This window comes from Aedes albopictus, chromosome 2 (assembly GCF_035046485.1).
Source record: "Aedes albopictus strain Foshan chromosome 2, AalbF5, whole genome shotgun sequence".
In the NCBI taxonomy this organism is placed as follows: domain Eukaryota; kingdom Metazoa; phylum Arthropoda; class Insecta; order Diptera; family Culicidae; genus Aedes; species Aedes albopictus.
Window position 1 is genome coordinate 29801779 of NC_085137.1, and position 120435 is coordinate 29922213.

Below are 120435 nucleotides of genomic sequence, written 5' to 3' on the forward strand. Positions count from 1 at the left end.
GTTTGCTCGAGTTGGCTCTGACGGCAGCAAAAATGCACTCACTGTAATGGGAAATCCCATCCTCGTCGCCAAAATGTAGGATCGAGGTCATTCTAGGTATTATAATTAAAACACTTTCTTTAAGTTTTACGCTTTATATTTTCATACCATCAGACACACACTCTCGACGTCTCACACTTTGCTTCGTTCTCCCCGATCTGATTCGTACACACTGTCGATCCATTCATGACAGGGTTGTCCAATCTGATCTGCTAAAGGGCCAATACACTTCTAGACTCTACACTAGTGAATCCGGATCTCGTCCCATTTCACTAATTTCAATCAAATCAATTCATTTAAAAGGGTCTGAAGGATTTTTCTTGCAGTTTAATCTAATCAATCGACTGCTTTTATTTATCCTTCTACACTGCACAAATTCCACACATTTTATTGGCAAAATGCATGAATTTGTTTCCACGCTGGATCACAAATAAAATCTATGGACCTTATATAAACTATGTGTGTCTACACATGAAAAAAGGGTTATCTTTGTGTAGATACACATATTATCATATTTTGACAAATTTCAAAAATCTATGTGTGCGACACATGCATAAAAATTTGCAGTTTTTTTTTCCAGTGTAGTGAATCCGGATCTCGTCCCATTTCACTATCACCACTATTCTTCTTATAAGTGTAGCCAACCGCTTGGGCAAATCTTGATTAAAATTTCAATCGTCCCTTCACTAGGTGCCTCACGATCAAGGCCACGCCATAATAAAATATAAAAAAATGACTTACCCGTCTTGGCGCCGACCTCATAATGCTAATGTAAATACTCACTGCGGATTCATTGGAACACTCTTTTTTTTTTGTTTAACTCTAAACCAATGTTTCCAACAAAAATGATGGCGACTATCATCTCTCGAAATTGGCTTCTTCCTTCAGCAGCATTTAACTCATCCAAAAATTCGAACTATTGCATTTGAAAATTTCACAATCAATACAGAACCCAATTATTAACAGCCTCCAAAAAAAATTGAAATCTCAACCATCAGCAACATTCCACTAATACGCTCTAACAAATGACTCTTTGTACACGATGTCGGCTGGTGTCACTAACACAATTGGTTTTCGCAGGTTATCATCATGTATTACACTCCATTTGTTCTGCCTCTTATAATCATCATTCCCACACTCATACACTTAAACTTCGTGCCATCTAGTTTACACGGGCCGCCCTCAAACGGTTCACTTTTGCGCTCACACTTTTCATGCAATTCCATCTTTCCAAGATTCTTTCGTTTTTCCATTCCGATCCATTCAACACAAAAACACTCGTGAAATTCAATCGCCGATTCTCCTTTGAACGTTTTTCGCCAGAAGGCCACCATCTTTTCTTCGCACCGGTCAAACTCGCATCTGCAATCTTTTCTTCTCTCTTCTCGGCCAATTCAGAAAAAGATTCCGCCATTTTGGCCTGGCATGAAAATTCCACAGAAAATGCACTTTTGAGCCAATCTTCTATCTTCCATTGCATTTCGCACTTATTTCCCACTTACCAACCTTTCCAAATAACAGAACCCGTAATTTACACCTTTCAATAGCCAAAGCAAGCACTTCAATTATGATTGCGACCGTAATTTTTCCTCGTACGCCAATGTACCGTCGTAACTAACTCGGCCGATTCGGACTGTTGACAAGTAATAACACGCGTCTACTCTGTCGATCGTCTGCAATACAACTGACTCTTTTCTTTATTTCCGCTTTCCCCAAATACAACATACAAGGTAGGTAGACAGGAACACAAAGGTATGACGCACATGATAGGTGAGCACAACTATAAAGGTAGGGAGTGAATTCACAAGGTTTATATAATCGCGTAGGATACTACACCGCCCAGAATTCTTGAAGAAATTTCTGAAGAAGTTCGTAAAATTCTTAAAGATTTCATAGAAGGAATGTCTAGAGAAATCCTAGTAGGATTTGATGGAAGAATCGCGACAGGAATTATTGGAGAAACCCCATCAGGAATACAGGGGGCGTTCTAAGAGAAGTTTCCTGGAGGAATACCTACAGCTCTTCTTGGAAAGATCGCTAGAGGTATTCTGGAGGGCTCCATAGATAGAGTCCCTGATGAAATCTCAGGAGATATTCCTGGATGAAACTCAGTAAGATTTCCAGAGAGTATTGCTGCAGCTATACCAGGAGAAATCTCTAGAGAAATCCCACGAAGTATTCCTTCTCTCTCTCTCTTCTTGGCGTAACGTCCTTATTGGGACAAAGCCTGCTTCTCAGCTTAGTGTTCTATGAGCACTTCCACAGTTATTAACTGAGAGCTTCCTCTGCCAATGACCATTTTGCATGCGTATATCGTGTGGCAGGCACGAAGATACTCTATGCCCAAAGAAGTCAAGGAAATTTCCTTTACGAAAAGATCCTGGACCGACCGGGAATCGAACCCGTCACCCTCAGCATGGTCATGCTGAATACCCGTGCGTTTACCGCCTCGGCTATATGGGCCGAAGTATTGAAATATTGAAATATCCCATTTAGAATTTCTTGAGGGATCCTAATAGGAATTGCCTGACGAATCCCAGCTGTAACACATGGAGGAAGGCCAACATGAGTTCCTAGAGAAATCCCACGAGGAAATTCTGGAAGAACCACAAAATTTAAAAACCAAATCGCCAGCAACAGTTGGCCGTCTATGGTCGTGTAGCCTGCTGCTTCCTGTTTGTGTTGGAGCTCGCCTCGTTTGGGATTCCTTGGCACGAATTCTTTCGTCATATGTAGCTTCTATGTTGTTTTTCCTTATCGATGGTGCATCAAAGTTGCAGTCGACAGCATTTACATGGAGTAGCTACCGTTTTGACTTATAGAAAAGCTACCCATTCAGGCTTTGAGCACTTCTATACTCAATTACTTACAGTCAAATTCGTAATTTTGGCATATAAATTGAAATCTTAACTCCAAATTGTGGCGTGCTGCAGCAAATCTGAACCCGGATTTGCATGTAGGGGTTCAAAATCTGCCACGAGACATATACAGGGGATACTCAAAATACCTGGGAGAGGTAAAAATTTCACTTTTCAAAAAATGTACCATTAGCTGTAACTTTTCGAAAAGGGCATCAAATATTCTCAAATTTTCACTGTGAGTTCATCAACTAGCTGTGTATCAGTGGTTCAAATTTGGAAAAGATCGGGACATTTTACACGAAGTTATGAAGATTCTAGAAAAAAAGGTATAATTATCCGATAGCCAACTTTGAGCTGTTATATCTCCGGATTCAATGAACCGAATGCAATGAAATTTTGATCATTTATGACTAATATAATGAACCTTGCAAAACAGTTTACTTAGTTTGAAATTATAAATACGAAAAAAAGTTATGGCGATTTCATTTATTCTGTTTTTTTAGTAAATTTATCTATTTTCCATATGCATCCCATTACTGTTTCAATCTAATGTCGGCTATTTGGTTGCTCTCCTTTGAAACATAAATATATTCAATTAGAGGGAATTTAAATGAACTATAATTATTATCTCGAATTTTGAAACGATGATGAAGTTTTGGGTAAATCGGTGTTATATTGTACGTGCAGTTGAAGCCCGGAATTTTCGACTAGCGAAGTTGGATTTTTCTCCAAATCCGTGCGTCGGACCTAACTTCGGAAGTGGTGCGCTGTATAGCAGACCAGGTTTGCTATGCAGCGCACCACTTCCGAAGTTAGGTCTGATGCACGGATTTGGAGAAAAACCCAACTTCGCTAGTCGAAAACTCCGATTTTCAACTAAATTGAGAATATAAGAAGAATATTCCAATCGTAATAATTTTCTTTCTTGTGAAGAATTTTAAGTTTAGTCAAAAGTTTTTAATAGCTCATTATATAAGTCACAAATGATCAAAATTTCATTGCATTCGGTTTATTGAATCCGGAGATATAACAGCTCAAAGTTGGCTATCGGATAATCATACCTTTTTCCAGAACCTTTATAACTTCGTGTAGAATTGCTCGATCTTGTCCAAATTTTGACCACTGATACACAACTAGTTGATGAACTTACAATAAAAAATTGAGAATATTTGATGTCCTTTCCGAAAAGTTACAGCGAGTTGAACATATTTTTAAAAGTGAAAATTTTACCTGTCCCAGTTATTTTGAGTATCCCTTGTAAGTTTGCTTTTAAAACATACCAGTTATCTTTTGTTTCGCTGTGCTAGTCAGGATTGGGTAAATACGGAACTTAAATTAGTTGATTAGAAGACATTTATGAATAATATATATTACATTTCACTTTTTGTTTGGATTTTTTCGAAACCATGTTCGACGCCCAAAAATGTTCATAAAATTAGATACTTCACTTAAGCGTGCACAGTGGCGTGTACCAACCCAGCACGGAGGAAGTTAGGCGTTCGACACTGTTAGGCATTTGTTAGGTATGTTGCTCATCGAAAACTTCGGAAAGCATAAATCATAACCCCGAAACTATGCTGAGTGTTCGATTTTTTCGCGCATCGTTGACAGTTGACGAAAAGGCAGCCAAAAAAAGCAACAAAGCATCAGTTGGAAATAAAAATCTGGTCTGTCGGTCGAGAAAGTAAAAAGACTTGCGCGTCCGGTTTGTTCTCGTCTTACTGTCGCCGGAACTAAAATCATCGCCGGAATTGATTACGGTAACGTTGTCGTTTGGTCGCGTCGTGTCGGTTGAGTCATTATGGGTACAACATTTACCCGCCGAAACCGCATTTCCCGTGTTATTGAATGTTTGGAAGATGGAACCGATGAAGAAGAACCGTTTCCCGAACCCTCTGTGCCCGGAGGTTTACACGCGTTTCGATGCTGCAGTGATTGCATTTGTATAAGTGTTTGTGCTTCTCCCGAGGATGGAAACAGTGATTAGTTGTGTAGTTTGGTCTTCAATTAGCCTAATGGTTACGGCTATGGTCCAGTCGGGAAAATTTCCTCGACTCCCTGGGGAAGGTGTATCATTGTGCTGGCTTCACAATATTGAAATTCATGCAATGGGAGGCAAAGAAAGCCCTTCAATTAAAAACTGTGAAAGTGCACAAAGAAATGAAAAAAGTGAAGAAGGAAAAATTGGAAAAAAATAAATATTAGTAGTGGAATGGTGTGATATTGATGTTACCTATTAAATGAAAATGACTATAGAGAGTGTCTTTGTGAGAAAGCAAAACGGCATTTGGTGGAATCGCATGAATAACGGAATACACCAAATATATATATTTGGAGAGTTCATCGTATAGCCCAACAAGAAGTAAGTAAATTTTCATCTCTTCTTACGGAACTCTGGTGCAATTCTGAATGCGTTAATAGGATTATTTTTAAATTTTACTTGATTTAAGAAACGGTTTCCATCGTTAATTCTTATGGATCTCCTTGGAGCGATTATGATTGCTATATTTGTTTAAAATTTTGACATGTGTTGAATTTGAATTGTGATAAGAATAAGAGCCATTTATATTAAACTTCCTGGAGAAATCTTGACTTAGTATTGATTGCTTAATTATATTTTTTTTCAAATTCGACTAGCGTTAAGAATTTATATCGCAAGATCACAGTTCTTATGGATCTCTTTGGGGAAATTCTGTTCATTTTGTTTAACAATATTTGTCAAATTTGAATGGTATTGAAAATTGTAATCTTTTGATCATAATTTTTATGCAACTCCTTGAAGCAGTTTTGATTAATTTATTGAAATAATTTTTGAAATTTGAAATGATCAATTTATTTAAATTATTTTGAGATTTTATTTATGTTAAGAATTGTTATCGAAAGATCACAATTCTAAGGAATCTCCTAGGTGTGATTCTGATAAATTTATTTGAATAATTGTGAGATTTTATTTATGGTAAGAATTGTTGTCGTGAGATCAAAGTTCTTAGGAAACTCCTTGGTGTGATTCTGATAAATTTATTTAAATTATTTAGAGATTTTATTTATGGTAAGAATTGTTGTCGTAAGATCACAGTTCTAAGGGAACTCCTTGGTATGATTCTGATTTATTTATTTTTTTAAATGTTATTTATGTTATGAATTGTTGTCGAGAGATCACAGTTCTTAGAAAACTCCTTGGTGTGATTCTGATAAATATATTTAATTAATTTTGAGATTTTATTAATGGTAATAATTGTTGTCGTGAGATCAAAGTTCTAAGGAAACTCCTTGGTGTGATCCTGCTAAATTTATTTGAATAATTGTGAGATTTTATTTATGGTAAGAATTGTTGTCGAGAGATCACAGTTCTTAGAAAACTCCTTGGTGTGATTCTGATAAATTTATTTAAATTATTTTGAGATTTTATTTATGGTAAGAATTGTTGTCGAGAGATCACAGTTCTTAGAAAACTCCTTGGTGTGATTCTGATAAATTTATTTAAATTATTTTGAGATGTTAGTTATGTTAAAAATTGTTGTCGTAAGATCACAGTTCTTAGGAAACTCCTTGGTGTATTAAGCATCGGTATCCTAAGAACACCATTCTCATAAAATTCCTTGAAGTAATTCTGATGAATTTATTGAGCCTATTTGGGTTTGACTTGTGTTAAGAACTGGCATCGTGAAATGACAATTCTTATGCAATCTCTTATTTATTTATTTATTATTACATCAACCGACTTATTGTCCCAATGATGGTTTTCACTTGAAAATAACAACAAAGCTCGGTCAAATAACAGTAAAAATAATACGTAAAACTTGGAGAAATTATGATTAAATTATGTATTGAAAATTTTTTTTTTGAATTTGAATTGATGTTGTACATGAAAAGAAATCCAATGATTTTATCAAAATATGTGTCCAAACATATACTTTCTTCTAAGAGTTCATTCTGTTTTCCATTAAGATTTCTTATATTTATAATATACAAGATAATATACGCCACATATAATTTCAAAAAAAATGTAAGTGAAATTGATTTATGAAATCATTCATTCAAAATCTAGAACCTTCCACACACACACTTCAAATATAAAAAAGAATTTCAGCCACCAATGAACTTTGTTTTGATTCCAACAGCAAGATAGCTAAACACGTGAGCTTCTTCAAGACGGATTGGTAAGTAAATCTACTTCCGAATAACGTTTCTAGCTTCTAATTAAAATATTATTTTATTATTATATATTCTTAGGTTGCGTCAGACCCCTACAAACATGAATTCTCGTTGTCTACGAAGCAATTTCTCCAGGAAACCCTGGAGCTACTATGGGCCACGGAGGATCCATCCAATCCTCGATCCAAACATCTTAATGGAAAACTATACCGAAAAAGTAATTGATGGCTTTATGTGACCTTGCTGTATTGGAATACTTATGTTGCATGTTTATAATAACATTTTTTTCAGGTGCTCCCGAAGAAAATCCAAGAATTGCCCAATAACTCGACGATAATTTTGAGGAGAAAAATTCTGCTAGTGTGCCGACTAGCTCGAAACCGATGGATTGGCGCAAATGTGTTTGCGAGTTTATTTCTTGTAGTTAAATTCAATTATGGTCTCAATAATGACAGTGTGCCAATAAATATATGTGTGATAAGTGATTTTAAATCTTGTTTGCATTCGAAAGTATTGATGTGGGCTGAAAAATCTAAAATATTCATTATTCATTATTCATATGGAGCAATGCTCTCAGAAAAATCTGCATAATTCTCAGAAAAATTTCAGCAGAATTGAACAAAAAAGTGTTGAACCATTCAAAAATTCTTGATGGAAACTGTAAAAACAATGCAGAAAATTAAATAAGGAGGCATTCCCAAAGAAAATCTCTAAAGGATTTCCTTAGATGGAAGAATTACTGAAGCCACGAACGAAGACATCTGTGGGTAATATCTGGAAGGAATCTGTGGATAAATTTCCGAATAAATTTCTGAAGTATTTTCCCAGAACTCTAGATACATTCCCGAAGGAATTTGTTGTGAACAAATTGTTTATATAATTGAAGAACTTGTGGAGTAATTCTCAAATTGACCTCTGGAACAAATCCCTAAAACAGCTTTGAGGGAAATCCCGAGAAACCCCATGAATTCCTGAAAATTTCTCTGGAATCTCTGGAGCATTTCTTTCAGAAATCTGTGGGTACATATCCGAAGGAATTTCTAGAGAAATAAAAAAAGTATTTTGTGAAGTTCTTGAAGCAATTCTAGAACTAATATCTGGTGGAATATAAAAAAAACTCCAGAGGCATGAACGAAGAAATTTCTGGAGAAATGTCAAGATAAATTTCTGGGGGAATTCCTGCAAAATCTCTAAAGGAAATCCTGAAATAATTTCTTTAAAAAAATTGCGATGGAATATAGGATTAAATTCCCAAAATAATCTCTGTGGGAATAAACTAAGGAATTTGTGGGTAAATTCCCGCAGAAACTTGTGGATCAATTTTTGTAAAGATCTCTGCAGAAATATCCGATAGAATATCTGGAGGAAAGAACGAAGTAGTTCTATCTCTGGAGTAATTTCCTAAGGAACTCTACAGAAAATTCATAAATAAAATCTAAAATTAAAATTAAAATTAAAATTAGAATTAAAATAAAAATTAAAATTAAAATTAAAATTAAAATTAAAATTAAAATTAAAATTAAAATTAAAATTAAAATCAAAATTAAAATTAAAATTAAAATTAAAATTAAAATTAAAATTAAAATTAAAATTAAAATTAAAATTAAAATTAAAATTAAAATTAAAATTAAAATTAAAATTAAAATTAAAATTAAAATTAAAATTAAAATTAAAATTAAAATTAAAATTAAAATTAAAATTAAAATTAAAATTAAAATTAAAATTAAAATTAAAATTAAAATTAAAATTAAAATTAAAATTAAAATTAAAATTAAAATTAAAATTAAAATTAAAATTAAAATTAAAATTAAAATTAAAATTAAAATTAAAATTAAAATTAAAATTAAAATTAAAATTAAAATTAAAATTAAAATTAAAATTAAAATTAAAATTAAAATTAAAATTAAAATTAAAATTAAAATTAAAATTAAAATTAAAATTAAAATTAAAATTAAAATTAAAATTAAAATTAAAATTAAAATTAAAATTAAAATTAAAATTAAAATTAAAATTAAAATTAAAATTAAAATTAAAATTAAAATTAAAATTAAAATTAAAATTAAAATTAAAATTAAAATTAAAATTAAAATTAAAATTAAAATTAAAATTAAAATTAAAATTAAAATTAAAATTAAAATTAAAATTAAAATTAAAATTAAAATTAAAATTAAAATTAAAATTAAAATTAAAATTAAAATTAAAATTAAAATTAAAATTAAAATTAAAATTAAAATTAAAATTAAAATTAAAATTAAAATTAAAATTAAAATTAAAATTAAAATTAAAATTAAAATTAAAATTAAAATTAAAATTAAAATTAAAATTAAAATTAAAATTAAAATTAAAATTAAAATTAAAATTAAAATTAAAATTAAAATTAAAATTAAAATTAAAATTAAAATTAAAATTAAAATTAAAATTAAAATTAAAATTAAAATTAAAATTAAAATTAAAATTAAAATTAAAATTAAAATTAAAATTAAAATTAAAATTAAAATTAAAATTAAAATTAAAATTAAAATTAAAATTAAAATTAAAATTAAAATTAAAATTAAAATTAAAATTAAAATTAAAATTAAAATTAAAATTGAAAATTAAAATTAAAATTAAAATTAAAATTAAAATTAAAATTAAAATTAAAATTAAAATTAAAATTAAAATTAAAATTAAAATTAAAATTAAAATTAAAATTAAAATTAAAATTAAAATTAAAATTAAAATTAAAATTAAAATTAAAATTAAAATTAAAATTAAAATTAAAATTAAAATTAAAATTAAAATTAAAATTAAAATTAAAATTAAAATTAAAATTAAAATTAAAATTAAAATTAAAATTAAAATTAAAATTAAAATTAAAATTAAAATTAAAATTAAAATTAAAATTAAAATTAAAATTAAAATTAAAATTAAAATTAAAATTAAAATTAAAATTAAAATTAAAATTAAAATTAAAATTAAAATTAAAATTAAAATTAAAATTAAAATTAAAATTAAAATTAAAATTAAAATTAAAATTAAAATTAAAATTAAAATTAAAATTAAAATTAAAATTAAAATTAAAATTAAAATTAAAATTAAAATTAAAATTAAAATTAAAATTAAAATTAAAATTAAAATTAAAATTAAAATTAAAATTAAAATTAAAATTAAAATTAAAATTAAAATTAAAATTAAAATTAAAATTAAAATTAAAATTAAAATTAAAATTAAAATTAAAATTAAAATTAAAATTAAAATTAAAATTAAAATTAAAATTAAAATTAAAATTAAAATTAAAATTAAAATTAAAATTAAAATTAAAATTAAAATTAAAATTAAAATTAAAATTAAAATTAAAATTAAAATTAAAATTAAAATTAAAATTAAAATTAAAATTAAAATTAAAATTAAAATTAAAATTAAAATTAAAATTAAAATTAAAATTAAAATTAAAATTAAAATTAAAATTAAAATTAAAATTAAAATTAAAATTAAAATTAAAATTAAAATTAAAATTAAAATTAAAATTAAAATTAAAATTAAAATTAAAATTAAAATTAAAATTAAAATTAAAATTAAAATTAAAATTAAAATTAAAATTAAAATTAAAATTAAAATTAAAATTAAAATTAAAATTAAAATTAAAATTAAAATTAAAATTAAAATTAAAATTAAAATTAAAATTAAAATTAAAATTAAAATTAAAATTAAAATTAAAATTAAAATTAAAATTAAAATTAAAATTAAAATTAAAATTAAAATTAAAATTAAAATTAAAATTAAAATTAAAATTAAAATTAAAATTAAAATTAAAATTAAAATTAAAATTAAAATTAAAATTAAAATTAAAATTAAAATTAAAATTAAAATTAAAATTAAAATTAAAATTAAAATTAAAATTAAAATTAAAATTAAAATTAAAATTAAAATTAAAATTAAAATTAAAATTAAAATTAAAATTAAAATTAAAATTCAAATTCAAATTCAAATTCAAATTCAAATTCAAATTCAAATTAAAATTAAAATTAAAATTAAAATTAAAATTAAAATTAAAATTAAAATTAAAATTAAAATTAAAATTAAAATTAAAATTAAAATTAAAATTAAAATTAAAATTAAAATTAAAATTAAAATTAAAATTAAAATTAAAATTAAAATTAAAATTAAAATTAAAATTAAAATTAAAATTAAAATTAAAATTAAAATTAAAATTAAAATTAAAATTAAAATTAAAATTAAAATTAAAATTAAAATTAAAATTAAAATTAAAATTAAAATTAAAATTAAAATTAAAATTAAAATTAAAATTAAAATTAAAATTAAAATTAAAATTAAAATTAAAATTAAAATTAAAATTAAAATTAAAATTAAAATTAAAATTAAAATTAAAATTAAAATTAAAATTAAAATTAAAATTAAAATTAAAATTAAAATTAAAATTAAAATTAAAATTAAAATTAAAATTAAAATTAAAATTAAAATTAAAATTAAAATTAAAATTAAAATTAAAATTAAAATTAAAATTAAAATTAAAATTAAAATTAAAATTAAAATTAAAATTAAAATTAAAATTAAAATTAAAATTAAAATTAAAATTAAAATTAAAATTAAAATTAAAATTAAAATTAAAATTAAAATTAAAATTAAAATTAAAATTAAAATTAAAATTAAAATTAAAATTAAAATTAAAATTAAAATTAAAATTAAAATTAAAATTAAAATTAAAATTAAAATTAAAATTAAAATTAAAATTAAAATTAAAATTAAAATTAAAATTAAAATTAAAATTAAAATTCAAATTCAAATTCAAATTCAAATTCAAATTCAAATTCAAATTCAAATTCAAATTCAAATTCAAATTCAAATTCAAATTCAAATTCAAATTCAAATTCAAATTAAAATTCAAATTAAAATTAAAATTAAAATTAAAATTAAAATTAAAATTAAAATTAAAATTAAAATTAAAATTAAAATTAAAATTAAAATTAAAATTAAAATTAAAATTAAAATTAAAATTAAAATTAAAATTAAAATTAAAATTAAAATTAAAATTAAAATTAAAATTAAAATTAAAATTAAAATTAAAATTAAAATTAAAATTAAAATTAAAATTAAAATTAAAATTAAAATTAAAATTAAAATTAAAATTAAAATTAAAATTAAAATTAAAATTAAAATTAAAATTAAAATTAAAATTAAAATTAAAATTAAAATTAAAATTAAAATTAAAATTAAAATTAAAATTAAAATTAAAATTAAAATTAAAATTAAAATTAAAATTAAAATTAAAATTAAAATTAAAATTAAAATTAAAATTAAAATTAAAATTAAAATTAAAATTAAAATTAAAATTAAAATTAAAATTAAAATTAAAATTAAAATTAAAATTAAAATTAAAATTAAAATTAAAATTAAAATTAAAATTAAAATTAAAATTAAAATTAAAATTAAAATTAAAATTAAAATTAAAATTAAAATTAAAATTAAAATTAAAATTAAAATTAAAATTAAAATTAAAATTAAAATTAGAATTAAAATAAAAATAAAAATTAAAATTAAAATTAAAATTAAAATTAAAATTAAAATTAAAATTAAAATCAAAATTAAAATTAAAATTAAAATTAAAATTAAAATTAAAATTAAAATTAAAATTAAAATTAAAATTAAAATTAAAATTAAAATTAAAATTAAAATTAAAATTAAAATTAAAATTAAAATTAAAATTAAAATTAAAATTAAAATTAAAATTAAAATTAAAATTAAAATTAAAATTAAAATTAAAATTAAAATTAAAATTAAAATTAAAATTAAAATTAAAATTAAAATTAAAATTAAAATTAAAATTAAAATTAAAATTAAAATTAAAATTAAAATTAAAATTAAAATTAAAATTAAAATTAAAATTAAAATTAAAATTAAAATTAAAATTAAAATTAAAATTAAAATTAAAATTAAAATTAAAATTAAAATTAAAATTAAAATTAAAATTAAAATTAAAATTAAAATTAAAATTAAAATTAAAATTAAAATTAAAATTAAAATTAAAATTAAAATTAAAATTAAAATTAAAATTAAAATTAAAATTAAAATTAAAATTAAAATTAAAATTAAAATTAAAATTAAAATTAAAATTAAAATTAAAATTAAAATTAAAATTAAAATTAAAATTAAAATTAAAATTAAAATTAAAATTAAAATTAAAATTAAAATTAAAATTAAAATTAAAATTAAAATTAAAATTAAAATTAAAATTAAAATTAAAATTAAAATTAAAATTAAAATTAAAATTAAAATTAAAATTAAAATTAAAATTAAAATTAAAATTAAAATTAAAATTAAAATTAAAATTAAAATTAAAATTAAAATTAAAATTAAAATTAAAATTAAAATTAAAATTAAAATTAAAATTAAAATTAAAATTAAAATTAAAATTAAAATTAAAATTAAAATTAAAATTAAAATTAAAATTAAAATTAAAATTAAAATTAAAATTAAAATTAAAATTAAAATTAAAATTAAAATTAAAATTAAAATTAAAATTAAAATTAAAATTAAAATTAAAATTAAAATTAAAATTAAAATTAAAATTAAAATTAAAATTAAAATTAAAATTAAAATTAAAATTAAAATTAAAATTAAAATTAAAATTAAAATTAAAATTAAAATTAAAATTAAAATTAAAATTAAAATTAAAATTAAAATTAAAATTAAAATTAAAATTAAAATTAAAATTAAAATTAAAATTAAAATTAAAATTAAAATTAAAATTAAAATTAAAATTAAAATTAAAATTAAAATTAAAATTAAAATTAAAATTAAAATTAAAATTAAAATTAAAATTAAAATTAAAATTAAAATTAAAATTAAAATTAAAATTAAAATTAAAATTAAAATTAAAATTAAAATTAAAATTAAAATTAAAATTAAAATTAAAATTAAAATTAAAATTAAAATTAAAATTAAAATTAAAATTAAAATTAAAATTAAAATTAAAATTAAAATTAAAATTAAAATTAAAATTAAAATTAAAATTAAAATTAAAATTAAAATTAAAATTAAAATTAAAATTAAAATTAAAATTAAAATTAAAATTAAAATTAAAATTAAAATTAAAATTAAAATTAAAATTAAAATTAAAATTAAAATTAAAATTAAAATTAAAATTAAAATTAAAATTAAAATTAAAATTAAAATTAAAATTAAAATTAAAATTAAAATTAAAATTAAAATTAAAATTAAAATTAAAATTAAAATTAAAATTAAAATTAAAATTAAAATTAAAATTAAAATTAAAATTAAAATTAAAATTAAAATTAAAATTAAAATTAAAATTAAAATTAAAATTAAAATTAAAATTAAAATTAAAATTAAAATTAAAATTAAAATTAAAATTAAAATTAAAATTAAAATTAAAATTAAAATTAAAATTAAAATTAAAATTAAAATTAAAATTAAAATTAAAATTAAAATTAAAATTAAAATTAAAATTAAAATTAAAATTAAAATTAAAATTAAAATTAAAATTAAAATTAAAATTAAAATTAAAATTAAAATTAAAATTAAAATTAAAATTAAAATTAAAATTAAAATTAAAATTAAAATTAAAATTAAAATTAAAATTAAAATTAAAATTAAAATTAAAATTAAAATTAAAATTAAAATTAAAATTAAAATTAAAATTAAAATTAAAATTAAAATTAAAATTAAAATTAAAATTAAAATTAAAATTAAAATTAAAATTAAAATTAAAATTAAAATTAAAATTAAAATTAAAATTAAAATTAAAATTAAAATTAAAATTAAAATTAAAATTAAAATTAAAATTAAAATTAAAATTAAAATTAAAAATAAAATTAAAATTAAAATTAAAATTAAAATTAAAATTAAAATTAAAATTAAAATTAAAATTAAAATTAAAATTAAAATTAAAATTAAAATTAAAATTAAAATTAAAATTAAAATTAAAATTAAAATTAAAATTAAAATTAAAATTAAAATTAAAATTAAAATTAAAATTAAAATTAAAATTAAAATTAAAATTAAAATTAAAATTAAAATTAAAATTAAAATTAAAATTAAAATTAAAATTAAAATTAAAATTAAAATTAAAATTAAAATTAAAATTAAAATTGAATAATTTTTATTTTAATTTTAAAATTAAATAAATTTAAATTTAAAATAAAAAATAAAATTAAAACAGGTTCCGATTTTTTTTATTAAATATGTTTCGTCCAGCTTTCATTCGAGGCAGAAGTGCGGTTGTAGTAGTGAACGCCGATAAAAGTTCACTACTACAATCACACTTCTTGCTCGGATGACAGCTGGAATGAAAACAAGCAGCATAAAATCTATGCCTAACATTCGTCTAACAGCCCATACTAAAACATGTCTAACGTTAGTCTAATGTTAGACTAACAAACATGTTTCGAATTTGCAACATGTCTAACAAAAGTGTGTCATATCTGTCTAATTTTAGACTAACATTAGGCAAAAGTGAGACAAAAAGTTAGCCTAACATGTTGGCCAGTTAGTCTAACATTAGGCTAATGTTAGGCTAACCCTCCGTACTGGGAAACAATCATTGAACGTCAATCTTTTTTTTTTTGTTGGGCGAGTGGCTGGCTGAGTGTGTTTTGTGCGGATCCGTGCGAGAGGTAATCAAGGAAAATCGCCCGAATTTCCCCGCGAAGAGTAGCGAAACTACATTCAAACCGTGACGTAATTCGAGTTGGTGCGAATAATCACTTCGTCCGGCCGGGAATCAATGTCCGACTGCGAGGAATCGCTCGAGAGTCGACTGGCAAAATTTCGTCTTGATAGGGTAAGTTGGTGCGGTGGCGTGGCGGAGGCGGCGCAGTGCTAGTGGATAAAGGGGTGCGGGTTTTCTGGCTTGTCAGATTCGAGTTTGTTTTGGTTCGGTTCGATAGCCACGCTCACTCACACGAAGAAGGGGATGTTTATAAACATGAACCATGTGCGGGTGAATGGTTGCTGTGTATTGAATTAAGGGATTTTGGAGTGGAATCCAACCCCGAGGAATAAAATTTGTTAATTTAAAATAATCGACAAAGCTTCCAGATTGAAGGTTTCCACCTCTTAAATAGCAATAAAAGTGGAATGCAAATTTTGAAAAATTAACCACAGTTTCAATAATAACTTAAGTGAGTTTTATAAATTCGTTTTGTTTTAAATTTGTTAAATTCTGTATCCTGTAAAATAGAATGATTCATCCGTTGGATGTAAAGATTTCTTTACGCATCAGAAACTATTTTCACGAAGCTTACAAACAATAGGGTAAATGATGATGGTTGGACCAACTTGAGACATTTCGATACGTAGTCAAGATGTACGTCAAGAATTTCGTATGATAGAATCGAAATACCATTTCAAATTTGTAGTTGGCAGAAAGCTGTACTCCTCTAGTTTACGAAAAGCACGGAGAATTCCTAAATTACTCAAAAAATAATTGAATAATTCGATTTTTTTTAGCAAAGAATTTTGATCTTGGTTGGACCAACGCAGATTTTGGTTGGACCAATGAAATGATCATGGTTGGACCATGATGTCTGAATATCCAAATATCGGACGAAAGAGTTGCGAAAACAATATTCATCAGGAAACCAGATAGATGCCGGTGACTTCGTGACTTTACGCAGTTCAAGAAAACCTCGGAACTCTGAAAGTTTGAGAAAACTGGAGATACACCCCCCAGACCGACGAAAATGAAGGGGGCATGCAGGATTAAGATTTCAGATAGGTTTTAATTGGTCTTATAAATGAATTACAATAAACATTAGAATTATAATGATATAGGTTTAATCTCGGATTTAATAATCACCATCAGCGTGTACTACATACTTAGGTAGAAAAATAGGGATTAATGTCCCACTTGCCATAGGGTATTCTTGCCACACAGACGCAGCCTAGGACGCAGCTCTTGGTGGGTGAGCGAGCATTCACTACCATATCTCGATGTAGGGCAGAGATTCATTGTGGATTCAGGGTGATGACAATATTAGGTAGCTGCGAAAATCCTAAATGTATACGATGGGCTTCAGTGGGAGACTGGTGAAGTGCTGTTTGCCAACCAACCGGAGGCACTGTTCTGGTCATCTTAATGTGGATCTTGGTGGACGCGCTAAGGGGAAAGCGACGAGCCATCTTGATAAGCTCAGCTGTTCGGACCTACGGGACAAGGTGAAGACTTCTTCGGCAAACCGATTCTGGTTTAAGTATCCGGCGGCGTACGAGCAGCAGCTCTTCGGTACACTTTTTTTGGGAACGCGAAAATCTTGTTCAATGTCACCGCGCGCGAAGAAAACAGTAAATAAACTGCATCAGTCCTAGCAACCAACATGGTAACCGCTAGGCCCAACCACAATCATTCGGTGGTCCAACCATCATCATATTCATTTAGTCTAATTTTACTAATTTAATGAATTTTAAATGAAAAATAATTAATTTCAAATATGTCATCTTGACGTCCATATATTTTCGCAGAAGTATAACGCAAAAAATATATGAATTCAAAACTAAATATCTCTACTACAGGTGTTACAAATTGAGTAATTTTGTTGTCCAAGTTGCGCTTCTAGTCAGCCATATCAAAATCCTTAATTAATGAAATGATTTAGAGATATACTACATAAAGCCCATTTGATTTCAATACAGATAAGGCTACTTTTTGATAATAGTAAGACTTCGACTCAAGTTTTATAGAAAAAGTTGATCAAATCTGTAATTTCCCAAAGTGGTCCAACCATGATCAGTTTTTCAGTTGGTCCAACCATCATCATTTACCCTAACAATAATCTGTTGATCTTGGAACAGAAAATTCAACTACAAAATATGGAAACTGAGTCCGGAGCGTTGTTTCATTGAGAAGTAATATAAGTTTTGTATAAATGAGTGTCCAGTCTCCAGTGAAAGAATTAGTATTAATTTTGTATGTAGACGGTATACCTATTGCTTGAAAACAAGTATCACAATTTTACTGGATATATTCTTACACAACTTGTGAAGCTTATCCAAATAAAAGATTCAAAATCAGCTTAGCGTGGTTTAACAAGTTTTGAGCAAACAGGAAATGTTGAAATATCACGGGAATAGTCTTGTGGAACATATTAAATTGCAAAGTTGAATTACACATTATCGTTAGCCACATTGGCCATTTGTTATGACCTGACAAATGAAGTACAGAATCATTATCTACAAACCAAACCAATACAGTTCGGCGAACCTCTTTTAGGCTCATAACCTTCAGTCCACAATCAAAAACAATAATAAATGTAAATAAGCGTTTTTTTAGTATAAGAGTTAGTTAAACATAATAATTGTAAACAATATATATAAAACTGAAGAGATATATACAAAAAGTTAACGATTTTAGGATCATAGTGTTTGAATTCTTGACCAATATTCGCTAAATTAGCTTGACTGAATGCATAAGGTTGATTGTTTACAAACAACACGTAATTGGGTTTTTAAATTAAGAAAAATATCTTGGTTTTTCGATTTTATACGAAAGAGCACCTTTTTCTGAGCCGCTATGATTTTTTTCAGATTTTTAGAACCTTATTTTGGTACCTAAAATCAATTTCAAAGAAATTTTTTGAAATCACCTTTTGACAGCTGGGCAACTGTTTGACAGCTCCGCCCAGTACAAACTGCGACAAGGGGTGATTCGACAAATCGTTCCCATACAAACTTCAAATTGATTTTTAAATAGGTTCCCGGGCTCCGAAATTCATGAAAATTTGGATTTCGGCTCAGTTTGACATGCAGATTCAGAATATCGAATTATCTCAACACCGTTAAAGAAGCCAATTGGGTTGTTTAGTGAATAAAATATTGCTATTTTCTATATCTCAATCGAAACAGCTCATTTTTTCTGAGTATAACGTGATTTTATTGCAATCCAATTTCTTTGTTTTGATGGTTAAATAAATAAAACAAAATTTCATTCTGTGGAAAGAATGACAGTTCATTCGATAAAATGCCCCGAACAAAAATTTTTGCCATCCAAACTTTAAATGCATTTTAAAACCAGTTTCCAGCTACCAAAAATTATGAAATTTTGGATTTCGACTAACTTTTGGATGGAGAATCCGATTATGAAATAATCTGAATACTCTTAAAGAACCCAATTGAAATTCCCAAAAAGTAATTATGTATAGTTATTACTACCGAAGTAATGTATGAAACTTCTCGTACTTCCGCTGCAGGAGTTGACAAAACAGGATTCAGCAACCGGTGGTGCGGTACAGTCAGACATGGATCGCGATCCCAACAATGGGGATCGAGGAAACGGTGGGGGTAGATTTCACGGACGTGGCCACAGGGGTGGAAAACATGGTCGAGGAGGAAGAGGAGGATACAAGGGTGATCGCGATGAACCGTGGAGGGGTGGAAAGAAACTGAGGCGGCACAAAGTCGCAGAAAGGATGGCCTATGAAAATGGGGATGGCGGAAGTGGTGCCAATAGATTCAAAAGGTTCGGTGATCCGAGAGACGACGAAGTAGTTACCGGTGGAGATGAAAGGCCACCGCCGGGGTTGCGTGGAAGAGCACTGGGTTTGTTTTATCGGGACAGACAAACCAGGAAGAAAAAAGAGAGTGAGAAGCGAAAGGCAGTGGACATAACAATACCTCAATGGCAGATTCAGGAGATTCGTACGCAGCTGAAGCTGCCAGATGGACAAGGGAACGTGGATTTTTTTAAGCACTTCATTCATAACGAAGACATCAATTCTCCGTTCAAGAATGAATACCTGAGGGTGATCAACAAAAACCTGGAGCAAATTTTGAAGGAAGAATCCGTGAAAAATGAAGTTCCTTCCGATGACTCGCAGGTCGAGTGGAAGCAATCAGTGAACAATAAGTTCTACGAGGAATGTCTGAAAAAAGATTATTTGGGAGAAATGAAGTATTTTCGTGAAAAACTGCCTGCCTTTGGTTCAAGACAAAATATTTTGGAGATGATCGACGCACATCAAGTGATTCTGGTCAAAGGAGAAACAGGAAGCGGAAAGACCACTCAAATTCCACAATTTATTCTGGACCAAGCTATGCTGCAGGGAAAGGGGTCAGATTGTAGGATCATTTGTACGCAACCACGACGAATTTCGGCTATTACGCTATCAGAGCGAGTGGCCGCAGAGCGCGGAGAGAGACTGGGGAAGTCCGTTGGATACCAAATTCGTCTGGATTCCAAGAAACCTCGGAGCGAAGGAGCTAGCATAACGTTCTGTACCACGGGTATCGTTCTCTCCATAATGCAGAGCGATCCATGCTTAAAGGATTATTCTCATCTGATTCTGGATGAGATTCACGAGCGGGATGTCATCACCGATTTACTTCTTGGAATTACGAAAATGATCCTTCCGTACCGTAGAGATCTGAAGATCATTCTCATGAGTGCCACCCTCACTGCGGACACATTTTCTAGCTATTTCAATAACTGCCCGATGGTAGAGATTCCGGGTTTGACGTTTCCCGTACAAGAATTCTACCTGGAAGATGTTGTAGCTGAGCTAAACTTTCATGATTTCGAGGGCCAACAGACTCAAAAAAACTATCGCAGTCGCGATAGTTACATCATGCAATTCTACGACATGATCGATCCTTACCTGCCAGAACTACGTGCCCACTACTCCGCTCAAGTTTTGCGAACGATCAGTAACCCACAAAGCGAAACACGTCAAAATGATCTCATCGTCGAACTCATTTGCTATATTACGGCTACAAAACCAGACGGAGCGATCCTTGTGTTCCTTCCGAGCTTAGCTCAAATTACAGAAGTTAATAAGCTTCTCACTAGACATCGTCGCCTATCGCAGATGTCGACGCTAATCTACCCACTGCATTCGAAAGTTCCTCAACTCGACCAGAAGGCAGTATTCTCCCGACCAAGGCCAGGCACCCGTAAGGTGATCCTTGCGACAAATATCGCGGAAACTTCGATTACCATCGATGACGTGGTCTATGTTGTAAACGCGGGCCGACATAAGATCAATATGTACGAGGACGGTATCTCTTCTCTCCGTGATGAATGGATCTCCATTTCCAACGAAATTCAGCGGAAAGGTCGTGCAGGTCGTGTTCAACCGGGAGTGTGCTATCATCTCTACACCAGAGCACGTCGAAACGTACTACTGCAAAACACACCACCGGAAATCCTCCGAGTAGCGCTGGATGAAGTCATTCTACACATAAAGATTCTTGCTCTCGGAGATGCTCGTCGTTTTCTGGAGAAGCTGCTCGATCGACCCTCTGATGCGGTCATCGAAGAATCTCTGGAACTACTCAACCGTCTCAACGCCATTGATGACAACGAAATGCTTACTCCTCTAGGGTACCACCTCGCACGTCTCCCAATGGACCCACGGACCGGAAAGATGGTTCTTCTGTCCAGTATCTTTAGCTGCACCGATCCGATCACCTCAATCGCGGCAAGCCTCTCGTTCAAAGACGCATTCTACAAGCCTTTCGGTAAAGAGAAAGAAGTTGATCGCGTTCGTCGACGATTCGCCGAAGGTTTCCACAGCGATCACCTAATGCTAGCAAACGTGATCCACCAGTGGAGTCAGCTGTCCTATCGAGACCTCCCAGATTTCGCCCGCCGAAACTTCCTCAACCAGAACACCATGAACCAACTGTGCAGCATGAAGGCTCAGTTTTGCGAGTACTTCCACTCGGCCAAGTTTCTGGATCATGCCCAACCGGAAGCGCACAGCAACAATCGCAACTCCGCAAACGATAAACTGCTGACGGCGATCGTCGGCGCAGGATTGTATCCGAATGTGGCCTTCGTCCGGAAGATCATCCGGAATCGTCACAACGCGGATGGGCGAGCCATTTTGATGATCGAAGGCCAGGGACGGGCCACGATTCATCCGTCGTCGGTGAATAGCACGCTGGGGAATTACGACTCAAAGTAGGTTACTTGCCCTCAAAAAGCCAATTCTAGAGGAAAAAAACCCTTGGATTATCTTGTTTTTATTCAACTTTCCAGCTTTGTGGTGTACTACGAAAAACAAAAGATTTCGGAGCTGACGATCTTCGACACGACGGTGGTGAATCCATTTCCACTGTTTTTCTTCGGCGACAACCACGTCGAGACGCACGAGGGATTCGAGATGATCTCTATTTCGGGACACTATTGGTGAGACCGTTCGCTTTTTTATCGCTTTTTTTTGTAGTTGAAGAAATCCGATTTTTCTTTCAGTTTAAAATGCAATAAGGAAACCTACCGGCTGATTCAGGACTTGCGTGGTGGCTTCAATCTATTTCTTCAGAAGAAAATATGTGAACCATCGCCGGTTGATTGGTCATCGGAAGAAGGAGCTCTGTTGCGGTATGTCATTTTCACCTTGTAGTTAATGTCTTTAACTTTCTATTTTATCCCTTTTTTTCGATCCAGGGCAATAATCGAGCTGATCACCATCGATGGAAAGTTTGAGGATGACTTTGACGACAACGATGATTCAAGCACATCGTCATTCTCGCGATCATGCCTGGGTGGGGAGTCAAGCCGGTACTATGAATAAATTCGGATGAATGGCTCATAGCTGATACTCATCCGTTTCTTGTGATTTGATCACTGAACCAAGTCATAAAATAGTCATGATTCAAGTCAAACAGTCATTGCAGTGTGGAATAAATGAGTGATGAAATGTTGTACAATCAACCACCTTAAAAATCCTTGAAATCTACTTTTTGATCTGAACATTCATATTTGAAATAGTTGACTTGTTGAGTACAACTTCTTTATTAAATGGCCGACAGATTTTTAGCCCTAGGCTACACAGGAAGAAATTCTGAAAACTACACTTGACATAAATATTGAAACGTTTAATTTCCCAATTTATTTCATTCGATTTTACATAGAAGAATTGCTTGTACGCAAAATTGTAAGCAAGCTCCATACTACAGACAACCTGTAATTTTACAATCGAATGGAGAATTGTGTTAAAAGCTCTGGAGGTCAATTTCTTACAGCGAACTCGATGTAACAATTTTGAACTGCGTAGTTCATCTCGCTTTACTTCCTTTCCGAAGGAAAAACTCCCATTTGTGAGTTTGTCGGGAGTGGGGTTTGATCCCAGGTCCTCGGCATGATAGACACGTGCTTCAACTATCACACCAGATCCGCTAAACAATTCAAGTATTGGATAAAGTAGGTATCTAACAATTCCTTCAAAAATTTCTAAAATGAATCCTCCAAGAACTCCTCGTTTAAGATTTTTTCAAGGATTTTCTGAAAACTCCTCCAAGGATTCCTTTAAGAATTCCACTAAGAATACCTTCAGTTATTTCTCCAAGTATGCAAAAAATCCTCCAAGGGTTCATTCTAGATTTCCTGCATGAATTCCATCTGAAATAAATTTTAAAAATTACTAGGAAATTTCCTTTAAGTAATATTGAAAGATTCATTAGACGATTTCTCTAAGGATTCTTGCAGGAGTTCCTCTATGACTTCTACCAAGAATACTTCCTGGAATTTCTACAGGAATTCCTCCAAGGGTTTCTTCAGGAACAACTCCATCGTGAAATATTTCAAAAACGTATTCCTGAGTTCCTTTTTCAGAAGCTCTTACAAGATTTTTTTCGTGTATTTCTTCATGAAATAAATAGTTAGGGAATTTCTTTAAAGGTAATTTCATGAACGCCTTCCAACTATTCTTCCTGGAATTCCTCCAAGAATTAATTCCGTAACTCGTTTAGTAAGTCTTTTGCGAATTATTAAAAGAATTTATTCAAGAAAAAGGTCTCAAAGACGTTTGGAGTAGTTTCAGGGACTACTAGGAGGTCTCAGGTGCATGTCAAGGGCATCCCAAGGGGGTTTCAGAAGACCTCAGGGGAGTTTTAATGGCGCTTTAGGAGTGTTTCAAGGGGTCTCCGGAGTTTTTAAGATGTGTTTAAGCACGCCACTGGGAGAAATCATGGGGATTTTCAAATGCGTTTATGAAGGTCACATAAGGGGGATTTCAGGAGCGTACCCCTTGAGATTCCCCTGAACTCCCCCGAAGTCTCAAAACACTCCCTAAAACTGGGTCCTCCTTGAAACGCCCCTGAGACCTCATGGTACCCCCGAAACCCCATTGAAATGCTCATGAGACATCTTGACATTCCTCTAAACCCCTTGGGTCTCCCGTGAAACGCCCTTGAGATCTACTGGTTCAACCTGACATTTCCTCAAACGCCCCTGAGACTTCCCCTGAAAAGCCTCTGATACGACACTAAGACCCACTTTAATGCCCATGATACCATGCTTCATGGTAACCCCTGTGACCTCCTGGGAGCCCCTTCAAACACCTCTGAGATCTCTTAATATTCCCCTGAAACCAGGCTTGATAATTCTCCTCAAAATCAAAAGAGTTTTGCGACATGCTCTAGAGCGGTGTTTGCTTATATCTCGTCGCGAGGGAGCGAACGATGATGATTTCGGATAAAAGAGTGCGATTTTTGCCTCGAGAGTCTTTCTTTGTATGGGAGTGGAACAAGCGAGAGCTTTTTGAGTGTGAGTGGATGTGAGAAACACAACAAGCAATTACACAGCGTAACAAAATTTAACTTTTGGTCTGTCTCAAGAGCAAACTTATGTGTCTCTGACAGATTTTGGGCCGCTAAATCCGAATCCGGGCTCAGATTTGCTCCAGCACGTTAGAATTTTGAGCTATACCTAAATTTATAGGGCAAAAAATGCAATTTTGGGCTTTTTTGACGGCAAGCCATTAAGCATGGAATTATTTTTTTAAGCAATCAAAAGGTAAATTTGTCAATTAACATTTAAATTAACGACTCATGCCAAATATTTCGTTTTTCCAAATCGAATTTCATAGTTTTAAGCGATTTATGTTAGGTACGATATTTCCCATACAAGTAACCCTCCAAAAGTTGCATGCAAGTTTACATACTAACATAAAATGCTTAAATCTCTCACATTTGAATTGGTAAAACGAAATATTTAGCATGAGTAGTTAATTTAGACATTAATGGACCAATTTAGCTTTTGATTGCTTTAAAAAAATAATTCCATGCTTAATGGCTTGCAATTAAAAAAGCCAGAAATCGTATATTTTGCCCTATAAATTGATGTATAGCTCAAAATTGTGACGTGCTAGAGCAAATATGAGCCCGGATTCGGATTCAGCGACCCAAAATCTGTCAGAGACACATAAGTTTGCTCTTGAGACAAAAAAAAAATGTTGCGCTGCGTTATGAGTGTTGGACGAACTCCTCGGTGCGCGACAAGCTCACGCTCGGTGCTGTTGAGGATTTTCGTTGTGATTTCTGAGTTTTATTTTTTTCTCCTCAGAAAATCGCCAAAATCGCTTCCTCTTTTTCTCGCGCCTACCTGAAACGCCCCTGAGACCCTCTAGAACTTCCCTGGAATCCCTTGAAAAGCCCATGTGATCCTCTGGAATACCCCTGTGATCCCATGGCACCTCTTGAAACCCCAGACGTTCCTGAGGCTCCCTGGAGCCCCCTGAGACCCCCTGTAACGTTCCTGAGACCCTTTGAGGTGCCCCTGAGGACTCCTGAGATCCCATGAGAAGACCCTGAGACTCCCTTAGAACGCTCTTGCAATCTACTTGTACTCCCTGAAATTTCCTCAAACGCCCGCCCTGACACCCGCTGAGACGCCTCTGGGGCGCTTCCTGAAACACCTCTGATACGACACTGAGACTCAATTTAATGCCCATGATGTCATGACTTATCTCTTAGTATTCCTCTAAAACACCACTGAGACCCTCTAGAACGTCCCTGGAACCTTCTGAAACGCCCCTGATATCTCATGGCACCTCTTGAAACCCCAGATCCTTTGAAGCGATCCTGAGGCTCTCTGCAGCCCCCTGAGATCCCCTGAAACGTCCCTGAGACCCCATGAGAAGACCCTGAGACTCTTCTAAACGCTTTCTTACACCCTGGAACCTGGGATTCCTATGAAACGTCCCTGAGATCTCATGACATGCCCCTCAGGTCCGCCATGGAACGCCCCTGAGATTTTATGGTATTCCTTGAAACGCCTTTGAGAGCCCATGAAACGACCCTGTGACCCCCATGAACAACCTTGAGACCTCATGGTACCCCCTGAAACTCATTGGGACCTCATTGAATTGCCCATACATTTTCTTATGCACAATATTGGAGCTTGCTTGAGCTTGAGCTTGATTGACGGCCCGTGATTGCTACTCCAGTGTCACCAGACCAGCTACACTCACACAAGGAAGAAACGAGATATCTGACGGGGACTAAGCAGGCATCTTCAGTTTGTGAGTGTCTATTTTTAGGCGACAATGGCGCCTGCCACGTCAGGATGCAGGTCAATGTGGGGAAGGGGAAGGAAGTGATGATTGCTATGATTTGTATCCACATCAGACCGAATATACCTCTGCGTCTGCACAAATTCATGCGGATGTCGGAGTGTTAGTAAGGTATGGTTGGCAATGGGTTCACACATAGGTGCTGACATTCACGGCTTAGATAGGCTGATAGATTAGTATATTCATTACTCTGAAGATATTGCGGCACAGGTCGCTTGATTGCATAACCCATAGGCGTTAATATGATAGATTGACACTGTGCTAGGAAAGTTGGCTTTTTCAACCCGTTTCTGTTCTAGCGATGGCTATGAACTTATGAATGTACATGAATTGTATATGTCGAGAAGAGAAAAAGATAAAGAGATAGAACGATACAAAGTAGGATGACAGGGACGGGCCAGGGATTCAACCCATGACCTTCTACATATGAATCAGAAGCGGTAGCTACTAGACCACCAAGCCCGTCAAGTTTCTTATGCACAAGTTCTATTGTATCAGGAATAAATTAAATGGCAGGGATTCCTCAAGAAGTTCTTCCACAAGGAGTTCTGGGATATCTTAAAAAGTTTCTTCTAGGATTTCTCCTGATGTTCTTTCTGGAGTCTTGGGAGGAACTTCTGACCGAGATGGTACATGATCTCTGAAAAAACAGAAGGAACTCCATTTGCAATACTAGAAGAAAGACCAGAAATAATCACAGACAGAATTCTTTGAGAAATGGCTAAAGGATCCTCTGGGGGAGTTGCAGAAGAACCTTTTGTTCTGCTTGGGATATGATATTGAAACAATGATGAGTTTGTACTAGACATAAATAAGAGCAAGTTTATTGTACATTAGCTTGAATTTAATATTTAAGAAACATGCAACAATTACCTGAATTTCATCATCATGATCTGATCCTCATCTTACCCAATCAGCTGCAACCTGGCAAAGAGTCCCATCACCGCAGCACCCACCCCCGTCATGTGGGTGGAACATTCCGTTGTCAGTGCATTGGGCCCCACTCGACCCTCATCCTGATAGTACTTGAAACAGCCGGCGTCGTTTTGCCAACTCACAATCTCTCCAAGCCACGATTGGTTCCTAAACTCGGCGTAGCCCACGTACGCACACAGGAACACCTGCTCCATGAACAAATCGCGGAAGATCTCCGGATAGGACAGGTCCGCAATCAGTTGCGACTCGCGTAGAATCTGCTCGCAGAGCTTGTCCTTGGCGGTTGTGACGAACTCCTGCTGGATGTTGCTGAAGTGTTGTTTTCCGAGAATCAGGTAGAACAGCAGTCTACAATAATGGAAGAAATGTACTGTTTGTCGGATCAAGTCACATCACCCCAAAATTCCCTACTTATGAGTGAGATGATAACCGTAGGATTTCTTGCGAAGGGACATTGCATTGCTGCATTCGCGACTCAAAAGGAGCGGCGCCCTGGGATGTGTTGATGCGCCGCCACCAGCTGGCACAGTCGTGTCGAACTCATTTTCCGACTCATTTACCAGTAGCTCTGATAAGCACTCGTCTGAACCATAAAGAATAATAGGTCGATTAATCTCAATGAATTGAAAGTGTTTGTAAGCAATGATGGCAAGCCCATTACCTGATTGCAGTTCGCTGGGTGCACCGAGCTGCAAGGCGCGAAGATAGCTATGAAAAGTGTGACGACCACCATGGGATTGCCTCTGAGCAGGGGCAGGGATAGCATCTTCAATGCTATCAGACGAAGGTAACGTGTCTGGGAAAATGTTATACTCGGAATCACCTTCGGCGTCCGTTTTCCAAAAATCCGAATTTATCAGTAGTTTACTAACTGTGGAAGCAATTTGTACTTAAAATATTTTGTCAATTAAATCGTAATTGGAAGAATTTTGTTTACCAACTGCATTCGCAGAACTCGGAAAGGAGAAAATGCTGTTGATGCGACTTTCCACATAATCGCCTTTTTTCTTCAGCGTTTCAATAAACGATCGGTTCTCATAATGCGTATCGGCTAGTATAGATTTCACTTGACCTGCAACAGAAAAAAAAATCCAGTGGACCATTAGTTTTCCTATCGTCAACGGGTTACTCGAAAAAATCCACCATTACAGGTCGAACTCGATTATCCGCAGTTACGATTCTAAGCCTCCCTAACATATCTCTGGTGAACAAAATGGTGTAAGTACAAAGCTGAAATTGATTGATTAGTGATCAATTTTTGTTTGACAAAATGTCAACATTTCAGCTTTATACAGCACTTTGTTCGAGAAAAACTCTATGCTTGGGAAGCTTCAAAAATCGACTCCGGATAATCGAATATTGCCCAACAGCCTTATGTGTCAGTTCACAAGAAAGAGCACAGACTGAACGTGCTAATTACAGAGGGGTTAACCTACTTAATTCGGCGTACAAGAAACTGACGCGAGTCCTGTTACATACTGAGACCACTTGAGGAGTCCTTCGTCTGGCGAATAGAAGTCTAGTTTTAATGGGAGCCAAACAGCGACCCTGCGTATAACAATAGGAATGGGAACACTCACTTGCTATTTCCTCAGCTTAGAAGCATGCTATCAGAAAACCGTGTACCTATACAGTAGTTTTACCATGAAGTTTTATCTAAAAGTTTGCCGAGTCAAGGGTCGCCCACTCATACCAAAGTCGTGACAGAGCTATGAAATTTACATTCACCTCATCATGACCCTAGACAAGTTCCGGAAGTACAACCTGGAGACTCAACAATAATTTCACTAAATGTGAAAGTTTCCAAAGACATTGTTCACTTGCTTGTAACTGATAAATCTCGCATTTGTCTATTGGATAATATAGTCGATGCCCTAATCTAACAAATGGCTTGCACACTAAGATCAGCTCGGTATTTTCCGCATCTTTTTACTGAGTTCTCAACAGCAGATTCAACTCGGTACGCTCGGTTGTTTATTTTGCGGATATTCTGTAAATGAATTACCGAGCTCAGCTAATAAACTGTCAAAAGTTACTGATGCACGGTAAATATCGTAACTGGTGAACGGTAAATACGATTACCGAGTGTACCGAGATAAATCTGCTGTTGAAAACTCAGTAAAAAGATGGAAAAAATACTGAACTCAGTGAAAAAATTACTGAGCTGGATCATCTGAATCTTAGTGTGTGGGAACATTTTGTTTTACTTTTTTGTTTATTTGGAAGGCTCGGGTGCCACATGGGCATAACTGAGCCGAAATCATTTGTTTTTACAGTGATTGAACATTTTTTACAATTTATTACTGCCTTAAGGACAAACGTCTTGAAATACCGCTACAACAGTGCATCAGAACTTCAAACGCACAAATCTCAAGAAGCAAGCTTTAAACAACAGTGCATTTCATTATTCTGTTCTTGCTCACTTGTAATAAGCTTCAAAATTTATTTAATAAGAAGATCAGGTGCGCTGGTATTACTTACGAAAAGATTTGTTTGCTCAAAATCGTGAGTAGGTGCCAAAGTCGGCCATTGTGGTGACTATTTTAGGATTCTAACAAGACTGTCCTTAATATTATGTTAGTTTGGGAAGCCGAAGTACTCGCGGCTGTTTAGAGGTTAAGGATTAAAGAAAAAAAATGGGTTTGAAACTAAATTATATGCTAACATATACTAAAAACATTCATGGGACAAATTGTACAGACCTGTAACGGAACAAAAAAGAAAGGACTTTATCGATAGACAACGACAAGTAGAGGAAAAACGGAAGGGGGTCGACGACAGACAGGGATGAACAACACAACCAAATGGCGGACAACGAAATAAACAAGGGACGTACTACATCAAACTCTGACATCAACACGTTTCAAAAATTGATAAATGAGATTCATGTACAGTGACCGGCACAAAAAAAGATCCACCATATAGTGATTTCAGTTTCTAATACATACATGAAAACTACATGCAAAAATGATAAAAAATGCCTTTCAATGAATGCACTTTATCCATTTTACATTGTTTTAGTAATCTGTGTTGAAAAATGTTTGGTTTTTGAAGAATACTATGGTTTCTGATAAGATTGAGAAAGTTGCTTAAAAATTGGATATGACAGTAAAAAAGATCCACTTAGCAATTAATTCTGAAAGATCAAAATTTCGCCAAATTATCTCACTTTTTGCTTCTTAGTGTATGCTGTTATGATGTTCTTTACATCTTCTTCTTCTTCTTCGTTATGACTCGACGTCCTCACTGGAACTTGGCCTGCCTCGCTTCAACTTAGTTTTCTTTGAGCACTTCCACAGTTATTAATTGAAGGGCTTTCTTTGCCCGCCATTGCATGAATTTGTGTATTGTGAGGCAAAGACAATGATACACTATGCCCAGGGAGTCGAGACAATTTTCCCGACCCGAATGGGAATCGAACCCGCTGTTTCCGGATTGGCGATCCGTAACCTCGACCACTAGGCTAACTGGAGACCTTCTTTACATATAAAATTTAATTTGGCATGAGTTTTATCAATTTTAGGGTGATATGGGGTGAACTTATTTTACATGGTGAGTATCAAGGGTGAATTATCCCTAAACTACAGAAACTATATGTAAGCATGAATGAATGCTGTTATTCTACAATATAACAATAATTCAGCTTGCAGACCTGCAGGGATGTATACATTTTTGACAATTCTATGAGTTTTGGTCGCCCAATGCAAAGAAATTCATGTGTCGTGACCTTTATTAGGGACTTTTGATAACTCAAAACGCTCTCACGTTTGTGTTTCACAATGATCACCTCCATCTGCTTGTGATACAGCTTGCTTGAATATACCTCTTTCATATAAACTGGCACAAATTTCCCAAATGGAGGAGAACGTGCCTCTGGAGCCGACCTACTGATAGGGTAGCGAACCACTTGGACAACGGCCGGTATTTTGGGCATTCTTCGCTATAACTCAGTCAATTCCAAACCAATTGACTTGAAATTTTGTACACGGCTAGATACGCATCTCATCGCGTTCCAAATATTGAGTCAATTCGTTCAGAATTGGCTGAGTTATAGCAGAAAAGTGCTCAAAATAGGACCCCTGCCGAGATAGTACCACTTCCCTCCTGATCATACATAATTTCAAATTTCCAACCTATCACAAGTGACACGAATGGTGTATATTCATAATGTTAACTTTTTGTGTCAAATTAAACTGTTGCTTCAATATACACTAGGGTGGCCCATACTTATATGAAAAACAAAAATTTCGAAAAATGTCAAGTCTTACCTCTAAATCAGTTGTTTTGGACTCCCAGAAGCTACGTTCAAAATTTGAGCAAAATCGGTTGAGCCTGAGGGGGCGCTCAAAACGCTTGAAGTTTGGCCAAATGTAAACTTGGCCAAATGTATGCAGAAATTTTAAGTTTTCGAATTTTGCCAATAGGTGGCGCTGTAAGCGTTCAATAAATAAACCTTTTCGTATTATTATAGGTGACTACATGTGTAAGAACTTTGTCGAAGACCGCAAAGTAATCCGACGGCTGTAAAAAAACAGTTATACCCTAGGCAAAGTGAGGCAAAGTATTGATATGGGGCTGTCCATAAACCACGTGGTCATAGGGTGGGGGTTCGGCCAATGATCATTTTGTATGAACAACTTAAAAATTTTGTATGGACAAATGACCACGCGGGGGGGGGGGTTGAAAAGTCCCAAAAAAATGACCACGTGGTTTATGGACAGCCCCTATTATTCCTTTACAGTTTACATGTGTTGGAAAAACAACAATAAAGTTTATTCTCACTTTACCTAGGGTATAAGTTTTTCACAGACGTTGGATCACTTCGCGGTCTTCGACAAGGTTGTTTGGCATATAGTTACCTACAACAATACCAAAGGGTTTGATTATTGAACGCTTACAGCGCAAACTTAAAATTTCTGCATACATTTGGTCAAGTTTGCCCATACAAACTTCAAGCATTTTGAGCGCCCCCTTGGGCTTAATAGATTTTGCTCAAATTTTGAGCGTAGCTTCTTGGAGTCCAAAATAACCCATTTAGGAGGTAAGACTTGGCATTTTTCGTAATTTTTGTTTTTCATTTAAGTGTGGGCCACCTTAATATACACATTCTCAAAATTGAAAATATTCAAAAAATAAAGCATCAGATCATCTAGCTGTCTTTGGCAATTGTTCTACATTGGAATGTAAGGAACATATGTGTCGAAGACACCAACATGATTTAACGCTAGTATTCCTTCCTATCACTCATTTTATGTGTGCGCATAATTGAATACCATTGTGATTACCCTACTAACAAATACTAATTCCCGAGACATCTGTGGGGATGCTGTGGATTCCACGGTTTCTAGTAACAACGGTTGTCGAACTAACATTCCTTCCCCTTTTTCGATGACCGTAAGGACGTGGCCGGCGCCTTTATTGACTTAAAAATGTTGAGCTCTTGACCTGTGCACATTGAGAATGGTTAGCTAGACCTAAGCTTTCACATTCATTGGTTCTCGGTGCAACTTCGATTGTTCTGGTCAATCACGGAGTAGCAACTACGATGTGTACGGTTATCTTTGCTTTGCTGAAGCATCTGATATTGTTTCCAAACAACTTTTTGAACGTGGATGTTTTTAGGAGTGCATGCTTCTGCATGATTTCTGTTTGTGTTTAAAAATTTTCATCCTAATTCGTTATGCTCCGAAAATTCTAGGAAGGATGATTTATTTCAGTATATTATGGACAAATATTATGTATCTCATAAACGTAACCAATGATTCAGTAAAGTGTGCCATATTGGGAAAGGGGGTTGAAAAAGGGCTTATTTTTGCGTGGCGTAATTTATGGACGCTCCCATACATTACACGCTATGTCCAAAGGGAAGTATTATGAAAAGTGAATGTACCTCAAATTTTATTCGCTAGAACCGTATTTCTGGATCTCTAGATTCAGAATATGTGTGATTTAAAATAATCCATCTTGGGTTTTTTTTTCATACATGTTTATATGGGATGAAATTAACCTTAAAATGACTTTTGTCATTTGTATGGAAAAATAGGAAAAAAATCAAAAAAATCGAAAAACCCAAGATGAAATATTTTGAACCGCACAGATTCTGAAACTAGAGGTCCAAACCTACGATCCAACGGAATAACATTTGAGGTACATTCGATTTTCATAATACTTCTCTTTGGACATACCGTGCATTATGTGTGTACTTGGTATGGGGCAGATGACCAGAGATCAGAAATGGAGATCATGAAATCCAAGATGGCGGAATAAATTCAAGATGGTGGCCATTGTATGAAGTTTTTGGCTTTGAAATCATGCAATATGGGTATACTTGATGTGAGCAAAAGGTCTGAAGTTCAAAAATAGTGATGAGAAAATCCAAGATGGCGGACCATAATTCAAGATATCGGCTGTTGTAAAGAGTTCTAGGCTCTAAATCCATGCAATATGGGGCAGATATTCAAAGATCAATATGTAGATAGACAAACCAATTGTGGACAAAAATGAAGATGGTGGTTGATATTTGGCATGAGTACGATGTTCGAAATCCAGATCATGTAACTATAGATAGATCTGCAACTTTGCCGACGGAAGGATGTAAATAGTTATACTTGCAAATAAAGAAGTTTAGATTCTAATTTCTTTAATAATATGGACCACCCTAACTTTCGCCTACATTTAAAAAACGATCTTATTCTTAGAAAAAGCTTTGTAGAAGATCCTATTTGTCTAAAAAATCATTTGAAGGCGCTGAATGCATCTTACCTCGTAAATCTGGGTCTTGGCACATTGTGAAATTTTAATGTACACAATGACAGCTGAATATTGGACTGGAGTATCATTTGTTCAACCGCTCTAATCAGCAGAATATAGATGGCTGAATATCAAATTGAACAGAGTATTCTTCGTCTGTGTAACTAGCATTTAAACATTCACAAAATTGTCGCATAAATCATCTGTTTATCAGTCCAATGCAGACTTAGTGCAATTTAAGACACAACACCTTATGCTCTGTGTATATATTTCATGGTAACTACTCTGAGTCACACTGAATTACATGACATATAATGGAAGTTTACATGATATATTACAAGACTTACATGACATGTGAAATTCTACGTTCTACATAATTGGAACGTAGAATTTCACATGTCATGTAAGTCTTGTAATATATCATGTAAACTTCCATTATATGTCACAGAAATTTAAACATTTTGTTTCGATCTGCGAATGTATTGTTAACCCTCTACTTCCTTCTAGAAGATCACCATCGGTATTCGACGAACTCGAGACAAACGGAATTAGATGAACATGTTATAATTGGCCTTGGATTATGCTTTGTGAAATCCCATTTCGTATTTTAATGATTGAGTCGTTTCAGATAATCTTTTTTGTGAGAACCGGATATAAAAAATCGTTTTATCGGTAAATTTACCTAAAAATTGATGATTAAACTGATAGGGAACTAATATTTCCTTTTCAAACTTCAAAATTTTCACGACATGATTTCTACTTTTGATCGCCGATAGTTTTCAGAATGTGATGGTAATCTCATTAGGCAAACCCAACTACCAACTACTGGTTTCAATATTGATGAACTATCGAAAAACTATTGATTTACACGTATTTTTTTCGTTTTTTAAGAAAAAAAAATTGACAATTTACAGTGACCCCACACCGATGAATCACCTTAATTTTGTACACTATTTATGAATCACCATGTTGATCAAATGAGTGATCCGAGTGATCCATAAACTGTAGTCATTTTTGCCGATTCATAAATTGTGGGGTTACTGTACAATAACTTTTGTTCAAGCATTTTTTTTCGGAAACGCTTTTTTAGCATAGAAATAGTTGTTAAAAGCCGTGAGAAGGAAAGAATTAAACAATTTTTGAAGCCACAACTTAACTACAACATTTCTAAGAGAGAAAAAGTTACTTTGAAAGCATACTTAAAGACTTGAAATTGGTTGAGCAGTTAAGTGACAGTCCCCTAAAGGTACAATGTTCAGTGAATAAAGTAAAAGTGAGCAAAAAAAGAAAATCAGGTTAAACTACACAGAAAAAAATATTCATATAAAATTCAGCGAAAAACCATGCACATAAAGGGAATGCTAGAGTAAGTGCATATTTACATCAGATGTCATGTTAAATTACGTCACGTTCGTGTAAATTTCCGCTAATAGCCACGTAACCGGTTGGAGTCCATGATGGTTTACGCGATGGTTGGCGGAAATTTACACGATAAAAATGTAATTTTACATTATATCTCATGTAAAAGTGCACTAACTCTAGCATTCCCTTTATGTGCATGATTTCTCGTTGAATTTTAATTACAATATTTTTTCTGTGTAAAATGTTAAAATTGGCATTCTGAAGGTTTATTTCGAGATTAATTGTCAAGGGAATCTTGGTGGAAGATTGAAATCGGTTGAAAAGTTATGACAATTAAAGTGGTAAATAATATGCTAATAATAATGGCCTATATTATTAAATCCAATTTTCCATTAAAATAGAAAGTAATTTAATTTACCATTAGCAATCGCAACACCAAGCAGTAAATCCGTCGTAAGATCTTCGTAGTTTTCAATGCATACATCCAGCAGCTTATCCAATCGTGCCAATAGTACCTCCGGCCCTATTAAATTTCGCATTGATGAATCCATCTGCCCATACTGGGCCATCGCTTCACCATGGTCACAGAACACAACCGAAATCAGTAACAGCTTCAAAACCAGCGATCCCATACCAACTAAGTAAGTAACACACTACTCTGCGCTAGTCCAACCACTTCGAAACACGTCCCAATTTGAAATGAGCTCCGATGTCGCATCCACTTACATCTTAAGCCCGGCACAGCAGCGGAAGGAAATCAACTTCAAGATTTTATCCTTGCGAGCTCCTCGCAGCATGCAAGCAGCCACAGCTTCTTGACGCTTGAGATGATACCAGCATGATAGTAACGGTTGATGCTTATTCCTTTTTGGCTGCCACAACTTACTGCTTCGGAGCGGAGCGGAGACGTTGGGACGTTGTTGGTTGACTTGACGAACGCATGCGTTCGCTTTTGGCAATCGTCCTCCGCCGCATCCTCCTCGTCAGCATGGGAGGGTGGGAGGAAATAAAAATTTATTTTCTCTGGATTAAACTAATCCACAGGCTAATAGAAAAACAATTTAGGATTTCACTTACTTCTGGTTCCCTCGCTGGGAGACGTGCGGTGTTTCCATTTGAAATTGCGGTGTGCGAAGAAGCTCAAAAGTAGTGCTCTGACCCGTGGTGGTGTTGGGAATGCTGCTCGCTGCTAGCATCAGTCGAGTCGGTCGGTTGGATTCTTTTTCTTAAGGCACATTAGAAATAAGGGGGTGGGGATTTAAGACACCGCAAGTTTTCATTATTGACCGGCGGCTACAACTGATCTGGTCAGGAATTGTCTTGTCGTTTTGATTGCCCTCACAATGTAGGTGGGACTGCCCGTGATGCTGGATGGATGGAAATTGATGGCGCGTGGTAGGTAGGTAGGTATGAAGACGTTGCTTCGTAAAGACGATCAAATTCATGTTGTGGCAGATTTATTTAGATTAAGTTCAACAAGAGTTATTGAAACATACGAAATTCAGTTTTTATCAATTACCCCTTCTTTTATCACCTTCAATATGTTCTTTAAATGACTGGATCCTGAGGCACGCTTTCCTCTTTCGCCCGATTCTGATTACGTCCCTACTAGGATAAAGCCTGCTTCTCATCTTCTATGAATTGTGAAGTGTTGAATGTTCTATGAGCACTTCCGCAGTTACATATTTACTGAGAGCTTCCTCTGTGTTACAGGGCCGTATTTAAGAAGTCCCCATGGCCCCAAACCCCCACAAAATTTCACAAGCATATAAATAATTCTTTTATTATTACATAAATATATGGTATGAAAGTAATTTTCGGAAGATAGTATTTTCCCAGTTATTGATTTGTTATGCCATCTATTGGAGAGGTGGAGGCCCAACTAACAATTGCAAGTCACAAACAAGCAAGCATACTGAATTGTTGCTTAATAATGGTAATGATAGCTGAACTAAAATTATGCTCAACACATAACTGTTGAAATGATTTTTCAATTGAGAAAATAGTCAATGTTCGACTTTCCTCATCGGTATCAACAATGATAAATTAAAACACTTTTCAAAAGTTTAACAAGAAATTTATTCGACTTGCATTGATTCTTTAACAAAAGAGTTTAACAAAACATTTCTCTGCATCTTATTAAGCTGATGTATTGATAAGCATATGCTCCTGAACAATGTGCTTTTCACTTGTCAAATAAACGCCTTCAGCCCGTCATTGTTTGACTCTTGGTTTGACTCGGAACTTTGTTCGGATTATGGGATAAATCATGGCTAAAACTGTTTAGACAATCAAGTTATTAAAGACCCAAAACTTTAAACGAATCACATAAAATAAAACAGAATAGAATTATGTAGCTTAACATTGAGTGCCAAGTGATGTAATCAACGTAAAAATGAGGCATTTATTTATTATTATTAGTCCGTAACAAGATATCTTGTACCTTGATTATTATATTTTTATCTTCCGCAGCAGTTTGATTGTACGAGACGCTTGATTCGATGCATTTGACATTTCAGTGCTGTCGTGTTTACTGAATATTGTTCCCACAGTCACCTAGATAATCAAACAGCATTCAGAAATTGACACATTTCAAGTATACATAAACAACCTTATGCACTATTTATTGAACATAATATCAAGATTCCATGACAAAAGCATAAATAAAAAAATTGCTTGACGGATCTTCGACTGAGCATGAGTAGATTACCTGAACAGATGCTGTAAATGCACCATGTCCAAGACCATACCGCACCACATATTGTCATATATTTTTAAAGATCGATATTGAATAATAAAAATAAGAACATATTCATATTGCAATTAGTTCGTCTGAAAACAATATCTTCAATAAGAACCTACACTTTTTGGCCGCATTCAGTACAAGTTTTCTCACCGTGCGATGAAAATACTGACAGCGAAATCAGAATGGAAAACACGTGTTTTGGGCTGAACAGCTGTTGAAGTATAAGGCGATGTTCAGTTGATTACCACGTGCTATGCTAATTCACCACTGCTGAACACAAGTTCAGGAGTGATCATTATTGAGTCATGGGAAGATTATGTTTTGCTTTGGGTGCTGCATCTCACCATCTCTAGGATGGCGCAGATAGGAAGGCATGCGGCTGGCAATCGACAGGTCTCGAGTTAATCCGGATTAAGGTAATTTTATAAGTAATTCTTATTTCATAATAGGTGTTCTCAACATGAGAGCAAATAATTACTCTCGTGGGAGTTCAACATTTTTGCATTTTATTTATTTTCAGTCATTTTTACCAATGCTTAATAACAACTTTCTTGTACATTTGTAAAACGCTTTGTACAACAAAAAATTAAGTTGGTGCACAACATGATGCTTTATAACTTCTCCAAATTTGTGTGAACAAAATCCGAACATAGGTTGTACGTGAAAATAATTCAAATGTTATTCAACATTATGCTGAATTAATCCGTCATAATGGTGCCTGTTAAATGAGTGATTGTTAGTTGGGGTGACAGGTCCTCCTTGACATTAGGTAGCACGCAATCGAAGCCAGCTGTCTCCTCTCTCTCAGCCAGAGATGTATGTGCTACCGTCTACCCCCGTTCGTTTGAACGACACCTCATCCAAACCAACGGGGTTCATTTTTAATTTGAACGTTCAGCAACTCTGTTAGCATCGAAAAACACACTACTGGCCACCTGATTTGGTGTTTTGTTTTGGTTCTGCGTTCCGTTTCACACCGTTCCATTAGCAGAATGACGTTTGAACCATTTTTAATTTGAACTATGTGCAGATTAGAGGGGGTCAAACTAAAAAGTGTTCAGATTACATGCGGTCAAACCAACGAGGGTAGACGGTATCACAATTGAAGTTTCTGTTGGAAATCTCAACAGAAAATACGTCTATTGTTCGGTTTATTTTCTGCATGATGAACTATCCCCTACGGATGCTTTCAAGCAATTCATCGCATACTGCACTTCAAAAGACATTTGGTAGTTATGCTAATGCTCACCATATAGTCTGGGGCAGCTCCGACATCAATTTGAGAGGTTCCAGTTTGATGGACTACTCAAGACTTCACATAGGCAACCGCCCAACCTTCATGGTATCTGCTAGAGAGGAAGTGTTAAACATAACGCTTTGTTCTAGCAGAATTAGTCACGAGCTGACCAATCGCTACATCTTTATTGAACATGTGAATGTTACTTCGCAAACTTTGCCTTTCAGGAACCCCCGGTCAACCAACTGGGATCTCTTGACCGATTTGGTTGCAGCCAAATTTCATGGATACTCATCATCCATTGACACTCCAAATGATTCAGATGATGCCGTTGATACTGGAACGGCCTTCATCATGGAAGCTTTAAAAGAAGCTTGCCCTCTGCGGCCTGTGAAGAACACAAAAGGAACTACTTGGTAGAACTCCGATCTGGCGAAGCTCAGGAAACAATGTAGAAAGAGTTGGACCAGACGACGTTCGGCTGGATTGGAGGCTTTCAGAGCAGCTCGCTATCTGATGAACGATCTGGCTGGAAAAACCTTTGTACAATGTTTCCAGTTTGAGTGAAGTCAGTCGGTTGAACAAAATCCTTGCGAAATCTAAGGATTTCCTAGTGAACGAACTCCGTTTGCCAAATGGTGATTTCACGGCCGAATGGCATCGGCTCGGAGTATCATAATTTTAGAATTGATTGAAACCTATCAGTTTTTATCTCGTTTCTTCTGAAAATCTGTGATGTTCATCTGGCCAACGTGCCTCTTCATGTAAACCAACATGCCTACCAATCTGGTAAGTCCACTGTGACTCTTTTACACAAAGTTGTTTACGATATCGAGAAGGCGTTCGCTGAAAAGCAATCCTGCTTGGGTGTTTGCTTAGATATTTAGGGTGCCTTTGACAACGTGCCTTTCGATGCCATATTGGAATCCGCAGCGAATGGGAAATTGAGTGTGTGTGGATGCCACCGAGGGGGAGTCCTGTCACTGCTCTTGTGGAATATTTACATTTACATTTACATTTATTTTGAAACAATCATCGAACTTCGAGGTCTACATGATTACTTAACCTAACCTAACTCTAATACAGGAGAACGAAGTAGCCCATTCTTGAACACATTCACAGAGAAATTAAAATTAAACAGATGATACACTTCATTAAAGACACTACACATGGATCAAATTGGCTCATTTGGTCCGTAAAGAGTACGGCGGAAAGGTAGGTGTAAAAAATCTCGACTCCGTAACGGTCTTGCAACAGCATGCATTCCAGTCATTATTAAAATCTTTGGAGCATCAACTTCACATAACGCGACCTGTGCGACAAAGATAGCCTTTCGGTCCTGTCGCCTTTTGAACAACGGTTCCATCCCTTAAAGCTGACAGCGATCAACATAAGGAGGAAGTTCGTAACTATTAGTCCAAGGAAGAAACCTCAAAGCATATCTGACAAATTTGGACTGGACTGGAGCGAACAAGTGCATAATAAAGTGTTCTCAAATAATACGGCTAAAACTTATCGCTGAACATTTAGAAAAACTAACAATTAGAAGATTACAAACACACCATGAAACAAACGAGTCAAGTAAACATTGTAGCTGCTTACAGTCCTCAACAGAACGTATTTGAAGGTACAGTTTCAAATCATCAGCGTATACTAGAACGGTTTTTCGGGCAATATTAGCCTATTGATGTCTTTTTTGAGAACGATCCAATCAAAATTAGGCCTTCTCCAAAGCTATGTCTTGCACGGCAGCGCTTGAAGTTCTCTATGACGTGGCCCTAACTCATCTTGAACAAGAAGCACTTTCTTGCACTAACCACCTATCGGTACTCGGCTTACTAGAGGAAACTCCTGTAAACTGCATATCAACACACTCCTCATTGTTTTTACTATTGATGTTGTCCTTGCCCCAAATGATCATTGTTTGTAATTTTCCATATAGGAAATTTTCTACGAAATTCCCTTCCCGGGAAGAGTGTACTTCTAGTTATCTGTAGAGAAGTATTTCTGTTGGCGTTGTGTGTTACACTGCACTGGTGGCTCACTTCTCAACTAACATTTTTTGTGAATGTATACGTCAACAAAGCGCCCTCAATACGGCTTGATGCTGAGTTACTGTGTTGTACATATGGACGAAAGCTTCTATGCAAGCCAGGCCCGGATCAAGGATTGTGGGGGCCCGAGGCCGGAGCGGATGTGGAGGCCCCTAAAAGGTACAAATGCGATGTTTTTGAACTGTACTAAGCTAAAAGGTTAAATAAAGTTAATGTTTAACAAGCAAAACGGTTTTTGTGGGGGCCCCAAAAATGTGGGGGTCCGAGGCCCTGACACCCCCCCCCCCCGGTCCCCCCTTAGATCCGGCCCTGATGCAAGCCCTTTACCAATGATGCTTGTGCGAGCTGCTTCTACGCCACCAAGTCCTAGTTCTTTTCTCGGCTTCTATGTAACCACTAATAATAATAGCATAATCGAATAACATCTTGAGAAGACGCTTTTTCAGTCATTTCACAGTTATTTAATAATAGTTATACGGTATCCCCAAATTATTCGATTAAATTAATATAATTAGGTTATGCATACCACGACGTAATACATGTGGAACGGGAACTAACGATTTTAAAATTGAATAATTTAAGTACTTGCCGCTGCTTGGAATCGAACACCCGATCTCCGTATCCACTGATCCCGATGATGTCCTCGCTGCCACACTGCTATTTATAAATAGCATAGAAAATAGCCCGTTTTGTTTGACTCCAGACAAGGCTTCATAATTGTGCCCGAAGAAACCTTAACCAACTTCATCTTGCTGCAAAAACTTGTGAAACGTCAAACGCAATAATGTTTATATTGAACCTCATTCAACAAGCTTTGTGGTTGCGCCAACAGGTTATTCGTCATAGCTTCTAGCTGAAAAAAAATGTTCTTTAAACAGCTACGAAGCACTGCTGTTGTGTGTATTTGACTACACTACAAAACGCAAAGTATAAAAGTAGCTACTTTATTGGTTGGCAGTCTTATTCGATTTTCACATCTTCCGGCAAATCTTCCGGAGTTGGATTACAGAGCAATAGAAGCAACCCAAATAATTTCACAGCAAAGTAATGGATGTATGTATTTGTGTAGCTATATAGCCCGCTCAAAGTGTGTTAATGTTTACATCTCACAAGCCGTGTTGGTATAACAAAAGTTTCTTTATTAAAGAGAAACTTCAAAGAACACAAACATGGCTGCCACAATGGCCGACTTGGACCCCTACTCGCGTTTTCAAGAGCACTAATCTTGAAAATTCGTAAACAAATGCGCTCGATTTGAAAAAGCTGCCTCTTTTTGCAAGTGAGCAAAGCCAGGATTAACAAGTGCGGCTTAGTTTGATGCTTCTTTCGTCAGATTTGTGCCTCTAAAGTTTGTATGGAAAATTGCAAAGGGATTTCTTGATGTTTCACCCTAAATACAGCTAGGTACTAGCTGTAATGATATCGCATAACGGCCTTCAAAGCGCTGCTGGTTTGTGGAACGGGTGGTGCAGAACGTGCTGAACTGTGTTGCCAACAATGCTACTGTCGCAACTGCGTTTGCGAGTACTCGGTAAACACTTAATAAGTGAAGCTGACTTGGATCTTCAGGACGTTCAGTTGTTCTTTACCTGCTGTGGTAAGGAGCTATAGGCTTTCGTTACGCTTTATGCGTTATTACAGTACTTTTTAGGACGCTGTTTGAACCCATTGTGATGCCCTCTTCTACGGTGACGATCCTATTCTTCTACCTGTACTTTTCCAGTTTTTTTCTACCTCAGGTAGATGATGAATAGGCTAGTGCTCATGGCGGTGGCACAAATTTCCCAAATGAAAGACGAATGTGCCACTGGAGCTGACCTACTACTGATACATGCATCTCTATCAAACTGAATTATTTCAGGTAATTTGACCAACTAAATACCTCATGACGAAGAAAACAAAACTGCCGACATTTAATAAATTTTAATAATAAAATAAATGCAAAAGTAAAATTTCTCATTGTCTAAAGATCAACATATAGATACATCCCAGGTAACAATTTGATGCTGTACAAACGTTTCTCCAACTATTTTAAATCAGCCTTCGTTTAAACAAAAGCTGAGTAGAAGAGGTCCAATCCTTTATTCAGCTCCTAAACATCTTATTTTTGTGATTTGTTTCAACCTTTAGCTCAAATGAGGTTCATTGGAAGGCTGATTTAAGGCTTAATAAAGACCGGTCCAGAAAGTATGGACGCACTAAGAAAATACTGGCTTTTCAAAACTATTCATGAATAGTTCATTTTGAAAGCTACATCCTGTTGGTCAACCTATTTTCTCAGCATTTGTAAAGCGGTTTTTGCGATTCTAGCAGTTTGTTTCAAAATACATGAACTTTCAGCGGAACATCATCAAAAAAATGTGCACAAACGATGAACAGAGCGTGAAAGATCACTAAGGAAATGAGCAAAATATGGTGGGAGTAAGTGAGAAAACCGTGCAAGCAGCAATCAGGAAACACGGTGGGGATAACACGTTTAAGCATAGGCCAAAATTGGGTAAAAAATAGAGATCCTGCTAACCCTTGTTTGGGAAAACAAATAATAAAGGTACTTGAGCACAAGAAAAAACCTTCTAACTTACACAGAGCGGGGTATGACCAAAAATAGTTACCATTTCGAATTCCAATGTTCATCGTGACAAAGAACATTTGAATTTTAGATCCTATAGTAAGCAGAAACGGCCAAAACGAAGCTCGAAACAAGATCCGTCGATCAGGCCCAGTCAACTGAAGACTAGGTGCGTCCATACTTTCTGGGGCAGTCTTTATGCGCTTAATTAGTAATCAATTATATTTATTAATTGTGTAAAAATAAAAGAAAAACACTTTCGTTAGCCTATTTTTACCATTAGCTGCGTCAATTTCCAGGAGAAATGTTTAAGAATGTATACGTTATCTGTGGGAAAACTGTGAATTGAACTCGAACCTTCAGATTTATAATCACACACCTTAGCATCTGCACCACACACAATTGTATACATATCCTAAAAACAAGAGCATTACTTGTTGTGTCTGAATGGTCAAGAACATAAGTTAAACTAAGTCTGTATTGAGGCTGCAGAAGCGATGTGGACTTCACGAAAACCATGATTGGGTCGCTGTCAAAAATATTTGATTAAAAGTTGAACAACAGATGATTAATTCTGCATGTTGGTGTATGGTTTAGAGCTGGTTACCCAGATGAATAATATTCTATTCAACTTGGTATTCAGTCATCTATGTATTGCTGATTAAAGAGGTTGAACAAGCCATACTTCAGACCAATATTCTGCTGTCATTGTGTTCAGCCATTGACACCATTAACCAGCTATTGTTCAGTTAATACTCTCACGATTCAGCATTCATTGTTACATGGGATGATTTCTACTCTGAAAATACTGATTAGATTCCCGATCCCTATAGGCACAGCTGTGAAGGCGTTGGCATTCAGCATGGCCATGCTGAGGGTGACAGATTCGATTCCCGATCGGTCCAGGAACTTTTTGTGAAGGAAAATTCCTTGGGCACAGAGTATCTTTGTGCCTGCCACACGATATACGCATGCAAAACGGTTATTGGCAGAGGAAGCTTTCAGTAAATAACTGTGGAAGTGCTCTTAGAACACTAAGCTGAGAAGCAGGTTCTGTCCCAGTGGGGACGTTACGCCAAGAACAAGAAGATTCCCAATTCGAACGAGAAATCGATCCTGGGTGGAGAATTTCTGGAGTTATCGTTGATTTTGATATGCGTACTAAATTAATGTTCAATAAATTATGTCAGGCAAATCAATGAACAGTGGGAACTTAATGGCATAAAAAGGCAAAGCAATATAAGGTTCACGTTTGCTCATGGTATTCTTCATTTATCATCCCCCAAAAAGTTTCAATGAATTCATACACACAATGCGCCGGGAAGCACCTTCCTTTGGTGAGTCTTAACCACATTTTTGCGGCTTCACGTGTTTTCCCACACACCACAGAGCCGAGCCGTGCACGCTTCACTAGGCAATAGAAGTATTGAAGTGATGTGTGGTTGGGCCGTTGGGGGCACTTGGTAGGTATTGTGTGAGTTTGTTAGCAGCAGTAAAAGCGAAACAATGTGAATTAACCGGTCCTATTCTACGCGTACCCTCGACCGCATGGTCTGCGGCAGTCCCTGTCTGTCGTCACTACGCTTCGGAGCAGTCAGTGGTGACGACGACGACGACCATCCACAACAACCACCGTCAGCCAGTACAAGCTAATACTGTTATCTGTGTTTTAATTCACTCTATTTCTATTACTTTCATTCAATGTCATCAGCGCCATCAGGACGACTGCAAGTTGAGCTGCGAGAGAAATCAGCAAAAACAAAAACGGAATCGGTCTTATCAGTCGTTGTCGTCGTCGGCATCCTATCTGCCTGGTGCATTCTAGCTGTCGACGCGGTGTAGATTTCAAGACCAATAATAGGAAAGGACACATCATCCAAATTTTAGACAAACACGCTTCTGTCGATGATCAGCGTTCACTTAATAACGATATCACAATAATGTACGTAGGTGGACTCTGAAAGGTCATAAATCCAAATCTACAGAAACGTGTATGTTAAAAAAAACAATGCTGATGTGCTCTTTCGTATTGTTGGACTAGCTTTAGGATCGTCCCGGCCTACCCGTCGCCGGCTTAGCTTAGTTGTGAGTCAGAAAACGTGTGAACTATACCTCGTAGATTCGACGGACGCAGATTTGAATATCTTGAGAGCACATGCTCCTCATCACCGGTCGGTGCGTTTCTTCAGGGGTTTCGTGCGTTGTGTGTAGGGCAGTAAATTTCGTAATTGTCTCCCCCTATTCCGGTGGGTGAGATAAGGAAGCCAAATAATGGGGCTTCCGAACCGTGGACGCGGGAAGCAGGAAGACTTGTGTGATCAGTGTTGAAACTTTTTCTGTGGACATTGAAGCAATCAACGGTGATAGGCTAGCTGCGCCTGAGATGAGGCACTTGGATTGGAATGAAGAAGTGATACGCGTACCTAGCCCCAGAGTCAAATCAAGTCAAGCTAAATCCCTAGATGATAAGCTTTTCCAATTTGAGCAAAGACGGGAGTGAAGATTTAAGTGTCGCCATCAAGAAGAACTCGTCGATTGCAGTTGAATGGATGGATTAGACGACGATCAGTCTAAGCGAAGTGCAGCAGTTGTCGGCTGATCGAGCTATCGTCGATTGGTGTGGTGTGCGGCTTCCGCCGAAATAATGTGATGATCGTGTGAATTGACCCCCGAAGTTGTGTGAATGAGCCAGTTCAAGGCCATCGAGTGCTGGTGGGGAAAGTATATAGATAAGGACTATACGTGGATACCTACATAAGGATACAGTGCATGAGAGGCTTCAACGACAATAATGGCAGATCCCACAATACAGACATTCTGCTGCCACAATCGGATACGATCGCCGCCGGCAGTAAAACTTATGTCCGAGTTCAACACCGACGGGTATATTGTGGTTTGTATTGTTTCGTCGGTGCTGGGGATAGCCGGTGCCATATATCAGGTGCGTCTTTTAATATGTAATGAAGTTCAGTATTAGTTTACCTTTATTTTTTTTTTATAAAAAAAAAATAATCTTGTGCTACACTGTCAGGCACAAAAGATCTTCAAAATAACAGCTTTCTACTAGCAGTACGTGCTGCTTCGAGGAATATGACCCCGTCCATAAATAACTTAAACCTAGGAGGGAGGGGTTGGTTTGTCTGATCGAAGTCTACAGTCAATACAAATTTCTTAAATAGTGATCGAAGTCGAGGGGGAGGAGGTGGTTTGAGAAGGCTAGCGTTAGGTCTACATAATTTATGGACAGCGCCTGACTTGTTACCTATTGGGGGCTACTTTTCTCTCTGTTGAATGTACATAGAAAGTACCCAAGTAACCAGAAGTTCCGCTTCCCATTCCAAAATGTACTTTCAAGTTCAGCGAAGTTCAGAAAAAGTTCCGAATGGAACTTTCTGGCTGCTTTAGAGGTTAATGATGAGCCTTGTTGGAACTTCGGATGCAAGTTCCGGCAAGGCTCATTGTTAGCCTCTTAAGGACAAACGTCTTGAAATCCCGCCTCAACAGTGCATCAGAACTTCAGAAGCACAAATCTCAAGAAGCAAGCTTCAAACAACAGTGCATTTTATTATTTTGTTCTTGTTTTTTTTAGAGGCGAATGAACCCGTTGGTTTAAAACCTCTTTAATAAACAAAAAAAAAATATTCTGTTCTTGCTCACTTGTAATAAGCTTAAAATAAGAAGCTCAGGTGCGCTGGTTTTGTTTACGAAGAGATTTGTGCTTTCGAAATCGTGAGTAGGTGCCAGCCATTGTGGTGGCCATTTGGGATTCTAACAAGTCTGTCCTTAAGCAGCCAGAATGTTCCATTCGGAACTTTATCTGAACTTCGCGGAACTTTAAAGCTGCTTAAGGTGTTACTCGGAACTTTGTCGGAGCTTTCAAGTTCATAGAAGTTCAGTTCAGTAGCATTGTGTTCCAATGAAGATTAAGTTTATCTCTTTTGCAGAAAACAACTGCTTGAACATACACGAATAAAAAAACAAATATAAATTTATCAAATCAATAAATACTAGGCTTGAGCAAAAAAAAAAACTGCCGCCCATCGGATTCGAAGCGATAGTCGCTGCGTGAGAACCCTACGCTTTACCACAGTACTGCAGTTGCGATTGAGTGGACAGCAGGTAAAGTCTGACTTGAATCGATTTTCTGTCGGCAGCTAGTTTTGCACATTTGTACAGTAGTGAATTTAGCTTGACCTCGTCAAGTGTCTTCAGCAGCGCAGCAGTAAGTCGGCAGGCTATCACGCAGGAGGATCCAGTTCAAATCTACATAGCAGCGACATTAGCGACATGTGTGAATATATCATTAACAGACATAAATCACCAATAGACTGGCCCAAGTACAAAAATGTCGAAAACTTCCACGGGGCACCTTCTAGAATCGTGCCTTTAGATGAGAAGAACAATCTGTGAAGGATTCAGCCCAGTCGGTTAAAAAATGAGTTGGCGCAAATGAGTCATTTTTTAACCGATTGAGCTGAATCTTTCTCAGATTGTTCTTCTCATGCAAAGGCATAATTCTAGAGGGTGCCCCGTGAGTTTTGAGAACTTTTTTTTCGCCTCATATAAATGTGGGCCGGTCTAACCACCAACCACCAACAGGGTTGTGATTCTGAAAAACACATTTTTGTTTCTGCATGAATTTTGTCAAAGTTCTGTCAGAAGCTGCTTAGAAGGCTATTCAGCGTGCTTATGTGAACTTTCAAGTTCCAAAATTACTTAAAAATGAAGCTGCTTAGAAGGCTAATGAGCAACCTCGAACAAGCTGCTTAGCTTATAAAGTGCCCTTTTATTAGAACTTTTAGTTATATATAACCCGAGTACACAAGAATAGGGTAGCGCTATATCTCAGTCAATTCCAAACCAATTAACTTGAAATTCTGGACACGGCTAGATGCTATACGTTCCAAAAACTGTGTTAATTGGTTCAACATTGGTTGAGTTATAGCAGAAAAGGCCCAAAACAGGAGCCCTACCGAGATGGTTCCACTCCCCTATCTAAATCGCATCTCAAATCGAACACCTTTTGATGTAACATCTCGATTTGACTTCGATACGTTATTCAACGATTTAATGAATATTGTACAAACAACTGAAAGCGATATGATAGAAATTTTTGTTCTTGTCGAAATATCTGAAAATTTCTACCCAAGGATAAATTTAGTTCTTCTGAACAAAATGGTACACGCAGAAAAAAATATTTTAAACTCAAAAATAAAGTGCTTTGAATCAAAGAAAATAAACCATTGAATCACGGCTTAATACCATTTTGCTTTGAATCAAATACATTTGGTATTTGTTTCAAAGCATTATTTTCATTGCTTTAACAATCAAGCCTCCGCGGCACTGATTTTAGTTTCAAATACTTGTTGACTTTGAATCTATCACATCATTGCTTTGAAAGTAAGTAATTTTGCAATTTCAAAGACTATATTTTTTTGAAACAAATATTCATGGACTTAGATTCAAAAACAAAATATTTTTGTTCGAAAGTGGAAGCAAAATAAAAAAGGCGAGCGAGAATCGAACACGAATACTGCTATAATATGCTATACTGATAGCGAGCTATCATTTACGACCAGATCTGCTCTTGAAAATCTGAAGGTAAAACTGAATCAGCTTGCTCATATTGGCATTATGAATTCTCCAATATTGAAAACAAAGAAATATTTTGTTTGATTCAAAGTCTCTTTAAATTTGATTCTAATATGTGTTATTTTTCTGCGTGTACACATACACCCATAACAGTGATCTACAGTTGAGTGGTAAGCATCGCCGCCTGCGAATCCTAAGGCCGAAGGTTCAATCCTGGCTGTTGGCAGATTTTTTTTACCGTCAAGGAAAAGGGTCGACAGGTCTTGTCTGATATTGTTTAAATCTTGTAAGTAGTATCTTACCTAGTTATTTTTGAGTGTTTCTCAATACTAGATCTCAATCAAACCAATATCAGTTTTAGTTTTTCAGTAATGTAATGTGCTATTCGTTAGATTTTATTACCTACTCGGGAATGTCCGCAGTCGGCTGTTCGGGTTCGAAGTAGAGCTCAGCCTCTCGCGTTAGTCGAGCAGCTACTTACACCACTTAATCGCCCAGGCGTTGAAGTCTCTACCGATGACCTCGGAGCTCAATCCCATTACACGGTCAGAAAATTCACTCATTTTGGAGCTAAAGTGGGACAACTCAAAATTGAGTAAATTTTTTTTCCAGCGATAGCGCTGGCCCAAGTGCGAAAATCTCATTAGTTTAAGCCGTATAATATTCTTGATGATGCGAAGAATATTATACGGCTCAAACCAGTTGGATTTTTGCACTTGGGCCAGCGCTATAGCTGGAAATGCAATTTACTCATTTTTTGAGCTGTTCCAGTTTAGCTCAGTTTTGTGTGAATCTTACTCATTTTAGAGTAACTTTTTCTTAGCGTGTAGTGCGTTTGATAGCGAATCCAGCATAGACGAAAGCTGGTCTATCGGCCACCTGGGAGGGGCATAACAACTGCAGTAGTACACCCCTTTGCGAAGCCCTCGTGCGACGTGGAAATAATTTCATAAACCGGAAAACGACCGGTTGTACAGATCGCCGCTGGCTTGGCCTTATCCGCTACTCAGTTCCCGTTATCGTAAGGGATGCGGTATGGGTCCGATGGTAGGGTCATGTCTGTACCAAGGTCTGTACTTGAGTCCAAGACTGACCTGACGGTTCGTATATGCTAAGCGGGCACACTCACCAGCCTACCCTAATCTTGCCGACTGCAATCGCTTTGTTCACCTCCCATACGGGGAGCTTGATCGTGGCAATCTACGTGTCTGCCGGGCCCTTTCACAGGCTGATTGATGCACTTGGTGCATCTACCTCATTCTGCTGTTTAAGTGCATCTGTGACCTCTTCTGCGTCGGAGATCTCGTCCAGGTTTTTACACTGGAGAGCCTCCGCCGTTAGGGCTTTTACCTGCACTTTTTCGCCTACCTCTTGAGCTAGTGCCTTGTAGGATGTGCCTGCAGTCTTCAGCACCATTATCATCTCTCCAGTCCTGGTGCGCCGGGTGCTGTTTACATCCGCGCCCAGCGGTGAGAGACGATTATCACCTCACATGGCCCGCAGCACCTCGACGTACGTGTCTGCCTCAGTTTTGAAGACCAGTGCGTCACACCGTTCGCATTTGCGGGCTACCTTCCCTTTTCTCACTATCTTCTTCTTTCCAACCGTAATCCAAAGGTTCTCCCTCCCTTGTTCCGATTGGCAGCCTGGGTACTCGTGTTAGCTGTCCGTTTTCTCTTCTGGGCTTTCGCCCGCATTGCCGGACGCTTCTTGGGCCGCGTCTCCTCGGTAGATTTCGACAATGCAGATCGAGCCGTAGGGCGGTTTGACCTCTCAGCTACGGCTCCGGAAAGCTGCATGGTTTCGTACTCTATCGTCGCTTTGCCAGCAAAGAAAAAGTCGTTTGTTTGGGTGGACCACTCCTCTTTGCTCGCATCAGCCGCACACCGCTCTTCGACCAGGAGATCATACTCCTTGGCCCGAGCCAGCGATTTGCGGAGCTTCAGCAGGCCCTATTTCAGGTCCTTGCTGATGGTAGTCCGCCCGTTGAATACTTGATAGCCTGCTCCTGTTGCGGTTCGGCGCCTGCGTGAGGTCCGCGTCGATCATCCTCGCTTCCTCGGCCGGTGCTGCAGCGCCTCGTGCTCCTCTTGTTAAACCTCCTGCTATCTGTTCGCTGGTGGGTACACCAGCTTCTCGTATAGGCGATCTCGCCAGTCCTGTTCGCGCGGACGGGTTCGACGCCGTTCCCTCTGCATCTCCACTCTCGATCACATTGTTGATGTTGTTGTTCATTTTAGTGGTCATTTCTGTTGGGTCCCTCCTAGAGCCGCTATCCCTTACTGCAAATGAAGTAGTCGCCAATGATCCTTGTGGTACCAGCTAACATGACCAGTATGCCATAATCGGGAACTTATTAGCGTCGTTCCTGATGTGCCCGAAACACTCTTAGCTGGGCAGTGACACTTTGGAAGCGGTTCCATGTCGCTTGTACAGAGGTGCTTCCGGATGTGTGGACTTGATGAAGAGGCCCAGCAGAGCCCACTGGTGGGCCCTCGCCACGTCTAGGCTTACTCCGCTTGAGCAATCCGTATGCCCCGGTGTTCGATCACCTCCCGTTATCATTTAATTATGTACTGTGAAAAAAGAACAGGCCAAGTTCCAGTGGGAACGTAGAGTCATATAGAGAAAGAAGAAGAAGCTTAAACTGGAAATAATTACCTGACGTGATTTTAGTTCAATTCATATCAACTAGCTCATAACAAAATCCCGGACTAAAGCCTTTTAAACACCCATTGCAGATTTGGATTCGCGACGAAGACCTGCCCAATTCCCAGTACGGTCGACGGCGTCGACCAGGTTCCTCCTCCCTAACCGGCTACAGCACCGGGCGAAGTATTATCGTGTGGCTGGCGGTGGCCGATCTGTGCGCTTCGTTCGGTGTCTTTCTGCGGTCGGCCTTGTGGAAGTACATACAAAATGTGATCCCTCCGGATAGCGATGATGACGACACCACCAACGTTATCTTCTGTGCCGTCTCGTCGGCTTGGATCCAGTATTTCTACATGTGCACCTGGCTGTGGACGTTGTGCTATGCGATCAACGTGCGACGGCAGCTGGCCGGCTTGGGGGTAGCTCTCCGGACCTACCACCGGTACGTGTGGAGCATATCGGCGGTGCTAACAGCGTCCGGGCTGACGGTGCTATACGTTCCGGATGCCGAGTAAGTGTGGCCGAAGGGAGTGTTTTTTTTATTTCTTGACTGAAAATAAATGTTCCCATTACAGCTGCCATAACGTGCACGACATCGGCAGTGCCTATCTGAGGATACTGCCCAACTACCTCACCACGTACGGGCCGATGGTCGCTGTGATGGTGGCCAACCCGGTGCTGTACTTCACGGCCTCCCGACAGGTCGACCGGCAGCTGGTGGCGCGCTTCAGCCAGATGACGTCGACCGAGCGCGATCTCATGACCAAGTTCAAGATGAAGTTCTCTCTAATCAACTTTGTGTTTTACGTGTGCTGGCTGCCGAATCTGCTCAACGGTATCATCCTGTGGACCATGTGGTTCTCGTTACCATTCCAGACGATCGTCACTGTGTGGTACGTTATGGTAAGGATCGTTAGAATTACCACATCTGAGGTACTGATACGGTGTAATTTGTGATTTCTGACTCTTTTTGCAGGCTATAACAAATCCACTTCAAGCGTTCCTGAACACACTGGTGTACCAGAGGTGGAACTGCGGTTGGCGGTTACGAAGACATGAAGACAATGGGGAAGCCGAAGGCAGGGTATGTAGCTTTCAGATGGACCTTCTCTTGATATTTCAAGAGAAGGCTTTTGCTCTGCAGGAAGTGTCTCGACTCAGTGAAGAAATACGAAGATTTGATCTTGTAATTCCTCTCAAGAATTCTAGATTCGTCTGAGCAATTCACTTGGAATTCCTTCTGATATCCCACTCAAGATTTATCTTGGAATTTCTTAGAGTATTCTTCTAACGATTCCACCAGGCATTCCTGCCGGGATTTTTCCAAGGGTTTCTCCTGGTATTTCCAAAGGGATTTCTTCACCATTTCTCTGGGATTTCTCCAGCATTCTTTTAGGGATTTGTCCTGCGATTCGCCCACAAATTTTACCCGGGATAATTTTTATTTCTCCTGCGTTTTCTCGGGAATATTCAGCGACTTTTCCTGAATTTCTTTATTAATCCTTCCTGAAGTTCCTTGATGCATTTCTCCTAAGATTTATTCAGGAATTCCTCCAAAATTCTGTAAGGATTCTCCTTTTCTTTTTTTTTTTCTAAAATTCTGTTAAGAATTCCTATTTTCAGTGATATTTCCATCATTTCATAAGAGATAGTTTCTGAGATTCCTTAATTGACTCCTCTCGGGATTATTTTAGGGATTTCTCCAAGCATTCCGTCTGGGTTTCCTCACGGATTTTTCCCGAGATTCAATCAAGGATACTTGAATGATAATTAATGGGGGCTCTTCCCGGGATTTGTTCCGCAATACCTCCCAGAATTCCTTCATTGATTCCTCTCGGGGTTTCTTAATTGGTCTTCCAGGTTTTTTCCTCTGTCTAGCGATTCTTTCAGGGATACTTCCCGGAGTTCATTCAGTGCTTTTTCATGGGATTTCTTCCGACATTCTTTCAGGTATTCCTCAGGAGATTCATTTAGGAATTCTTTAGAAGTGTAAATTCAGAGATTTTTTACCACGATTCTTTATTGATTCTTCCCGAATTCCGAAAAATTTCCTTCAGGGATTTCTCCCGAGTTTCTTTTAAAGAATATGTCTGAATATGATATTTTTTCAATGATTTCTCCAGGAATCCTTTGGGAATTCCTTCATAGATTCCTGCCTAGTTGCCTTTCTCGTACACCAAGGTGTACCGAAAGGCTATATGTTCGCTCCAAAAACGACTTTTTGATAGAGCCCCCGGAGGGGTCAAGTGTTATATACCAATCGACTCAGCTCGACGAGTTGAGATGATGTCTGTGTGTATGTATGTGTGTGTGTGTATGTGTACAAAAAGGTCACCTCATTTTTAGATAGTAAATATGAACCGATTTCAACGACCGATGGTTCATTCGACGTGGTATATTGTCCCATTGTTTCCTATTAAAAATGGCTCAGATCGGTCCAGCCGTTCCGAAGTTATGGCCATTTAGGTGTTCCGGACCGGTACCCCAGGAAGGGGCCAGATATGCAAATGCAATCAACCCATGCATGCGACCCATCAAACCACGGCATTTTCGATTATCTGATGAATGGGAAGTAGGAAAATAGTCTCAGACTATATCTGAACCGGTAGTGTTCCGGAACCGGTTCCGGGTGTCCCGCCGGAAGTGGCCAAATAAGAAAGTGAACATAACCCATGCATGCGACACGTCAAATAGCAGCTTTTTCGATAACCAGTTAAATGATAAGCAGGATAATAGTTTCAGGTCATATTTGAACCGGTAGTGTTCCGGAACCGGTTCCAGGTGCCCTGCCGGAAGTGGCCAATTAAAAAAAGTGAACCAAACCCATGCATGCGACACATCAAAGAGCAGCTTTTTCGATAACCAGATAAACGGTGAGCAGAAAAATAGTTTCAGACCATATCTGAACCGGTTGTATTCCGGAACCGGTTCCAGGTTTCGCACCGGAAGAGGCCAATCAAAAAGGTGAATCAAACCAGGCATGCGATACATCAAATCAACAAGAATGTTCGATAACCAGATAAACGGGCAGCAAGAAAATTGTCTCTGACCACACCTGAGATTACCGGCAGTAAAGCCTGTATCTGCTATAATCGGGACACAGAAGTACGGCTGCAGCTCTGTAATAAATCGGTGAAATTGGCCAAACTATTGACTGAGAACTCTTTGGTGTATGTTCATTTGTTGTGCCAAATTTCATAAAAATCGATGCATTGCTTTTAACTGTGGATGAAAAACAATCAGACGTGGTTTTAAGCATTTTGTACAATCATGACAAATTTTCATTCGCATAGTAGATGGTACTTTTACGCTACAGTTCAAAGTTCTGTGATGATAATTATGAATTTTTGTTATCAGGTTCGATACTTATAGACACAATCTTGCAAAGTTTCATCAATTTTTATCAATTGGTTTGAAAGCTACTGCGATGTTTGCCGATTCATATCTTTTGAGTTTCTCTACCAATTTTCATGAAATTTTTACGGAAGGTCGTTGATTATGTGTACACTGTGGTGCATATTTGATCGGACAAACGCCGATTTCATACAAAACGGCCAAGTTTGAGATGATGTAACTATGGTTTGCGTTGATGGATTGAGCTCAATTATTGACACGGAAAATGAGATTTATTTAGTTCTAGAGTATTCTCAGGATTGAGGAAGCTTATGGCAACAACAAAATCTTGAGAACGTATTCGACGAGAAAGGCACTATCACCACTAGGTGGATTAATCTGGGTTTTTTTTCATAGGACTCTCTTCGGGATTTCTCCAGAATTTCCTTAGGAACTCCTGTTTAGATTCTTTTAGGGATTTTTCCTGGAATCCCTTCATTGATTAGATTTTTTTTTAAAGATTTCTCCTGGATTTGTAAGTTTAATCCCTACAATTTCCGAATCATCAAGACGATTCTCAATATGACCCGTTCAAAGAAAGAATATATACGCCCGGTTTCCGAGAGAGGATAACAAATCAGTAACAAATTTTGAAAACGACGTATAATCAATGCTACACCATTGATTATACGTTGTTTTCAAAATTTGTTACTGAAATAATGGTTTTATTGTTCCTCTTTCACGTTCGCTTTCAAAGCAGTCTACACACTAATCAACAATTATCGTATTTTCGCAGTATAGGGGTAATTAGTACTTTCGTGTTGAATATTCTATCATGGGTTGATGGATGTATGGTGGTATTATTCAGTTTAAAATTTTGTTTACAGATTCTTTCAAAGATTAATTCAAAAATTTTCCCCACGATTTCTTCGATTCTTTCCGAATATCTTTGAGGGATTTCTCTAGAGATTTTTCTGAGAGTTCTTTCAAGATTCTGAGATTCTTCTAATGATTTTTCCAGGAATCTTCTTTGAAATTATTTCATGGATTGATCTCGGTATTCATACCTAGATTTTTCCTGGTATTCCTTCAGCGAGTTCTCTTTAGATTCTTTCAGGGATATCTGCTGGTATTTCTCCTGGTTTTTTTTTCAGGGATTCCTTCCGGGAATCGTTCCGGAAATCCTTCGTGGATCTCTCTTGGGATTTCTCCCAAATCCATTCTTGGGCTGGTGGTCTTTATTTTTAGGCATAAAAGACCACGCCTGAAAAAATGGGAGTAAAAAAGATGATAGACCAATTACCCGCCACTTTCAGCTTGTATTTACCCAAAACTGATACTCATTCCCCACAATTTCAGCGCCGCAATCGCCACTCCCATGGAGCAACAGAAGCAACGCCTCTGCTTCAATCACAGATCTTCAAGCCCGACTCATCATCGGGATCAAACGTCCTACTCCAAGAATCTCCCATCGGCCTGGACCCAAGACCAACACGAAGCATCAATTCCTGTACATTGGTTTAGTAGCCAGGACAGACGATTGACTGTGGGCTAGCAAAACTTTGTTATTAACACACAAATTAGTTTTTAAGGTGCATTAATTTTCTATACCGTTAAGACTCTACTTATTTATATGACAATCATTGTAAGGTTTCTTTTTTGTTCCACCCAAATAAATGACAGTTTCATCGAAAGTTTCGTTCATATCTTAGGACAGATTCATTCTATTTTCTTCAGTGGATGACATTTACACATTTCCAAACGAAAGTCATGAGAAAGTGTGGTTTAAAATCACAAGTCTTCAATAATCGTGTGAGTGAATGTGTTCACTCTGCGTTTAAAATGTACTTCTATTTAGATGCGCATGGTTGCATTACCTGAACATTAGGCTTACTAGATATTGTTACTTCAAACTACTGGTTTTAGAAAGAAAGAAAATATGTAACAGGTTCGGCGATATTCGCTAACCTTCAACCGAGATCATTCACACCAAATTCGCAAGCTTTGAACTCATAACTCTTTCACGCCCGTCACAACTGGATTCCAAAAATTGTCCTAACTAAAATTCCACAAAAGAAGCTATAATTTTGAAAATAGTTTTGAATTATTGCATTCAAAAAATGGTCTAACATCTATGCATTAATCATACGGTCACTTTTTTCTATTTCATAAATCATTTGCTTTGTACTGGAAAGTCGAAAACGGAAAATCTTACGGAAAATCAGTTGTGTTAAATGTAGGTAATGGTTATTTCTTCAAAACAAAAAGTCATACCAGTTCTCAGAGCAGGATGTTGTTCTTTTCTAGTAGCCGGATCTGGTGCGCGATGATTTCGTTATGTACTGCTTTTCGCTGCGATCGATACGATCGTGGGAGCGTTCACGATGATCACGTCCACTGTAGGAGGGTGATTTTTCCTGAAACAACAACGGAATAACAATATGGTTAATGAAACTACACTAACCCTCATACTCTAACACTAACCCTCAGATGATGATGCTTTTCGCGATGCGAAGAGCCGAGGTCGTCTTCACCGTTTTGTAGATGCAACTTGGCTTTCTCTTCCTCGCGGCGACGTTTCTCCGCAAGCATAATCTCCTCGGCGCGATCCTGGGGCGACAAAATCAAACAAACCGTAATTAAATGTATCGAATACTTAAACTGAACTCCAGTAAACCTACCCGCTTTCGACCGAGCTTGCGCTCCTTGCGCAGTTCCTTCTCTTCGTCGGTTTTGTCGCGCTTGTCCTTGGACTTACTGCTGCGCTCCTTCTTGGACTCGGTGGAAGATGATGACGGGGGTGGAGCGCCGTCGTCGCCGTGTTTGCTCTAAAACGGGAATCGAAAGAGGGAAGGGTGTTCCAATAGGCTGTCGACAATACCTGCTTTCGGGGGGCTTAATTTTGATTGATCCTTGGCATAGCTAATAATTGGGTACTGCGAGGTCTTTATATTTTCGGAAATCTGCAATACTTTCGTTGCCACAATCGAAGCAATTCTGGATATTATATTATTCTGGAATAGGTAACGGCTAAAATCAGGGGTCAGGACTCATAATTTTATAACGTGATAAGGCATTTGAATAAGCTCTTTACCCAAGCGAGTCAAGAAAATTTTCATTTCGAGCTGAAAATTTCGTAAAATGTGCAATTACAGAAAACACACATAATGCTTTCATTAAAGTACGGGAGCAGTACGGGACAGATTATGACCAAGTGTTTGTTCCAGTGGTTCGTCAAACTACTTTCCAAACTTGCAGAAAAGTCAGTCATGTGTTTGATTGTCCACTGCGGAGTCGGAATTCGTTGCTATGGCTGAGGTTATAGATCAGATGCTGTGGGTGAAGCGACTTCTCGATAATTTCGGAGAGGAGCAGCAAGATCCGGTATGGTATTAAGACAACTTTAGCGCTGTAGAGCGTCGGTAAGTGTAGGAACAGAACGAAACACATCGCTACCAAATACCATTTAGTGCTGGACATCAAGACATCTGGCTAGATTTGGAGGAACAAGATTGACACAGATGGACCAAGTATGGATTGCAAGATTAACATTGGAAATAGGTGTTTATGAAATGATACTTCTTAGCAACACGAATCATCAATCATTCTTAGGCTTGTCAATAGGCAATGGGCATTTTCATTTGATATCTTAAATTAGCTAATATTTCGAGTATTTGGCAGTTCTTGTGTGGATATGATAGATCCGTGTTTGCAGCTGTTGTTCAACCTTTGTAAATAAACGCATACACGGACCTGTCACATGAAAAGGTCTATGTATAGTAGTCATACCATATGAGTTGCATATACTCTTCATTTGCAGCCCTTGATTACATTCAAATGCTATTCCAATAGCACAATAATATATGATTGATATATAGATCTGATCAGGAAATTCGGTTCAGTGTGAGATAAAAGATCATTAAAATATCAGCCGCTTAAGAAAGCCGCAATTTTGTTTCACAAAGGATTACATACCCTATTTTGGGTGAATAAATTCACAAACGTCTGCAAAAATTTCACATTTCTTCGATTTGAATTGCTGTGTGCATTAAAAACCCAAATATCAAAGGCGGAAGCACCGAATGCGGTAAGATTTCTTAACAAGAAACCCAATGCCAACGGAAGCTTTTGGATTCTAGGCTGGTGGTAACATTGACAATGATTGCTAATTTGTCTTTGGTCATCGTGTCACTTGGGCTGCAAAACGGTGAGTCGATAAGGAGAGCGTCCAACATAGCTCTGTTCCTCACAAGTTCCTACCTCATGCTTCCACGGGTCAAACGATGACAAAGACCGCCAGCTAAGAGTTGTATGCTTAGCTGGTAGTGCAGCCTGGGCACTGTTGTCCTTCTGACTTCAGCTAGATTCAGGAGGTACGTCCCGAGCGTCTGTTCACCAAGGACGGCTCAAACAGCGTCTGTTCTGGCACCCAGCGGCTGAGTATGAAATGCTGTATCGCGTCAGCTATACCTAAGAAGCTTTACTTGTTGATGTTTCTCGGTGAACGAATAAAACGATATTGTTTTTTTTGCGTGACGTTTCGGCCTAATCACTTTTATATAATACAAAAAAGATACATACCTAAGAAGGCAGCCTCTTCAACGCAATGCAGGCAGCGCGGCCCCGGTAAGGTAGCCTGCTGAAAACCTTCAAACACCCAGGAAAGCAATAGTAGAGTAAACGGATTGACACAACGGCAACTGACGCGGCAACGAATAAAGGACAACGATTGGAAAGTCGGATCTTGGAACGTGAGAACTTTGAATGAACCCGCACGTGTTGGGCTCCTGGCTCGTGACCTGCAGAATGTCGGCGTTAACGTGGCTGCTATCCAGGAGATACGCTGGCCCAAAACTTGAGAACGCGAATTCCGAGCGGTGGATCCCATCGCCAACACTTCATTCAAGTACCACATCTACTACAGCGGCGGCGATAAGGCAGAACGCGGAGTCGGCTTTATAGTGATCGGGAAGCAGATGAAGCAAGTTATTCGGTGGAAACCGATAAGCGACCGAATCTGTGTGTTGAGGATGAAGGGCAAATTCTTCAACTACAGCCTGATTGCATATATGCGCCAACGAACGACAAACCCGATGACATAAGGGATGAGTTCTATGAGAGCGTTGATAAGGCCTACGGAGAGTGCCCAAAACAAGATGTCAAAAAAGTCATCGGAGATGCAAATGCGCAGATCGACAGATAAAGTTTTTTTCGGCCTGTCATTGGAACGGAAAACAGGACGATGCGTTTCAATATCCAGCACTTGTCGGCCAAAGGGATTGCTGCACAGAACCATCAGAAACTATACGAGAGGATAGGAGAGACCAACGGATCTGGAGATGTCAACAGCTTATGGGGAGTTATCCACGAAGCAGTGACAACAACAGCGCAAGAGGTGATAGGTACCGCTCAGCGACGCCAACGTAATGGTTGGTTTGGCGAGGACTGCCAACGAGTGACGAACGAAAAGAATGCCGCCAGAAGTCGAATGCTAGTGGCCGGTACCCGGCAGAACAGGGAGCGCTACAGGGTGGCAAGAACAGAAGAGAAACTAATCCACCGCAGAAAAAACGGCAACACGAAGAAAGTGTTATTGCTGAACCGCAGGAAACTATGGACAAAAACGATATGTGGAGGTTTTATGCAACTGTCAATGGCGCGCAGCACAAGACTGCGCCAGTGCCCTCCATGTGCACCGAGAAGGAAATTTGCTGACAGACACAACAATGGTGGCAGCCAGTTGTTGAATGATAGCAGCGAAGGAGCACCCAGGAACAGGATTAACATAATAGATGACGATCAAGCAGTGGAACCACCAACACTGGATGAGGTTTAAGAGGCCCTGAAGGAGCTGAAAAACAGCAAGGCTGCTGGAAAGGACGAGATCCCGGTAGAACTTCTTAAGCACAGAAGCGAGCAGCTACATCAATCAATCCACCAGATTATTATGAAGATTTGGGAGGATGAAGAATTGCCCACCAGTTGGTTAGATGGCCTCATATGCCCAATCTACAACAGGGTGTCTACTCGTTTACTAAAATAAAATTCTCTGATTTTTCCAGGTCTGAGAAAAAAATTCCAGGTTCAGAAATAGAAATAATAACTAGCAGAAGTAAATTTACCATATACCCGGCAGAAAATCCTTAGCAAATCTGAGTCCAAAAATTATTCCAAAAGTCTATACAGAAATGTCTTTCAAAAATTCGCTTGTTCTAAGTTCCATAAATTCATATTGAATATTGAAAAAAAAAAAAACATAATCTATTGATTAGAACTAAATACTCCAAGAAAATCCAACATTTTGCGGAGCTTTTCGGGGTTCTAGAAATTTTATCAACCATTCCTTTCACGGGATTTGTTAAAAATTAATTTCTAAAAAAATCTCATGGTTTGTAACGAAAAAATCTATTAGAAATTACTTCAGCAATCATTTCAGGATTTTTTAAGGAATGTTAATTCAACTAAAATCCCCATGTTTTTCTTGAAAGTTTATAGAAAGCTTGTTTATACATTCTGATAAAGATATGTTAAGAATTCCATCAGACATTTTTCCGGGACTTCTGGATTTTCAGTTGATCCTTTAGAAATGTTGGAGTGATGTTCATAATTTTTATCAGGTTTTTTTTTCTTAGCTTCTGATTTCAATTAGTATACGGATAATTTTTCTAGCTTCTTCAGAGAACGTCTCAATGCTCTTACCCATGATATCCTTTAGAAAAAAGTAAGGTATGTCCGTGTGGCTTAGAATAGCACTACGGACCACCTGTTCTGGGGGTAAAAGTCCACCAAACAGGTAACCCCAATCCAAGGTGTCAGGCGACCCGTGCTGAGGAATGAATGGTTGAGAGGGTTTAAAACATGCTCGATCTTTAACGGAGCCCGTAGCGTGGGTAAATCACCTTTTTGGGTTGCGTTGCGGCGAAAGATCTACCAAACCGAACCCTAGACCTAACTGCATCCAACTATGGAACAGCCTATTTTAGTAATTAAAGGAAAAAACTTTGGTCCTTATTACATTTCATACCTTGGTAATAGTGATAGGTCTCGGTTTGGTTCTGGCCGAGATGGATCTTGCACCAAGGAAAAAATGGATTAGTAATCCTAATCTTTTATTCGGTATTCATTGGTTTGAGGCAGTAGGGGCTAGGGTTCCGATGCATGGTCAATATCGGTATCATTTCTTGACTTTTTCGTTAAGGGATCCGATTTTGACTGAAAAAGGAGCGTGTCAAAAGCGGAACTTATCATTCAGAATCCTTCCTTACGAACTAGTTGAAAATGACTACTGTAACAAACCGAATACTTTATAACTTCTCAATGGTGATAAAGTAATACGACATGCACTATACAAAGGACACGGGGTATACCACAATAGATCAAATACTGGTCGCAGTGGTTATGTCCCGAACAGAGAAAAAAAAGGTATTCCCTGAAGGATTTCCTAAACAAATGCTTTAAAAAATTCTTAGTTTTTTTTTTAAATCTGGAATTTTCTTCTAGAAATATTCTAAGATCTACTAGTAATAAAAAAAACTCGAAGCATTTCAGCTTTATTTGAACATAAAACTATTAAGGAATTGTTAGAAATTTCTTTCCAGCTTCGGTCACGAACTCCCTTCGAAAATCTATAAAAATCAGCTCCACGAGTTCTGAAAAATCTTATTCAAGAAATGCAAGCAGTGGTTAAATTATTTCACCAGAATTTCTTCATGATATTTATATACCAAGGTCTAGTTTAAAAGATTCAATAAAAAATCCTTTCCCACAAAAATTCCCTGATTGACTTCGGAATTCCCTGATAATTCCAGGTTTTTTCCAGGGTAAATGAAATTCCCTGATAATTCCAGGTTTTCCAGGTTTTTCCAGGTAGTAGACACCCTGTACAAGAAAGGGCACAGACTGGATAGAGACAATTACAGAGGGATTACTCTTTTAAATTCGGCGTATAAGATACTGTCGCGTGTCCTGTTTAACAGACTGCGAGCTCTTGAAGAGTCCTTCGTCGGCGAATACCAGGCTGGTTTTTGTGAGGGCCGATCCACGACGGATCAAATGTTTATCCTGCGGTTGATCCTAGATAAATTTCGGGAATATAACTTGCAGACTCACCATCTGGTCATTGATTTTAAAGCAGCGTACGATTCAGTTTTCCGGCGAAACTAATTAGACTGATTCGCGCAACGCTGGATGGATCAAAATCAATTATTCGGATCGCGGACGAAGTGTCTACGTCGTTTGTGACCTTGGATGGATTGAAGCAGGGGGATGCTCTTTCAAATTTATTGTTCAACATTGCACTCGAAGGAGCGATTAGGAGGTCAGGCGTGCAGAGGAATGGCTCTATCATCACACGGTCGCACATGCTCCTCGATTTTGCGGGCGATATTGATCTCATCGGCAGTGGCGTAGGGCAGTGGAGGAAGCTTATGCTCCTCTAAAGAAAGAGACAGTGAGGATAGGCTTGACGATTAACTCTACCAAGACGAAGTACATGATAGCGGGTAGAGACAGAAGCAGGCCTAGTGGTGTTAGTGCTGAGGTAGTGATTGATGGGGATGTGTTTGAAGTTGTTGAAGAATTTGTTTATCTTGGAACACTTGTGAAATGTGACAATGACGTTTTCCGTGAAGTGGAAAGGCGTATTGCAGCTGCGAATAGAGCCTTTTACGGATTGCGTAGCCAGTTAAGGTCCCGTAACTTGCGAACGCAAACAAAACTCGCTCTGTATAAGACGTAGATTCTTCCGGTTGCCCTCTACGGTCACGAAGCGTGGACGCTAAAGAAGGCAGACCGAAAAGCTTTTGGAGTTGAAGGAGGAAACAAGAAAATGGAGTGCGGCGCAGACGCACGAATCACGAATTGTACCAAGTGTACGCAGATGCCAATATTGTGAAACGTATAAAATACGACAGGCTTCAGAGGGCTGGACACGTAGTGCGAATGTCGGAAGAAATAATAACGAAAACAATATTCAGCAGAGAACCCGGTAGATGTAAGGCGCTGTCCATAAACTACGTAAACTCATTTTCGGCCATCTCAGACCCCCCCCCCCCCCCCCCCGTAGACTTTCGCTCATACAAAATTTTTGAAATTTGTAAGAAGCGTAGACTTTCGCCAGACCTCCCCCCGTCCCCCCGTAAGAGTCTACGTAGTTTATGGACAAACCCTAAGCGACTTCGTGGGCGGCCGCGAACTCGCTGGCTGCACGCGGTTGAAGAAGATCTACGATCCCTACTACGTTCGGGGAAACTAAAGGAACATCGCCCAAGACCGATGAAGATGGTGCTCTACTATACGCTCGTCGTTGGAGTAAAGTTACTTTGTAGCCAACAAGGTATCAAGGTATCGTGTCACTTTGTAATCGCACATTTACGCAACGTGTGTATCTTGAACTTAATACGCTTAGAGTGCGTAAATAACTGTTTTAAAAGAGCGCCACCTACGGTTTTTGGAGCTGCGTTTGATTACCTTTAACGACTACGTTTGTACGCAGTTTTGTACTATTATTATCAATTTTTCGGAATCTGTAAATCTGAGTACATAACATGTTGCTGTAGCTTCGTATTGTTTGCGAGAGTGATACATACCTTGGCACCGATATAGTAGGAAGACCCACGGACGAGAGGATGGACTACCAAAAGTTCTAGCGATTACGAGCGCTTCACTGGATCGAACCGGGGGTCGGTGGATTACCGAACCTGGAACTACACTGCACAAACCCAACGAACACGCACACGGCGGGAACCTATCGTCGACTGCTATCGAAACCACGGATTTTTGCTGGACTTTGGTTCACTGTATTTTGTGTCGAATGCTTGGTTTACAGATTAGGTTGTTGGTGGATTTAATGGTTTTAAGATTTACGCGGATTGAGTAATATTAGCTGTATATTAAAAGTATGCAACAATTATTTGCTTGAAATTTACGGTCAGCCAACGCGTCTGAAGAAATGCTCTCTTGAAGAAACTCGTCAAAATTTTACTGATTCAGCGAATCACCAGAAAACAATGCTAATAACTCGTTTCACATTTGTGTATTAATAAAACTACACGCTCCCGGAGTTGTGTTTCTGCTTCCAACAAGTTAGTGTTGTTTGCTGCATACCGCCCCTTCGATGAGTTGGTATCGTTCCGTGGTTCATGGGTTTGAAATCCAGATGTCATTGTGTACTCCAACCGTTAAATCTCAGTTTTGCTCGATTAGCATGCCATGATTGATGGGCTTCATACGGCTCTGCTCTGGAGGTTGTCTCAGGATAGTTGTGATTTAGGTTGCTTCGATTCCATAGCATAACTTGACGGTTTTCATGGCTACGCGACGTTTTGAATATTTTATTTTTGTTGGACAACTAGTGGGTGATCCTGATCGCGTAGTCTTATGTGCCGACTTCTTGATGATGCGTTTGCCGTTTGTGCCGATTTTTTGATCATGCGTTTTGGGAATCCTCGTCTTTTTTGCAATTCTCAGGACTTGTCCTTGTGGCGTTTGCCACATCTTTGGTCTCGGTTTTTATACAAAGTTGTATGATCTGAATCCTTGCGTATCCTCGACGGCCGACTCCGAAAATCAGCTCCAGTTCCTGGTACATCTCTGGTTCAAATGTTGCCGTGAATCTACCCCTCAACATTGCATGTTTGTTTGTGCTTAGGTAGCTTACAACAATCTCACCGTAATACTACTTTTCATGTATTCAACTTTATTCGAAATTACTCTAATTGGGGTCATTAGCATTTGAAATGGACGCTAAATGGCACAATATGCACAACAGATTCACGGTAATTGGATTTCCTACTTCATCTAATCCAAGGTCTATTTTTTCTGCTCACATGATGCCTTTCCCTTGTGTCAATCGTCTTGGTTCCGGTGCGATATGACACGTCTGTCGGCTGGTCCAGCAGCTTCCGTCACGTACATCGGGACAACCCTATCCGGATACCATCCACAGCGTGCATCCCCTCTTTCGATCCAATGGTTTTCTTCACTAACGGGCCACACTTCACTTCATTTTGACGATTCTCAAGTTTTCGCTCGAATCACCTTCACCCTCCTCAGTCCTCGTCTCGGTATTTTTTTCTCTCTCTCCGTACCGGTGTCCGTTCGGTGCGGGTCGGCGGTTTCTCTATCTTTTCTTTCGAATTTGCACTCACTGTGATACATAGTGTTTTTACACCACAATACTAACCTTTGAGGTAGAACTTTCCAGCTTGCGACGTTTCACCTCTGGAAAGGAAATGGAAGAGAAAGAGGGGGGAACCGATTATTGAAGTGGATCAACGGATTTTTCTTACGACACTTCCAGTAATAAAGTAGTAGTAGTAGTAGCGGAAATCAATGAGAAGTTTGACGTGATAAGTGAAGACTGAGCTGTGATTAGTGAGGGGTGACCATTGATCAATAAAGACTGTGAAGTGAGGAGTGTGAAGCATTCAGAAATGTGTGACATTGAGGACTGAGGAATGAGCAGATAATAGAAGGGGTGAGTAGTGCTGAGCAATGGAGAATGAGATATGAGAAGTTTGGGATGATGAGTGAACAATGAAGAGTGCGATGTGAACAGTTCGAGATGAGTGAGCAATCAAGAGTGAGTAAAGGATTGAGCAGTGAAAAGTGCGGAGTAATAAGTATGCAGTGAAGAACAAACGAGTGTAGAATTAGCAACTAGTTAAAATACACAAAAATAAAAACGAAAAAAAAAGTGAAGAACAAACAGTAAAGCGTGAAACAATGAAAAGTGAGCAGTGAAGAGCGATAAGTAAAAAATGAACAGTGAAGAGTACTAAGTGAACTGTAAGGAATAGACATAAGCAGAGATCAATGAGAAGTTAAGAATGAAGAGTGAGTAATGATGAAAGAACAGTGAAGAGTCAGGAGTGAGAAAAGAGGAGTGGGAAGTAAGTAGTGTGTAGTGAGGAGTGAACACTGAAGAGTAAACATTTATGCAGTGAAGATTGAGCAATGAGAAGTGTGGAACAGTGAGATGTACACCGCAAATTTTTTTTTTGCTAGTTTTCAGCAAACTTTGCAGATTTTTTGCGTGCTGATTGCATTCAGCAATTATTTTTCAACTTGCTGAACTATCCAGCAGTTTTGACAGTTGATCAGCAACGTTGTGCTGAAATTCATCAAAAATGTTACTGAAATTCAGCTATTTCTTTTGCTGATTTTTTGCGTGCTGGAAGCATTTCAATAATTTTGGTGTGTAAGTAATGAGAACTGATCAAGTGAGAAATGCCCTGTAAGGAATAGACTGTGAAAAGTGAACTGTGAGGAGTGTGATGAAAAGCAATGAAATGTGGCAGTGGAAAGTGAGATTTAAGGTGTGAGCATTGAAAAGTGAATGCATATAAATCAGGCTTATTCTGCGCGGCGTGTGAGGTGAGACGGACGGTTTCGTCTCACGTGGCGTGAGACGACTAATGCAAATCAAATGGGATCGAGTCGACTTTTGTCACCTCATTCGACTCGTCTCACCTCACACGCCGCGCAGAATAAGCCTGAATATGTCTGAAGCGAAAAGTGTAAATCAATGCATGATAAACACACTGGAAGTATCTCAATAAAATCAAACCACTAAAGCCCATATACTAACCTCTGTCATGCTCCGGTGGATCCTGGCTGCGCCGGTGCTCGTTGCTGGAGTTGGACACCGAGCTGAGGTCCCGTTCGGTGCGATCCCGTTCCCGATCTCTCTCGCTGGCACGCGATTCCCTCTCACTGCTGTGCTGGTGCTGCTGCTGCTGTTGTTGTTGTTGTTGCTGCTGCTGTTGCTGTTGCAATTGGAGTTCGTACTCGACTTGGGCCGCTGCTGCCAGGGCGGCTGTTTTCGAGAGGCAAAACAATGTTAAATTCTCACGTAGTTTAAGACTAGTCAAAATTATACAAACCTCTGGTAGTTTTATCGCGTCGCTTCTCCTTCTCTCTTTCGCGCTTCCGTTCGGCGGCGGCCTCTTCCCGTTCGCGTTCCTTTTCACGCGCTCGCTCCTCTCGTTTGATCTCCTTGGATGATTTTTCCTTCGAACTGCTGCTGACCGACGTTTCGCGTGTCGATTCCCTTACGGGCGTTTCTTTTTTGACTTCGCGTTCGACGATTTTGACGTCCGAGTTGTTGCTGCTGTTGTTGGATGTGGCGTTGTTGGACGATGAGTTGGAACTTTGCTGCTGCTTTGACGAACTGGACGACGAATTGCTGGAGACGATGATTTTCTTCTCCAGTTTGATCTCCTTGCGATCTGTGAAAACAAACAAATATAACAAATATAGCAGATTGTGATTGTTTGGTGTAACAAGTCTGACGTACCGCTTTTGCTATCTCCGTTCACAGCCTTCGCTTCCTGCTGTTCCACCTTGACGGGTTTCTCCGACACCTGATGGAAGTCACTTTCCCGCATCATCTGGCCGGACTTGGCCTTCAGCTGCCCAATGTAACTCGAAGCCAGGACGAACAGATCCTGACGTTGGTTTTTCTCCTCTTCGCGGACCTTTTCGACCTTCTTCTCGATGATTTGCGCAAGCTTGGCCAGTACCGGGAAGTGCGGGAGGATGCGCATCAGAATGATCAACGAGTTGCGGATTTGCATGTAGTCCTTGGAGTCCAAGCAGAACACCATGGCTTTAGTGATCTTGTAGTGCCACTTGTGACACACGTGCCGGTAGTTTTCGTAGTTGACGTGATCGTTCGCTTCCGAGAACTGATTGCTGACGCGGAACTTCGTTACGAATCCGGGATAGTTGGAGCACTCGCGATTGAAGGTGCTCTGGTCGGCGTGCCAGCGCATGACCGTTTCCAGCATGGCGCACAGGAACCGACCGTATCGGGTTGCTTCGTTTTCGGTGCAGGACGTGACCGAGTAGGTAATGTCGCAGAATATCCGATCGTAACAGAGCAGGGTGGAGAAGTTGGCCGTTTTCAGACTGTGGATCGTGTGGACAAATCTGGCACAGTAGAGGGCATCCAGCGCCGTAAAGGTGCATCGTGGGAAAAGGCAAAGCTGCAGGAACTGAGTAATAGTTTCATTTTTGGCGGATTTAGCAGAGCGCGACAGGAACCAGGAATCCTTTTCGTTTGTCAAGCGGTGCATAATCTTGTCCACATGTTCCTGTTGCTTCTTGCGTTCATCCTGCAGCTTCTCCATGAGAGCTACGTGCCGCTCCTGTTCCTTCTTGTTCTTTGAAGCGTTCTGATCCTTGGAATCCATCGCCGATATGGAAAGCTGTTTCAGCTTATTGATTTCACGCTGGTAGCTTTCGGCCGGAACTTGTAGATCGTACATGCTCAAGGACCAGAATGTGACCAGAAACTGGGGGCTGATATCCTCCCATACTTTCGGGGGGTGCAGCGGACGAACCGATTCGATTACCGGATTCATGACGAAAGCGGTCGCTTCCAGATACTTGACCATCTTCTGCGAGGTGGACAGCTTCTTCGAGTTTTGATCCGCCTTGCGCAGTTGGTCGTACTTTTGCTAAAATTTGCGAAGAGGAGAAAGTCAATTTTTAAGTTCACGGTTTATTTATATCAAGCTACTTACACTGATGGCGTGGGAAAACATTGGCCGCGCTAGGAAGAACGCCACATCCGAGTGGATGTGGTACTCCTGCAGCATACTGTGTATCGTTGGTAACCGATCGACGTACTCTTCGACCGAGTACGTCGAACCGAGGAATGTCCCAAACTGAACCAGCGTATCTTGACACTGATCGTACAGTTTTCCCACCAGTTTTAGATGGCTGGAAGCCGTTTCCCGATAGATTACACAATGCTTCTGCTGGGCAATCAACAGACAGAGCGCCACAGCTAAATCGTTACTGGCCAGGGCATCTTTCAAGCGCTGGGAGGATTTCTTAGTGTTGCGCACCTGACTGAAATAGCCGGCCTAGAATGGAATGAAATGTTGCGTTGAGTACAATTAGACACACTTAGATTCTGATGTTCTAGATCAGTATTTTTTACACTGAGTTCAGTATTATTTCACATCTTTAACTAAGTTTTCAACATCAGATTTAACTCGGTATACTCGGTAGGTTTCAGTATTTACCGTTCTTTGTAATCTCTGACAATGGATTTCCTGAACTTCTTAACTCATTTACAGTGTTTCAGCAAAAGAAACACCGGGTGTATCGAGTTAAACCTGCTGTGAAGAACTCAGTAAACAGATTGGAAAAAAATACCGAGCTAATTTTAGTGCTGTGTGGAGAGATCGTGAACCTGTCAACCGACTCGTTCAAGCCCACAACGAATGAACAACCCAAACCGTTCTTACCTCGCCACGCAGCAGTTCTCCTCCACACATGGCTCCAATCTGCTCGGCTGTCATCTCTTCCGCCGCCTCGATCCCCGTCATTTTCTGCACCACTTCCTTCAAAATCAGCAAATCCAAACTGAAACAAACAACGTCATCAATCTATGAAATCTTTCACCAGCCAAAATCCTCACGCCCATACCTCTTATGCGCCTTCAGCTGATTGGCCACGTACTGCAGCAACCCACTCAGTTCGATGTTGTACTTCTTGTAGATGGCCCCGCAAAAGTTGGCCAAACTCTGCAGCCACAGCGAAATCGAAGTGCCATCGTTCTGCATCGGGTTGCGATCGACCTGCTCCAGGGATTCGATCAGACAGTATCCGAGCACGTCGTACGACAGCGACGTCAGATACTTGAGCGAATCCACAACCGGCGTGATCAGATTGTCGTAGATTTGAATTTGCAGTAGGATCTGAAATAGGCGGGGAAGGTGACTTAGTACCTAGATAGCTTGATTGATCAAACGACTTACATAATCGAACAGGAACCCCGGCGAACAGTGACTCAGCTTGCCGATCAGTCGCCCCACTGGTTTGCTATTCTCCTTGCTGACCCGCTTCATCAACGCTTTGATCTGCTTCTGGGCATTCCCCCGCCGTCGAATCAACTTCGGCTGCAGCTGGTAGGTGTCGTTCTTCCAGCGGGCGTACAAACTATACCGGAATTGGTACGGATAGAGCTTCACAATGGACCAGATTTCCTCGGCCACACAGCAGTTGCAGTCCATGTAGGACAGGGAAGGAAGGATCGACGCATCCAGCAGCGTAAGGATGTCGTAGTAGAGCTGCTCGTTCTCCGAACCGGGGGCAGGGGTGTTGGCCGGATCGACGTTCATTTCCGTGAGAATGACCCGAACCAGGCGGAGAAGTTTGTACAGGAGAACCGGATCGAAGTGCAGAGAAGGTCCCAAGGCGATGAACATCGGGAATGCATGGTTCCGTAGCTTAGAGATTGTGGTCACCGGCGCTGGGGCCAATTTGCTTAGGCCATTGCTGATGGGACGCCCCTTGATGTTGCACGGAAGGGCACACTTCAGACGATAAACCGGTTCGATTATCATGTGCAACAGACGGGAAAGCGCTCCGGCAATCCGCTGATGGACCATGATCGACTGTTCCGGAAGCTTCTTCAGCAAGAGCTGAGCAGTGTTCCAATCTCCGACGTGTAGAAGAGCCTCACACAGACCCCACTTCTGATTGGTAGCGTACTTTTCCGGAGTCATCTCCTTTTCCGGTTCCGGTTCTTGCTCTTTATCCTTATTCGTCGAAACTACATTCAACTTCCGGACGAACTCTTTCGCATCGTTCACATCCGTCTCCCATTCGCTTACGATCAGTTTATCGGTCGGACTGAGCCAGGCGTAAATATCGTCCAGCTTGATCACTCCATGCTGCAGAAGCAGAGCCGTCACCTTGAACAGCGATTCCGGAGTCCGACTATCGGCAAAGTGTCGATATTTGTACCCCAACACCTCGCAAATGATGTTTCCATCGTTGATGTACGACTGCAGCAGCGGAATGAAGATTTTATCCTGTTCCGGTCGGGTTTCGAACGATTCCAGCATAATGTCGAGCACCCGATTCGGGTCCAAGTTGAAGCAGCCGATGAGGGATTTGATGATTTCCAGAATGCTTTGTACTGTGTTGGTTTCGGTGAATTCCTGATTCAGTTCGGTAATTAGTTTGGCGTAGCCTTCGCTTTCCTCGCGGAACAGATTGAAACGGCGCTGTTTGTAGCTATAAGGGAAACGAAAAAAAAAAAAACGAATTTAGCTACAAGCTTTTTTTTTTATCTAGATCTTGAGGCTCAATACTAGAGGAATTCCTGCAGAAACTCCTAGATGAATTCGTGAACGAACTAATAGAGGAAGTCCTGAAAGAACTCCTGGAGGAATCCCTGACAAAACTCCTAGAGGAATTCCTGAAGTAGCACCTAGAGGAATTCCTGCAGAAATTCCTGAAGGAACTCCTAGAGGAATTCTTGAAGGAACTTCTAGAATTCTTGAAGGAAATCCTAGAGATATTCCTGAAGGAACTCCTAGAGAAATTCCTGAAGGAAATCCTAGAGAAATTCCTGAAGGAACTCCTAGAGAAATTCCTGAAGAAACTCCTAGAGAAATTCCTGAAGGAACTTCTAGAGGAATTCCTAAAGAAACTCCTAGAGGAATTCATGAAGGAACTCCTAAAAGAAATCCTGAAGGAACTCCTAGAATTCCTGAAGGAAATTCTAGAGAAATTCCTGAAGGAACTCCTACACTGAGGATACTGCAACTCCGAAAATCATACGAATCAACTATGCTTTTTTGCCACAAGAATTTCTTGTGAAAATCATAGTTACTAACTATGATTTTGGATTCAAAGCACCAACTATTATTGTCATACTGTTACTGTATAAATTTCATAACACTCACGTATGAAAACCATACCGATAACGTATAAAATCCGAAATTATGTCGTATGACTATCATACATACTTTTATGAAATATTTTGCACAAATTAAAAAAAAATCGCAATCTGGAATCGAACCAGGAACGTCAAGGTTGGCGAGTGCGTGCTTTACTCATACGCCCATCGACGCTTCGGAAGTAGAAGTGGTTAGAAGCCAATAAAAGGTTCTGTTGTTTTTTAGCAATGGTGTTTCATAACACATCTTATGATTTTCATACGATGCTTTTATGAGATTTTTCATACGACAAGTCTTATGGATTTCGCTTTTCAATGTATGAAAAGCATACGAGAACTATGAAATGATGAAAAAAATAAAAATTACTGATTCATAAGAAGCAAACTATGAAAAGCACATTCGAGTGTTCGGGATACAATCGTACGGCAACACGAGATACAGCATCCGATTTTATTATTCGATTTTGCGGTGAATTGCTACTCTAATATCGAGCAAACTATATCTCCGGTAAAGTTTACGATCGCTGTTACACTTTTTTCGTGAAGTGCACATAGGAATCGAAGTGAAAGTGGTAAAATTTGCCAATTTTGTTTGTGAACATATCACGAGGTTGAGTCGTCTGAATTGAAAGAACACCAACACACGCATAGCCGACGTGTATATATCGTGACAGTATAGATTGGCTTGTCCCGAGTGGCAGATAGATCCAAAATAAGAACTTTTTCGCGGCGCGTGTAAAAAATCAACAACCTTGGAGTGAATACATCCGCCGCACAAACCATGGCTTCGGCCGTGGGCTTTCCTCCACTGCCGGGGGACCCAGGAGATCCTGGTGGGCCTGGAGGAGGAGGACCTACGAACTTTTTCGACGGTAGTTATGCAGGGCAGCGTCTACCTTGGTACATGGACAAAAACGGAACATCTGGTGCGATACAGGTGCTACGAATGCAAGCGGTCAAGGGAATGTTACCAGAAGATCCGTTCCTTCTTCGCCTGTCAGTGGAGAAATGTATTGGTGCGCCAATCGACGGGGCCATTTCGGAAGGTAAGGGTTCCACTTATGCCCTTAAGGTCCGAGGCACCAAACAAGTGGAAAAGCTACTAAAAATGACTACGCTTCTCGACGGGACAAAGATCAAAATTGTGGAACATCCTACACTTAACACCTCCAGATGCATTGTCAACTGCTCCGCAGTAATCAAGCTTTCTGACGACGTGCTCAAGGACTACCTATCTACGCAAGGAGTCATCGATCTCCGTCGGATAACCAGATTAGTCGGGAAAAAACGCGAGAATACTGCTACAATGATCCTCTCATTTAGTGGCACTGTAATCCCTGAAAGCGTTGAATTCGGATGGCAACGTTGCAAGACAAAACCCTACTATCCAGCACCGATGCAATGCTTCAATTGTTGGAGTTTTGGCCATACACGTTTACGATGCCTACAAGTACAAACCTGTGGTACTTGTGCCCAATCTCATCCGATCGACACAGAAATGGCATGTGAAGCAGACATTTGGTGTTCTCGTTGCAATAATAACAGTCATCCCCTATCAAGCCGGAAATGTCCTGCGTACATAAAGGAAAACGAAGTACAAAGAATCCGCGTAGACCAAGGGTGTTCATATCCGGCAGCAAAACGAATGTATGAACAGACACACAGCAGTAAATCGTTCGCTGCTGTAACAGTTGCTGGTAAAGATCAACAAATCGCTGAATTGTTGGCCAGAGTAGATAACCTTCTTAAAGAATTGGAGAAAAAGGACAAACGCATAGAGGCTCTTGAATTAGCAGCTGTCCAAGGCAATTCCACTGCCGACAATAGTCTGCTAGAAACCCTGACCAAAAAAGTAGACGTCCTGAGCAATGAGCTGAAAAAGAAGGACCGACAGATTCAAGACCTTGAGTCAATACTTAATCCGAACTCTCGCCTGGATTCGGTGAAAAAGCACGGAACAATAGAAGACCTGCTTGCCAAGAATTCGACACTCGAGGCAACACTATCAAACAAAAATCATGAGATAAAAACGCTGAGAAATATCATGGACAGTTTACGATCTCAAAAACCACCAACACCTGCTCTACCAGTCGACAAATTAGTTTACGACGTTCAGGACACCGAAGAAGCTTCAGAAACGCAGCAAAGTACGGAACGAACAGCTCACATGTGCTCGAGCGTTTCGGACACTGAAATGGATCTAAACCCCCCAGCGGCATCAGCGGCTCTCCCCAGGAGGAATAAGTCAAAACGAAGAGATCACCAAGAAGGCGACCGAGAAAAGTCTGTCAAAAGAAGCCATAATCCCTCAGACTCAGATGAATCAGTACAACACATACCGAAGGTTATCATAACCAGCGGTATTGTTCAGAAGAAGTAACAATTTCCAACATCAACTCTCCAGTCATCTAATAAACAAAAAAGTACCATCTCCGGCGGTTTACCAACATCAACTAACAGTGAACCGTAACGGGCAAGTAACAAACTCATCAACGATCCATATCAAAGATTCGACTGGACCTACTCCAAACATACTCAACCATCTATCGAGAACGCAGCATTCCTCAACAACATTAAGAAAACTCAGACCCGCAAATGTAGCAGCCATGCGCGCATCGGTACTGGAAGACTCCCTCCGGCACTCGAGTGCGACATCTGCCTGCGGAACGCACAACGACGATACAGCACGTACTGCGGATATCCCGGTCTCTCCCCGAGGCAGTCGAGGCCCCGACAGTGCGGACGATATCTCCCCACCGGAACTGGCGGACAACCCCCGTCACCTCGGGGACACCGGAAGAGGGACGGACAAGGGTAGCAATACCTATTCCCCTTTGGACAGCGTGGGAATCAAGCCAACGTTTGACATCAACAACACCAGTACAGTTACGTCTACACCGAGACTAGCGGAGCACAGTCGTCTTACAACCACAACATTCACCTCCGGGACGCACAAGGGCGACACAGCCCGTTCCCCGGCTAACCCGGTTTTCCCCCGAGGCAGTCGAGGCCCCGACAGTGCGGACGATATCCCCCCACCGGAACTGGCGGACAACCCCCGTCACCTCGGGGACACCGGAAGAGGGACGGACAAGGGTAGCAATACCTATTCCCCTTTGGACAGCGTGGGAATCAAGCCACCTCTAGACTTCAACAGCATCTACACAGCTTCTACACAAACCCCGCGACAGGATACCAGAACATCATCGTTGCATGCCTGCCAAACCAGGATCCCGTCATCAGCAGTTTCTGTGGCTGCCATTTACGATGCCAATCACCGACTTCGATATGGTTTTGGCGGAACGCCTCAGCAGAGCACTTCTTCTGCTATCCCAGAAAATACGTTTTCACATCCGAATGCCCCTGTTGGATCATCGAATCAGCTACCCTCAACAGGTCATTCACAATCACCTCCCCGCAATCCATCCGGATGCACAGCAGACACGACGGGTACTCGCTTTGCTCTACAATGGAATATGAACGGGTTTGTAAATAATCTGTCAGATCTTGAGATGATCTGTCACAATAACGCGCCTATTGTGTTAGCTCTGCAAGAAGTTCACCGCACCACTCCTGATTTGATGAACAAATCCCTCTCAGGTAGATACAGGTGGACTTACAAACGCGGACAAAACATCTACCATTCGGTGGCTATCGGGATATTAGCCCAAATCCCGTTCAGTCCAATACAGATCGACACTATATTGCCAATCATAGCTGTCCGTATAGAATTTCCTATACCCATATCTATAGTGTCCTTTTACCTCCCATGCGGCAAAATTGATAACCTAAATGAACAACTACTGCGCATCTGCGAGCAAATACCTGAACCGAGAATTCTTCTCGGAGACTGCAATGGCCATCACCCAATTTGGGGCAGCGCGTCGCCAAATCTCCGAGGGACAGTAATCGCAGAGTTAGTTGAAACTGCAGATCTGATGGTTCTCAACGATGGATGTAAAACGTACTATAATGGTGAGCGACAGACATCTATCGATATTTCGATGATCAGCACTTCCATAGCTAATCGTTTCCTGTGGAGCGCTAGTGATGACCCTATGAACAGTGACCATGTTCCAATATCCATTTTCCTCAACGACGCACCACCCAAAACCTCTCGTCGACCCCGTTGGGTTTACGACCAGGCAAACTGGGAAACCTATCAAAACTGTATCGAAGAATCGCTGGATACAGTCGAGCCACAAACCATGTCCGACCTAGTAAATATAATCAATGGTGCAGCTACTGCAGCTATCCCGAAGACTAGTGCTCATCCAGGGCGAAGAGCTCTCGCATGGTGGTCGCCTGAAACAAAGAAAGCCGTGAAAGCGAGAAGGAAGGCTCTTAGAGCGGCAAAACGAATACCAGATGGTCATCCAAACAAAGAGGATGCCCTACTTGCATATCGATCAGCAAGAAACGAATGTCGACAATGTATTCGAAATGCAAAACTCCAGAGTTGGAACAAATTCCTGGACAGCATTAACGATCAACAAACTCCCACTGAACTATGGAACAAAGTGAACTCTTTAAACGGCAAGCGCAAAATGAATGGACTGGCAATCCGTCATCAAGGGACCATCACACGTGAACCGAGCGTCGTAGCAAACGTCTTCGCAGATTATTTCGCTGACCTCTCAGCAATCCAACGGTACAACAGCTCGTTTATCCGTGCAAACAATGTTTCAACGGATCCCATCAATCAGCTCCTTGTTCCCGCCGACAACAACCACGAAATCAACAGCCCATTCTCTTTAATGGAATTGAACTATGCTCTTAGTAAAGGGAAAGGCAGCTCAGCTGGTTCTGATGAGATTGGGTATCCCATGTTAAAAAATCTCACCGAAAGAGGCAGACGTTTTCTTCTGAAACTATTGAACCAAGAGTGGATCAACAACACGCTTCCAGAGAGTTGGAAACACAGTCTAATAGTCCCAATACCAAAAAGCAAACTTCCATCGAGTGAACCAAATAACTTTCGCCCGATATCACTAACATCCTGTGTATCGAAAGTCCTCGAGAGGATGGTCAACCGTCGGTTGATACAATATCTCACCGATGGAAATTTTCTCGATCACAGACAGCACGCCTTCAGACCAGGGCATGGCACAGGTAGTTACTTCGCTACCTTAGGCCAGGTGCTGAATGATGCACTTTTAGCCAATCATCATGTGGAAATAGCTATACTAGATCTGGAAAAAGCATACAATCGAGCATATACACCCAACGTCTTCAAAACACTTACGCGATGGGGACTTTCTGGTAACATCATGCATTTCATCAAGAATTTCCTCTCAAAACGCACATTCCAAGTGCTAATCGGAAACCATCGTTCAACCGTTGCCACTGAGGAAACCGGAGTGCCACAAGGCTCCGTCATAGCTGTTACCCTGTTTTTAATAGCAATGAATGGTGTCTTTGAAAAACTTCCGAAAGGGATCTATATTTTCGTGTACGCGGACGACATTGTCCTTGTAGCTGTAGGAAAACACCCGGTGGCATTAAGGAGGAAGCTCCAAGCTGCGGTAACGGCAGTCACAAAATGGGCTGATTCTACGGGCTTTAATATGTCTGCCGACAAAAGTGTCAGAACGCATGTATGTTCCCTCAAACACCGCCCACCATTAAAACCGGTCACCATACGCGGAATCGCTATCCCATTCAAAAAAACTGTTCGGATCTTGGGAGTTTACATCGATCGCAGGCTTTCCTTCGTTGACCATTGCACCCACGTCAAAAAGGAATGCAAAACCCGCTTAAACTTGTTGAAAGTACTCGCTAAGAACCATACAGTCAACAATCGCAAAACCCGATTAAAAGCTGCCCGCGCAATTATCGACAGTAAGCTACTATATGGCATCGAGCTGTCATGTAGAGCATCAGACATGTTGTGCAGTAAACTGGCTCCTATCTACAATAACGCTATAAGGATAACATCAGGACTTCTACCATCTACTCCAGCAGTGGCAGCCTGTATTGAATCAGGATCACTACCGTTCGAATACAAATTCGTTAGCGCCATTTGCAGAAGAGCTGTTAGTTTCTTGGAGAAGACAAGTCACTGCGACACAGAGGTCTTTATCCTCGGTGAGGCTAATCGACTTCTAAGAACGGTAGCCAATCAAACTCTCCCTCCAGTTGCAGAGACCTACTGGACCGGAGCCAGAGGTTGGCGATCTCCTGCGCCCAAACTTGACCTCTCGATAAAAAGACATTTCAAGGCCGGTGATAACACAGCAGCGCTGCGATCGTCAGTAACACACCTTTTAGTAACTGAGTACCGATATCATACGCAAAGATATACAGATGGCTCTAAAGCATGTGGACAAGTTGGGATCGGTGTCTGTGGAGCAGACGTCAACATTAGTCACCGACTCTCGGATATATGCTCCGTGTTTTCTGCAGAGGCTATGGCAGTGTTCTTGGCTGCTTCGCAGCCATCCAATCAACCGGTTGTCATTTTGTCGGACTCAGCCAGCGTAATACAAGCACTGAACTCTTCCTGTTCCCAACATCCCTGGATTCAGGCAACCCAGGCAATCCTCGACAACAATAACAATATCACGTTTATTTGGATCCCGGGGCATTGCGGGATACCCGGCAATGAAACTGCTGATAAATTAGCCTCACAAGGTAGACTGCATAGAAGGCGCTATACGCAGAACGTTCCAGGACAAGACATTAAAAAGTGGATCAACAACATTGTCGGGCTAGCATGGGCTAAGGACTGGAGCGATAGAAGAGATCCGTTTATTCGCAAAATAAAAGGAGACACCGATAGATGGACCGACACACAAGGTTATAAAGACCAAAAGGTTCTTTCAAGGCTTCGCACGGGACACACTCGAGTGTCCCACAACATGGCTGGTGGATCTAACTTCCACAAACAATGTGATCTTTGCGGAATCTCCAATTCCGTAGAACACTTCATCAGTAGCTGTCCCAAATTTGATGACCTTCGCAAGCTCTACAACATTGGATCCATCCGAGATGCACTATGCAACGACGCAGCAAGCGAAGCAGCAACAATACGTTTCCTCAAAGACGCTGAGCTGTTTGACCATATTTAAACTGCTACATTGGCTAACACTAGTACATACAACGATGACGACCTACGCCTGAATTATGACGCTGATTACGGAGAACGACCAAAGTACCACAACAACCCGATGAAGAATACCCGCAACACGTACTGATACTGCAAAGGAATATGCTAAGGAATCACACTTACACTTTTTGTATATTGTTGTATTTAATGTAATTTAACTGCCCAGGGGAGTCATTATAAACTCTCTTTTCTCAAAGAGATGAACCAGCCCAAGGCTGAAAGTCTCTAAAATAAAGCGAATTGAATTGAATTGAATGAAAAGCATACGAACAGTATTCTCAGTGTAGAGAAATTCGTAAAGGAACTTCTAGAAGAATTCATGAAGGAACTACTGAGGAATTTATGAAGGAACTCCTAGAATTCCTGAAGGAACTCCTTGAGGAATTTCTGAAGGAACTCCTAGAGGATTTCCTGAAGGAACTCCTAGAAGAATTCATGAAGGAACTCCTAGAGGAATTCCTGAAGGAACTCCTAGAGGAATTCCTGAGCACCTACAGGAATTCCTGCAGAAACTCCTGGAGGAATTCATGAAGGAACTCCTAGATGAATTCCTGAAGGAACTCCTAGAATTCCTGAAGGAAACCCTAGAGAAATTCCTGAAGGAACTCCTAGAGAAATTCCTGAAGGAACTCCTAGAGAAATTCCTGAAGGAACTTCTAGAGGAATTCCTAAAGAAACTCCTAGAGGAATTCATGAAGGAACTCCTAGAGGAATTTTTGAAGGAACTCCTAGAATTCCTGAAGGAACTCCTAGAATTCCTGAAGGAAATTCTAGAGAAATTCCTGAAGGAACTACTAGAGAAATTCCTGAAGGAACTCCTAGCGGAATTCCTGAAGTAACTCCTAGAGGAATCCCTGAAGAAACTGCTAGAGGAATTCCTGAAGGAACTCCTGGAGGAACTCCTAGAGGAATTCCTGAAGGAACTCCTAGAGGAATTCCTACAAAAATGCCTCGAGGAATTCCTGAAGGAACTGCTAGACGAATTTCTGAAAGAACTTCTAGAGGAATTTCTGAAGGATCTCCTAGAGGAATTCCTTAAGGAACTCCTAGAGGAATTCCTGAAGGAACTCCTAGAGGAATTCCTGAAGGAACTCCTAGAGAAATTCCTGAAGCAACTCCTCGAGAAATTCCTGAAAAAACTTTTAGAGAAATTCCTGAAGGAACTCCTAGACGTATTCCTGGAGGAGCTCCTAGAGAAATTCCTACAAAAAAATCCTGAAGGAAGTCCTAGAGGAATTGTTCAAGGAACTCCAGGAGGAAATGTTGAAGGAACTCCTAGAGTAATTCCTGCAGAAACTCCTTCTCATTCCCGAAGGAACTCCTAGAGGAATTCCTACAAAAATTCCTGTAGGAACTCCTACAGGAATTCCTGGAAGAACTTCTAGAGGAATTCCTGAAGGAACTCCTCGAGGAATTCCTGAAAGAACTTCTAGAGGAATTCCTGAAAGGACTTCTAGAGGAATTCCTGAAGGAACTCCTAGAGGAATTCCTGAAGAAACTTCTAGAGAAATTCCTGAAGGAACTCCTAAAGGAATATCTGTAGAAACTCCTAAAGGAATTCCTGAAGGAACTCCTAGACGTATTCCTGGAGGAACTCCTAGCGGAATAGGAAGCAATCAGTGAAGTACTAGATTGAAAGTAGTCAGCTGGATTTTTGTATGGTGAGATGATCAGTTCTCCATTTGTGTAATGAAATGGTACAAACAGTGTGGGTTATATGATTTCTTGACTAATTTGATGCTATTTGAGCAAAAGTTTGGGTAACTGTGTTGTTATATTAGTTATTTCTTGCAACTTTAAGGACAAACGTCTTGAAATCCCGCTTCAATAGTACATCAGAACTTCAGACGCACAAATCTCAAGATGCAAGCTTTAAACAACAATGCATTTTATTATTCTGATCTTGCTCACTTGTAATTAGCTTAAAATGAGAAGCTCAGGTGCGCTGGTTTTGTTTACGAAGAGATTTGTGCCCTCGAAATCGTGAGTAGGTGCCAAAGTCGGCCATTGTGGCGGCCATGTTGGGATTCTAACAAGTCTGTCCTTAACAACACAGTTATCTAAAGTTTTGCTCAAACAGCATCAAATTAGGCTAGAAACCGTATAACCCACGCTGTTTGCACCATTTCATTGCAGAAATGGAGAACTGATTATCTCACCATACAAAAATCTAGCTCACTACTTTCAATCTAGTACTTCACTGATTGCGTCCTATTCCTGCAAATAATCCTGAAGGAACTGCTAGAGGAATTGCTCAAGGAACTCCAGGAGGAAATGCTGAAAAAACTCCTAGAGTAATTCCTGCTGAAACTCCTCCTCATTCCTGAAGTAACTCCTGGAGGAATACATGAAATAACTCCTAGGGGAATTCCTACAAAAATTCCTGTACGAACTCCTAGAGAAATTCCTGGAAGAACTTCTAGAGAAATTCCTGAAGGAACTCCTCGAGGAATTCCTGAAAAAACTTCTAGACGAATTCCTGAAGGAACTCCTAGAGGAATTCCTGAAGGAACTCCTAGAGGAATTCCTACAAAAATGCCTCGAAGAATTCCTGAAGGAACTGCTAGACGAATTTCTGAAAGAACTTCTAGAGGAATTCCTGAAGGAACTCCTAGAGGAATTTCAGAAGGAACTCCTAGAGTAATTCCTGAAGGAACTCCTAGAGGAATTCCTGAAGGAACTCCTAGAGGAATTCCTGAAGGAACTCCTAGAGGAATTCCTGAAGGAACTCCTAGAGGAATTCCTGAAGGAACTCCTAGAGGAATTCCTGAAGAAACTCCTAGAGAAATTCCTGAAGGAACTCCTAGACGTATTCCTGGAGGAGCTCCTAGAGGAATTCCTACAAAAAAAAAATCCTGAAGGAAGTCCTAGAGGAATTGCTCAAGGAACTCCAGGAGGAAATGTTGAAGGAACTCCTAGAGTAATTCCTGCAGAAACTCCTTCTCATTCCTGAAAGAACTCCTAGAGGAATTGCTACAAAAATTCCTGTAGAAACTCCTAGAGGAATTCCTGGAAGACCTTCTAGAGGAATTCCTGAAGGAACTCCTCGAGGAATTCCTGAAAGAACTTCTAGAGGAATTCCTGAAGGAACTCCTAGAGGAATTCCTGAAGAAACTTCTAGAGAAATTCCTGAAGGAACTCCTAAAGGAATATCTGTAGGAACTCCTAAAGGAATTCCTGAAGGAACTCCTAGACGTATTCCTGAAGGAACTCCTAGCGGAATTCCTACAAATAATCCAGAAGGAACTGCTAGAGGAATTGCTCAAGGAACTCCAGGAGGAAAAGCTGAAGGAACTCCTAGAGTAATTCCTGCTGAAACTCCTCCTCATTCCTTAAGTAACTCCTAGAGGAATTCATGAAAGAACTCCTAGGGGAATTCTCACAAAAATTCCTCGAGAAATTCCTGTAGGAACTCCTCGAGGAATTCCTGAAAAAACTTCCAGACGAATTCCCGAAGGAACTCCTAGAGGGATTCCTACAAAAATGCCCCGAGGAATTCCTGAAGAAACTGCTAGACGAAATCCTGAAAGAACTTCTAGAGGAATTCCTGAAGGAACTCTTAGAGGAATTCCTACAAAAAAAATCTTGAAGGAACTCCTAGAGGAATTGCTCAAGGAACTCCAAGAGGAAATGCTGAAGGAATTCCTGAATGAACTGCAAATGTTAGCTTATCAGAATTTTTCCTAAATGTTTTTCTTTAATACTTACTATAGTTTCGTCTTGACCTTGATGAACTTGGTGTAAAAACTTCTATTCTTGATTGTCCCCACGTCCTGCAGTGTGTCGATCTCCAGCCGTTCCTTTAGCAACTTTTCCGAAAGGAACCGCTCCGACTCCTTAACGATGTAGCAAAACGCACCGCGTTCCTCGGTGGAAGCATCGGTGCCGCTTGCCCCACCACCTCCCGCAGCCGTTTCCGCGTCCAGCACGCCAAAGATATCCAACATAATTGACGGAATGTCACTGTGCAAATTGGCCAACTCCCCCAGCATCACCAGGGCGCTTTCCTTTTTGATCGGTCCCCGAATACCGTGAGACACCAGCTCGTAGATCGCCCGTGCGATATCCGTCTTCCGGCCATTCTCTCCGAGCAGCGGACTTCCGCTATCCTCCTTCAGCAGTGCTTTGCACTGTTTCAAGCTGCAAGAGAAATCAAAACAATATAAATTTCAAGGTTACCACCCACAGCACCCTATCCCCAGCAAAGTGAATTTTCCTCAAGTGGAGCCGCTTTTCCGCTTCGGTTTCCATCGGAACTCGCGTGGATCCCGAGCAAAACAATGCATTCATTCCACTCCACCACAAAAAGAGCATCACATCAAACACACATCCCGCACACCGCCGCCGGAAGAAAAAGAAAACTTTTTTCCTTCTGCTGATGCGGGAGCCCCGCTGCTCTCGAGCGAAACTCCCGCCGACTAAAATTCACGATATCCGCACGAATAACGAGCCGTCCGGGAAAAATCCACCATCCACAGGAAGCGCACCACTTGAGCTACACTTTGCACCGGGTTTCGGGCCGGAAAAACGCCAATTACAATTCAGATTTTCCACTTCTTTCCCACGATTTCCAAATATCAGCGTTCAGCATTTTTGCGACCAATATTTCGGTTTGACGTTTTCGCCTTTGCTGGCGCGGTTGTGTTCGTTGTGTTCGTTGTGTTGGTGCGCGACGGGATGCACGGAGGGAAATTGAATTGAAAGCGATCTAAAGCCGTGTAGCAGGCGACTGCAGAAAATCGTGATTTTACTGCAAGGAGAATACATTTTACTAAGGTGGCGCAGATAAACATTGCAAACCACTGGTTGTCTTTTCCACTCTTCTGGTGTTCTTATGCAACTAAAATAGTGACGTCACTATTTCAGTTCCATAAGAACACCAGAAGAATAGAAGAGACAACCAGTGGTTTGCAATGTTTATCTGCGCCACCTTAGTAAAATGTATTCTCCTTGGATTTTACTGTACCATTATTTTCGATTGACATTTCTGAAGGGACACACACTAAGCTGTCAAAATCTGTTCAAAACAAAAAAAATACCCCGAAGCGGCGTCGATTTGTATCGCTTAGGTTGTTTTTGCTCCAAAAAGTGCTTAAAACTCGCATTTACCTTGTGAAACTAATCTTAACGTGAAGTTTATCATCTTGTAATAGCAATCAATATCAATCTACAAACATGACAACCGCAATTGATCCCGTAAGTACCTGTTTTCGACTTTTCCATTTGAGGTTATGTTCCCTGCCCAGAAATAATGATGTTTACGATCTATCCTGCCAGGATCTGCGCACCAAAATCGACACCGCTTGCCGGACGGCCGAGGAATTCACCAAGCTGTATTACGAAAGCGTAGACAAGAAACGCCACCAGATGGCTCGACTCTACATGGATAACGGGCTGCTGGTGTGGAATGGTAACGGCGCCAACGGCAAGGACAACATCCAGAAGTACTTCCAGGAACTGCCCCGCTCGGAGCACATCATGAACACCCTGGACGCGCAGCCTATCATCGACGACGCTGTGTCCTCGCAGCTTACATTCATCATTCAGGTGTCCGGAACGGTTAAGTTCCAGGACAATCCCACCAAACCGTTCCAGCAGACGTTCATGATCACGGCGCAAGGCGACAAGTGGAAGATTGCGAGCGATTGCTTCCGGTTGCAGGATGCTATCTTTTAAGAGCTGCTGCGGATCAATACACGGATGATTTGGAAGAGATTCGGTGAGTTTGAAGATTAATGAAAGAATCGTCCTTGGAGTGAGACTTGAACAAACTTTATTTTGCTTATTCCGTTTTCGGTTTCTTGCTGTCCGGTTCGTCCTCCGTGTTGAAAATGGGTTTCGGTTGGGTCTTGTTGTAGGCCGGAGAGATCCAGTAGGGATTTTCGGCCGCTTCCTTGGCATACTTCAGGATGGCCTCGCGAGGGTCCTGGTCGTCTTCCACTCGCTTGCTAAGTCCCAAATTCCGTATGACGTAGGATGACAGTGTGCCTCCCGAGCTGGCCACTCGTCCTCCCTGGCCGCTGGTGATGGGCAAATCCGGTCGTCTGGATTTAACCGGATCCATGCGATCTTTTTCCAGCTTCTTTCGGTGGGAGCGTGACTTTTCCTGCCGGAACATCGGCAGTGCGTGCGGAGTTATGACCTGACTGGTTCCGATCATCTCCATGTCCTTTTTCTTACGATAGGTTCGGACGACGCACAGCTTGGCTCCTCTCATACTGCGCTTCTCGTCGTACAGGCCCCGAATGATTCCGTTTCCGCATCCCACGAAGACCTGATTCAACTTCGGATGCCAATGAGCACGGATCACGTGTGAATCCGTAATCGGAATGGTTGCTACGGTTTCGAACGTTTTGGTATCGAAGAAGTACAAATTCGCCTGCTTCTGTCCTTTGGGCAGGGATTCTCCCGTCAGAACCATGGTGTCATCCGGACTGAAACAGCAATCGGTTGTGTCGTACCGTGAGAAAAGGTTGCCAAACTCGTGAAGCGGCTTTTTAAATGCTCTCAAATCCCATAACTTCAGGGTTTCATCGGTTGACCTGGTGGCTAGAATCTGTCCTGCGTACGAGAAGAGGATTGATGAAATGTCGCTTCCTTTGGCATGAGCGTCCCTCACGCAGTGGGTCGTATTGACGAACATCTTCCGCGTGTCCCAGGTTTGAATCGACCCGTCGCTACATCCAGCCGCAATTAGGGTCCCATCTCGATTGTACGTACAAGCTGTTGGAACCGTCTTCAATCCTCCTTGGGCTCGAGTTTTGATGACATTCTTCTGTTCCTTGGACTTGGCAAATACCCATGTCCTCAGAGTGGAATCCATCGCGCTTGTCAAAAATTCATCCTTTTTAACAAAGTTCCAGCAGCCCCCTGTCAGTCCGGCCACATGACCCTTTGTCCTGGTCATATCCGTTATGTACTGGTCACCTATTTTACGAAACGAAATGAAACATTCAGTAACTGTTTACTTCTGCTTCGTAAAAATGGAACAAACGTCTAGCATACAGATGAACCAACATCAGAAAACTCAAAAACCTAAAGCTCACCTTTAACGCACTCCATCTTCTCGAAGCCATCTCGATCCAGTACCTTCGCCTGGGAACTTCCGGAAACTACCAAAATCATATCTCCGGTAGTGGAATAGTGCAAATCCCGAATCGGGTGATTTTCGCAAGGTTGCAAACTCCGGAAGCTCTTCATCGATTTATCCATTCCGGAAAAGTCCCAAAAGTTTAAATTGTAATCCACCGAACCGGTTGCCAACCGGACCCCGGACGGATCGGCCGCCAGCGAAATGACCGCTTTGGATCCATGTCGCATTTCTACCTCGTGCGAATTTGGAATCTTATTGATCGGGGCGTCTTCATCGAAATCATCGTCATCGTCATCATCCTCGTCGCTATCTTCACTGTCCCGGCGTTCCCTCCTTTTGACTTTCCCCTCACCGGAACCCGCGGCAGTCGTTGGCATGGGCCCGATCACCTCCTCATCGCTCTCCCCATCCGATGACCCACCTCCACCACCATCCCCGGGTTCCTCAACCCGGATCGCATTCGGATCTTCTTCGGCCTTCGGAGCGTTCTGTTTAGCCTTCTGGATCATCTCGTTGATGTCGAACTGCTTGGCCTTCCGACCGAATCCGGCAATTCCCATTACTTCCTGCATTCGGCTGTTTTCCAGATCGGATGCTATTTTGTCCACGTCCGAGTGCTGTTTCGAGCCGGATCCGGACGGTCCCGGCTCGGGAGGTGGTTCCACACGGCTGAACGATCCAAAGCCACCGGATGCTGAAAGAAGTTTGTAGTCAAATAAAAACAGCAATATTTGGTGTTTTGCCAATTTTACCTGTTGCAGGAGCTGCATTTTCAGCTGCAGGTGATGTTTTCAGCTGTATTTTACCAAAAGTTATTTTTCCTTTATTCATTTTGGATTTATTTTCGACGAAAAACGTAAAATTCCAAAATATTTTTCAAATCGATTACTGCTTTGACGGCTGGTTATGTTTACAAAATGTTGTTCCCTTCAGAAGTTTCCACAAGCAGAGAAAGCCGCTTGAAAATGATCTAAAACACACGCATACTCAAAACTGTTCAGTTCAATCAGGATTGAATCAGAATAAATAAAATAGGGTAATTTCTTAAGGAGAAGCCAGCCGCTTATGAATGACAGCGCAAGGGGTTTCCAATCGTTTTCGTTTTTGCGGCGATTCCCGGGTAAAAATTAACTATTAATTTGCATACAAGGGGGTGCTGATGAGGACCATTCGATGTGTTGCCTCTTACCGAAGACGGCTAATAGCAAGACGGACAGCTCCCACCCTGTTGCAGGCGACATGGTCGAAACGAAAAGAGAGTGAAGATAGAAAAAATAACACGACGTCTCGTATCACCTTAATGGTTAAAATTGAACCAGTTGCGTTCGAAGGATTGTTAACATCGAACCAGTCAATGAGGTACAGAGATACAGCTGGCGCCGATAAACATTGCGAACCACTAGTTGTCTCTTTTGTTCTGCCGCTGATCTAATGCAGTGACGTCACTAATTGAGTTGTTTATCTGCGATCAGATAATCTTTATCTGCGCCACCTGTATCTGTACCTCATTGCGAACCAGTAGCGTTCGAAAGATCGTTGAAATCGAACCAGTTGCGTTCGAAGGAATATTGAAATTGAACCAGTAGCGTTCGAAGGATTGCTGAAATCGAACCAGTTGCGTTCGAAGGATTATTGAAATCGAACCAGTAGCATTCGAAGGATTGTTAACATCGAACCAGTAGCGTTCGAAGGATTGTTGAAAGCGAACCAGTAGCCACAGACAAACAGACGTAACACTTGCGAAATTTCCATCGACCACGCTTTTAACGATCATTTGAAATATTCATAGTTGTTGCTTTCACAACCAGAGGCGCGCGCATCGTTTTTCTATGCGTTTGACGTTTCACACTAGCGCCTTCTGTTGACGATATTGCACAACACAGTGATTCGTGCAACTTTTCCACCAGGTGATGGTAGTGTGAAATGGGCAATGGATTTTCATGAAAATCGTTTAAGGTGTTACGTCTGTTTGTCTGTGCAGTAGCGTTCGAAGGATTGCTGAAATCGAACCAGTTGCGTTCGACGGAATATTGAAATCGAACTAGTAGCGTTCGAAAGATTGTTGACATCGAACCAGTTGCATTTGAAGGAATATTAAAATCGAACCAGTAGCGTTCGAAGGATTGCTGAAATTGAACCAGTTGCGTTCGAAGGAATATTGAAATCGAACCAGTAGCGTTTGAAGGAAAGTTGACATCGAACCAGTAGCGTTCGAAGGATTGTTGAAATCGAATCAGTAGCGTTCGAAGGATTGTTGACATCGAACCAGTTGCGTTCGAAGGATCGTTGAAATCGATCCAGTTGAGTTCGAAGGATTGTTGACATCAAACCAGTAGCGTTCAAAGAGATGTTGGAATCGAACTAGCAGCAGTGTTCGGGGAGTCACCAAACCTTTGTAGCGATACACAGGTAGTTGTGGGAAATCGCTTTAAGCTAAAAAGATCTTTATTAGTTTTGTATAAGTTCAGTAAACGGAATGCAATCTTACAATTTTGGTGTCCTACCGTACGACGATGTTACTTTCGTGCTTCCGGGATACACGGCTCTATACCAAGTATTTTGGACTATATAATGGTAAGGCAATGTAACATAATGTTTGATGAGGCAATAATAATCAATAAACTTACTTATTCTATAGAGGTTTAAGGTGAATAATACACTCTGATGAATCCAAATTATCGCAATGCCGTAGTGCCACTCAAAATAGCAAATTCTAGTAATAGGTGCAATATAACAATTATTAAACTGATCCAATTCAAAGACATGTAACTTTCTTACCGTATGTAACTGTTTAAAGGAAATAAGCGATGAAAAACCGTAATTCTTACAAGAAAAGGCTTTCTAACTGTGTTTATCACACCGGCTAATTATCACTAAGGACCAAATCTGAATAGTCATCATCGGTGACAGATCGTCGTTTTTGCTAGTATTTGTTATCTTGTCTTCTCTACCTACTGTCATGCTCTGTGGTAACCACACTGATCGATTCGGCCGAGGGGCTAGCTGATCGGCGCAACAAGCAGTCTTAGGAATGTTGTAATCGAACCACTAGCGTTCACAGCAGTTGTTGAAATCGAACCAGTATCGTTCAAAGGATTGTTGCGATCGAACTAGCAGCGTTTGGAGGAGTTGTGAAATTAAACCAGTGAGGTTAGATGAAGATGAAATCGAACTAGCGTTGTTCCAAAAATGTAGCGGTCGAAAGATTATTGAATTCGAATCAGTAGCTTTTGCGGATTGTAAAAAAATGAAGCTGTAGCATTAGGAGAATAGATGTTGAACCTGTAGCGTTTGAAGGACTACTGTTGAACAAATAGGGTTTATTGGATTGTGGAAACTGAACCAATGGCTTTAAAGAAAGGAGTTTATTTAAGGTGAAACATCAAGAAATCCCATTGCAATTTTTCATACAAACTTTAGAGGCACAAATCTGACGAACAAAGCATCGAACCAAGCCGCACTTGTTTTTCCTGGCTTTGCTCACTTCCAAAAAGAGGCAGCTTTTACAAATCGAGAGCATTTGCTAACAAATTTTCAAGATTGGTGCTCTTGAAAACGTGAGTAGGGGACCAAGTCGGCCATTGTGACAGCCATGTTTGTATTCTCTGAAGTTTCTCCTTAAATCAGTATCATTTCAAACGGAAGTATTCCCTTGAGTTTATGAATTTTGAATTTGAACCAATAGCTTGACCAAAGGCTTGTTGATGTATTGTTCAAGGCTCCTAAAGTCCTATCGGGATTCTTGTTTTAAACCACAATATATGGTTCAAGAGTACATATTTACTCATTTTTTGACGTTTTTATTAACCGTAGTTGAAAATATATAATTTTTATGTTTTTAGCCTTTTGTCTCGTCCCTAGCTTATAACACATACTTTGAGTGATTTTTTTCACCGTGTATGTCAGATAGGAACATTTTTGAAATCCCAGTGCGAAAAATGTCGAGCTCCGTCACACAAGGTTGACCTCAAGTGTCAAAGTAGAACTATTAATACCATTTTACTTATTTCGAATTTTCTCATTATTCCTTTGTTTTTCAAGTTCGAGTCAAGTACAATTCCGATTATAATACCATGCTTGATCGTATTATTCAATATAAGCGAAATTTCGTCTTTAATTTTAGGACCCTATTCTCGGAGGAATCCTTGGAAAAATTTCTGAAAGTATACGTGGGAGGAATACCCAGAGAAATATCTGAAGAGATCTCATGAGGAAATACTGGAAGAAATCCTAGACAATTTTCTGGAGAATTCCTTGGATTGATTGATTGATTTAGCTATATTATAGAGGCTTTCAGTCCTTGGAGGAAATTCTGAAGAAATTCCTGGAGGAATTCTGGGAGGAATGCTTAGAAAATTTCAGCAGAAATATTTTGAGGAAATCTTAGAGAAATTTTAGATAGAATTCTTGGAGAAATCCCTGATTTAATTCCTGGAGGAATCCCTGAAACAACTCCTGGGAAAATCTCTAGAGATAATTCTGGAGGAATGCCTGGACAAACTTCTGAACAAATTCCTGGCGGAATTCCTGGAAGAATTCTTGGATGAGATTTCTTGGATAAATTCTGGGAGCAATCCCTGAAAATTCCTGGAGAAATTTATGAAAAAATCCCTTGAGAATTTCTAGAAGGGTTTCCTGGAAGAACCCTTGGAGGAATTTCTGGAGGATTCCCTGGAGGAATCTCTGGGGATATCCCTGGAGAAATTCGTGGCAAAATCCCTGGAGAAACCCCTGAAGCAATTCTTAGACGAATCATTCCTGGAGAATTTCGTGGAAGGATCTCTGAAAAAATCCATAGAGGATTCCCTGGACATAATTTTTGAAGGATATCGTGGAGCAATTCCTGGAGAAATTTCTTGCGGAATTTCTGGAGAAATCCTCAATGAAATTCATGAACAAATCCCTGGGAGAATCCTTGAAGAAATTTGTGGAGAAATCCCTGGAGAAATCTCTGGGAATATCCCTGGAGAAATTGGCGGAAAAGTCACAGGAGGAACCTATGGAGCAATTCCTGGATGAATCTCTGGAGGAATTCCTCGAGGAATGTCTGAAGGAATCCATGAAAAAATCCTGAAAGTATTCCTGGACAATTGCATTAAAGGATCTCCGAAAAAAAAAAATCCCTAGAGGATTTCCTGAAGAAATCCTTGAAGGATTTCCTAAAGATATCCCTGGGGGAATCTTTGAAGAAATTTGCTGGAGAAATCCCAGAAAAGATCCTGAAGGTATTCCTGGAGAACTTCCTGGAAGAATTTCTTAAGAAATCTCTAGAGGATTTACTGGAAGTATCCTTGGAGGAACTTCTGGATGATTTCCTGGAGGAATTTTCGAAGGATTTCCTGGAGGTATCCATAGGAAAATCCCTGGAGAATTCCATGGAGAAATGTCTGGAGAAATTCCTACAGCAATTGCTGATGGAATCTCATGAGCAATTCCTAGGCCAGGAGGAATAGGAACTCCTAGAGAAATCTCTAGAGGAATCCCTGGAGGAATCTTTAGATGAGTTCCTGGAAAATTTTTTTGAGAAATCCCTGCAAGAATTCCCTGAAAAATACCTGGAAAAATCCTAGAGGAATTCCTGAAGAAATCACAGTTGGGATTCTTGGAGAAATTCTGAAGAAATCCTTAGAAGAGTTCCTGAAGTAACTTCAGAAGGAATCCTGGAAGCCATTTCAAGAGGAATTCCTAAGGGAATCCTTAAACAGTTCCTGCAGAGAGTTCTGAATTAATTCCTGGAGAAGTTTCTAAAAGAATACAAGGATGAATTCCTGTAGGAGCCCTAAGAATCCTGGGAGAATCTTTGGATGAATTAAAAAAAAATGTAGCAGAAAGAATCACAGAAGGAATTCCCGAGTAAAGCCCTGCAGAAATTCTTGGAGGCAACCCTGGAATGCCTGTAGGGTTTAACGGAGGAATCTCTAGAAATATCCCTGGAGGAATCTCTAGAAATATCCCTGGAGGAATCTCTAGAATAGGGTCCTAAAATTAAAGACGAAATCTCGCTTATATTGAAAATACGATCAAGCATGGTATTCTAAACGGAATTGTACTTTACTCGAACTTGAAAAACAAAGGAATAATGAGAAAATTCGAAATAAGTTAAATGGTAAATAGTTCTGCTTTGACATTTGAGGTCTACCTTATGTGACTGAGCTCGACATTTTCCGCACTGGGATTTCAAAAATGTTCCTATCTGACATACAAGGTGAAAAAAAATCACTCAAAGTATGTGTTATAAGCTAGGGACGAGACAAAAGGCTAAAAACATAAAAAATATATATTTTCAACTACGAACACTTATGTGGCCGGCAGGGTACCCGGGTACCTTTTTCAATTTCAAATCTCGATATTTTAATGGTTATTGAGACTAGGATGTTGGAACTCTGTTAGATCTTAGAACTCGTGAATATACATCTATTACTGGGGTTGACCCAATTTTAAAGTGAGGAGGGGCAGGGGAGGGGGGCTCCTGCATTTTTTTATTACGTGGAAGGCCGGCAGGGTACCCGGGTATCCACGAAATTGAAATGATCATATCTCCGTCAATTTTTCATCGATTTTGGAAATGTTTAGCTCATTCAATTCAGAAACTCATCATCTATCGGGAAAATATTTGGTTAGACCGATCTAATCACTGTGGTTTTCGGAAAATCCATATTTTTGGGAGCATGTCCTTATACCATATTGAAACCCACATTGTTAAGGCTAGGATACCTTAAAGTGTTTATGGTCAACCATGGCCTCACGGGAAGCGTGTTCCGAAATCACAGTTTCAAAGTCAACACGTTTTATGATTCCAGGCCGGTCAGATACAATATACCAAAGCAACTTTACGATGCTTGGTACCGAAATTGCTACTAACCTACCGAAAATCCCGTATATTGTATTGTATAAAAACACGGATCCGGTACCTATGGTGATCGGACCGGTCCAACCAAATACGATTTCGATAGATAATGAGTTTCTGAGTTGAATGAGGCAAAAACTTTTAAAATCGGTGGAAAATCGCTGAGATATGATCATTTTCATTTCGTGGGTACCCGGGTACTCTGCCGGCCTTCTACGGGTGTTTTTTTTTTGCTGGCCACACTAAGGTTAATTAAAACGTCAAAAAATGAGTAAATATGTACTCTTGAACCATATATTGTGGTTTAAAACAAGAATCCCGATAGGACTTTAGGAGCCTATTGTTCCAGGGATTCATCCAGGTATTTCTTCAGGGATTTACCCAACTAACATTTTCGCTGTATAAGAGCTTAAGCGAGCTTTCTTCCAAGGGCGTTTGCTCCATAAGCTTTTATGCAGCTACTTTTGTTAGTAGGGTATCCAGGAAGTCTTCCAAGGATTGCTCCAGGAATTCCTCAAATGATTTCTTCAGAAATTCCTCTCAGGTTCTCTATAAAAATCCATTCAGCAGTTCCTTCGGAAATTTCAGAAATCCTTCAATCATCTTTTCAGAGATGTATCCAAGAACTTTTCCAGGATTACGTAATGATTTTTTTTGAATATTTTCAAGAATTTCTGGAGGAATTCCTTCAACGAATTGTGTTGGAAGATAATTTACAGAAACCAGGTTAGTCTTCAAAAGAGTTCGTAGTTTCCAAAAGAGTTCAGCTATAGTTTCTTATGAATGTTTTGTAGAGATTAACAAAAAATAGAACAAAATAATGCACGAGTAAATAAAAATCCCTATTCTTCCAGAACTTGGTCACCGCTACCAGCGCCACGTTGATTTATGTAGATCATGCGAGCTTTTTTAATGTATTGTACAAAATACAACAGCGTGACTGCTGAAGAAATAATTAATGCTTTTAGAATATACATACTTATTGTATTTTTTTTATTTTTTTGATTTTTTTTTTATTCTTGGCGAACGATTGGAAATATGTTGAAAGGAAGTTGGCTTTCTCAGTCTTTGAAAATTAAACGATTTTGTTCTATTCCGCCCGACGTTTCGGCCATGGGATGCGGCCTTTTTCAAGGGAAAAATTGATCAATCGCTTTCGTCCTAAATTGTATGTTTTTGTGATTGTCGGTTGGTCGTGATCTGGGCTTTTTTGTGGTGATTTTGTGGTAACTTTTTGCATCAACTTTTCACAGTACTACTCAATCTACCAACGACTGTTTCAAAATCTTTGAACGAGGAAACGTCTGGAATGAAATCGTTGAATTTTCAGAGACTGAGAGAGCCTTCCTTCGATATAATGTTAATATATTCAATTTCATTGTATTGCGTATAGTTTTATAATCTAGTAGGTACAAATTTGCTAAGGGTGCTTGCCCCCCCCCCCCCCCCCTGACCGAAAAGCTGGTTACGCCCTTGTGAGCCCGTATGAAAACAAAAAGAACTGAATTAATCGGTGCCGTAATCGTTTGTTTTCCAATAGGATGAATATGGGAGCATGAGATTACTGCTGGCACACATACCCTATATGTAACACTAAGTAGGTTTTTATATATCTGCTTTCTGGATCTTAAAGACTGATTTTTTGAATTTCAAACCAAGGAATTTTTGGGAAAACGGGGGTATATTTAGATTTTTTATAACCTTTCCGCTAACTCCTTTCTTGGTTCTAGGTATAATAATTTCAAAAGTTCCTGATTGATTTAGGAAACCTCTAAAACCTTGTATTAACTTGGATTAGTATTTTTTCCACAATCGCAATAGGGAATAAAATTTTTAACCTTATTGAAGTTGAACATTCACGAGTGCAAATTCGTATATTGGGTATAAACAAAACCCACCAGTTACTATAAATGGAAGCTGTGAAGTTCGTACTTACTGCAAATTATTAATAGAACTGTGCACCTGCCACCATCAACCATGCATCGCCATTTAGTCCAGACTGAGTTTTGCCTCCGCTGCTGAAGTCGTTCCTTGATGGAAGGCAAAAACCTCGCTCTTCGCTTTGTTCTGGTCAGGTCAGCCGGTCATCGTCTCGTCGTCGTGACGTTGTTCCACTGTGGTACCTATAGGCAGTGAGTGAGTGGCCTACATATATTCCACCCCTCACTCCCATACTGGTTCAATAGGCCAAGTTCTGACAGTGAATGCGATTTTTTTTGCGAAAAGTAGAAAAACGTGAACTGGCCGGTAGCAGCTGATTTCACGACTGTTTTAAATTTTCTGGCCTTTTCTCGTTTCATAGCTCTGACAGGGTTAGTGCAATAAGGTTGACCCCTGGATCCCCCCTTGACGGTCAACACGTCGCGCTATGGTGTTATTCGTTGTAAATACTCAGGCTGGTCCGAATGGGAAGGAAACCTCGCATTTCCGCATGCCTTCGAAGGTAAACCGTGAATATTATTGGGGTCGATGGTAGAATATACACTCGTAGATGTATGCCGGTTACTTGTTGCATTGAAAAGTTGGGGAAAACAATCACAGCCGATGATTGTTTTGAGAGAAGGCGCGATTTTCAACGCTGACCTTGGCGAAATTTTAGATGTGGACGAATTCCTGCACATCGCGGCCAGGATGAAATCACTCGTTCGTGATCGCGTGAATGCATTGTGAAATTCAATTAATCGTAAATTTGTATTACTGTTCCGATGTTTTGAACTGCGCTGTATACTTGCTAATCTCTGTTTGGAGACCTTCAAGGCTACCGATGCACCGACCGACATTCGTGAACAGTTCGTTGGGTGAGATGTCTCCGGATCACGCATCGTCTGATTTAACCTCCCGCAGAGTAAAGCCTTCCGGAGACGAACACTTCATTTAGCATACTACTTTGTAACGAAGTTTGATTTTAGTTGACATCAGCGTGACTCTCGGTGAACTGGGTGTAAAGTAGCTGAATATTATCAACAAATTATGAGGCTTGTCCGGCCTAGAATGCACTCTGCATCAATTCAAGTCAGGCGATCCGTCGTCCCCTAGCATAGAAGATATGGGGCTGTCCATTAATTACGTAAGGGTTTATAGGGGGAGGGGGGGTTGAGAAATCTTACGCGCCATACAAAAATATTTGGCTTTCCATACAAAAAATCTTACAAGGGGGGGAGGGGGTGTAGAAAAATCGCAAAATTTCCCTTACGTAATTAATGGACAGCCCCTATGCAAATTTTTCTTTGTTGGGAATGGCCATATGTTGGTTTGCATTTGAGAGCGTGTCAGGTGTCCTTATACCTTGTAGGTGTGACAAGGTTGTGATGTCACGTTATTTGAATTTGACTATGTTACTAGCTGGCAGGTATAATTGAACAAACAAAAAACACTATTCTATAGTACAAGTTTTAACAATACACGGTTCAGTCCATACACAACATTATGCTTTATAATTTCTCCAAATTTGAGTGAACAAATTCCGAAGAAAGTATCTTTGAATAATTCAAATTCTATTCAACATAAAGAACTGTTGTTTCGTGCTTGCTGTTCAACATTGCTTTAGAGGGTGTAATTAGGAGAGCGGGGATAAACACGAGTGGAACGATTTTCTCGAAATTCGTTCAGCTGCTTGGTTTCGCTGATGATATTGCTCGTAAATTTGAGACGATGGCGGAAACGTACATCCGACTAAAGAGTGAAGCCAGGCGAATCGGATTAGTCATTAATGTGTCGAAGACAAAGTACATGATGGCAAAGGGCTCCAGGGAGGAATCACCGCGCCCGCCACCCCGAATTCATATCGACGGTGATGAAATCGAGGCGGTTGAAGAATTCGTGTACTTGGGCTCACTGGTGACCGACGACAACGACACCAGCAGAGTAATTCAGAGGCGCATTGTGTCAGGAAATCGTGCTTACTTTGGACTTCGCAGAACTCTACGATCGAATTAAGTTCGCACGAAGTTAACTATCTACAAAACGCTGATCAGACCGGTCGTTCTCTATGGGCACGAAACAATGGCCACGTGCAGAGGACCAACGCGCCCTTGGAGTTTTTGAACGGAACGTGTTGCGTACCATCTACGACGGAGTGCAGATGGAAGACGGGACTTGGAGAAGGCGAACGAACCACGAGCTGCATCAGCTGCTGAGAGAACCAACCATCGTCCATACCGGGAGGCTATGGTGGGCGGGTCACGTCATCAGGATGTCGTATAGCAACCCGAATAAAATGGTTCTTGAGAGTCATCCGACCGGTACAAGAAGACGTGGAGCGCAGCAAGATAGGTGGGTCGACCAAGTGGAGGACGATCTGCGGATCTTACGCAGAGTGCGGAACTGGAGACAAACAGCCATGGACCGAGTGGAATGGAGGCGGCTACTATGTACAGCAGAGGCCACACCGGCCTTAACCTGATCGGTAAGGTAAGGTAAGGTAAGTAAGGAATGACAATTCAAATGGCTGTCCCTGTGAAAAGTTTCTGCCAGGAATCGGTCAAGAACTTACTTGAGCGATTCCTTTTGAACACGAAACTGGGGTTAATGCTACCATTATGCATTCGTCATAATGGTTCTTGTTTAACGAGTGATTGTTAGTAGTTTCTCACGAAACGCTAGTAAATAGTTTTTGTTTTGCAATTTCTCATTGTAATAGGCTGTTTTACCTCACGCAAACCTGTCAGGAAAAGGCCTACTTTCCCACACCAAATTATCAGTGCTGTAATGGAACATTACTTCCTTCCTCTCGTAGACTTGCTAAATTTTTCAAATTTGTGTGGATTTTTTTATATGTGCTGTATATTTACTAAAAAATTTTTAGAATTTAAATGCAATTTGTGAATTAATTTTCTGGAGGTGCATTTTTTGTTTAGTTTTCCACACAAATCGTTTGTTTAATTTTCCAAAATAACATGATTGCCATCCAAAAGCTTATTGAGAAATTTCTCAAAAAACATCGATTTTTTCAAAATTTTACTATATATTATAATGTACATCTTTTGTATATTTATTTTTGTATATTTTCCAATGGTTCTCTTTGTAATTGATTTCAGGTATCGAAATGAAGTTCTAGAATAAAATAATAATGGCCCAGAAAAAAGATGCTCTAGAATAAAAAAAATCTTCAAAATTTAAAAATTTAATTACCGAAGCTAAGGCCCCGTTCCGTTACTCCACGAGGACCAGGATCAACGACAGTCGATTCTTTGTAGAATGTCATCGTTAACTGTACGCCGTGAACCTGAACCGAATCCCGAAAAATAGAGATTACATTATTCCACGCTCGGCCATAGCATGAACCTTAGTACGCAAAGCCGGGCTGTTGTTCCTTTATTGACCGGCGAGGCCCATCCCGGGAATCAACCGACCATGCACCGAGCCCACTCTCGTCAGATGATTAGCTTCCATCCAGCTGCCACTCACTTCGCACAGTTCTTAAGCCATACCCTGAGTTTTAATAGGGTCTGTGACGGAGTTTGAGAGTGTAGTTGTTAGAATTCGTGGCGATTTCCCGATTTCGCTGAGTCAAGTACGAGACCACGGGGGTGCTACGGTGATCTGATTTTGTTGCCGCTTATCATGCGCAACCAGAGCTCACTAATACCAACATTCACTCAATACAGCAGCGGGAGAAAATAAGGAAAAACGCACTTTGGCGAACAAAATTTGCGAAAAGAGGTGTTGTGGGTCTTTTCACAAACAATTCCCAATCTCTGTAGGAACTTTACCCAAACATCGACACTCTGAAACTGAAAATTATCAAATTATGCCGCTTTTTCATGACCAACACCAAAGCGTTTTGCACCGATATCCCTCATAAAAAGGTAAACATTCAAATTTCACGACTGTGTTGGTGAACATTTTGGCTGGAGTATAAATTTATGCTCCACGTAAGGAGGCACAATCCAACCTGTCAAACTCCATAATGAAAAAATAGGTTGCCGTCCCCTTGTACGAGACACTTAAGACGAACTTTCAGTTGATACAGTTAATCGGATATCTTTGGTTGATGTTCAAACTCGTATCTGTCATAGAAGGACAACAAATAGTTGTTGGACTTAAACGGATTTTTTTTTACACTGATTTTCTTTTACTTACACTGACGTGTACAGCATAGTTGTCCCATGTTAATAGGAATTTCCATAGAACATGGGACAACTATGCTGCACACGGCCAACTACTCACTTCTGACTCATAAACCTCAATCTTCATTTACCGTCTACCCCCGTTGGTTTGAACGACACCTCATGCAAACCAACGGGGCTCATTTTTTAATTTGAACCCTGTTGGCATCGTATAACACACTGATGGCAACCTTTCTTTCTGTTTTGTTTTGATTCTGCGTTCCGTTTCACCCCGTTCCATGAACAGAATGACGTTTAAACCATTTTTAGTTTGAACGATGTGCAGACTAACGGGGGTCTAATAAAAAAGTGTACAGATTAGATGCGGTCAAACCAACGAGGGTAGACGGTATTCCCATTTAGCCCCATCCCAGGAGAGCATCGATGGAGTGTCATTAACTTTCTTAGCAAAGTCACTCCCAACGCAACGGTTATACGTACAAACCCAATCCCCTTGAAAATGAAATGGATTGTAGGTTGTCTCCGTTTCTTCTTTTATCATATTCAAAAATTGTGTTAATTATGTTATTCATAAGTGGATAATCTAATTGCCGCAAGTTTTTTGTAATTATCTTCAAACTCATTAGTCTGCACAGTGGGCCTGGCCGTTTTAACCCTTCTTTGGCATTAGGGTAATTTTTGACCCAAACCGTACACTACGTCAGCGAGCTGTTGCCAACGTGATGCAAAAGGAAGGTTAATATTTTTATCACATCATCGCTGATATGCTGCAAGTTTCAATATTGACAAGAAAATATCAGAAGAAATTCTGATATTCCAAAAATGCTTTGCAATACTAGCTGTGCAAGCACTAGAATAGAATAGACTAGAATAGAATAGAATAGAATAGACTAGAATAGATTAGAATAGACCAGAATAGACTAGAATAGACTAGAATAGATTAGAATAGACTAGAATAGACTAGAATAGACTAGAATAGACTAGAATAGGCTAGAATAGACTAGAATAGCCCTAATAAAAAAGATCATAGAGATACAACAAAATGTATTGTTACAACACGCTGCAATGAATGGTACCGCAAAATGGGGTGTAGTTGATTAGTGGGGTGAACCTGATCACTCAATTACCCACGAATATCGACTTTCAAGGAAGTTACCATTCCATTTTAATGTTACGTCATTGGATTGCGGATGGTAAAAATAGAATTGTTGCTTCCTTGAAAATCGATATCCGCGGCTAATTGAGTGATCAAGTTCACCCCACTGATCAACTACACCCCAGTTTACGGTAGTTACCATGATTTCAATTGTTTAAAACGATAGAGTAACAACAGACCCTATGGTTTTCCACCATAGCATGTATTGTAAATGTCACTTTTACAATAGAAAATGGGGGTTGTTATGTATCTTTACCATAAAAAAATCCAAATTTTCTGGAGCAAATTCAAGTCAACTACCATTCAATTTATGGTGTTTTTATTATTGAAATCTCTAGTGCCATTCATTTTATTGTGCACATATTGTAGTTCCAATACATAATTTTCAGCAGGAAAATACGTACACAATATGATTTGTTGTTGAACAATCAACTTTATCATTATTCAATGGAAGTTTATGGCGATATTATTGTATATTTTTATCAGGGAGACTAGAATATACTAGAATAGACTAGAATAGACTAGAATAGACTAGAATATACTAGAATATACTAGAATAGACTAGACTAGACTAGAATAGACTAGAATATACTAGAATAGACTAGAATATACTTGTTGAAGTAGCAAAGATTACCAATCGTAGTAGCAGTTGCTAATCAAAGTAACAGCTGAAGTATTCGGTTTGACAGTATAAATAGCTGTAGTCATTAGCCAGTAAGTCATTCTTCCAGTGTTGGTAAAAACTCAAATTCTCAAATCTCATGGTTGAGTTGTTTCACGCGCGATTCTTGACTCGCCAAACTCACCGCCGAAAAAATCATGCATGAGTTGACTCGTGATTTCACTCATTGCTTTATTTCTTGGTTTTGTTATCATTTACAGGGGATAGACAAAATGATCGGGACAGGCAAAATTTTCACTTTTCAAAAAATGTTCAATTAGCTGTAACTTTTCGAAAAGTGCATCAAATATTCTTAAATTTTTACTGTAAGTTCTTCAACTAGTTGTGTATCAGTAGACAAAATTTAAAAAATATCGGACAATTCTTCACGAAGTTATAAAGATTTTTGAAAATGATAAAATTATTCGATAGCCAATTTTGAGCTGTTATATCTCCGGATTCAGTTACCCGAATGTAATGAAATTTTGACCATTAATGACTTATATAATGAGCTATGAAAAACCATTGACTTAACTTAAGATTCTTAACACGGAAGAAAATTATAACGATTAGATTATTTTTCTAATAAAGCATCAAATTATCCAAAACATCAACATCGTTTCAAAATTCAAGATGCAAATTATAGTTCATTTAGTCTCCCTCAAATTGACTTATATATAAATGCGTTTTGAAGGAAAGTAACAACATAGCCGCCAATAAATTGAAAAAGTAATGGGATGCATATTAAAAATTAACCAATTTACTAAAAAATCGTGAAAAAAATTAAATCGCTATAACTTTTTCGCTTGTTAAAAATTTCAAGTTAAGTCAAATGTTTTTCAGAGCTCATTATATAAGTCATGAATGGTCAAAATTTCATTGCAATCGGTTTATTTAATCCTGAGGTATAACAGCTCAAAGTTGGCTATCGGATAATTTTATCTTTTCCAAAAATCTTTATGACTTCGTGAAGAATTGTTCGATCTTTTCCAAATTTTGTCCACTGATAGACAACTAGTTGAAGAACTTACAGTAAAAATTTGAGAATATTTGATGCACTTTTCGAAAAGTTACAGCTAGTTGACCATTTTTTGGAAAGTGAAAATTTTGCCTGTCCCGATCATTTTGTCTATCCCCTGTACATCAAAGCTTTTAGGTTTGCATGATAGAACAAAAGCATATCTAGCGTACAACACCAAAGACTGTCGTTCAAATTGATTGGAATTTGTTTTACAAGCAAACGAGATTTCGGCGATTGACTCGTGAGAGCGAGATTTTGCATGAAAAACTCGCACGTGAGAAAACGATTCAGAATCGCGCGCGAGTTTGCTCACGCAGGAGCGGTTCATGAGTGTGCTTTGAGTGTGAGTTTACCAACACTGCATTCTTCAATAAACCATCAAGCGAGAAACAACAATCTTTCAATAGGTTGTGGGCCCAGTCTCGCCCACGGAAGAATCAAAAACCAAACAAATAGGAGAAATTGAAGAGCCTGGAACCGATACCAACCGGGACGGAGAAGAAATCCACTACGGAGAACCTGAAACCCGAAGAGCCGTTGAAGTTCAAGATTTGAATTGGAATCCGGGAGCAAGAATGACCACCAGTGCGAAAAAGGCTGGAATAGTTCAGTTCTCCGGAGACGGGTTCGACACCTGGAAGTTCCGTGTCGAGACCCAGCTGGCGGCTCAAGGCGTTCGGGATATCATAACGGTCGAGCCACCAGCGGATGCGGCGTCCGAAGATGTGAAGAAGGTTTTCCGGGAGAAGGATGACGGAGCGAAGGCGTTGCTGGTTACATTCATTGCCGACAGTCACCTGGAATACGTTCGGGACAAGCCGACAGCGAAGACCATGTGGAAATCCCTGTCGAACACGTTCTCCAAGAAGGGACTTGCGTCACAAACCTACATTCGTCGATCCCTGGCTCTCCTCCGGATGGATGAAGGTACTGCGTTGGCCGATCACTTTCGGCGATTCGATGAACTCGTGCGGCAGCTGCAGGACGCCGGGGCGACTTTGACAGAACTCGATCAAGTGAGTCAACTTTTCATTTCGTTGCCGGCCTCCTATGATGTTGTGACAACGGCAATGGAAAACCTAGCGGATGACCAGATCAAGCTGGACATGGTGAAGGCTCGTTTACTGGCAGAGGAACGGAAGCGATTTGGAAGGGATGGCGGCGCGATGAACAGTTCTGAAGGAATGGTTCTGGCGACAAAGGCGAATAATACGTCGGAGGATGGTCCCAAATTTTCCGGAAAATGTTTTGGGTGTGGATCATTTGGCCACAAACGTGCAGCCTGTCCTAAAGCAAGAAACTATGCGCGAGCTCAAGCGGCAGAGATCCCGGTGGACCGAGAGGTGGCTTTGGTCTCTCCCGATGAACTAAACAAGTCTACGCGATACAAGGTGGAATGGATACTCGACTCTGGAGCAAGCAGGCATATGGCAAACTCGGACAAACTTTTTTCTTCGATTGTGGAGTTGACCAACCCGGTAACCATCGATAGCGCCAAAAATGCGGAATGTATGGAAGCCCCAAACGAAGAAATCGTGAAGGGGAGGGTGGTCACTGAGAGCGGAAGACTGTCATTGAAGATCACTAAAGTGTTGTACGTCTCCAATCTCCGGTTCAATCTACTATCTGTAGCGGCGTTGCTGAAGGTTGGTGTACACGTGGAATTTATACAGGATCGAGCAGTTCTGAGCAAGTTTGGAAATATTATCGGTGAAGCCATGATGCGCGGTAAATTGTTTTATATCACGATGGATGTGGAAACGGAATCAGCTCTAACGGCAGGACCTGGAGAAATCAGTAATGTGGAAGGCTGGCAACGGCGGTATGCTCAACCGAGATACCAAAACACGAAGAAGCTGCATCGTTCGAAAATGGTCCACGGAATGATGTTTACGAAAACCGCCAAAAAGTTTGACGAAATGCTTGCGGAAAACGGATTTGCAAAACCAGCGGCAAGACCATTGACCCGGATCCACCGAAGTCCAACGAAGGCCATCAGAAGCAAAACTCCCGTTGAAATGTGGAACGGAGAAAAGCCAAAGGTGGATCATTTGCTCACATCCGGGAGTCAGGCGTTCTCTCGGATTCCGGAACAGAAGCAAACAAAGTTGCATCCCATAGGACGCACAGGATAACGTTGCAAGATGCTTGGATATGCGCCATGTAGCGGTAATCGACCTTCAACAAGAAATCGGTTTGTGGCTCGAGATGTTTGGAAGAGGCCTGAAGATGAAGTTCCAATGACACGCACAGTTGTTCCCCTAACGATTCCGGAAACACAAGAGAAAGAGGGGGAAATAGCGCAAGCTGTAGCCTAGGTACATCCCGATGAACAACTTGCACAAGCAGAAGCGATAGCAGAAATGTATCCCCATGAGCTTCGAGATGGAATTAATGATCACCATGAAGAAGAAGATCAAGATACTGATTACATTCTATCTGAAGATTCGACTGGCGAACCGAGTGACACGGAATCAGGAGCATCGGCACTCCCATCACAACTTGAAAGGAGTAACTTTCAGAATGAGACTAGTGGTCGGGAGTGCAGGAAACCAGGTGGGTTCAAAGATTTTTTTGCTTCGTATGGATCGTTTTCTGCTGTGGATCATCCTTCTCAGGTTACCAAAACGTTTCACCTCGATGATGAAATGGAGCACGATACGAACAGTCTTGGCCATCGCAAATACCAGAGGAAAAGAAATCAATCAAATGGACGCGTTGACTTCGTTCCTGAGCGGCAAATCGGAAGAGAAGATACCAGGATGTCACGCCAACCCAGGAGAAGTAAAGAAACCAGCAGCGATAGCAATGTCATCAACAGAAGCAGAGTATATTACCATTTGACCGAGCGGATTGATGGCGGACCTTGGAGAAACGCAGTTAAAATAGCCACCCCAAAGACAACCAGGGCACAGAAGGAAGTCACGCAAAGGGCAGCAGAACGAATTCAGTTTGCCAACAGGCTCAACATCAATCATCAACCTTCGGAGTAAAATGGGATTAGAATTAAGCAACTGAGAGGGGGTGTTGAAGTAGCAAAGATTACCAATCGTAGTAGCAGTTGCTAATCAAAGTAACAGCTGAAGTAATCGGTTTGACAGTATAAATAGCTGTACTCATTAGCCAGTAAGTCATTCTTCAATAAACCATCAAGCGAGAAACAACAATCTTTCAATAATACTAGAATAGACTAGTATAGACTAGAATAAACTAGAATGGACTAGAATAGACTAGAATGGACTAGAATAGACTAGAATAGACCAGAATAGACTAGAATAGAATAAACCTCAATATTTATTCACACTCCTCACTCTTCTCTTTTCAGTACTCACTCCGTGTACTTCTCACTCACCATCACTTACTCTTCACTGCTGTATTGAATGTATTGAAGCACTACAAATGCATATCAAAATAGAATATCTTGTAGTGGAACACTATGAATGCGTAATAAATTAGAACATCAAATGTTGACAAGTATAACACAAAACATACACAAAAAAAAATATTTCAAAAGCAAAGGTTATTATAAATAGATTAAAAAAATTTTATTGTTGACTCACGGCTTACCGGCAACTTTTTTGAATCAACGATTTCGCTCATTTATTTTAAAAATGGAAATGTTGTTTCTGAAATCGCTTGAAATTCACATCTACGTAATTTTTGCCAAAATTTGGATCTAAATGTCCATTTTTAAGTGATTAACTAGGGGTGGGCATTTTACCCCACACATGCTTCAGAATTTTGGACCCTTGTTTGGACCCTTGTAATAAAAAAAAAGTTATAAGGGTCAACTTCGATATTTTTTTTCGCCTGGAACACAAATAATGGAAGTATGTAAAACAATTTGTGGGGATTGCAAGAAGATTTTTTTTATATGATGTAAAGAAGTGGAAAGATTTGACAAGCAAAAATTACTTTAAAACGGAATAAAACATTTTTTGGAGGTTTTGTACATTATTTTTTTAGTAAAAATATGTAAACTCAAATGTAGAGACAAGCAGGACACCAAACTTGCCAAAGATCAAGGCGATGGTAGAGCCAGGATTGAGATCCTTCACTTCGATCTTCTGCGCCACCATGCTCACAACTGGAAGTAAGTAGTAGTGCATACTGAAAACGAAAAGCCATTCTCAAGATGTGACCTACAAAAGCAAGCTAAAAATTTTGAAATTGGTCAAACGGTTAAAAAGTTATAGGACTCTAAGGTTAAAATTTTTAGTAAAAAGAAGAAAAAAAAAATAAATTTAATCTTTCAAAACTCTTATTTTGCGTGACTTTTGGAAAATTTAATGTTCTACGAGTTTATTCGAAGTTTGATTTGTGAGAAATTCTTAAAAAAGATTAAAAATCGGTTAAAAATTGAGAAAGTTATGGCACTTGCAGGGCTGGTAGCAAGTCACTTTTTAGTGACTTAGTCACTTTTTTTGGGTTGGTCACTAAAAAGTCTCTTTTTTCAAGGTCAGGTCACTAAAGTCACTATTTTCACCTAAAAAGTCACTTTTTTCAACTTTTTTGGGAAATTGATAAAATACGGATTGAAAAATATTCAAAAATATTGAAGCATCAAATGATGCCACATTAAAAAAGTCAAATTTTCCCTATACAAACCGTTCTATACAAAAAAAAATCACTTCGCAACTACTTTTATGTCTTTCTTTAGGATCCATGGGAGACATTGAAAGAAAATTGGCTACTACTTGCTCCTATCCTGTAATTTCAATCAAGTTGTCGGCGATGATTGAAATATTCCAACATAAAATTACCATATTAGCCATTAAATACCTCTGAGGAAACATTTGGTCGTCATGACCGCTTTTCTCGGTAGATCAATCATTGCAGAATCTGAATCTGGTATTAGATTTCTTAGTGAAGCGTGTTTTTACGAATTGGAATCTATTTTGTAAACTGGAACGCCCAAAAGTAAGCAATGCCTTTGTAATTTCATAGTGTTGAAACTGTTGTGTTAAAATTGTTTATTCAAATGTTTACAACACCTCAAATAATGAGAGTGAACCATGCACGGCCTTGAATAATCTTTAAAGACCATTACAGCGCTTTGCGGACCTCTAAATTCCTTCGCGGACATTATTACATTACGGACATTACGGACCTTCACAGACCTGCACAAGCACTGGTTGTTTTGTGGACTGGACATAAAGGCTTATATTCCATGGAGATCTTGTAAGATCTGTACCATGTATACAATTCAATATAATACTCCATTTACTTGTTAGAAGGGTCATTGGTCAGGGGCGTATAGAATAGTCATTAGTCATTCGTATAATACTAGTTTTGCTTGTAGATCCTGCACCTACATTTCATGGAATTTTGGGACGACCTAGATCATATCGTCGGTTTCCTGCAATAGGGGCACAACTCAAAATTTGTCATTTTTGAGATTTTGATGGCAAATGATGAAAAACTATGCAAACTTTCATCTCACAAAGACCCGTTCCGAAATTCGAGATTTTTGCATTTTCACCAATTTTCCGCAATAAAGGCACAACTCAATATCAGCCAACTTTTTCAATAGTCGTTGAAAAATAGTAATCCGAAATTCATGAAACAGATAGTCCTTCAGTCCCCCTCCATGATACAACAGTCAAAATTCGTTTACTTTTGTAGAATAATGAGATAAATAAGTGAACTTGTAGGAGGTGCTTCAAGGTTGCCAATTTTCAAACGCTCATTCTGAAAATTCACATTTTTTTTGAGTTGTGCCCCTATTGCAGGAAACCGACGATATGTAGAACTAAAAGTAGTAAAACTGTTATAGAAATCTTCAAAACATATGCCTTAAAAACAACATCAATGGAATCCAATCACTGTACGTGTGTATCGAAACAACTTTTATATATATTGGAAGACTGAGTTCCATAAAGTTTGGAGAGTTTTAAAAACTAACGCAAACATATTTTGTATGGGGCCGCCCCATGGTGCGTCGGTGAGAGTGCAGGCCTAATAGCAAGTCGCTATTTAGTGGCTTGGTCATTATTTTAAGTCCCCAAATAAAATTTCACAACTTCTCCCAGAATGCTTGTAACTACATATTATGAAAATTTACCCAGAAACTATGAGACAATTCAAATAAATTAGTAAATATGGGACATTTTGAGGAAATTAAGAGTTCTATTACATTTTCATAGGCTATTAAAAAAGCCGTTGTTTTCTTCTTGTAATTCTTCTGAAAATTTCCAAAAGGGTACGTAGAGAAATATTTCAAATATTATTTGGTTTCTCATTAATGTTTAGACTAAAGCCTGCGCACTTTAGAATTGGTACACTTTCAACCGGCTGCAGATCAAAAACGGTTTAACCTAGAAAAACATGTTGTAAGAAGCAAATGAAGCTTATTTATTGTATTTTGTAGAAAAAATATGAAAAATTCAGTTCTTACTTCTTTGAGATAAAATTTTGGCCTGATTGTGAAATTGATGACATTTTATTCTGCACAAACCAATGCTCATCAACATTTGCAAATTTCACAGCATACGGGCTGATATTTCCACAAGAAACAAAATTATATTCATCAAAGGTATGCTCAAAACAAGTTATGACATTAAACTCTTGACAAATATGGTTCACAAGACCATAATAAACTTATAGCTTTATTGTCCATTCACGCTATATGCAAAACAAAATTTTACTCAAAGTAATTTTTTATGAAAAAATATTTCCTGGGATCGTTTTTTGGATATACAATTCCCCAATTCAAGTGGCCTAACTTAATTCATATCGAAACCTGGATTATTTTTGGAATTATTGACCGTTTTCCCTCACAGTAGTCGGAAATTAACAGCCATAAGGCTCACTCCTCATAATGAGCCTAAAATGAGATAGTTTTCATGGATAAAACACTGAAAACCATATAGATTATGGAACTATATATGTGATTCTATGATCACAAATAAAAAACTTTTGAGTAGATTCAGGTTTATTTAAAAAATCGTTAGATATTTCACGCCATCAAAACACATCCAATAAATTTCGTCAGCAATAGTCCATACAGCTTTCGAGCCACGATTTTTTATATTGTTCTGCTTCAAATCATTAGTTTCTTGTATACCAATACTATTCGTATAGTATCCTTCCCGTATGCGTATTTGCCGAACTAAAGTTTATGCGAAAACAACTTGTTCGACCTTAAATATCTATGCAAGCCTTTGATTTTCCATAAAACCCGTCAAAGGCTTACCATAGCTATATTGGAAATTTTAAAACACTCATGGAATGTTTTACCTCCCTTAATCAACAATCATAATACCAACAACTATTCTATACTGCGTAATTGATGGGTTTGGTAATTATATATTCCTACACAAATCTTGAATCTGACAATGATTGGTTTTTGCTCAATGTGTGCAGAAAAAACTGGCACTATTTACGAATTCAGATCAATAGTAGTTCATCTAATAATATAAAAACAGCCAATTTTATATTTTTCCTACAAACTACAATAGGTAAGCTTCAATTGCTTCAAACAAAACTTTTTTCCAAGTGACATCGTTTTTGAGCGGCAGCCGGTTGAAAGTGTACCGATTCTAAAGTGCGCAGGCTTTACTGTGATAATTTGAGAATCCACTGAATCATCATTTCCCAGCGAAATTTCACACTAATCAAACTTGTTTTGTTTACCTGTTGTGCATCCGACGCCCCTGTCATGAGCTCAACCGAACTTGTGTATGCCAGCCGCTGCGAAGTCGTGTGCGAAATTCGACTGTGATGATAATGAATTTCGGCCGAGTCTAAATGGGTGCAAATGTCGCAATACATCAAAATTACTTAATTAATTTCTGTTATTCATTTTATTTTATTTTGAGAAAATTTTTGCAAAAATATTCAAGAAATCATATTTGAAAAATTCTTATTCAAATTCATTTGCACATTTTTAAGCATTTGTCTGTCTAAGTTTCCATCAAGGTGAAATTCATGACAGAAAACATCCAACAAGTTTTCCAAGAGTTTCAGAATTTATTTATTATTTCTAGACGGAATTTTCATGCCATGCTCATCTAGTTCTGCACAATATATTCTATAAAATTTTAATACATGCAGCTTTGTACAATTTTAGGAATGGAAGATGAAAGTTTTTCTTGAACATTTTCATTATGCGGTACTCCAGGGTTTTATGAATCAAATTCGTTCTACAATGTTTCCTCACTAAGCATATTTTTGTGCCAAAAGTCACTATTTAGCCACTTTTTTGCTATCTGAAAGTCACTATTTGGTCACTATTTCAGAGATTTTGGTCACTAAAATAACTATTTTGACCCTCAGTTCCTGCTACCAGCCCTGCACTTGAAGTGAAAACACCACTCGAAAATTCAACTTTGAGGCTATAGTGGTAATCACGTTCAAATGTATGTGTGCCTTTTTTGTAGATGTAGTTGTGAAACTGTGAGGAAAACATTTGCACTCTTACCCCGGACGTTAGTTTTATAATTATTTACCCGTTTTACCATTCTATTTGATTGGGTTATATTGTCATATGCAATTTAAATAGCCTTTGAATTGGCGTGCATTTTTGTGTGAGGATAAAATCGTGCTAGTGTTCGTGTGTTGAAATGTCACTTATCTCTATTGCGCCACCTCTCAATCTCAATATTTTTGGCTCAAACTCGGAGGTCTCTTTTTGTGTCATTTGAATCTAGAAGAGCTTACGAATTCCAGGTTTCAACAACTTTTGAAAAATAAACCGAAGCCTACTGCTTATGCACAAATTGTTGATGGATTGTTTGGCAAAACTTCTAGTTGGATGCAACAAAAAATCTTCAATAAACTTTGACAGGATTCCTTAAAAAAAATGCTATAATAAAAAATTATCAAGTTACGAATGTATTTATTTTATATTAATACGAAAATCAATGACATAAAGTGTGCTTAACATTTGATCACGTTGCAGTCACATCGCATGTCTATGCGTAATTATCAGAACTTTAATTCCTTCTTACTATTCCATCATAGTACCACCTGAAATTAGCACTAAAAGCTCGTACAGATTAGGCCTCTTCTAAATGTCGTCTTTTCAACTTTTGCTACTTGTCTATCACAAAAAGACACCCAAAAACGTTTGTTCCGTCGCAAAATAAACCGATTGTCTTATCTGAAAATTATTCCAACAGAAACCACTCACCATTCGCTGGCGCTTATTACGCATACTACTGCTGTGCGTCCTACCGTCAGCCTCTAAAAGCATATCAATGTTGTCCTGTCCCTAGTTCACCCATCAGCATCGGGCATGCCCTCCCCTGTAATTGCTTTCCTGCAGCTCGCTCAGAATGGTAGCCAAAGCACATCGTTTAGTCAGAAGTCACACTATCTCGAGGGCCACCGTTGGTTGATAAGACACTTGCCACGGTTTGGAGGTTAGGCCAAATCTGTTGGTCACGAACAACTCCTTGCTAGACTAATAACTTTCACTGACTGACTGGGGTCAAGCCCGTAGGTACGATCCTTTTCGTAGTGGGGTGAGAAAGTGCCTTGCTTGCAAATGGGAATTTCGACTAAATTGTTTTCGATAAGCGTCTGTGGGGATGTGTAAGTCACGTGGAAAACCTCGAGCGTTGGCAAGGAAGCCCGAATCAGCAGCAGCGGGGCGCGCATCGCATATGGTCGATTGGACACAGCTAATAAAAATAGATTTTCCCGCTAAATCACTACCAATCGAATGTTCTTCCGTTCTATACGACTGACATGGAAGCAAAGTACCATCAAAGGTCAAGCTACATAACCGAAACTAATGCCATAGAAAACATATGCTGCCTGCACATGTCGAGGCATCGAATAGAGAAGAAACACCGTTTCGGCTACGTATGTGGGTGTGTTCAAAGAGAACACCACCGGAGAGAAAATTGAACATAAAATTTATTTTCCGGTGTTGAATTATTGTTTTGTGGAAATTTATTGAATAAGTTTTCATATATCATTGATGTTACGTGCGAACGGGCGGGCGTATCATGGTGGGAGGTGAGTCCACTTTCCCGAAAGAAGGAAATGGATTTGTCACCTCCGTTTTCGTAACGTGCTCCTATCACAATCTGATAGCCCACCCCTCACCTTATACTTACTAAGTTACTCTGGTCATCGGGAAAAATGCCATTGGCCAAAATCGGGAGATCTTATCTGGCCACTCAAGGTTGGCTCATTTTTCCGCTATCACCGTCATATTTCACGAAGTTTATGAGTATTTTAATAAATTTTAGAATGAATATTCATTAGACAGGTGAAAATGTACATTTATTAATAATGGACAGCAAACCGAGTGGAAGCCCGCGAAAGAGTCAAGAACGGCTGGCTGGGGCCAAATATTTGTTATGCGTTCGTGTGCTGATCGCGTCTCCGAGACTGGTGGAGGACATTCCTGGCTGTCCTTATCAGCACAAAAAGCAAAAAAAAAAGCTGACTGCCTTCGAGTCTCCTATGCGCGCGAGAACCGTGAGACTAGGATATCGTGAGCACACGTCACTCCATTCCACCCAACTAACCAACCAACTAGAAAACCGATCCGAAAAATAGACTGCTTTCGCCATAAACTCGCTGAATGAGGGCGAACAATTCACGCTGGCTGTGATGGCTGGCTGGCTGGTTGGGCTATCGAAGATTGACTTTGAGCATATTTTAGCTTTAATATATTCAGCTTCACGGTTAATCTGATGCCTGGGCGATGATGATGGTTTAATTATTCTGAGACGTAGAATTCACCACTTGCTGGTGGATGATGCAAATACCACGCTTGAAGAAATTTGTCCACATTTTTACCAGTTTTTTTATAAGGTTCTCAACAGTGACATTTTTTGTTATGTTTGCAATTCATTTTTTTCGTAGATTCAGACACCCAGATTGGCGCTTCGCAACACTATAATGTTTATTTAACAAGGTTTTTTATAATATTGATTTGAAAGTTGTTTTTTAGTGTTGTGTAATGAACTTTTTGCGAGAATTTGTTTTCAAAACTTAATTAGAAAACCATTATTTTTTTCAAAAAATGCTATTGAAAGCAGTTTTGAAAATATTGGAAGAGACACGGTAAAGGCTGGGTATGCTGCGCAATTCAGATCCCATTGTGATCTACTAGCCTCTGCCCAGCAACTCCTATCCCTACCGCCTCGTGGTGCCGGCCGGAAACTACGAGCAACCTTAGGGAAGAACGGGTAACCAACCCCAGTGGGAGCTTTGGTCATAGGCTGACAGGGAAGGGGGGGTTTGCTTCGGCAAACCTGAGCGTCTGTTCTTCAGGAGGAGCGGCTCACAACAGCGTCTGATCCCCATGTTAGGGGCGACTGATCTACGTCCGAGTGCCAGGGAAGGACTCTAAGCTCAACTGTGCACTATGGTGCTCGTGAAAGTAGGGTGTTGGTGTCAGGCCCTACGAGCCAGCCGTACAAAAACCATTGTTGCGGAAAATCAGCAACAGAATAATACGAACCGAGACCAACGGCAACGACCCCAGCGAACAAAAAGGACTTGCGATTGGAAACTCGGTACGTGGAACTGCCGATCTCTCAACTTCATTGGGAGCATCCACATACTCGCCGATCTGCTGAAGGACACTGCTGCATCTGCTGAAGGAGGTGTGTTGGACAGGATCCATGGTGCGAACGTTTAGAGGTTCTTCTTCTTCTTCTTTATGGCTCGACGTCCCCACTGGGACTTGGCCTGCATTGCTTCAACTTAGTGTTCTTTGAGCACTTCCACAGTTATTAATTGAAGGGCTTTCTTTGCCTGCCATTACATGAATTTGTATATTGTGAGGCAAGTACAATTATACACTATGCCCAGGGAGTCGAGAAAATTTTCCCGACCGGAACGGGAATCGAACCCGCCGTCTCCGGATTGGCGATCCATAGCCTTAACCACTAGGCTAACTGGAGACCCTTACGTTTAGAGGTTATCACACCTTTTACCGATAACTAGTTGGACACGAATGCCAACTTTTTTGGTAAAGTGTCTTTAATAAAATATAATAATAATAATAACACCTTTTACCAGAGGTGCGGCAACACACGCGAGCTGGGATCAGCTTTCATCGTGATGGGTGATATGTGATATGCAGAAGCGCGTGATCGGTTGGTGGCCGATCGACGAAAGAATGTGCAGGCTGCGGATCAAGGGCCGATACTTCAACTTCAGCATAATAAACGTGCACAGCCCACACTCCGGAAGTACTGATGATGACAAGGACGCATTTTACGCGCAGCTCGAACGCGAGTACAATCGCTGCCCAAGCCACGACGTCAAGATCATCATAAGAGATTTAAACGCTCAGGTAGGCCAGGAGGAGGATTCAGACGGACACGATTGGTAAGTTCAGCGCCCACCAGCAGACGAACGAAAACGGCCTACGACTCATTGATTTCGCCGCCTCCAAAAATATGGCCATACGTAGCACCTTTTTCCAAAACAGCCTCCCTTATCGTTACACCTGGAGATCCCCACAGCAGACGGAATCTCAAATCCACCACGTTCTGATTGGCGGACGGCACTTCTCCGACATTATCGCCGTCAGGACCTATCGTGGCGCCAACATCGACTCCGACCACTATCTGGTGATGGTCAAACTGCACCCATAACTCTCCGTCATCAACAATGTACGGTACCGGCGACCGCCACGGTACAACCTAGAGCGACTGAAACAACCGGATGTCGCCTCAGCATACGCGCAGAATCTCGAGGCCGCATTGCCAGACGAGGGCGAGCTCGATGAGGCCCCTCTAGAGGACTGCTGGAGTACAGTGAAAGCAGCCATCAACGACGCAGCCGAGAGCACCATCGGGTACGTGGAACGGAATCGACTGAACGAATGGTTCGACGAAGAGTGCAGAACGGTTTTGGAGGAGAAGAACGCAGCGAGGGCGGTAATGCTGCAGCAAGGGACGTGGAACGTTACAAACAGAAGCGGAAACAGCAGACCCGCCTCTTTAGGGAGAAAAAGCGCTGCCTGGAAGAAGCGGAGTGTGAAGAAATGGAACTGCTGTACCGTACCCAAGAAACACGGAAGTTCTATCAGAAGCTCAACGCATCCCGCAACGGCTTCGTGCCGCGAGCCGAAATATGCAGGGATAAAGACGGAGGCCTCTTGACGGACGGACGTGAGGTGATCGAAAGGTGGAAGCAGCACTTCGATCAGCACCTGAACGGCGTGGATAACGTAGGCACGGGAGCCCACGGCAACGGAAGGAACGACGACGCCAGTGCAGCGGAGGACGGAAATGAACCAACTCCCACGCTAAGGGAAGTTAAGGATGCCATTCACCAGCTCAAAACCAACAAAGCAGCTGGTAAGTAGGCATCGCAGCTGAACTCATCAAAATGGGTCCAGAAAAGTTGGCTACCTGTCTGCAACGGCTGATAGTCAGGATCTGGGAAACCGAACAGCTACCGGAGGAGTGGAAGGAAAGGGTAGTCTGTCCCATTCACAAGAAATGCGACCATTTGGAATGTGAGAACTTCAAATCGATCACTATTTTGAATGCTGCCTACAAAGTGCTATGCCAGATCATCTTCCGTCGTCTGTCACCTAAAACGAATGAGTTCGTGGGAAGTTATCAAGCCGGCTTCATCGACGGCCAGTCGACAACGGACCAGATCTTTACCGTACGGCAAATCCTCCAGAAATGCCGTGAATACCAGGTCCCATCGCATCACTTGTTCATCGACTTCAAAGCGGCATACGGCAGTATCGACCGCGCAGAGCTATGGAGAATCATGGACGAAAACGGCTTTCCTGGGAAGCTGACTAGACTGATTAAAGCAACGATGACAGGTGTGAAAAACTGCGTAAGGGTTTCGGGTGAACTATCCAGTTCATTCGAATCTCGACGGGGACTACGACAAGGTGATGGACTGTCCTGCCTACTATTCAACATTGCCCTGGAAGGTGTTATGCGACGAGCTGGGCTCTTCACGAAATCCGGCCAGTTTGTCTGTTTTGCGGATGATATGGATATTATTGCTAGAACATTTGGAATGGTGGCAGAACTGTACACCCGCCTGAAACGTGAAGCAGCAAAGGTCGGACTGGTGGTGAATACTCCTAAGACAAAGTACATGCTGGTAGGGTGGACTGAGCGAGACAGGACAAACCTTGGCAGCGACGTTACGACAGACGGGAATGTTTTTGAGGTGGTAGAAGAATTCGTCTACCTCGATTCCTTGCTAACGGCTGACAATAACGTGAGCCGTGAAATACGAAGGCGCATCATCAGTGGAAGCCGTGCCTACTACGAGCTCCAGAAGAAACTGCGATTCAAAAAAGATTCACCCTCGCACCAAATATTGACGGTTTCCCCCCTTATCGAACGCGACGATTTGAATCCGTCGCGGATGAAACCGTCGCCAGAGTCGTCAGCAGGTGGGTGTCCGACGTTTCTCCGATCTCACAAACACAAACATCAGCAGAGGTGGTGTTTGATTCGTTGCGATGATATTTCTGACTGGAAGTTATGAAAGCAACATACAATATACCATGTACAAGACGCTAATAAGACCGGTCGTCTTCTGCTGACGCGAGACATGGACGATGCTCGAGGAGGACCTGCAAGCACTCGGAGTTTTCGAGCGACGCGCGCTAAGGACGATGTTCGGTGGCGTGCAGGAGAACGGTGTGTGTCGGCGAAGGATGAATCACGAACTCACTGCACTCTACGGTGTACCCAACATTCTGGGTACACTAAAGCTGGACGGATACGATGGGCAGGGCATTTTGCAAGAATGCCGGACAACAACCGTGCAAAGTTGGTATTTGCTATCCATCCGGTTGGTACAAGAAGGCATGGAGCACAGAGAGCACGATGGGCGGACCAGGTGGAGCGTGATCTGGCGAGTGTTGGGCGTGACCGACGTTGGAGAGCTGCAGCTGCAAATCGAGTATTATGGCGGCAAATTGTTGATTCAGTGTTATCATGAATTTGATGTTGAACTAAATAAATGAATGAACTTTACGGAGAACAAATCGTAAAAAATAAGGTGATGTTTCTTTTTACCCTTCTTGCACCCATAAGAAGGGTATAAATATCGCTCGAAAAACCGACTTTCGATCCGAGGCCCGGAGGGCCGAGTCTCATATACCAATGAACTCAGCTCGACGAACTGAGCAAATGTCTGTATGTGTGTGTGTGTGTATGTGTGTATGTGTGTGTGTGTATGTGCGTTACAAAAAAAAGTCACGCACGTTTCTCAGCCGTCTGTCAACCGATTTGAGTTCTCTTGGAAGCAAATGAAAGCTACTACATCCTAGTAGAACGCTATTGATTTTTTTTTCGATTGGACGTTTGGTTACCGAGATATCTCTCGAAGAGTACTTATGAGTCATACTTCTAAACTTTTTAAGATTTTTGACCAAGTGTATCATAAAAAATATTTCGACCGTTTGTCAATCGGTTTGGGTTCCCTTGGCACCAAATGAAAGCTACATCACCCTAGTAGATCGCCCAGAAATTTTATTTCGATTGGACATTTGGTTACAGAGATATCTTTCGAAGAGTACTTCGGATTTATACAACTAAACCTTTTGAGATTTTTGACCAAAAGTATCATAATAAATATCTTAGCCGTCTGTCAACCGATTTCGGTTATCCTGGCACCAAATAGAAGCTACAACATTCTAGTAGAGCCCTATACAATTTCATTAGGATTGGACATTTGGTTACCGAGATATCTTTCAAATAGTACTTAGGAGTAATACAGGTTAACTCTTTGAGAGATTTTTGGCCAAGGGTACCATAATAAATATCTCAGCCGTCTGTCAACCGTTTTGGGTTCTCTAAGCCCCAAATGAACGCTACAATATGCTTGTATAAGACCCTGCAATTTTATTTCGATTCGATATTTGATTACTGAGATATCTTACGAAGAGTATTTCAATAAATTCTTTTTTTTTTATTATATTCACTTGTTATCTTGCATTTGTTTTTGACCAGTCTATTTTTAAATAAATGATGCTGACCTCATACAAAGTGTATACTAGCAGGTTATTGTTTTCAACAAAATTATAAATAACAAATTACAAATACACAGGAATTTTATGGAAACTAACAATATGTTAAATGAAAGCTTTGAAGAACCAGACAGCCAAAATAACTAGCTAATGCCAAAACTGATTAACTTAGTAGATATATCAATTTTGTCGTTTTTACACCATAACCATGAATACCAAGTACTTCGGAGCTAATTTAATTGACTGATTAAGATATATTGTATCTCGCTGATTTTCTTACCCATTTGTTAATCGATTCAAGATCTTTTGGCAGTTAATAAAAGATACAAAATTCCAGAATATGTAAGCTATTTTTTAAACATTCCATACAAGACTCTAGGAAGTGTCTGGCATTTCTGGTAGTTTAGTCCATGGTCCATGATGCTATTTAGGAAACCAATCCACTAGATGCCAAATCCACAATATTTTCTAGAACTTTTGGTAAATTACACAAAACAAATATGTTAAATACAAATAATACAACAATAATTTTAATAAGTGTAAGAAGGGTTCTGTTCACCGTAGGTGGATTAAATCGGGTTTTATTACGCGATTCGAAGAAAAGCAAATTAACTTTTACGTATCCATCGCCTTAAAACAGAATTTAGTGTAGTTGCAAAAAAAAAAATAAAAGGAAAAAACTCACCATCCCATGAGAGTAAGTAACCTTTATTTCCGGAAGATAGGTTTTCGCTGTTATAATCTTGTTTGAAATCAAAAGCTTAAGCATGTACGCAGTTACTCTTGATTCTCCTGCACCTTGATAGAATTCCTACCGCAGTTCGTCTGCTCGAGCATCCGGTTTAGAACACATTTCACTCAACAAGACACACTTCACTATAGTAATTATGATTCTGGTTCTGGGATTGAAAACAGTCGGGTGCCTTAAACTTTTGTCAGTCTTGGTATAGTGATATGAACTACCAACCAAGCCGATCAGTTTCACGTATTCGATGTATTCGTTCAGTATATGGCCTTCATGCCTAATTTCACCGTCTATAATTTTTTACACTTGTTCGCAACCTAGCGAATACTATCATATCTATCATTTCATTATCCATTTTGATATCTACTCCCTTACACTTTGACTAGAAAATGATCGATAAAGCCATAACATGATTAACTTGGTTTTAAATACGGTTGATAAATTAGTAATAATCATATGAGCTGTAGAAAAGAGGGAGAAAGTAGAAAGATACAAAGTAGGAGGA

At 39.1% G+C, this 120435-nt stretch overlaps 6 protein-coding genes across 10 annotated transcripts; 3 read left to right on the forward strand and 3 right to left on the reverse strand.

Annotated features, from left to right (window-relative positions):
• The first annotated feature begins 15639 nt into the window (after positions 1-15639).
• On the forward strand, positions 15640-22810 carry LOC109402297 (ATP-dependent DNA/RNA helicase DHX36). Its single transcript, XM_019674955.3, has 5 exons — positions 15640-15855; positions 19259-21969; positions 22048-22197; positions 22261-22389; positions 22456-22810. The coding sequence occupies exons 1-5, from the start codon at positions 15799-15801 to the stop codon at positions 22580-22582; spliced, it is 3174 nt and encodes a 1057-aa protein (XP_019530500.2). The 5' UTR covers positions 15640-15798; the 3' UTR covers positions 22583-22810.
• A 4096-nt stretch (positions 22811-26906) lies between these two features.
• Positions 26907-36305, reverse strand: LOC109415860 (uncharacterized). Its single transcript, XM_019689809.3, has 5 exons — positions 35829-36305; positions 28236-28370; positions 27960-28169; positions 27710-27881; positions 26907-27646 (listed from the first exon to the last, which is right to left on the reverse strand). The coding sequence occupies exons 1-5, from the start codon at positions 36040-36042 to the stop codon at positions 27268-27270; spliced, it is 1110 nt and encodes a 369-aa protein (XP_019545354.2). The 5' UTR covers positions 36043-36305; the 3' UTR covers positions 26907-27267.
• Positions 36306-45304: 8999 nt separating this feature from the next.
• Positions 45305-57307, forward strand: LOC109415854 (G-protein coupled receptor 143-like). Of its 3 annotated transcripts, none has more exons than XM_062849381.1 (6): positions 45305-45958; positions 46058-46957; positions 52350-52771; positions 52836-53163; positions 53237-53344; positions 56953-57307. In XM_062849381.1, exons 2-6 carry the CDS (start codon positions 46808-46810, stop codon positions 57115-57117), a joined length of 1173 nt encoding a protein of 390 aa, XP_062705365.1. In that variant the 5' UTR covers positions 45305-45958; positions 46058-46807; the 3' UTR covers positions 57118-57307. The 3 variants fall into 3 exon arrangements, with proteins under 3 accessions (XP_062705365.1, XP_062705366.1, XP_019545348.3); XM_062849382.1 differs by having other exon boundaries at positions 45305-45854; positions 46136-46957; XM_019689803.3 differs by having other exon boundaries at positions 45305-46957.
• On the reverse strand, positions 57291-85057 carry LOC109415853 (THO complex subunit 2). 3 transcript variants are annotated; one of them, XM_019689801.3, is made up of 13 exons: positions 84944-85057; positions 84114-84545; positions 71367-72630; positions 71035-71306; positions 70854-70971; positions 70122-70466; positions 68891-70055; positions 68478-68822; positions 68183-68410; positions 66776-66813; positions 58275-58421; positions 58078-58203; positions 57291-58010 (listed from the first exon to the last, which is right to left on the reverse strand). In XM_019689801.3, exons 1-13 carry the CDS (start codon positions 84994-84996, stop codon positions 57897-57899), a joined length of 4647 nt encoding a protein of 1548 aa, XP_019545346.2. In that variant the 5' UTR covers positions 84997-85057; the 3' UTR covers positions 57291-57896. The 3 variants fall into 3 exon arrangements, 1 of the variants encoding a protein (XP_019545346.2); XR_009997348.1 differs by lacking the exons at positions 57291-58010; positions 58078-58203 and having other exon boundaries at positions 58284-58421; positions 65181-66813; XR_009997347.1 differs by lacking the exons at positions 57291-58010; positions 58078-58203; positions 58275-58421 and adding an exon at positions 58428-58607 and having other exon boundaries at positions 65181-66813.
• Positions 85058-85419: 362 nt separating this feature from the next.
• Positions 85420-86120, forward strand: LOC109402269 (NTF2-related export protein). Its single transcript, XM_019674923.3, has 2 exons — positions 85420-85601; positions 85683-86120. The coding sequence occupies exons 1-2, from the start codon at positions 85581-85583 to the stop codon at positions 86079-86081; spliced, it is 420 nt and encodes a 139-aa protein (XP_019530468.1). The 5' UTR covers positions 85420-85580; the 3' UTR covers positions 86082-86120.
• A 35-nt stretch (positions 86121-86155) lies between these two features.
• On the reverse strand, positions 86156-88430 carry LOC109415856 (gastrulation defective protein 1 homolog). Its single transcript, XM_019689804.3, has 3 exons — positions 88251-88430; positions 87452-88192; positions 86156-87332 (listed from the first exon to the last, which is right to left on the reverse strand). Exons 1-3 carry the CDS (start codon positions 88327-88329, stop codon positions 86188-86190), a joined length of 1965 nt encoding a protein of 654 aa, XP_019545349.3. The 5' UTR covers positions 88330-88430; the 3' UTR covers positions 86156-86187.
• Positions 88431-120435: the final 32005 nt, after the last annotated feature.

Coding starts and splice junctions, on each gene's coding strand:
- LOC109402297 (XM_019674955.3), top strand. CDS start 15,799: ATGTCCGACTGCGAGGAATCGCTCGAGAGTCGACTGGCAAAATTTCGT. Junction 15,856..19,258: donor CAAAATTTCGTCTTGATAGG/GTAAGTTGGTGC, acceptor CTTCCGCTGCAG/GAGTTGACAAAACAGGATTC. Junction 22,390..22,455: donor GAAGAAGGAGCTCTGTTGCG/GTATGTCATTTT, acceptor TTTTCGATCCAG/GGCAATAATCGAGCTGATCA.
- LOC109415860 (XM_019689809.3), bottom strand. CDS start 36,042: ATGGGATCGCTGGTTTTGAAGCTGTTACTGATTTCGGTTGTGTTCTGT. Junction 28,371..35,828: donor TGGTGTTGCGATTGCTAATG/GTAAATTAAATT, acceptor TTTCTGTTGCAG/GTCAAGTGAAATCTATACTA. Junction 28,170..28,235: donor GAGTTCTGCGAATGCAGTTG/GTAAACAAAATT, acceptor TTGCTTCCACAG/TTAGTAAACTACTGATAAAT.
- LOC109415854 (XM_019689803.3), top strand. CDS start 46,808: ATGGCAGATCCCACAATACAGACATTCTGCTGCCACAATCGGATACGA. Junction 46,958..52,349: donor TAGCCGGTGCCATATATCAG/GTGCGTCTTTTA, acceptor CACCCATTGCAG/ATTTGGATTCGCGACGAAGA. Junction 53,164..53,236: donor TCACTGTGTGGTACGTTATG/GTAAGGATCGTT, acceptor CTCTTTTTGCAG/GCTATAACAAATCCACTTCA.
- LOC109415853 (XM_019689801.3), bottom strand. CDS start 84,996: ATGCTGAACGCTGATATTTGGAAATCGTGGGAAAGAAGTGGAAAATCT. Junction 68,823..68,890: donor GAACGGAGATAGCAAAAGCG/GTACGTCAGACT, acceptor TTGTTTTCACAG/ATCGCAAGGAGATCAAACTG. Junction 58,422..66,775: donor TGGAAAGTTCTACCTCAAAG/GTTAGTATTGTG, acceptor TTCCCGTTTTAG/AGCAAACACGGCGACGACGG.
- LOC109402269 (XM_019674923.3), top strand. CDS start 85,581: ATGACAACCGCAATTGATCCC. Junction 85,602..85,682: donor TGACAACCGCAATTGATCCC/GTAAGTACCTGT, acceptor CTATCCTGCCAG/GATCTGCGCACCAAAATCGA.
- LOC109415856 (XM_019689804.3), bottom strand. CDS start 88,329: ATGAATAAAGGAAAAATAACTTTTGGTAAAATACAGCTGAAAACATCA. Junction 88,193..88,250: donor AAATGCAGCTCCTGCAACAG/GTAAAATTGGCA, acceptor AACTTCTTTCAG/CATCCGGTGGCTTTGGATCG. Junction 87,333..87,451: donor GAAGATGGAGTGCGTTAAAG/GTGAGCTTTAGG, acceptor TTCGTAAAATAG/GTGACCAGTACATAACGGAT.